We start from the raw sequence: 144,179 nt of genomic DNA, 5'->3' as shown, positions 1-144,179 counted from the left end.
ATAATATTTGGGCACTCAGAAACTCAGTTTAACAGATACAGATGCCATACCCAATTTGTCCAAGACTCTATAGAGAGGAGAGCTAGGAGAAGTAGGAGGAGAATGAGATTGTCCCCAAAACAACAGGATCGGACTGTTTGAATTTAGCAAAGGAGACCCTTCTTAGAGTGGTCAGTGTGCTGGACAGATGGGAAACCATTAAAGTGCAAGTGAATGGTGTGGACGGACAGGCAAGGAGGGCAAATGGATGTTCCAGGAACTGTGGTGGTGCTGGGGGGCAGAATTTAAGACAAAGTGCTTGCTGAAGGAGTTAGCTTGGATCATTGGAAGCATTTTTCTGAAAGGATTTATCTATACAATATTTTATATAATGTTATAATTTTAATTTCTCACATTATCACTTTCTCTTATTGTGAAATATGAGCAAGAGAGGGGGAAAGAGACAAAGGGAGGAATGGAAAATGCAGTAACTGCTCTTATTTCCCACTTTCCTCTATAGTTAGTACAATTTGAGCTGCTGCTTGGGCCAGCAGCAGGTTGGAGCCATGACAAAATCCATCAGAAGCTTCTGGATAAGAATTTTTCATCCTTGGATTCATCATCAGAGCATTTTAAGATTGGTAAGGTTTCCAAAGTCAAATCACCAACTCACCAGGGCGGATTCCTGGTCTCTGGCCTTAGCCCACTATTTCCCCTGCACTGTTCCACAAAACCTCAAAGTCTCACTTATTTTTCAAAGGCATGCTAATGCGGCCTTCTACTTCACAAAATGTACATTTTTGTTGTGATATGGAAATTATGTGTGTATTACTTTATACAGAAAAACGATGTTCATGAAGGTTTCACCTAATTTCAACATATTCTGCAAATGGAATTGTCCTTCCTGCTCTCAGGATCTTAGGCTCTCTATAAAAATAAGGAATTCTTTGGTGTGCCTTTCATTTTCATTAAGGAGAGGGCAAACTACTCTTGAGTACTTACTTGTCTAATGAACAAGTACTTACTGAGCACCTACTGTATGACAGGTACTGGTGAACAAGACAGACAGGGGCTTGCTTTTGTCAAGAAAGAATGAACTAGAAACAGACATTCCTGCCTTCTCACCTCACCTCCATGAAACTCTACACCATGAAAATACTAGGGAATCCTCTGTCTAGGCAACCCTCTGTCTGAGCAAGAGAGGGAAAAGAGACAAAGGGAGGAATGGAAAATGCAGTTACTGCTCTTATTTCCCTCTTTTAGTTGGAAAGTAAGAGATCCTTCCTAAAGGGAGACCCCCAAAGCAACATATTAGTCCTGATGTAATTTTGACTCTGCCAAGACAATGAAGGCTGAGTTGAACTTTGAGATGGGATATTCATTTCTGTTACATCCTATTTTTAGGAAAAACAAATGATACAATTGAGGCCCAATAACTTCTTTGAGGTCATGTGGCTAATTAGTGTCAAGGCAGGACTAGGGTTTTCTGGTCATCAGGCTCTTCACCAAATCTTCCCTTGGCATCGTAAGGTCCAGTGTTGGCTTGCAGCACTCGGAGGACTAGGCACTGACTTCCAGCAGGCTCGGAGCAGGGGTGAGGACCTGCTGAATTCCAGGTGGAGCTGGTGAGGCATCAGCTGTCGCTCTGATTTCTTCAAGCAGCAGGAAGACTTCCTCCTGAGGACCAGGATCTAAGCTCCTGTTTCTTTCAAATTTTGAATCCCTGCCTTGTCTTAAAGAAAAGAGAACAGAAGTCTGCTGTGTACCTGTTCCATGCCATATTCGATGTCAAACCCATATCCTTATTTTCATAGAGAACTTTAGAGTAAACAGCTACAGTAGGTAAAGTGGGAATAAGGGAAGCCAGGTAGACCTTGAGGGCTGGCACTTTTAATGGCCAAAGAAACAGAAGGGAAAAACCAATTGCCGGTGCTGTATTGGCAGCTGAATGCTTTATCTATAGACTAAATGCTTATCTTTTCATCTAAGCGTGGAAAATAAGTGTCTCAGAGTGCAGAGCACAGCCTGTGCCCAGATTGCTCAAAGACCAGTTATTGTTGAAGATTATGTAAAAAAAAAAAAAAAAAAAAAAAAGGCTTGTTGGAAGCTTAAAAAAAAAAGTTAAAATCACAGAGTCCCATTTGTTTCTATTGTCAGAGTGAGATATTGACCAGGGAAGAAGGAAGGAAAGACTAAAACCCTGTCGGATAGCACACAAATGCTCATGCGTGAATCAAAGCTGCTTGATCTTCTAATGACCACAGGCCAAGCAACTGAGAGTTTTTGTTCCAAGGAGAGCTGGTGGAATGGGGCTGCAGTGGCACACTGCTATGAGACTTCCTTATCCCCTGCTGGTGGCTGGAGAAGGAGGCCCTTCCTCTGTGGTTCTGCCTCAGGCAATGGTCCTGTCTGTTGGCGACTGCTTCTCTTTGTCGTCCCATATCCTGCCTGTTGTCTGGGCCCATCAGTGGTCCCTCCTAAACCTCTCCCGAATCCATCTGCTTCTCTCCATTCCCACTGCCACACCCTGGGCCAAGCCACATTCATCTCTCTTTCTGAACTCTGCAATCCTCTCTAACTTCCAGAATTCAGTCTTAATGGGCCTGCCCCATCCATTCTCCATAGCAAGCAGGATGTCTTTCCAAAGGGTAAATCCAATCTGTTCAAACCATCAATGGCTTTTTCCTTGCTCTTTAGGACAAAACCAAACTCCCTAACCAGCTTACCTTGTGCTCCCTGAGTCCTCTCTCCCTCCTTGTCCATCCTCACTGATTTCTCACTTGCCCACTGCTTTAGGGCCTTCATCACGTTATGTCTGCCTGGAAGTCTCCTGATGCCACCTGACCTAGAAGAATCCTTAATATCCTTTAATTCCTTAGAAAGCACTCTAAGTCTGCTATGTGCTCTCTTAATATTCAGACTTTTTTCTCTAAGTCTGCTATGTGCTCTCTTAATATTCAGACTTTTTTCTTTGTAGTATTTACAAAGCTTATAATTAAATATATGGTACTTGCTTACTATCTCTCTCTGTTCTAAAGGACAATATATACTCAGAGCAAGGGTGCATCTTGTCTGTCTACAGCATCAAGGGCAAGCCTCAGCCTGCAGCAGGCCTCAGACCACCGAATGAATGGGAAGACATCCTCCATTGGGCCACTATTAGTTTATGCACGACTTCCTTATTTATTCTTTTTTGCAGTGCTGGGGATCAGTGCCTCACATGTGCCAGGCAAGCACTCTTCCACTAATCCATCCCCCTAGACTGTAGTCTATGTTCTTCTTGAGGTCAGAAGACCCCTTCCATCCCAGGTCTAGTATTGGACCTAGTATCACAAAAGGACTAGCTACATTTTCCTTACTTTACTTTGAGTCATCTAGTTATAGATTTAGAGGGACAACTTCTAAAAGCTTGTTCCAGAGACTTACTAGGACATCTGACTTAAGACATAGCTCATTGTAACTTTTTCTTACTTAATTACTGGTTTAGCTGGAACCTATAGATTTTAGTTCTTAATTTTGTCTTTTTTTCTGGTTTAGCTTTTTCTTTGAATTTATATCAGCTCATAAAGACTGAAGGAAATCCTTGAGTGAAGAAAGCTAAGAAGGGAGCATAGAATAAATTTTACACAATTGCATGATTTATTTTTATATCGTTGGTTTTCTTTTTTGAGATGAGGTCTTGCTCTACTGCCTAGGCTGACCTTGAACTCCTGGGCACAAGCAGTCCTCCAGTCTCAACCTCCTGAGTAGCTGGGAGTGCAGGCCTGGACTACTGCACTCCCAGGCTCTTCTAGTCTATTTTCCCTCCCAGGCCCCCCCAGGACTTCTGAATTCAATAGTCCAAGCAGAAGCTACTTTATTCAGAATATATATCAAGATGAAGCTCAAATTCACCTATTTTCACCTAGTTGTATTTCCACTATACTCCCTTCTTTCCCCTCTTCATTTCTTCATTTTCTCTTTCATCCTATAATCTCAAAATGAACAACATTTTATTCTTTTCAAAATTTACCTTTCCTACACTTTTTTTTTGTACTTGGGATTGATCCCAGGGCCACTTTACCTTGAACTGTACCCCCAGTCCTTTTTATTTTTTATTTTGAGACAGGATCTTGCTAAGCTCCCGAGGTTGGCCTCAAACTTGCGACCCTCCTGCCTCAGCTTCCTGGAGTCGCTGGAATTACGGGTGTGCACCACCGTACCCTACTTACACTACACTCTTAATCCCAGTTTTTCCTGTTTTCTTCAAGGCTTTTATCTCTTTGTCAAGACTTCTCTCTCTCTCTCCCAGCTCCTCTTCATGGCCCATGCTAGTGCTCAGTTCTCAAAAATCCCCAAACCCTTCCTTTTATTTTGATTCCTTTTCCTGCTCCTGTTTATCTTTCTATTTCTATTTTCTTTTGTTTATCAACTGACTCAGAAGAGTTGTTCATAATTATCACTGCCGCTTTTCTTATGCCTTCTCACTCTGATACTCATTGCAGTATTTTTTTCTGAGTTTTCTACTTACTGCTAATAAATACATAGAAGATCCATAGTCACCTTCATCCAGATAGCTGAACCCAATGGACCCTGAGGTGCACATAATGTGTGTTGGACACCGTAAGTGAAGAATTGTGACAGGAGTACACGGAGGCAAAGACATCATGCCTGCCCACCTGGAGCCCACAGACAGAAGAGCTGATAAGTGAGTACAGCACAAGAAATAACTGCTTTATGGAAGGACACACAAAGTGTGATGAAATAACTAGAGGAGATGATAAGCTCTTCCCCAGGAAGTCAGTCCTTCAGCTGAGAGTTGCCGGAACAAGAGGAGATTCATGAGGCTAAAACTTCTGGATGCTGTAAGAGAGAGTGCAGGTTCCCTTAAGGAGGAGAGCAGGAGACTTCCAGGGGTGCGGAGAAGGGAGATGCTAGGGCACTCTGAACAAGGCTGTGTTTGATCTGGACCCTGAACCATGGATTGGATGTGGACATCTTGGAAGTGATTTGGCTAAAAGCTCCAAGGATTCCATCTGTAGAAGACTGTAGTATGGAAGGGAAGCAGGAATTCCACCTTCTAATAGGAAGGCGGCAACAGCTCGTGTACACTGAGTGGGGTATCCAGGGGATTGTCAATTAGGCTGATTTCTACCTTTAATCACATGTATTAAGCATGTTCCCTGAATGGAGAGGGGGTTCAAGTTTACAAGAGAATTCAAAGTGTGAGTTCTGCTCTTGCCAACTCTCTCCATCTGCTCCATGTTCTCTAACACAACCTAAATGGGGAGGGGGGAAACTATGCAAATCTGCAGAATCCTTTCCCCCTCTTTAATTTCTATGTATTTAACTCATAAAATGAGCCATTTTGTATGGCCTTTCCCTGCTCCATTTCCTAGCTCTCCCTCCCCTTTTGGATGTGTTGGCAGAAAGAAAGGAACAATATTCCATTTGTGAGTGAAAAGAGGACACAGATAGAATGGTTTGGAAATGAAACAAAGCCCCAAAATAAAGTCAGTGTTCTTGGTTTCTCCCTCCTCCTTGGGTTTTGAACTGTTGGGACACTTGCCTTCCTCTATTGTCCACGGAGCCAGGAATGGTTTCTGCTGAATGGTTTTTAAGTTTCCGCCAATGTCACTATCAATTAGAACATCACAAATTAAAAGGCACAATTGCTTTAGGATACAAATAGTAAAAGCTCATGTAAAAGTAAAACAGAGAAGGAAAAATTAATTTGGGCTTTTGCTTTCTGATCCCAGAATCGAGTGTGGGTGCTGGGGTGGATTGCTGTTTTTTATTAGTCATATTGTGAGGACTCTAGGATCAGAAATGAAAACATTACCAAGTGTTGAGTGAGGCCTAATCCCTATAGGGTGTTCAAGGGGACAAGGGCCCACCTTGGGCTGGCAGCCACAGATAAACAAGCAAAAACAATAAACAGTGAAGGTGAACAAGGCCAGAGGAGGAAGTTTTTAATAATCCAGGACTCTTTTGCCAGAGGAGAATGATCCCCTTCACAGCCATCTGCCAACTCCTCGGCCACTGGAGCAGTAGGGGAAGAAGGCCCAAGTAGTCCTTTGTTCCCTAAAGCCTTGCCCCGTGCACACAGCTTTCTGGCTTCACAGGAAACATTTTGTTGTGTGTGGTATGCAACATGCTATTTGAATGAATTAGACTCTACAAATACTTACAAGTCTAATTTAATCCCTCTAATAATCTACATGAGACAATACCTTTTGTCCTCAATTCTGGTACAAACTCTGTGAAGGCAGAGACCGAGTCGCCAGGTTGTGTGTGTGTGTGTATAGGTGTGTGTGTGTGTGTGTGTGTGTGTGTGTGTGTGTGTAATACAATTAAGATAGATTCACATAGTCAGATCTTCCAGTGCCTGTGTTGATGTATTTTAACAATCACATACGCTTATGTAAACACCATCGCAAATTAGATATAGAATATTTTCATTCTTCTAGAAAGTTCCCTCATGCCCCTTTGCAGCCATTCCCCATGCCCCCATCCCCAACATGTTATTCACTGCTTTCTGAATTCTGTCACCCTAGATTAGTTTTGCCTGTACTTGGATTCTTTGTAAAGGAATCAGATGTCATGGAGCCTCCTTTCCCTTCCCATGATGCACATTGTTACACATATCAGTTCTTTCCTGAGGAGTATTTCTTCATATGGGTGTATTGCGATTTATCCATTCTCATTTTGATTCTCTGTGGATAGACATTTGGGTTGACTGACATTTGCCTATTATAAACAAGGCTCTTTGGGGGAATCACATGTTTTCATTTATCTTGGGTAAAAGACCTAAAAGCAAAATTTCTAAGTCCATAGGACAGACATAAGTTTACCATGAGAAGAAACTTGCAAACCATTCTCCAAAGTGTTTTTAACATTCTGCATCTCTGCTGGCAATCTATGAGAGTTTCATGTATTTTGTGCCCTCCGCAGCAGAGTTGCCATGGTTTTTTTTTTTTGTTTTGTTTTGTTTTGTTTTAACCATTCTAGTAGATGTGAAATGGGATCTCATCATGGTTTTTAATTTTCATTTCCCTAGTAACTATTGATGTAATCCACTCATTCAGTCATATTATTTTATGCAGGGTCTATTCAAGTCTTTGGTCTATTTTAAAGTAATATTTGCTGTTTTATTAATAATTTATAGTTAACTGATGTTCTAGATATAATCCTTTTTATTTATTTTTTTGTTGTTGTAGATGGAAACAGTACCTTTATTTTTATTTCTTTATTTTTATGTGGTGCTGAGGATAGATCCCAGTGCTTCATACGTGCTAGATGAGTGCTCTACCATTGAGCCACAACCTCAGCCCCTAGATTTAATTTTTTTTCATCAGGTTATAGATGCAATTGCTTTTCCCATTCTGTGATTTGTCTGTTCATTTTCTTAATGGTGACTTCTAATGAGAAGAAAAATTTAAATTTCAGTGTAGTATGATTTATAATTTTTTGATTAGTGTTTTCTGCATCTAACCTAAAAAAAAAAATTGCCTACATCAAAGCTACAAAGATATTCTACACAAAAAGAAAAGTTTTCTTCTAGGTGCTATAAGGTTCTTGGTTTCAGGTTGAGGTCTATAATCTCAAATTAACTTTGTATATGGAATGAAATAGTGTCAGGTTCCTGCCCACCCAGGGATGCCACTTGCTGCATTCCTGTGACTAAAACACTCAGGGCCACTCCAGAGGAGCTGGGCTGCATGAAATAACCACACAAGAGACATAAATACCTTTTTCTTTGGGGGTGCTGTGATGGCTCCTCTGACCTTAAGGGTCCACAGAAAGAGAGATAGAGTGCGAGCCTGCACTGACCCCTTTTATTGAGGAGAAGCCATTCAAATGTGGCAAGGGGTTAGGTTTCAGGGGGTTGAGTCTAGCTTCATGATGTCTGCTGTCAGCAGGTTGACTGACATCTAGGAAGGCCACACCCAAGGATAGAGTAAGAGAAAGGGACACACAAAGGGCATTTCCATGGGGCATTCTATCCCAAGCAGGGCAAGGGGTAATATCACAAAGGAACAGGTGAGCATAACTCGATCCCTGGGGATATAGGAAGGCACGCCTAAGCATGAAGACACATTTGGTTGCATTTTTACTATTCTCAAGATCAGGGCTACCTTCTCTGGCTACTTAAAAGCAGCCAGATCATGGGAAGTGACCGACAGTGCCTCAACTGATCAGGAGAGAAAAACGCTGGTCACATGACATGACGGCCTCCCACAAAATAGGGATCAAAGTATTTTTTCTCCCTTTTGACTTTTAGCTGATCCCACGTTTATTCAAAAAACTTTCCTTTCCTCATTGGGTTGACTTGGAACCTTGTTTTGGAAATCAATTGCTTATATATGGGAGGATCTATTTCTCAACTATTCCATTTTATTGTTCTATTTACCTATCCCTAAATTACTACTTGTGTGTTTATTTTAAAATTCAGAACTACAACCCCTTTACCCAGCTGCCCCACAAACTCAAGCATATGGTCATTGTATACTTATTTAGGTATCAATACTTGTCAAAGACTTTAGTATACTTTTTAGATTATGCTAGCAGTATTAATTAAATGGCTATCATGTGCCAGTCTTACTCTTTGCTTCTCCTATACATTGCTTATATTCTTATAAGCCTTTACATAGATGTTATCTTCATTTTATTGATGAAGAAACTGCACAAAGAAGTAAATAACTTACCTAAGATCACTTGGTTTGTTGGCGTTAGAGTTGAGATTCCAAACTAGCTTGATGGCCCAAGAGTTATTGCCACTATCCTCTAATAGGGGTGCAATAAGGCAATGTAATCTACTTTTCAACAGAATGTGCTCCTTATATACAACTGGGAAGATATATTGCTTTAAGGCTAAAACTTAACCCTATATTTACTTTTCCAGCTAGTGCTTGTGCTGATAGCTTTGCCTCTTCAGATGAATTCACAACACACGATCTTTCTAAAATGTAAATGTATGTTGGTAGAAATCTGCAAATTTGTGGGTAAAAAAGTATTCAAATTAAAAATGAATTGTTTAGTATATAGATGGAATAAACAGATCATTGAGTAAGACTGATGACCGTAGGAACTGTCCACATTCCTCACTGATCCTGCTGGTGATGGAGTTGGGATGGTTTTTGTGATTCCTTACTCAGTCTGTTGCAAGTGCTTTCTGCTACCCCACACTCCCAACCCATGGCTCAGTGTGTCCAAAAAGACTCGCCAATGTTCTGAGCTCTCCTTTTGCTTTCTTGGGCTCTAGTGAGGTGAGGTAGGGTCTCCATTGTCTGTACTTGGAGCCACTGACTCAAATTTCATTTAAAAAGAAAAAAAAAAAAGAATGCTAAAGACATTTTCAAGAGGTGCCTTCTATTGTTTCTGAAAGTATTACAGGTTCAGTATCTTTTATTTAAAATGTTTGGAACCAGAACTGTTTCAGATTTCAGATTTTGAAATATTTACATATTTCAAAATATCTTGGGTATGGGGCCCTAAGATAAATACCAAATTAATTGATGTTTCACGTATACCTTCCACACATAACACAAAGGTAATTTTGCATATAATTTTTACTCTTGCATTTTTAACTGACCTGTCACATGAGGCCAGGTGCAGAGTGTTCTATTGTGGTACCAGCTCAGCACTCAAAAAATTTTGAATTTTGTACCCTTTCAAATTTCGGATTTTCAAATTAGGGATGCTTAACCTGTGTAATCAAGAGTTTGCCTTCTTGAGTTCTTTCTAAGTTGTTGGGTTGCCTGGAGAAAAAGCCTGTCCTCCCTCGCCTGGGTTTAGTGGTTGAGAACAAACTGCTACTCTTGGGGACGGCTCACACCTCTTAATCAGTTCCAGCAGCCAAGGAGCACAGGAGTCAAGTGCACAGGGTAGAAAAAGCAACCCTGTCAAACAAGTTTGGCTTTTAAAACAAGCCTGAATCCTAAGCTTCCCTTCACTTTGAAAATATTTCTGGATTATCATTTAAATGCCACCTTAGACTGTGGAAAATCTTCTGAGTTAGCAGATGTGGAAAAAAAAAACAGATTCTGGTTTAGAATTTCATCAGCAGCAATCATAAGAGTTGAGTTTTCATTCATTAATCTGTTCATTCACTCATTTATTTATTCATCCATTCATCATTCAGCAGCACTTACTAAATAGCCCTCTGCTAGATGCTGCTTGGTAAATATGTATAATTTCTATATTGTCCAAGTTATTTATTTCCCAGTCTTAGGAAAAAAAAATAACAGTAGAAATAAGATTATTACCTTGAATAAAATTCAGTTGTAAGAAGGAGGAGAGACAGAGAGATCAAGATATTTTAACTGTATACACACACACACACATTCATATCTATGGTTCAGTTTCAACAATAAGTTACCTTGGAATAATAGGCTTTTGATGATATTCTTAATTTATAATTCACATTTTTTTTCATTAAGCAGATTGATATAGTACATTTTAGTTAGATTTGAGTACATTGCAATAATTTACTTTCAGTGATAGGATGAATATTTGAGGGTACTGCAAAGTGAGTATTTGCATATGCTTCATTTTTTAGTTTAACAATATTCCAATTTCACAAGCCAGTCACTTATGTCTATGAATGTAAGAATGTTTGATAAACATAAGTGACCTTTGGGGGTGGGGGTGGGGGTGGGGCGGAAGCAGTATTCTTTTTTTTTTTTTTTTTGCAAAGTTTCTCTTTAGTCTCACCAAATAGCAGCATATTGAATCTGTTGGTCAGCATTACTGGTTTGTGGAAGTGGATTTACCCTCTCATATCTGCTCACAGTCATTTTCCAAAATACTTTAGGTTTCTAGTTAAAGTACTGTTGCCACGCCAGGACCCAGAATTATGGCAGATATCTGAGGCCAGGATCAGCAATTGCCAAGGCAAGGAGAGAGCTGTTAGGAGAGAGCCTGACCCAGGAGCTGGCAAAGTCTGGGAGTGCTTAAAAACTAGTAGTTAAATATGGAGCCTGGGGAACAGTAAGAGTCAGGGAACACGCATGGTAGAGGTGCCCCTGGACACAGGAGTGGTGATGAAAATGGTCAGGAGGTACTGGCTGCAAGGAACCCTGGGACTGGAGCTGATTTTTTCCTCTGCCAGAAAGCCCTTACCATGCCACTCACGGCAGAAGCTGCTCCCAGGTGTACTGCACTGGGAAACCTGTGGGGAGATAGCTAGTGAGTTAAGCTCTAGAGAGGGGACAGAGGGGACATGTGTGGACCTGCCCAGGTCACAGTCCCCGCACAAGTCCTCTCATCCCTGGCTCTGTGTTCCTTATTCCTTCTGTTCCTTCCACTAAGGCCACTGCTTCTGATCTGGAAAGCTTTTCTGGGAGAACGGTGGCTCCTGATCTTCTTCTCTAAGGAGATTAGTTTGTTACAAGGCAGGAAGTTGAATAGCTTTGGGCTTTAATCTCCTGGTTTTTCTGAGGCTGTTTGATGTTAGCTCTTCCTTCAGACTAGGGCTTTGAAAAGGGCTTATTCTTTTTCTATGATAGAAAAAATGGCCAGGACACAGCCATGTTTTAAGTTCCAGGGGCCCTCACAATCTGTTTGCTTCATGCATTCTGTGTACAAATAATATGTGATATTTAGAGAACATTGCTTTCATTTTCTCTCTCTCTCTCTCTCTCTCTCTCTCTCTCTAATGCATTTTTGTTTCTTGCTCCTCTCCTCTTAGCTATTTTTATGCCATTACTTTATAACTGAGGTTGTTACTTCAGATGTGCTTACTCAGCCTGGGGGAGAATACAGGATTAAGAACACAGGCCAAGCCTGACAGCCCTGTTAATTGTTTACTTATTTATTACTTAACATAGACTATCAGGCTTGTTTCTAGGCCTCCTGGCTGCTGGAGTGATATAGCCTCCAGCTCTGCCATAAAACCTGAAAGCTGTCGCCCAACTTGGGCAAATCCAGCCTGAATTTTAGAATCTTAAAAAAGAAGTACAAATTTATTGCTTTGAAGAGCATCCAATTCAAGTAATAAAATATTATTCAGGATGAGTTTTTTAGGGATGTACTTTACTAAAAAGAGAACAAACTTCATAGTTACCATGTCAACTGTACTTAAATGGCACATCAAAGAGCTTCCCCACGTTGAAAACTTTATGCTTTTACTTGTACAAACTCCATCATCAGTTTGATACCATTCATTTGCTTAGTAGATGCTTTTTTATCTATAAAAATGCAAGTCATTTCTGTTTCTATCTGCATTATAAAAACTTTGATTCTAATTGCACATGGATCATTAGTTCCTATGTGGAATATGATCAGCAGTATGTGGATTGTGCCCATCTTCAGGGTTTCTTTTTCTAATAGGTAATGATTTTTATTTTATTTTATTTGTATCAGGGATTGAACATAAGGGCACTTACACTGAGTCACATCCCCAACCCTTTTTATTTTTATTTTTTTATTTTGAGACAGAGTCTTACTAAGTTGCTTAGCACCTCACTAAGTTGCTGAGGCTGGCTTTGAATTTACAATCCTCCTGCCTCAGTCTCTCAAGCCACTGGGTTGTGTACCACCACACCTGACTCTTATGATCTTTTTGTGGACATTCAGACTCTTCTGAGTCATCAATTGAATCTTTGTTTTGTCCAAGAAAGAGAAACCTAGTTCTAAGATTTTCACCTAACTGAGCAGAAATAGTAGAATGTTTTGCTCATAAGCTTCTGAGCTTGAATATAGTAGCATTTTTTTTTTCAAGAGATGATGATTTTCTAGTTTTAGGCTGGTCACTTTTGCATATGTTTAAGCTTGATCAACTTATTGCATTCCCTTTAGTTTTCAGTTCTCCAATCATGTGGGTCTTAAAAGAAGTTCAGCCTGTGACTCCAGGGCTCAAGTCTGAATGAGACAATGTTTTAGAAGTAGAAGGAAGAGAAAGCAGATCGGACAAGGATTCAGAAACGGGTAAGGAAGGTACAGATTTGGGCAACATGCCTGCCTAGTGTGTTCTAGAGAACACTGCAAGTCCCATCACAAAAGCCTCCAATTAAGCCTCAAAGCACAATCAATTTCCCCCTTATCGAGAGAGAAAATATTCTATCTTTCTAAGTAGGTAGCATATGGGAGCTGCTGGGAAGGCCTTCCAGGCCAATTAAAAGGCAGATAGATCAGAGGACACAGGGCTCCTGAAGCTGTCTGATCTTTTGCCTATGATTTGTCACTAGTACAACTGACAGCCCCAACTAGCAATTACAATGCAGGGCCTGGTATAGCCAGAGACTGGTCCAACAGGGAGGGAAGGTTTGACCATTTACATGAAGTTAATTATTAAGGGCTGTCAGATGTCAGAATGGGAATTGGTAATATTGTGGTTAAACGCCCACCACATGTCTAATTTGAGTTGTACCCACTACCTCCAGCACCAGTTCAAATTAAGTCTACATTAATGTCTGATGACTCACAGCTGTGCAGCATACAACTCCGTGCACCCCCCGGGGGTAGGAGGGGGAATTTGCATATCAGTTAGTGCCAGATAGTGATTATGAAAGAGGTGCATTTTTCTTTGTTGAAGTAAGAACAATATAAGCCCAAACTGGAGTTATTATTAATATTATTTATATTTAATATTATTTTAAAACATCTTCATGCTGCAGAAAAAGTTGATCTGTAAATTAGCTTCTTGGTACCATGATTCCTGCTTACAGAAGGTAATTCCAGGTAAAATAAGATACCCGTTGTTAACCGGTGCCCAAAGGCCCAAAGAGATTAGAATTTGGCCAACTAAGAATTGAAATAAAGCCTGTCTCTACAATTACTCTCTATTAAACATGATGAGAGGTTATGTTTTGGGCTGCCAAAATCCTTTTTTTTTTTTTAGTTGATGATGGTTTTGAATATAGTGCTCCAAGCGGGCCCCTGGAGCTGTGACCATGGTGCCCACCTGCCTAGCATTTGGTTAAGGGAGTTCTCCGGAGGTCTTGTACCATGCCAATGATCTCACAGCAGGGTTCTACCCATCCCGACAGGCAGAGAGCAGGTGTCACTCGGCTCAGAGGTGCACTCTGACAGTGTCCAGGGACTGTGGGAGCTTTGAGAGTGATGGCCAATTTCCAGCAATCCAGAGGGCTCTATGGGGAACTCTTCATGCAGAAATATTTTGGGGTCCTGGGCATACATATGGTTTTGTGCTATGTGGTAAGTGGAGGGGAATGAAAACTGGTGGTGGAGGCCAGGTTGGCATATTGGCATTCAGTACCCTTGGCCATTCCATGGGCTATCCTGTGAGAAGTGCCACACTTAGTGGAAATCTTGTGTGAGGCATTATTTTTCAAGAAAAATAAACATTTCTGAGAAGACCAAAACAGAAATCCTTTATTTATGGAACAGATGGTATAGACTCTGTACTTAAGTCAGAAATCATAACATCTCATCACTTACAAGCAAATTAGCATGAAATCATTACATAAAAGCAAGTCAAAACTTAAATTACATTCACTCTTGCTATCAGAGATATTTTGTTTGCAAAAAAAAAAAAAGAAAGAAAGAAAGGAAGAAAGTCAAATGATAGATGAAAGAGAAATAGGACTTTGGTAAGATTTCATTTCAATAATGACCAAGGAAGCATTTAAAAAACAAATGGATGTGAATGTGTCACATGTGTCTTGATTTTGTGCTGTGTAGATAGCAGGAGCTGAGGAATGGAGACCTCACTGGGGGCCAAGAGACTATCTCACTGTTTCCATCAAGACCTAAAAAAAGCCTGCTCGGGGAGGTGGCCTCCGGGCAGGAGCAGGAGGCCAAGTGCAGACCTCAGCCTGGTCACTCTGGTTAGTGTTCTCTTTCTATCCTCCAAGTGGGTGATTAGGAAGCCCAAACATAATGATCTGTTATGGATGGAGATCACAGTGTCTGCGGTTTCCAGAAGCTGCTACTGACATTGTCTTGACAAGAGCCTCAGCTCAGGGGTCACTTGAGTAGATCTGTGGGCTTGGTGTCCTGAGAAAACTTCAGAACTGGGAACCGTTGGGCATGATGCAGAGTGTGAGTTTGTTTTCCTTCATCAGGATTTTGTGTCTGAGCTGGACTTCTGCCTCTCTGCTCATCACTTCTTAAACTAGTTATTTTGTGCTGGGGCCTGTAGGCTGGGTCATGACTATTGAAATATCAATGCTCCCTAAAAAACAGCCATGTGTAATGACTGTAATGATTTGGGCATTTAGGGCCCATCTAAAATCTACATCAGGTGGTATGGCTGTAATACTTGTATGATGGTACACCTGTTTGAAAGATTGCTTTTTTTTTTTTTTTTTTTTTTTTTGGTGCTGGGGATTGAACCCAGGGCCTTGTGCATGGGAGACGAGCACTCTACCAACTGAGCTATATCCCCAGCTATTTTTGTTTGTTTGTTTGTTTATCTCATTTCCTGTTTTCAGAAACTGTCAATAGCCCTACCCTTTTGCTTTGTTAGTGATTCCTCTACCTTTCAAAATTGTAATTGGTGAGTACTTTTAGATTCAATATCATACTCATTTAAGGCACATTTCTTGGTGGTTGGTGTGATAGAAAGATTGGAAGACAATTACATTTGTGCTGTAATATCTAAAACATGACATCTGGGAATGAATAAATATTTGTACCAAGATGATGTAAGCTAATATCATTTACTAAATGAAAAGTTGGCCCATGCAGGTTATAGAACATTTCAGTCAGTGTTCTGGCCACTGGATGCAGTCCTTTGCCTAGGAAGGAACTCGTTTCCTTGTCCTGAGGAATGAAGTCCACTGAGGTGCTGATGGGGTTGGCTTCATAGTTGAGAGGGATGGAGGAAAGTTGCCAAATTTGGCCCAAATCCTACAATTGCCCCCTTTATTAGATGGATGTTCTTGAGCTCTTGTTTAGCTCTTTAGATCTTTGTAACTGGGTTTACAAAATAAGAGAAATAATAATACACTCATGAGCTCGTTATGAGAAATCAATGATGCTGTTCATGTAATACATCAGCTCAGCTCCAGACAAAAGAGAGGAACTCAACTTATATGCCTTTCCTTCCCCATAACTTTACATTAAAATGCCTTGATGACAAAATCTTTCCTTTTAGTTGTTTATACACATCATTCATAACAGATGATGACTTTTGATAATGTACTGCTAATTTTTAAACCACAAATTGCACTAATTTACTTTTTGTGTAATGATCTATTTCATATCTGTCTTCTCCTGAGTGTATATAAGCTCTCTGAGGTTAGGACCCACATCTGCCTTGCTTATTACCATATTCTTGGTGCCACCTATGACTTGGCACCACTCAAAAACACTTGTTGGATAAATAAATCTTTACAAAATCCAGACCCACTTGGGATGGGGGAGGGAGTCCCATTAGAAAGACAGGTATTGATGAACCAAAATAAATAAATAAATAAAAGCTAAGCTGTCTGCTATCTCAGGTCTCGCGAATCTTCCTGTAGCACTTAGCCAATAAATCTACTGCTTCTCAGGGTACTGAGTTTTCACTGGTGTGGGCTTGTCTGAACTTTGATACCTAAAGTGGGGGTCAAGTCAGATAAGCAGTGAAAGTTCATGAAGCTGGAAACCTGATAAAAATTTCTACTTGGAAAACCTTAGGACAAATTAACTATGTTCCTTAATTACCAGCCTTGTCTAGGCCACGTCTATACTAGGCTGGAACCCTGTGGAATTCTCTCTGTCAGGTTTTGTGTATATGACACTTCCTTTATACTTTTGATCCTCCACTACCACACACTACCTCCTTTGCCTGCTTGACTCCTGTTTATTCTTAAGATCTCACCTTAGAGGCCACTCTGAACCACACAAATTTAAGCTAGTTCTGTTTGAGGCACTTAGAAATTTTGTATTTCACCATTCATAAAGTGTGTCATGCTACATCATAATTTCCTTACTTATCTGTGTCTCTCTCCAAACTTTAGGTTTTCTAAGAGCAAGAAATAGGTCTATCTCATATGACCAGAACCAGCACAATAACTGGCATGAAATAGGTGTTCAAAATTTCTGGGAATACTGAAAGTATAAAATAGGAAGTGAAAGTCCCATAGATGTCCCCCTCCCCTGTTGATGACTCTGTTTATTATTGGCAAGCAGCTCCAATCACCAACATAAAAAAATATATCTCACCAAATAGCTATCTTTAAAAATTTTTTTTTTTAAATTTTTTAGGTGTAGATGGACACAACACAATGCCTTTATTTTTATGTGGTGCTGAGGATCAAACCCAGGTCCTGCCCATGCTAGGCGAGAGCTCTACTGCTGAGCCACAATCCAAGCCCTACACAGCTATCTTAAGATTTGAGAAAATATTTTAAATTAAAGATGCCAGATTTTTAATTCTATCTGCAAAATAAACCATTTACTGGTCTTTCCTACTGTGGATTGACTTTTTTATAAATAGATTGAATGAAGTTACTCTCACCCCTCTGGACCCTATTGCTTCCACATTGATGATTTGGATTTTGCGAATTCATCATTCTGACTCCATTGATAAGAGGAAATAAGCCCCACCCTCTCGGATAGCTAAGCTTTTCTCTTGTCTCCAGCACAGGTGAAAGGCACAGCACCCATGTATTGGGCTTTAGAAAAGTTATTTAGGAGGCCTTAAGTGAAACGAAGTATGAGAACTTTCAGGGTTTCTGGGAGCTAAGCAACCAGGAACAATTCCCTACTGTTTTCAACCAAGACAAACTGAAGAAAAAAAAAAAGAAAAGAAAGGAAGAAAGAAAAAAGGAGGGAGGAACCCTAGTCTCTGATAAATAACCTTTCCATATGAGGTGCACATCAGTCTGACACAAGTAATTAGCTGTCAGGTGCTGGGCTTTGCTGTCAGAGGCCAATTTTCAGATTAGTGTTAATTGCAGGGGGCCCCCCCTCGAAGGCCTTTGCTCCCAGCCCTCTCCGCCTTCCGCAGGCTCCCCTCCCCAGCATGCTGCCAGTTTGACTGCAGCCTAGAGTAATGGAGCTGGCAGGGTGGAATCAATTACTGGCCAATGAAGATTTTCCCACAGGTCTGGGCTTGGGAAAGGAGAGCTATTCCTGCTGCCTAGACAGCTGGCCTGACTGTCCACTGGGAAAGGAGCCTACCAAAGTGAGAGCAGGGCCATGCTCAGCCATACACAACCCAGAGCCCATACATTATTGACACAATTTGGCAGAGGGATGCCTTCGCTACCTCTACTTGTCCTCACCCTCTCCAGGGTTTGTGTCTGCTCTGACTACTACTTTATCCCAACATCTTGCGCCCAAATGGAAGTAAACAGAGAAAAACCCCAATTCAATTGACTTTATGGGTGTCAACCCAAGAGAAACTGAAAAACAAGATGGCAGGGTGTTTCTACAATCTAATAGCAACTTCGGAATTTGTGCAAATTTTCTAATTCTTTTTTTTCCATGATTAGGGTTGTGCTTCATATCATTCTGTTTCCCTTAGAGTCATCACATAGAACTCATCAGGGGCTCAATGCTGGTGCCACCTGGATTTTAGAGTCACTTCTAAAGTTTCAAAACCTTCTGGGCTTTAGTCAACCTAGGATTCATTTGTTACTGACGGCATTTCAAAAATCTCTTCCACTCCAAGGTGTTTTTCTTCACAGTAATAATAAAGTTCACATAAAGATGTTTTGCCTTTAGCTGAAATTTTAAGCAAAAATAATCATTTGAATGTAGGCATACTGCTTTAATATTTTTTTAAAGATAAACTTTTTTAATATATATCTTTATTTATTTTTATGTGGTGCTGAGGATTCAACTCAGTGCCTCATGCATGTGAGGCAAGTGCTCTACCACTGAGCTACAACCCCAACCCCTACTTTATTATTTTTATTCTGTCATTTAAATATTATTATTCAGGTTAATGTGAATAAGTAATCCCATGTTGTTTTTACACTATCACTGGCTATTTAAAAGCAAAGTGTTCATATTAGGTAATGTACCAAAATTCATTTACCAATGATATAAAAACATTTCAGGGAAATTTTGGTTTTTGAAAGATGCATTTATTCAATTCAATTTATTCATTAAGAGCACCTTCAACTGAGACAAGAAAATTACCCCCCAAAATACTGCTATAAGAACTAGTGCCACATTATTTAAAAATTAAAATATTCATGCATGAAAATGTATTCTTAATAACATTAATTGATTTACCTTTAATTATTTTTCTTTTAAAAAACTAACATTAAGCCTGATTTTTTTTCTTTCTCTGCTTTACACATAAAACTTTTTTAAAAATTAATTAATTTATTTTAATCAGGTCTATATGACAGCAGAATGCATTTTGATTCATTGTAATCAACTGCAGCACAACTTTTCATTTATCTGGTTGGTCGAGATGCAGCGTCGCACCATATGTGCAGTCATATGTGTTACACATAAAACTTTGAGGGAGTTTAGCTGTGTAGTTAAAACAGTCTTGGGTTGTGGTTATTCAACTCAAATTTCAATAAAGTGGACAAATAAACATGGTTCTGGAATGAGATATAAGGGGGAAAAAAGGAAGAAAGGAAGGAAGGAGAAAGAAAGTAAAAGAAACGAGATATTGCAGAAAAATCAGTCCATACTTGTTAGGTGACAAGTTTCAGATACTAGGCCTAAAATATCTTTAGAAACATAACAATTGGGATGAGAAATACAAGCCTGAGATCCAACTGATTGTACCTCCTGTAATCAAAGAAAGGTAATCAGGGAGAATGCTCCTCTGTCTCTAGTGTGATAACTGGTTCCCTGCTCTGTGCCCTGGAGGAAGGCTGGAGGTAGGGATAGAAGGAGGGGTCAGGAATCAGAATCCTCCCATCTGTACCACACATGGTGCAGGGAGGGCTAACAGGTGACTTCTTTGAAGCCACACCTGTGACAATGTTAAACGATTCTAAATCCCAGAATGAAGGGTTTGTGACTGAGGTTCCATTGTGCAATATTAACCTCTGTGGAATCTCGAGTCCCTGGTGACTGACATTTAAAATGATGTCCATACAGTGCTTATTTTTAAAGATTGCCTCCCAAATCATTCTGCCTCATTTCTAGCATGGAGCAGTCTCATATTAATTGGGAAATAGTAATTCTGTGATGCAATTCGCTAATCTAATTTCTGCTTTTAGAACATTTACCGAGTTTGTTCTATGATTTTGTTGGCTGGAAAAATATTATTCTCCCCATTTAAAATATGAGCTGCGTGTTTCTGTGCTATCACAGTGTTCTGACAAAATCGAGCACGAAGCACATTCTAAGGGTGTGTTCTGTGTCTCTGGTCTGTAAGGGGCTCCTATTCTATTTTTATCTCTGACATCTAGCAGAGAGATGGCAAGCAATAGGTGTTTGGTAAATACAAAGAGAGAAGGAAGGGAAGAATGGTGAGAGGAGACAAAATAACATAAAAAGGCAGAAATCACCTGCTCAGGAATCATGACATATTATCATGATGTACAGACAAGTACATAAGTCATCATCAAAAAAGTATTAAAGTTGAGCCATCAATTGTATAACTAATTTGATTTATTTCCATGGTTTTGTGAAAATTTTCAGATAAATATAATGGGTACGAATTGCTCCATGACCCTGGAATACAAGACATGTCACATTTACTTTTCTAAGTAAAATTAAGAGAAGGTCAGCCCTTAAACATCTAGTTGGAGGAAGCTCCAGTTTCAGTTATTGTCTTAGTGTTCTCAATTCTTCCCCTTTATGAGCAGATGAGGTTCCTGGGGCTTGTGTAATCTGGGGAAATAGTGAAGGGCTTCTGGTTTCAGTTTAGAGGGTGCTCAAAGAGGCTTGTCATCTAAGCCCCTTCATGCCACAAAGGACGGCGACTCCTCTGGAGTGGGCCACACCAGAGCCTCAGACATTGACCACAGAGCTTTGTGTTGGGCTACTGGAGCCACAGAGCTTTGTGTTGGGCTACTGAGCACTCACCCACACTGTCAGAGGTCCCGCCAATCACTGGGTGCACTGTTCGAGGTGGTCTCAGACCCATCAAGCTACACTTAGGACAAATTCTCTAAATTTCAAATAAGGGGGTGATCTTAGGGGACATCTTTATCCCCTCTCTTTCTGAGGTCAGGAGCTGTTACTTATCCCCAGAGATGTTCTTCCATTAAGGAGGAAGGAGAAATTCACTCCTTTTTTAAAAAAAAATAAATTTTCAACTATTTAAAAAAATTTAACTGCTATACATAAATTGTACACATTTATAGAATACCATGTTATATTTTGACACGTGTGCATTGTGTAATATTCACATCAGGGTAAAAAAATCTATCCCCTCAAATATTTATTACTTCTGCACGGTGAAAACATTCGAAATTCTTGCATGTGCTTGCTCGTGCGCATACACACACACACACCATACTTATTCATTATGGTCACCCTGCTGTGCAATAGAATACCAGAAAGTCTTACTTGCATCTTAGGACCTGTTAACCAGCCTTTCCCCTTCCTTTTCACCAGTCCCTCTCTCCCCAGCTTCCACTGGCCACCATTCTACCCCCAACCTCTAAAAAAATAGTTCTTTTGGATTCCACCATGAATGAGATTATGTGGCACTTGTCTTTTTGCGCCTGGCCTATTTCACATGATCTAATGATCTCCAGTTCCAACCATGTTGTTGCAAATGATACCATTTCATTCATTATATGGCTTACTAGTATTCCATTGTACATATGTACCTTATTTCCTTCATCCATCCTTTGGGAAACAAATTTCTCATTCCAAATAAAAAATAAAAATCCACAGACACAACAAATGCTTCAGTCTTTGCTTGGAATAATATGGTCCTGCATAGAGAGAGGCTAGGTTTGAGAAAAAACTGTTTTATTAAAATACTGAATAATTTTGAAAATAAGAAAGCATTCAGAAATGGAAACTTTGCATTAGATATGTTCATAGGTCATTCATAGCTTGGCCATTCAACTTTATAGATGTATGTCAGTAACAGGGGTAATACCTTTACAAATATTAAGTAGATGCATTTTAATTCCTTTCTTGCATCTCCCACTGTCTGATAGTTTCCCACCTCTAAGAAACCAAGCCAGAAGGGCAGAATAGTGTGAGCCCCATAACAGGCTTTAAAGCCAAAAGGGAAGGAGGACTACCGGAAGCTCTTCATTAGTTCCTCAAAGAGTTTGCTTATCCCATCAGATTCTAAAGTTTGCCCCAGAGTTTAAACTCCTGTCCAGAAGATCAAAATATTAGTTCAGAAAAGGGTTGCCTCTTTTGGAGCAGTTGATTTGGAGAGGACAAGGGGAAAGGAGGGGAGATAGAAAGGAGAAGAGTAAGATAGGTTCCTATCTTCAGGATAGCCATGAGCATAGGTTTCAGTCTCAAGAGGGAATGATAAATTAGGTAAAGTTGAGGACCACCTAGGTCTGGAGTCTCTCTCGCTGCTTTCCATCTGGGACTTGGGAGCAAGTCACTTTGCTGGGTCTCAGCATCATCATTAAGCATAGTTTAGGCAGTAGGGTTAGATAGAGGGAGGGCTTAGAGGCTATCCTGGAGCTGCCCTTGACTTACACATGACATCCATGTTGGGAGTCAGTGAGTCCCTAAGGGGCTACTGTGAGGGGATCAAGTAACCTGTAACCAGGACTGGGGGAGGCCAAGGGCAGGGATAGGAGACCATATAGAAGACAGGGTGGATACTCAGAATGGCTAGTGCCAACCAAAGCCTAGGGGAGGTCTAGATGGCAGGGATGGGCCTCGTGCCCTGGCTGTGCTGAGAAAGAAGTTTATCAGCTGCGGATGTCAGCAACAGACACCAGCTCAATGCCCAGGAAGCACTCAAGCCAGAGATTCCCCAGTGGACCTTGGAACAGCCGCTTTGCAGCTGGTCCAGAGAACAGCAGGCCAGTCAGAAGGTCTAGGCACCCAGCCACCCCAGGTCATGGGATCATTCAGTACACCCAGCACCCTTCTGGAGAGGATGGAGGGAGGCAAAGCATAAAGCGAGGGACTGAGCATCCCATTCACAAACTGTTTAAGTGGATTGTACTAGATCAAAATTCAAACAGGGATTTAGTTACTATCTTCTCACTTCCTAGCCAATGGGGCCAAATCAAATCAAATGCACAGGAAAGATATACCCATTTTCTCTCTGCATCTGAGTTCCAGAGTGAGTGCATTCATGGTCCCTCTATGTCTGTTAACTATTTTCTCTCAGTAACTTCAATACTCCAGGCTGTGATCAGGCACAGCTACTTGGATTGGCAGATGGTGGGAAGCTCCACCATGGGGAGTGAGGAAGGGCCTCTAGCTCTCAGGGCTCTGTGTCCTCTTTTGTAAAATGCCAAGGGGCAGAAAGAAGTTATTTTAATTTGCTTTTCATTCACAAAATTCTGTAACCAAATAGGCTGAGGAAAAAATGCTCCTTGGTCCTCTTTGGAATGTGATAGTGGTTCCAAATCTTTTCATCACAGTTTTCTAGTAGCAGAGAAGAGAGCTTATACCTGACAGGGTGGCCATGGGCATCACTTAAAGCAGCCCATAACAGGTGGGAAAGTTCTTTATGGTCCTGTGTTTTAAAAAATGTATGTAAATGTTGCCTTGTATTTCAGAATAGATTTGTGTGTGTGTTTTTCAAAGTAGGAAAACAGTGCTTTCAATTTCTTACCAGTGCGAAAACGGATGGACTGAAAGATCTATCACATGTGTTCTATAGCTTCAATTACTTCCTGCTGTGCTGTTGGGGAACACTTGTGAGACACCCAAACTGAGAAATTGTGAGGTTTCACTTGGGCTGCCATATTCTACGATGCAGGTGTTCAGGTCCTAGAACTGGTGACCAAGAAGAAACCCCCACCCTAACACCTCATCCGAGTATTAGTTTCCTCATGTTAAATGGTGTCTTTTTATTTATTCATTTATTTATTTTAGATGGTAGGGCTGCCTTTGAAGAACAAGTAAGTAGGGGCACTAGCCACCAAGAGGCAAGGTGAAATTTCATCCCAGCCCAAATCTGCCCTCCTTTTATCTCTGAAGCAGAGATCATGCCTCTTATCCCTCTGAATATCCCTTAGCTTCTCAAAGGTTATAAAAATATATGTGCTGTCAAAGAAGGCCAGGTCAATGGCTTGTGGGAAATCCACTGCCAATTTTGCCCTTTGCGTTTCTCCCATTTCCAATTTTCTTGCCTTGTCTTTCTGATTAAATTTTAATCACTCCAAAATATATTGAGGATAAATAAGAATGAATATAGTCTTCCATGATTTTTTTTTGGGGGGGGGTCGTGCTGATGCCTTTATTAGGGATGTTAGGGAATAAACGATGTGTTTACATATATGCTCTCACACATGGGTTCACCCTCAAATGTCCCCACCACCACCCCAGCCTCATCCCACAGCCAACACGATGAATTCACATCCTGAGGGGGGAGTACCACCAACAAAATCTGACCAGAGGAAACAATTTCAATTCAATCAGAGGCCTCCTGTGGTTCAGTTTACGAGGAGTGCTGCCAAATCCCACTCTCTTGGCGGACAAACTGTGCAGACTTCAGGCCTGTTGGGAGGGTGAGGCAAGTTTCATACTTTCAAAAGAGGGTCGATCCAAGATGTTTGTATTATTTCAATACTGTTTTTCCTATGGAGCCAGGGTTGGTGGGGTGGGGGTGGAAGTTCTTTTCTTGTTCCTGATATTTTCCAGAGATCAAAATTAAAACACAATGTGCTAAGAGTAATCATCGGGCTTTCAGAAGAATTGCATGTACTTTTGGTTTCTATAAAAGCTCACACGACACTTCTTTAACCTTTAATTATGTGTAGAGGTACACAAGTGAGCAGGGAGATTTAGATCTCAGCACAGATATTGGCTTCCGGAACCTTGCACATATTTTGGAAGCTCATCAACACCAGTAAGTGTTTTTCATGGGTCCTTGTTTATTTGGTCCTGGGGAGTTAACAGAAGTTGATTCCTGCTCTTCAGCCATGGACATATTTATAAGACTTTTGATTAATTATGCATCCTTTTACTTACTCAGGTGGTAAGGATTAATTCTTGTTATGTCTGGTATTCGGCATACAGACAGAAAACAGAACCTTCAGAGAGCTTCCAATCTAGGAGGGTGGTAGAAAAGCAGAGACTGAAATGCAGGCTGGTAAAATGATGAGAGAGGTCATGTCAGGTTTTCTTGGTAGCGAGAAGCAAGTGCCACTCAACATTTCACTTAAGGATAGGAGCAATCATAAGGAACCAGGAACAGCTCCAAAGTCAGGTCTTTAGGAAGTTGATCAGGTATTGAAATGGGAAGGAGGCCCAGGATCCCAAGAGCTTTGGTAACTGCTTGTCACTGGGCAACACCTGCTGGGGTGGCTCAGCTCCTCTCTGTTCTCCTACTTCTGCTCCTATGATCTCTCTCAGCTCCATGTATCCTCTCTCTCCATCTTACTTATTTGTGGCTGCTTACTCATAGCCTAGGGAGATCTGAAGTTTGTCTTCTTTCTGTGTCTTTCAGCTTCTTCCCTTGCTACCAAATGTCCAGTCTAAGGCTCCCAAGGAGAGGACACTCGAATATAACCAGCTCATCTCTGTTGGGCAAGTTTTATTCCAGCATACTTGAATAGGCCATCTATGAATTGAATCTCCTCATCTGATGCTTCCATGGTCCTGTCTGTTGTGACCAAGGAAGAGGGTTGCTGGGCATCCACCATCACAAGTGACCTGTGATTGGCACTTAGGGTGACTCCCTTGCAAGGAGCTTGTGGCAGGCTCCTACTGGAAGGAACTGAGGTCAAAACTGATACCTGCATGTCGGGGGCCATTCTGACACGTGATTGGGTGACTCCCGTTAAGGGCCTGAGGTGCTTTGGCTCTGTCGAAGCTTTCCTGACCCTTTCCTGATGAGAGAGCCCATCCGTGTAGGGGTGTGCCTGACCACTGACCCCGGAGACCCAATCACTGACCCTGACCTTGGAGTGCAGCCCCCCCTCAACCTTCATTGGATGGAATTCTCCCCTGAATCTCTTGTTCCCCAAATAAAAGGCTACTCCCAGGCGTGTTCGCTCTCTCTCTCTCCTGCTAGCCCAGAGTAATCCTCGCTGCCCTGCTGGGCGGCTAGAGGTGGGAACCAGGGAGGTGAGCCGTCTCGGACCTAGCAATATAAATAAGGTAACTGGTTTGTGTGTTTTATTTCGATCTCTTCTAACTAACTTTATGCCTAGAACCTCATTAATGAAACCACTGCGCAGGCCGCGTGGTAGACCTGCAGATGTGGCACTAACATTGGAGGCTAGGGGAATGCAGACAACCAACTCAGCCAAGAAGCTTCTCAGAGAAGGTCACCTCTAAGCTGAGTTTGAGGAATGGAAGTTTCATTGGAAGGGCCCGCGGTGATAGGGATGGAGGTGGAATAGCAGAATTCCTGACAGAGGAAACTAGGGTAAATGTTCCATGACAGGGTGGTGGTGGTAGTATAATTACAATTGTTTGATTGTTTTGCTTGGGTTTTAACTCAAGCTCAGAATCTCTGCCTTTATTCTAATTTCCAGCATCTTTGGATTCATTTCTATCTTTTATTCTATAATTTATATTTTAAGTCATTCGGAAATTATCAGATATAGTAAGAAAAAAACTGTGGATGTGCTTTGTCCTTGTTCTTATCCTCATTTTACAATGTACCATCTTTTACTAGAAACCTGGAATGAAACAAAGATCATGAAATACCCCATGAGGAAGACTGGGGTTTCTGTCTTTGAGAAAATGGGGCATTAAGAAATTAACTTGCAAATACAATTGAAAGGTTTGGATCTTGGCTTTGAAAGCATACTAATCTTTCATTTTTTTCAAGTTATACATACTCACCTTTAAAAAATTCAACAAGTTCTATGAGGTTTGTCCAGAAAGACAGCAGCCCCCATCTCCCATCTCCCTTGTCCCTATCTTTTTCCCAAAGACAACCAGTCTCCTGGTCATGTTTATGTATGGTAAAATGGTTAATTCAGGCTAATTAATATCACAGATTTTAAAAAATTAAAATATTTAGTTTTAATACCCTTATTTTATTTTTATGTGGTGCTGAGTATCAAACCCAAGGACTCACATGCTAGGTGAGCACTCTACCACTGAGCCACAACCCCAGCCCCTCACAGACTTGTTTTTTAAACTTCAAAAAGCACATTTTTAGGGTAATGCTATTCATCTCATTCCACCATCTTTATTTTACCCTCAGTACATGTGTGAAGACAGGAAAGGTGTGAATACTTTGTATATAATCAGAAAAAAAGCATATTCTTTTGCTCTTTGGAGGATGCCTCCCTGTTTTTATAAATTATTTGCCCTGTTTCACAAATGTGATATTTATTTATTTACTTTTACACAAAAGAGTTTATTTGTCAGAGCTGACAAATAAAGGCCATCTCTCTATAGGTGGAGAGAGGTGACAGATATGATTTTTATTAATGATTCTTAGAAGATGTTAGTGACAATTTTTCAAAGTTGTTCTGAAATGTTTCCTTTGGGCTCGTAATCTGGAATTCCTCTAAGCCAGTTTTTCTCTTTGCAGATACTCTGAAAGGATTTGACCTTAGCCCCTGGTCGTCCCTGCTCACTTTTTGAGTTCAAGGCTACTCTTTCAGAACTGCTGGTCTCAGGGTTGTGTTTGTGGTGAGGGCAACAGTAGGATGGGCAGCAAGAACAGCAAAGAGGGCAGTGGGTGAGGACTGAACTGGAAAGTGAAGAAATGCCGATAAGGAGGGCGGCGTTTCAAGGCACTTGACTACAACTGATAAAAATCAGCAATTAAAATGAGGTAATTGCTAGTTACAAATTATAAACATTTATGAGAAAATAGCTCAATTTAGAACAAGGTATAAAGAAAAAAGATACAACTTGCTATCTGCATAAAGATCAGTTCTCTGCCAACTTTGCCTAATGACTTTCATCTCGGATGGCCAAGGAAATAACCAACCCTTTCTGGCCCATTCTTTTCTGAGATATCAATTCCCTTTAGGACACAGCAGCTCTCCAGATTCTGAGATGTGCTGTTGCAGGGAACTCGGTCAACAGAGAAGAAAGTAGGGCTTCCCCGCTGACTACACCTATGGAAAACCCCTTGGAAATAAATAAAGGCACCCTCTTGACTTCTGGGCATTTCAGATTTGCTGTGAGTATTCTTTGCTCACTCCCAATACTGTTCTTTGGAATGGGTTTATGGCTTTGATCAATCCTGTAGAAAAAAAACTAGAAAGGAAAACTACTTTGTCCTTGATTTTTACCCTTTATTTCACTTAATCCTCACACAACCCTATGAGACAAGCATTATTACTTATCCCCATTTTACAGACAAGGAAAATAAGCTGCACTCATGTCAATTACCTGCCTTCAATCACACAGCTAGTTCTTTGTTGGATACATGCATTGCCAATATTTCCTTCAGGTCTTTGACTTGCCAATTCATTTTCTTTTTTTTTCTTTTTTTTATTATTTTTTTTTATTGTTGGTTGTTCAAAACATTACATAGTTCTTGATATATCATATTTCACACTTTAATTCAAGTGGGTTATGAACTCCCATTTTTACCCCGTATACAGATTGCAGAATCACATCAGTTACGCTTCCATTGATTTACATATTGACATACTCATGTCTGTTGTATTATGCTGCCTTTCCTATCCTCTACTATCCCCCCTCCCCTCCCCTCCCCTCCCCTCTTCTCTCTCTACCCCCTCTACTGTAATTCATTCCTCCCCCTTGTATTATTTTTCCCTTTCCCCTCACTTCCTCTTGTATGTAATTTTGTATAACCCTGAGGGTCTCCTTGCATTTCCATGCAATTTCCCTTCTCTCTCCCTTTCCCTCCCACCTCTCATCCTTGTTTAATGTTGGTCTTCTTCTCGTGCTCTTCTTCCCTAGTCTGTTCTTAGTTACTCTCCTTATATCAAAGAAGACATTTGGCATTTGTTTTTTAGGGCTTGGCTAGCTTCACTTAGCACAATCTGCTCTAATGCCATCCATTTCCCTCCAAATTCTATGATTTTGTCATTTTTAATGCAGAGTAATACTCCATTGTGTATAAATGCCACATTTTTTTTATCCATTCGTCTATTGAAGGGCATCTAGGTTGGTTCCACAGTCTTGCTATTGTGAATTGTGCTGCTATGAACATCGATGTAGCAGTACTGTAGCATGCTCTTCTTAGGTCTTTAGGGAATAGACCCAGAAGGGGAATAGCTGGGTCAAATGGTGGTTCCATTACCAGCTTTCCAAGAAATCTCCATACTGCTTTCCAAATTGGCTGCACCAATTTGCAGTCCCACCAACAATGTACAAGTGTACCCTTTTCCCCACATCCTCGCCAGCACTTGTTGTTGTTGGACTTCATAATGGCTGCCAATCTTACTGGAGTGAGATGGTATCTTAGGATGGTTTTGATTTGCATTTCTCTGACTGCTAGAGATGGTGAGCATTTTTCCATGTACTTGTTGATTGATTGTATGTCCTCCTCTGAGAAGTGTCTGTTCAGGTCCTTGGCCCATTTGTTGATTGGGTTATTTGTTGTCTTATTCTCTAATTTTTTGAGTTCTTTGTATACTCTGGATATTAGAGCTCTATCTGAAGTGTGAGGAGTAAAGATTTGTTCCCAGGATGTAGGCTCCCTGTTTACCTCTCTTATTGTTTCTTTTGCTGAGAAAAAACTTTTTAGTTTGAGTAAGTCCCATTTGTTGATTCTAGTTGTTAACTCTTGTGCTATGGGTGTCCTATTGAGGAATTTGGAGCCCAACCCCACAGTATGTAGATCATAGCCAACTTTTTCTTCTATCAGACGCTGTGTCTCTGATTTAATATCAAGCTCCTTGATCCATTTTGAGTTAACTCTTGTGCATGGCGAGAGAAAGGGATTCAGTTTCATTTTGATGCAAATGGATTTCCAGTTTTCCCAGCACCATTTGTTGAAGATGCTATCCTTCCTCCATTGCATGCTTTTAGCCCCTTTATCAAGTATAAGATAGTTGTAGTTTTGTGGATTGGTTACTGTGTCCTCTATTCTGTACCATTGGTCCACCTGCCTGTTTTGGTACCAGTACCATGCTGTTTTTGTTACTATTGCTCTGTAGTATAGTTTGAAGTCTGGTATCGTTATACCGCCTGATTCACACTTCCTGCTTAGTATTGTTTTTGATATTCTGGGTCTTTTATTTTTCCATATGAATTTCATGATTGCTTTCTCTATTTCTACAAGAAATGCCGTTGGGATTTTGATTGGCATTGCATTAAACCTATAGAGAACTTTTGGTAATATCGCCATTTTGATGATGTTAGTTCTGCCTATCCATGAACAGGGTATATTTTTCCATCTTCTAAGATCTTCTTCAATTTCTCTCTTTGGGGTTCTGTAGTTTTCATTGTATAAGTCTTTCACCTCTTTTGTTAGGTTGATTCCCAAGTATTTTATTGTTTTTGAGGATATTATGAATGGAGTGGTTGTCCTCATTTCCATTTCAGAGGATTTGTCGCTGATATACAGGAATGCCTTTGATTTATGCATGTTGATTTTATATCCTGCCACTTTGCTGAATTCATTTATTAGCTCTAATAGTTTCTTTGTTGACCCTTTTGGGTCTGCTAGGTATAGAATCATGTCATCTGCAAATAATGATAATTTAAGTTCTTCTTTTCCTATTTTTATGCCTTTAATTTCTTTTGTCTGTCTAATTGCTCTGGCCAGTGTTTCGAGAACTATGTTGAACAGAAGTGGTGAGAGAGGGCATCCCTGTCTTGTTCCAGATTTTAGAGGGAATGCCTTCAATTTTTCTCCATTCAGAATGATGCTAGCCTGAGGCTTAGCATAGATTGCTTTTACAGTGTTGAGGTATGTTCCTGTTATTCCTAGTTTTTCGAGAGTTTTGAACATAAAGGGATGCTGTACTTTGTCGAATGCTTTTTCCGCATCTATCGAGATGATCATATGGTTCTTATTTTTAAGTCTATTGATGTGGTGAATAACATTTATTGATTTCCGTATGTTGAACCAGCCTTGCATCCCAGGGATGAATCCTACTTGATCATGGTGCACAATTTTTTTGATATGTTTTTGTATCCGATTGGCCAGAATTTTATTGAGGATTTTTGCATCTAGGTTCATTAGAGATATTGGTCTGTAGTTTTCTTTCTTTGAAGTGTCTTTGTCTGGTTTAGGAATTAGGGTGATGTTGGCCTCGTAGAATGAATTTGGAAGTTCTCCCTCTTTTTCTATTTCCTGAAATAGCTTGAAAAGTATTGGTATTAGTTCCTCTTTAACGGTTTTGTAAAACTCTGCTGTATACCCATCCGGTCGTGGGCTTTTCTTAGATGGTAATCTTTTGATGGTTTCTTCTATTTCCTCAATTGATATTGGTCTGTTTAGGTTGTCTATATCCTCCTGACTCAATCTGGGCAGATTATATGACTTAAGAAATTTATCGATGCCTTCACTATCTTCTATTTTATTGGAGTATAAGGATTCAAAATAATTTCTGATTATCTTCTGTATTTCTGAAGTGTCTGTTGTGATATTGCCTTTTTCATCCCGTATGCTAGTAATTTGAGTTCTCTCTCTTCTTCTCTTTGTTAGCATGGCTAAAGGTCTGTCGATTTTATTTATTTTTTCAAAGAACCAACTTTTAGTTTTGTCAATTTTTTCAATTGTTTCTTTTGTTTCGATTTCATTAATTTCAGCTCTGATTTTAATTATTTCTTGCCTTCTACTTCTTTTGCTGTTGTTTTGCTCTTCTTTTTCTAGGATTTTGAGATGAAGTGTGAGATCATTTATTTGTTGGTTTTTTCTTTTTTTAAGGAATGAACTCCAAGCAATGAATTTTCCTCTTAGAACTGCTTTCAATGTGTCCCATAGATTCCGATATGTTGTGTCTGTGTTTTCATTTAACTCTAAGAAGTTTTTAATTTCCTCCTTGATGTCTTCTAAAACCCATTGATCATTCAGTAACCTATTGTTCATTCTCCAAGTGATGCATGATTTTTCCTTCCTTCTTTTATCGTTGATTTTCAGTTTCATTCCATTATGATCAGATAAGATGCATGGTATTATCTCTACTCCTTTATTTTGTCTAAGAGTTGCCCTGTGACATAATATATGATCTATTTTTGAGAAGGATCCATGTGCTGCTGAGAAGAAAGTGTAACTGCTTGATGTTGGGTGGTATATTCTATATATGTCAATTAAGTCTAGGTTGTTAATTGTGTTATTGAGTTCTATAGTTTCCTTATTCAACTTTTGTTTGGAAGATCTGTCCAGTGGTGAGAGAGGTGTGTTGAAGTCTCCCATGATTATTGTATGGTGGTCTATAGACTCTTGAACTTGAGAAGAGTTGCTTGATGAACATAGCAGCACTGTTGTTTGGGGCATATATATTTATGATTGTTATGTCTTGTTGGTGTATGGTTCCTTTGAGCAGTATGTAGTGTCCCTCTTTATCCCTTTTGATTAACTTTGGCTTGAAATCTATTTTATTTGATATGAGTATGGACACTCCTGCTTGTTTCCGCAGTCCATATGAGTGATATGATTTTTCCCAACCTTTCACCTTCAGTCTATGTATATCTTTTCCTATCAAATGTGTCTCCTGTAGGCAGCATATTGTTGGGTCTTGTTTTGTGATCCATTCAACTAGCCTGTGTCTCTTAATTGGTGAGTTTAAGCCATTAACATTTAGGGTTATTATTGAGATATGGTTTGTTCTTCCAGCCATATTTGTTTATTAGTGTTACTAAACCTGATTTGTTTTCCTCTTTGATTATTTCTCCCCGTTTACTGTCCTACCTCCCACTGTTGGTTTTCATTGTTATTTTCCATTTCCTCTTCCTGTAATGTTTTGCCAAGGATTTTTTGAAGAGATGGTTTTCTAGCTGCAAATTCTTTTAACTTTTGTTTATCATGGAAGGTTTTAATTTCATCTTCCATCCTGAAGCTTAATTTCGTCGGATACATGATTCTTGGTTGGAACCCATTTTCTTTCAGTGTTTGAAATATGTTATTCCAGGATCTTCTAGCTTTCAGAGTCTGTGTTGAAAGATCAGCTGATTTTTTACCCCTAAATGTAATCTGCTTCCTTTCTCTTGTAGCTTTTAAAATTCTCTCCTTATTCTGTATGTTGGGCATCTTCATTATAATGTGTCTAGGTGTGGATCTCTTATGATTTTGCACATTCGGCGTCCTGTAGGCTTCTAGGATTTGGGAGTCTGTCTCATTCTTCAAGTCTGGGAAGTTTTCTCATATTATTTCATTGAATAGATTGTTTATTCCTTTGGTTTGGACCTCTATGCCTTCCTGTATCCCAATGACTCTTAAGTTTGGTCTCTTTATGTTATCCCATATTTCTTGGATGTTCTGCTCATGGTTTCTTAACAGTCTTGCTGAGCTGTCTATGTTCTTTTCAAGTTGAAATACTTTGTCTTCATTGTCTGATGTTCTATCTTCTAAGTGATCTATTCTGCTGGTAGTATTCTCAATTGAGTTTTTATGTTGGTTTATTGCTTCCTGCATTTTTAGGATTTCTATTTGTTTGTTTTTTATTACCTCTATCTCCCTGTGTAATTGATCTTTTGCTTCCTGGATTTGTTTATGTAGTTCCTTGTCAAAGTGATCTTTCATTGTCTGATTTTGCTGTCTCATGTCTTCCTTGAGACTCCAGATCATCTGAAGCATGTATATCCTGAATTCTTTATCTGACATTCCATCTGTTGCATCTATTACCTCTTCTAGAGTTGAGTTGACCTGCATTGCTTGTGGTCCTTTCTTTCCTTGTCTTTTCATAGTGCTCGCGTTTCTTTCTGCTTGGTGAAACTGTTGTGTTTTTGAAATTTTCCCCCTATTTATTTATATTGCTGTATAGTTGAAAAATCTCCCTTGCAGGGCGGGTAGTGGCTGTGATCCTCCTCCAATTGGGGTGATCTGTCTACCACGCTGGCTGGCCGCTAGGTCTGCTCTGCCGGTCGGTCACAGGTCTGCCCACCCTGCGGGCGTGGGTGACGGCTCTGCTCTGCCCCCACTCCAATTGTGGTGACGTGACTACCATGCCAGCAGGCCTCTGGGCCTGTTCCGCTGGTGGGTCGCAGGTCTGCTTACCTTGCGGGTTTGGGAGGCAGCTCTGCTTGGCCCCCACTCCAAATGGGGCTACCTGACTGCCACTCCGGCGGGTCGCTGGGCCTTTTCCGGACACGAGCGGCAGCTCTGCTCTGCCCCCACTCCAACCAGTGTGACGTGTCTGCTTCGCTGGCCGGCCGCTGGGCCCGTTCTGCCGGTGGGCCACTGGTCTGCCTACCTTGCGAGCTCTGGCGGCAGCTCTGCTCGGCCCCCACTCCAAATGGGGTGACTTGACTGCCACGCCGGTGGGTCGCTGGGCCTTTTCCGGGCACAGGCAGCGGCCCCGCTCAGCCCCCACTCCAATCGGTGCGACGTGTCCACCACGCTGGCTGGCCACCCGGCCTGTCTCATCGGTGGGTCGCAGGTCTGCCTACCTTGCAGGCTCGGGCGGTGGCTCTGCTCGGCCCCTACTCCAAATGGGGTGACTTGACTACCACGCTGTCGGGTCACTGGTCCTGTTCCAGGCGTGGGCGGCTGCTCTCTTCGGCCCCAGCTGCAGTTGGGGTGACGTGATACCAAGCCGGTGGGTCGCTTGGCCTGTTCTGGGCGCAGGCGGCAGCTCCATTCAGCCCCTCTGGCCCCCACAGCACCCAGCAGGACCCAGACCGAGAAGCAGTTTCCGCGGGATCCCCAGCCCTGGGCCAAAGCAGCTCCGGGAGCCAGAACCCGGCTGCCCCGAGCTCGGTGCACGCTCTGCTAGGAGCAGGCTCCAAGAAGCAGTCTCCTCAGGTTCCCCCGCTGGACCTGTTCTGCTGGTGGGTCTCAGGTCCGCCTACCCTGCAGGCGCGTGGGTCAGCTCTGCCACTCTGCAGGTTGCTGTGCCTGACCTGCCGGTGGGTCGCAGGTTCACCTACCTTGCAGGTGCGGGGGGAGGGGGCGGCTCTGCCCCTCAGCAGGCCGCTGGGCCTGATCTGCCAGTGGTCACAGTTCTGCCTACCTTGCAGGCACGGGGGGGAGGGGGCGGGCCTACCCCTCAGCAGGCCACTGGACCTGTTCTACTGGTGGGTCGCAGGTCCGCCTACCCTGCAGGCACGTGGGTCAGCTCTGCCACTCTGCAGGTTGTTGTGCCTGACCTGGCAATTCATTTTCTTAATTGCATCTTTACAAAAACAAAGGTCTTTAAATTTTAATGGAGACAAGTGTATCAACTTTTTGTAGTTAATGCTTTTTGTGTCTCAGACATGTTTGTCTATGCCAAGGCTACAAAGGTTTTCTTTAGATATTTTGGAGCTTTAGAGTATAAGACCCATTTCATGTTAATTCCTTCGTGTGTGTATGGCAAGAGTTGTGGATTGAGATTTATTTTTTCTCTATATGTATATGGAGTTGTTCCAGCACCATTTACTGAGAATCTATTGTGCCCGTTGAACAGCTTAACATCTTTGTCGATAGTTAATTAAGCATATACATGTCGGTCTGTTTCTAGATTTTCTATTCCAAGATTCTATATGTCTTCCCTTACACCAGCACCACACTGCCTTGATTACTGTAGTAAATAGCAAATCTTGAAATCAAGTATTATAAGAACCCTAACTTTGTTCTTTTTCAAATTTATTTTGGCCATTCTAGGACCTTTTCATTTCCATATAAATTTTAGAATCTACTTATTAATTTCTATCAAAAACTTGCTGAGATTTTTAGCTAGAATAATTGCTCTGAACCTATATATTAGTTGGGGGTGATTTTATACTTCTATATTTATTAATTATTTATTTCATGAACAGTATATAACTCTTAATTTATTCAGCTTTTTGCTTTCTCTTAGAAATTGTACTTATTTTGGTGGTCTATCCCTAAATATTTCTTATCTCTTTATTCTAAGCAGTAACTTCAAATTTTTGTTTGTTTGATTTTTGGTATGGGTCATTGAATCTAGGGGCACTTTACCTCTGAGTTACATTCCCCATCCTTTTTATTTTTTATTTTTTTGAGATAGGGTTTTGCCCTGCTGAGCTGACCTCAAACTTGAGGTTCTCTTGCCTCAGCCTCTTCTGTTGTTCACTTTCTTATTAGCACATTTTTAAGCTCACAGCAAAATGAGCAGAAAGTACAAAGATTTTCCATCTATTTTCTGTTTCCATGTTCCCATAGCCACCACCACTTTCAAAATCTTATACCAGAGTGGTAACAATAACCAGAGAATGATACATTGTATTAGTCAGCATTCCATCACTCTGGCAAATATCTGAGATAATCAACTTAAAAAGAGAAAAGTTTTATTTTGGCTCACAATTTTGGAGGTTCCAGTCCAACCCTCAATAGGGGTTAATTGACCTCATTACTTTTGGGCCTGTTTACAGCACATTATGTTGGGGAGCACATGGCAGAATAAAGTGGTACTATTCTCACGAAAAATTAATGAGAGTTCCTGTTGCTCCACATCCTTGATGGAATTTGGTATTGGGCCATTTTAATCCGGGTGTAGTGGTATATTGTTGTTTGAATTTGCAATTCTCTAATGACATATGATGTTGAGCATCTTCTCATATGCTTATTCACCATCTGTAAATCTCCATTGATGATACGCTCGTTTAGGTATTTTGCCTATTTTTAAATAAGGTTACTTGTTTTCTATATTGTTGAGTTTTAAGAGTTCTTTATTTATTTTAGGTAATAGTCCTTTATAAGATATTTGTTTTATAAATCTTTTGCTGGTAGTCTGTGGCTTGTTTTCTCATTCTTTTTACAGTGTATTTCTCAGAGCTGAAGTTTTCAATTTCAATGAAGTCCACTTTATCAATTCTTTGTTCCTTGGATCATGCTAGTTATATTTTGCTAGTATTTAAAAACGCAATTGCTTTTTAATATGACTTTATATTTATTATCTTAAAGTATGCATTTATTAGTGCTTTTATTATTTAATTAGTAACTTTTTATATTACTTAGGATTCTATACAAATATAATCATGTCATATGCAAATAGATAGTTTCACTGATTCTATTACACAAAACTTTAAACTTTTTCTTATCTTGTGGCAAGGGTTAGAACCTACAGTACAACGTTGTATATAAGTTACGAGGTCAAACATCCTTGCATTGCTCTAAATCTTTAGTGAAAAGAATTTAGTCTTTTATCATTAAATATAATGCTAGGCCTAAATTTTTTTGTATATACCCTTTATCTGGTTGAGGAAGTTTCCTTCTAGTTATAGTTTCTTGTGATTTTATTTTATTTTTTTTATCATGAATTGGTGTTAAATCTCAACAATATTTTTTTCTATATTTATTGAGATGACTACATTATTTTCTTTTTAAATTTGTTAATAATAGTGAATTATATTGACTAATTTTCAAATGTCAAAACAACCTTGTATTCTTAATAAAAATACCACCAGGTCATGATGGATTATGCTTTTTAATACTACTGGATTTGGTTTGCTAGTGTTTTGTTATGGATGAGAATATTGTCTTTTAAAGTGGCTTTACCATCCTGTGTTAGCGTTCCTATTGCTCCACATAATACCAAATTTGACAGAATTTGGTATTATGCCATTCTAATAAGGATGTTGTGGTATATCATCCCCAGGCCTCATTGTTGTTTTAATTTGTGTAATGTCTCTCTAGTAATGGTGTCAATATAATTCCAAACTCCTAAAATGGGTTGTGAAATATTATGTCCTCTTTTGTTTTCTAAAAGAGTTTGTATATAGTAGATATAATTTCTTTCTTAGGAATTTGATAGAATTTACTAGTAGAATCATCTATACATAGAGTTTTACTTTTTAAAATTTAAAAATATTAATTCAATTGTTTTACTAGGTTTTGAGCTTTTCAGATCAACTTTTTCTTTGGTAAGCGGTGGTAGTTTGTGTCTTTTAATGACTGTCCATTTCATGTAAATTGTGAAATTTATAGATGTGATGTTCATATTTCATTATTACCCTTTTAATGTGTGTAGGATCCACTTACATGTTCATTCCTGGCATTGGTGATTTGTATGTCTCCCTTATTTTCTCAGATTAGTCTCACTATGGTTTTTCAATTTTATTGATCATTTAAAAAATGAGCTTTTAAAGAAAGAGAAAGATGTGTGTGTGTGTGTGTGTGTGTGTGTGTGTGTGTGTGTGTGTTTTGGGGGGCATCTTTAATATTGAAGGGAGCTCAGTAGAGTGTAGGAAAAGGACCTGGAGGGAAAAAGAGAAGGCCAGGGGAAATACCAGGGAGTGATATTGGCCAAATTATATTGCTATATCATGTATGTTTAAATATGTAATGGTGAATCCCCTCATTATATATAATTATAATGCAACAATAAAAATACTTAAAAATCAACCATTAATTTAATGTTTTCTGTTGTTTTTATTTTTTTTTTCTATTTCATTGGCTATTACCTTTATTATCCCTGATTTTTATAATTTGGGTTTACTTGCTCTTCCTTTCTCTTTCTTAAGGTAGAGGGTTAGAGAATTGGACTGAGACTTTTCTATTTTTCCAATGTAATCATTTAATGCTATAAATTTCCTCTTAGTACTATTTTAGATGTATTCCATGCAATTGGGTTTCATTTTAAAATCTTGAAAATTTTTTCTCATGTTTTTTTCTTTTTCCTGTGAGTCATGTAGAAGCATGTTGTTTAATTCTAAATTTCTGATGCTTTCCAATATAGTTTTTTTTTCTTATGGATTTCAATTTAATACTATTTTGGTCAGATAAATATTTTATTTATTTTCTTTTTATATTTAAATTTATTTTTAACTGATACATAAAACAAATATTTTATTGACTTATTTATTGTTGCTTTTTTTTTTCTTTTAAACTGATTTTGCTTAATTCTCCTCTTTTTCTTTCTGAATGGGCTTGCTCTGCTTCAGGATGTTCATGGCATATGGTATAATGGTGTATTAAGAATTACAATGCAAAAATTAAAAAATAGACTGTTTCAGACTGAGAGGTTCTGTATTACCTCTCAGCTCTTGGCCCAATACTGGAAAGCCATGGTCCCAGTTCTAAATTCTCAGGAGAGTTTCTCATTGAATCAATTTGGGTCAAGTCCACTTAGCTGTGGCCAGGGAAGTTTTTGGCACATAGAATTAACAGGGTCTGGTCTATTCTTTGAGCAAGGCTGTGGATAAAATCGGTTTATAAAACACAGCACACAGAGCAGATAGCACCTCAAGTTGTGATCCAACTTATTCAAATGTTTCTTATTCAACAGAAACACTTGCCAAATTTTATAATTAATAAGAAAAAAAAAAGCCTTGGGATAAAATTGAAAGATCCTGACCTTCAAAGAGCATGGCTCTTTTAATGGGTCCCTTAGGATTAAGTTTGATTTCTTGAGTTGGACTATATATTGGTATTATGGGGCTACTGAGAGTCCACAGAGAGTCACTGGGTAGACATGGTGCATCTCCTTTAAGTATCCATTTGACTACAAGTTTTGTGACCATTTTATATTAGAACCAACATGAAGGTATAATAGAATAAACTGCTAAACAGACAAGATTTTTAAAGCCATGGTGGTAGATGAATCCTTTGTGGAAAAGTTCCTGTATTATTAGGGACCCTGGAAAACTCAGTGAATAATATTAAGAATCCTATCAAGAATCACAATCTTTTTAAAAAAAAAATATTTATATTAGTTGTTAATGGACATTTATTTATTTATTTATTTAAATATGGTGCTGAGTATCGAACTTTGTGCCTCACACATGCTAGGCAAGCACTCTACCACTGAGTCACAACCCCAGACCCAAGAATCACAATCTTAATCCTTGTTAGCATTGAAGTAACATGATAATCTGTATCACATGCAATTTATGCAAATATTTTTTTCATTTTATACTGTGTCAGATTCTCCAAAAACTTCTAGATACCTAGGCACAAAGAAAGGGATTCCTACCATGGGGTGATCTCATTGTGCCGATTGCACACTTAAAACATGTTAGGTTAAGGATGTCTCCTGAATACAGTCTCTTTTGCATTCACCTTGCTAATATAAATGGGAAACATAAGTGAGGAACATAGAGGAAAAAGTAAATGGAAAAGTAGAAACTCTTTCCAGTCTTGAAAGAAGAAAGGATGCAGAGGCAAGAAGGGACTGAGATCATGCTAAAGAAGCAATGCTTGGGACCAGGCGAGCTCTCTTGCAATCAAATTGGGCTGCCCAGGGGAAATGGCTTGACAGTCACCAAGATGAGTAAACACAGACATCTCTGGGGCCCATGCCACATCCATGACCTTACTCCACACGTTTAGTCCCTCTTCCTGCTCAGATATGTAGTTGAGCAATCACTAAAATTGGCCACAAGATACCAAGAACAACTAGAAAAGGAAATGAGAATTTCTTATTAGCTTCAATCTTCTTGGGGAGAAACGGCAAAGATTACTGCATGTATAAGAGGCAGGCCCAACTTACACAATGAATCCAGTTATGACCTGCACGCTCGCTGCACAGTAGTACAGTGTAGTTTCTTCAGCCTGTTTCTTCTCCAGCTAGGAAGGTGTTAATATTGAAAGGAATTTGAGAGACAATGAAGCTTTGTATAAATGTCAGACCTCTGTGGTGTTGAAAGGAATGTCTTCTAGAATATGAAGCCTCCTGGTGGCTAGCCTGCAAACACCTGTTCTGCTTAGTGGCTCCTCTCTAATGATCCTCCCTGATTGCAGGGTGAGCCATGGGTCTGCTGAACCCTGATGAAGTATGCACATCCTTGGGAGAAGAGTTGATTTTTCTTCCACACAGGGTAGTTTTGAAAGCAGAAGGGAGAAAGAAGCACTGCAGATGATCTTGCTTCTAGTTGTAGTTCCCTCTGCCACCAGATTCCTCTTACCCTTGGCCTAGCTCCTTTTTGAATTTCCACCTCTTGATGTTCACAGAAAGGGGATGAACCAGGGGATCTCTACTGTCCCTTTCAGCTTTTACTTTCTATGAGTCTGAGGAAAGTCTATGTGGGCTGGAGCACTTTTGAACAAGGGATCTGAGTGGGCAGGTTTTTACCCTCAGGGTGAAGGGCCAGGAATGGGCAGGCATGCACCCAATGCCAAACTTTTCTTACATCATGTTCCTGGGGGCTATTCAGAAATGACCATAACTATAATAAAAATGGTTGTTACTGCTTATCATGAGCTCCGCTGTCTTGTTATCCTCTAGCCCAAATACTCCTGGTTCAGAATTGCTGATGTGTGGGATCATGGCTGCTACCTGGATTAGATCCTTTAAACATTCTTAAAAATCACCCCATCTACACCTCTATAGTGAAGTAGAACAGATATGTTTGTGAATTCCAGCCTGTTAGTCTTAAAGCAATAACTTCCAAAGCAGAAAAGATGACTGCAGACCTGCATCTGTAAGAAAATAAATTGATTCAAGCACAAATAGTTTCCAAGTTATAGGACAGCCAGGTGGAAATGTCCAGTAAGCAATCGGAAACACAAGTCCAGGAATAAGGAGGGAGCTGGATTTAGGAGTCCAGTTCCTAAATTTAGTTGTTGATGCCCCTGAACTCCAACTTTTTTTGGATATTATAATCATGTGTATTTCTATTTGTTATAAACTATGGCATCAACTAGATGATGTGACACAGAGTTAGGAAGAGGTTTTAAAAGATTTATGTATTTTCAAAATCTTAAACGTGGCTCTTTGTCTAGTGGCTTAGGGGAAGTTTAGGCCTAAAGTTAAGATTAGGGCTCATATTCTGATCAGCATAGTTTTCGTTCTGGTCACCTTCCACGTACATCTCTCCTTCTTTAAAACAGGGACAGTTCAGTGTTGTTCCATTTCAACTGAGACAGAGTTCCCCACTCAGGAGGAGGTTTGGGGCAAGTGTGCAGTGTCTGTAGGAGGTAGGGTATGTGCAGGGTGGGGTGGGGGGACAGCTAGATGTGGTGCCTGGTGTAGCTTCTGCCCTCTCCTCATCAGGCAGCTTAGTGTGAGGACTCCCATCCCCCACTCAAGGTCCCTGGCCTTTCCCAGCAGGCATCAGTGAGCTCAGGGGCTGCTTGCAGAGGGGCCACAGCGCTCTTACTAGAGGCATGAGCTGACTTAGAGACACGCGGAGGTAATTAACTGCTAGTTTCTGCCAAGACCTGCTGACCCCTTTGTAGGAACCACTGTAAAGATAAAACGGCTTACTGTTTTTCTTTTTTCTTAGTGCCTCCGGTGCCTGTAACCTCCATAGTAATCATGACATTTTGTATTTATCATTAATGTTCCAGCTGAAAGGATCCTCTTTCTCCCTTCTTGTTGCTGCCGCGGCCCTCTTCAGTTCAGGTTATCAACTTTCTCAGAGAACGCTCTCTGTAAGGCCCCAGCGTTGGTGAGTTAGACTGGGTCACTTCAGCACCCCTCTCCTCACCCCACGCCTCTGTGTGTCACCTACTTCTGATCATTCTGGAGGGAGGTGGGGGAGGGTGGTTTTAAGCCCCAGATAGCTCATTTGTCAAAGCTGTCTTCTGAATCTCCCTGCTCTGGTCCATTATCATAGGCCTAGAACAATTGCTTTTATTCAACAGTTTAATAGATCTCTTCTTTGACCAGCAGGCTCAACCAAGCATCTTCCTGACTCCTGGGCCGTCATTAACACGCTTCTTAACCCAAAACAGCTGTTCCTTCTCTGCCTCTGCACCGCCCCCATCCACCCACCCATTTTTGCTCCTTAGACAAACTTTGCTTGTCCAGAAACTTTGGGGGGGGGGCGTATTTTTTGTATAAATGATTCTGGAAAAATAAGGATTTTCTACTTTTGGCATGAATACCTCTTTACTTTTAACCATTTTGGTGTATCTTTCCAAAATGTATTGTATTAGTACCTTCTTAAACGGGAAAAATAATAGAACATAATTTAACTCTTTTTTGATGTCTTGGGATCATTACCCTGAACAAAGGTTTTGTTACTCATAATACAGCAGGGCCCTGGGGGAAAAAAAGAATCCCAGATTTCTGGATTCTGAATTTATTTTGTAAACTTTTAAATGGACTCTTTCTCCCATCTTTTTATCAAGCTAATTATTACCCATGATTCTGGTTATCACTGTACTTATCTTCAAAAATTCTTATTTTAATTTTCTAATTTTCAAGGTTTACTGAGAGCATAGAAAACCAATATTACCGCCCCTGCCCCCCACTCACACACATGTGTGAAAGTGTGTGTGCCTCACAATTGTGAGGGAAAAAAAATCTGAGAGTTTTCTATGAGAAAACTAAACATAGTGTGAGTTCTCTGTTTAGGTTTTCTGGAAGCCATGTTTGCTATTTTTTTTTAATCATCTTAGAAATGTTAAGTTGTGAGACAGAGTTTGAGGAGTAAGTTGTCCTCAAATTTCTTGACGTCATCTATCTTTCTAGAAAATTCTTCCTCAGTTTTGTTCTTTGTTGTCACATAATGCTAGAGTAGGCCAAGCTTCCTCAAATAGGATTTCTTTTTGTGAATGGCCCTTTATTTCATTATCCCAAATTCACATACAAATTATTTCACTATCTTTTAAAAAGTTATGATTTTCTCAAAGTATTGTTTAAAAAAAACCCTCACAGGTGCAAAAACAAACTGCAACCACAAAAACTAAATCTGCTCCCACCCCATTGTCCTCTGGCAAAGTCCTGTGGAAAGCCGAACAAATGAACAAGGCTATTTGACAGAGTGTTACCCATACCAGCCCCATTGTGCAATGCCTTGAACGTAAGTCCTTTTTAACTAAACGGAGGTACATTTTCTTTTATAGTGTTGACTTTGACCCTGAAGCTTAGTGAAGAACACTTGTGCAACATTTTCTGGATCAATTTATCATCCGCTCAGAGCAGACATGCATTTTTCTCATCATTAAAGGGAAACCAAAACCCATCCACATAATCCTCCATTCTGCTTTGTTTTTTTTCTAGTCCTTCATGTTGTAGATTCTGAAATATTAACGAAGGGATGTGAACGCAATGTGCTCTATTTTCACACCCAGTCCCACTAGGAGCGTGGGCACCACCAGGGAGTGGGAAGATGAGAAATGTCCTCATTTTGCAAAATCATGTTGCCCAAAGTCAGGTTGCTCTACTACCTTGGAATCTCCCAAGACGCTTGTTTAAAATCCAGATTCCTGGGCTGGATTCCATTGAATAAAATTCCTGGAGGATGGGGCTTTGTAATTTGTATAATAAATGGACTAGATGTTGTCCAAGTTTTTTTTTGTTTGTTTGTTTGTTTGTTTGCTTACCAAATTTTTTAGCTCTGACTTTTTGGTGAATACTAGTAATAGTTAAATTTACTGCATACTTATACTAGTTAAACTTTATTATTGTAAGAAGAATAGCTCTCATTTGCATAGCAGTGTTTTTTTATTTTTCAAAGTGTTTTCCTATATAAAACCCTCTGAGGTAGGCAGGGAAGGTGTTCTCTGTGTTTTGCAGATAGAGTTGAGTCCCCGTGAAGCTTAATGACTTGTGCAAGCTACACAGTAACGGTACTCAGGAGGCAGGACTGGCCACAGGTCTTCTAGCTTCCTTTCCCTGCATGTTCCATGCAGTAGAATCCAGGACACAAGAGGAGGCTTTATTAAAGTGTCCCTTAAAGATAGACCTGAGCTGAAACCAGTGCCTTCAGAGCCACTCTGCATGCTGCTGAGCGCACTGTGCTTTTGCTCTTAAAAGATGAAAGTACGGGTGAAACCCGGGCATGGGGGTAGAAACGGGAATCTTCAAAACAAAGAAAATCTCATTCCTCTTCTATTCATCCCCTTCAATTTTCTGATCTTTTTCCTCCACTCCCTCTTTCTTGTAAAGACTCAAACTCTGAAATAATTATATGAAATTAAGTCAGTAAAAGCTAGGCTTGTTTCCTTAAGATTGATGTGTTAACATTTTGGACAGTTTTCTCAGGACGCAGGGAGACTATTATTTCTGAGCTTGGCTGCAGGGAATCTCCCTCTTCCCCAGGCAGGGGAGTATCCTCTCCCCAACCTCAAATTGTTTTTTTTTTTTTTTTTAATTCCATATCTCCTCCCATGACATAGCCAAACTGTGACCAGGAGTTCAGTAGAAGTTATTTTGTTGTTTTAGTGCTCAAGAATTTTCTTCGGATTACAACTACCCACTGCCCTAAAAAAGAAAATAAGAGTCTCTAAACTCTCTCTGGAGACTGAATGCAAATCGAGCTTCCCTTGGCTTTGTGGATGGAAAGGTCTTCTAATAAGTGGGGGTGGGGGTGAGGGAAACATGTTGCAGCTCCACCTGTCTATTCTTATCTGTATATCAAGATAAGCAGGCTGGTTTCTTGTTAGCAAAAAGGAATCTTCATGCAAATTATTTTACTCTTTAAAAAATAATAATAAAAATAGAGGTGTGACCTTACGCATCACCATCTCACTCTGTGCAGTAAAATAAAAGAAGTTAAAAGATGGCTAGTATTCTTTGCCTTAGAAAGTGCCCAATACTAAAATTAGGCTGAATTTCTCCCGTTCCCGTGGCAGCCCTCAAGGAGACGAGCAGGGTCAGGTCCAAGAGGTGCTTGCCTGCCTTGACACATCATTCCTAATTATGACGCCTTTGTAAACCCCTGCCCTTTTGCTTCTTGGGGCTTGTAAAAGGCGCCTGCAAACCTCTGCCTTCCTGTGCCTCCCTGCCCCTAGGTAGAAATCCTCCTCTTGCAGGAAGTGCAAAGGAAAGTTCAAAGCTTTCTTGGTCAAAAGAAAGTGCACCATGATCCCGTATAACATGATTAGGTAACAATTAGACCAAAAAAAAAAAAAAAAAAAAAAGCCAGGGCCTCTGCCTCACTGGTCACTGCTGTCCCCCTGCAATCCCTGGCTTTCTAAAAGATAGTTACCACTTCCTTGTTCAGTAGAAAGATGCAAACCATAACTGAGCATCATTTAGGGTTGAAGCCACTGGCTGCTGTGGGCTTTGGATGGATGGAGAGTTCTAGAGTCTGTGATGAAATGTCCCCACCAAACACAGAGGCTAAGAGATCCATCTCAAGGAAAAGAGGACAAAGAAGGGAAGCCAGGGGCCACAGATTGCAGGGCGGGCCCTGGCGCTCTGGTGATTTTTTGTATGACTATCAGGTTTGTTTCCTTGCTATAAAACAAGTCCGGTTCAACCTATGTTAAAAAGAGGGTTAAAGGGGATCATAAATCTTCCTGGGCATTGAAGATGTATGGAAAACCCAGCCTGATGTCTTTCACATCTGTTTTGGGTTCTCAGCCTCAGCTGGCTCTGCTGCCTTTTCTGCTGCGATAACTCACAAGTCCCATTCAATCCTCCGAGTAGCAGGTATAGAGTGTCCCCTCGGAGCACGGGGGATGAGGGGTGAGCCTCCGGGCAGCAGGCAGGCCCCCAATGCTGGCCCACGGACACCCGTAAGTCTATACCCTGGGGCTGGTGGAGGGGAGGCTGCTGGATTGACAGTGTAAATGGGCAGCACACACAGCCTGCTGAGGAGGCTGGCGGCGGGTGGGAGAGCGCTGGCTGAGGTGGGTCACACGGAGATTGAATTTCAGCTGAATTAGATCAGAGCTGTGGGAAACAGCTCCTCCTTCACACACACAGCCGGTCTCTTAGGAAGATGTGGGAGGGTGGCTGGGGAGACAGAGGCAGGCAGCTGCGATGAAATACCCAAGTCGGCTCACAGCAGCTAACAGCTAACTTAATTACTGTCTACCTCTCCCCAGAGTGCCGGCCAGACTCTGCAGACCTGGGGGGGGGGGGGGGGTTAGACTGAAGGCTTCACAAGTGTCAGGGAATGACGATGGGGGCGGGCAGCCTTCAGTACACACCCTGGTTTGGGAGTGAGTCTGTGTGTGTCTTTAAAAGAGGAGGAAATGCATGATGATGAAAATAGGGGAAAGGCGTGGAACTTTTAGAGACACAGCTGCCAAAGGCAAACTCCACAAGGGATTTTGGTGGCTTTCTCTGATACCTTTAGGGTTTGATGTTTTATAGCATTTCATTAACATGCAACGTGAGCTCCCAAGACCATAGCTGCCTTCTCTGCCGCTGCTGCTGGTGCTGCCGCTGCTAGGAACAATTCTTCTGATCCTCTTTCTCTGCTTAATAACCTGCCACCATTTCAGTGACCCAGAATACCAGCTTTTCTTGGGGGAGCTATTGGAAGAGCAGAAAATTAGGAGAAAGTTTCAGAATTAAAACGGGAACACTTGCAGTCCTATTATAAAGGGCAAGAAGTCAGCTGCTTTGAAATCCACCCCCTCAGCAGGGGTGGGAAAAGCCTTTCCAGGAGACAGTGGGAACACATTTGTTCCCTAAGCTGGCACCAGAGTGGCTTTCTCCAGGGCAGCCAGGGCCTGGCATTCTGTACACACCATTTGAATTGGGGCCTTTAAATGATCTTTTTTTTTTTTTTCTTTTCCCGTCACTCAACAAGAGGCCGGTGGCAAAAATTCCTGTAGCAGCTTCCCCTGAACCAGGCAGAGAACAACTCAGAGTCTGCACCCTAATCTTCTGGTTTGCCCATCAATTTTAAGCCTGTTGCTGCTGATGAGAAAATGACCCCAGAAAACTGCCCACTACAGGTCCCACGTTTGCTGGGGTGCAGTGGACTCTCTGTATAATGCTCCTTTTTACTGAGGAGCTTCTGGAGTTTCGTCCCATGTAGGAAACCTGTCAGGATGTCCCCAGTAGGATGAATGATTGCCCCTTCCTTAAGGAGAGTGACATCCAGAACAGATAGTCCACTGGGCCGGATCTGATTCAATGTTTGAATTCCGAGGCACTGACCATTATGTTGGATTTTTGTGACTCATGAGAAGAAACAATTAGATTTTGACCTGGACTCAGGGATGGTTTTGAGGCAGATACCCAAAAGGGTGCTTGGGAAGACTGCAGGGTTTCTGTGAGTCATCCCAAAGGCATTGAAAACGTACACATAGAAGTTTATTTCCTTCAGCCCCAGGAAAAGAGATTTTTCTGAGTGAAAGATTCCCCCAGATTTAAGAACTACTGCTTTATAGTAAAGATTTTCCCAAGCTAATTTTAGGGGTCCGATGGCTTCCCTCAATCACAGACTCTGCAATGTAAACTGCACTGTCTACTGTACCCTGTACCACAAGAGAGAGTGGCTGTTGACTCACGTATCTCAGTGAAAACAACAGCCAGGGAATGACAAACAAAAGTAGACAGGCCATGCCCACAGAGCTGCCTCGTGACATTGTTATCCTGAGGGTGGGGTATGGCTCTCCCTAGCAAGGCTCCATTCAGTTGATACCCTGCACCCAGAATTTGTAGTTCCAAGGCAGAGCTCTCAGAGGATACCATTAATGAAGAAAGACAGCATAAGGGGGAATCTTGAAGAGCTAAAAGTCTGGTTCGGACTTGATAAACCTATTGAATAAAGGAGTTAAAACAAATATAGAGAAAGATTCAGACCCATCTTGCAGGGACTCTGGGTCATCTGAAATGATATTGAAAACTGATACATAGAAGTTGTATGTATTTCCCTCAGGCCCAGGAAAAGAGATTTTTCCAGAGTGGAAGACTCCCCCAGACTTAAGAGCTACTGCTTTCTAGTAAAGATTTTCGAAAGCTAATTTTAGAAGAATGCACTGGTACATGTTGGTGCAAATGTCTCTCTACCAGCAGGGGAAAGGTTCTTTAGGGAGAGGTGCTAGTCATCATTGCATCTTGAAAAATAACAAGGAAGGCCGGTATAGTGATGCACATCTATATTCTAACTCCAGTGACTTGGGAGGCTAAGGCAAGGGGATTACAAGTTTCAGGCCAGCCTCAGCAACTGTCTCAAAAATTAAAAACAAAAAAGACTGAGGAGGGCTGGGTTTGTGGCTCAGAGGTAGAGCGCTTGCCTAGCATGTGTGAGGCACTGAGTTCAATCCTCAGCACCACATAAAGTAAAATAAAGACATTGTGTCCACCTATAACTAAAAAATTAAGAATAAGAAAGACTGGAGATATATCTCAGTGGTAAAAGCACCCTTGGGTTCAATCTCCAATACAGAAAAATGAAAAACAAAGATGACAGAATCCCATAGTTCTCCTTCTGGAGCTGAAGTTTGGTTACAAATTACAGACATGTTTTGCCTTAAGAAAATCCAATTTTGAAACTCTAGAGTTTGAGGTAGGAGGATCACAAGTTCAAAGCCAGCCTCAGCAATTTAGTGAGGCCCTAAGCAATTTAGCAAGACCCTGTCTCAGAATACAAAATAAAAAGGGTTGGGGATGCGGCTTAGTGGTTAAGTGCCCCTAGGTTCAATTTCTGCACAGAGAGAGAGAGAGAGAGAGAGAGAGAGAGAGAGAGAGAGAGAGAGAAATACAATTTTGATAAGTAAACTGATTTACCAAAGCAGAGACATTGCAGATAATACTTGTTTACATTAAATAGTTGATGCTATGAAAGCAGGATTCACATGAACAGAGTTCTACATACTTTATCTCGAATAATCTTAGAACAACCATATGAAATAGGTACTAATTTCTCCTATTTTTCAGGTGAGAAATTTAAGACTTTGAGAGTTTAAGTTCCTTCATTGAGATTATTTCTCTATCTAGTGGCCAAGAGAACCAGTGCTGATTAGTCTATCTCCAAAGACCATGCTCATATTCTTCACTAGGCAGCTTCTCAGTGCAGTAGAATTTGATGCGTTGTCAAAAATGTCAAAACCCAAATGCAGCTAGGTACAGTGGTAAACGCCTACAATCACAGTGACTCAGGAAGCTGAGTTAGGAGGCTCAAATGTTCAAGTGTAGCCTCTGCAATTTAGTGAGACCCTATCTCAAAATAAAAAATAGAAAGGGTTGGGGCTGTAGCTCAGTAGTAAAGAGCCCCTGTAGGTTTGATCCCTAGTACAAAAAACAAATACCAAATACATGCTAAACATGATTCCATTTTTCAAATGTAGGAAGGAAGGCAATATATTTTTGCCAAGTATCAACTATTTTCAGATATTATGCCAGGGATTACAAATATCTCATTTTGTAAAAAAAAAAAATTAAATTTTATCAAAAACTCCATTCTTGTGAAACATTTTCAAAATAAATTTGTCAGTTAAGTGCACACATGCAAATTGTCCCTCCCTGGGAAATCACAAACTAATTAAAACTTTCCTGGGACAGAGGACAGATTTTAGTCACTATTTTATCCTCTTTTTTTCAGTAGTATCTACATCAGGTCAATAAGTAGTTACTAGATGGATGAACAAGTAAAAGAATAAAGCTCTGATGAGGACAGTAGTCAGAAATTCTCACTCCTTAAGATGGAAGCAAGTCACTCCAGCCACAGGCTTTGAGAGTGGGTATAGCTCATCACACACCAAAGGTGAATTCATACAAAGAAGACAAAGAAAGGTGAGAGAGGAACTAAGAAGAGGATGTGGAGATCTTGCTTTTGAAACTTGAAAAACTATGCTTTGTTTTTCTAATGTTTAATTGTTCCTATTCAGAGGTGGGGGGAAATGAAAAGCTCCTAGTAGTTGAAAATTCTATGCCAAGGAACAAAATCTATATCTTCTCAGAGATCTCAATGAAATCGAGTACTTTGGTAATTGTTTTTTTTTTTCATTTTGACAGTTTGATCTACAAGATATTCATACCTAATATCCCCCTCTTGTGTGTGTGTATGCATGTGTGTGTGTGTGCACGCATGCATGTGCATACGTGTGTGTGTGTGTGTGTGTGTGTGTGTGTGTGTTTGGTAAATGTTGATATACCTGGGGTCTTCAGTATTGGTAAGTTAAAATTTCTTTTGTTGTTGTTGGGAATGCTAACGGTTAATCAAAATGTAATGCTTTCATGAACCAGAGGTCGAAAGAATGAATATTTTGAGGACAGCAATCTTGGACTTGAATTGCAGCTTAAGAAAGTTCATTTCTGTTGAGAAATACCCTGAAACAAATGCTACCCTAGGGGACCTGTGTGCCCTTCAGACTTGAACTGCCCTTAAAAGCACATATACATTAATACACTTGTCCATGTAACAGACATTAGTGAGAGCTTACCTATGGCCTCAAGGCAGCCTCCATCTATGGGATGAAATACATAAGAAAGCAATTGGTCAATTGTAGATTAGAAGATTGGAGATCTGCACAGTTGTTAGCAGAGCAGAGCGGAGGGACTCTCAACCACTGGCAGTCAGGGACAGGGAGAGTGTCCCACTTCCTAGTGGGCTTTGAAAAATACAAGAAAAGTTTTCTGGTAAGAAAATAAATGGTAAGGGTGACTGAGGGAACATCATGCAAAAATCCTGGGGTTGGAGGAGGGGCTGGGAGAGGACAGGCGAGGGGAATAGTGACAGATGAGGAGAGTGGAAATCTTCTACTTGGATCACCAGGCTGTGTGGAGCCAGGATTGTTATTCAGATGTGAATAATAATGGTCAGCATATATTGAGCACCTGTTATCTTCCAGGCGTGTTTATCCGGATCTATATGTTTTGACTTAGTTGATCATTACAGTAGTCCTATGAGGTGGGTAAATTAATATGACCCTTCTTTCCCATAGTCACAGGGGGACCAAGTATCTTGCCCAAGAGCACATAGCTAGACAGTGGAGAAGTTGGGATTCAACCCAGACATCTGACTCTAGAACATGTGCTTTTAATAGCCTCTCCAGACTGCTCTGATGGCCTCAGGTTTGCCTGGCCAACTGACCAAGTAGACTCTTTCCTACCTGTGGGTGCAAGTAAGAGTAGAGATTATGAATACGAAGATAGTTTTCTTATTCCAGCCTCTCCTTCCTCAGGCCAAAGAGAGCAAAGCTGTACACATTTTAATATCAGAATGCAAGTGCAGAGGGTAGGGACCATGCTGGCTTTACTCATCAATGTACACTGAGTACCCAGCAGAGCACCTGGTACCCAGCAAGTACTCAATAAATAATATTAATTAAATAAATAATATATGAAGTTATTAATTTTTACATATTAATCTTATAAGGAAATAAATTCATAGTTTTTCAAGATTGTTCTTACTTTTTCTTTTGAGACATAAATCAATAAAAACAATGCATTCCACTGTAATCTTGTCACATGAATGTATGTGGAAATCTATGAAATATTCAACCTAACCCAAAATTCACAGAAGAATGAATTTCCTTCAATTTTATTAATGAATGGATTGTAGGATGTGTGTGTTTGTGTGTGTGTGTGTGTGTTCTACTTGCATTAAAAGTCTTTTCTTTATCTAATATGTGCTTTCTCCAATTCAAAGATTATTCAGTCCATCTACTCTTCCAGTTTAAGAAAAAAAAAAATTAAAAGGAGGTCCCAAGTGTCTATGGTATTTCTTCTGCAGATGATCAAAAGTTGACTATGTTGGTTGGACTTTAGTGTTCCCTAAAAATAGGATAGATAATAGCATTAGGTCATACTGAGGTCCCAGGGAGGGAATTTACCCAGTGGCACCAATGTGTTGGTGACTTCCTATATGTTTCAGTGTCATAAATAAAGCTGCTCTTTCCTTTGCAAGAAGAAAAGAGAAGTGTATTTTCTGTTTGGTCAGCAAGGCAGGAAAGGCAGTTTGGATTCTGTCCATCAACACTGATAAGCTGTGACATCAGGAGGCTGGGAGGATCCCCAGCTGTTGCTGTTCCACCTACGCTGGATCTCAGAGAGCATGGTCCTTTTCAGGAAGCCCAGGGAGCCCAAATAGAGAAAGACAAATGCAAATAATTCCTACTCAGAGTTTCACAAATGATTTGGGTATCCGCATGTTTTGAACTTTGAGAGACCTTTGGTTTTCTGGGTTTATTCTTTGTAGCTCAAACAGAATGTGTTTTGAACATCTCCGTGGATGTAGCTCTTCCAGAAAAGTTTTCCTCCAAGAGTCAAAATCTTAAGGAAACAGTCAAAACTAAAAGAATATGCACAATATTTTTTTCTATGAAATAATCATTTTTCTTTGTTCTCTTAAGTATATTTGTGGTGTCAATAGTATTTGATGCATTTTTTAAGAGAGAGAGAGAATTTTTTCTTAATATTTATTTTTCAGTTTTCAGTGGACACAACATCTTTATTTTATTTTATGTGGTGCTGAGGATCGAACCCTGCGCCCTGCGCATGCCAGGCGAGCGAGTTACTGCTTGAGCCTCATCCCCAGCCCCTGTTTGATGCATTTTATTCAATTATAAATAGCCATGATTACAACTAAAAGTTTTAAGTGCCTTACAATTCACAAATACACAAATAATTATAATAAGGTTTATATTTGCTCATTTGGCTCCCCTCAGCCCTTTTGGAAATTATGGGAGTTATTACTATCTTACAGATGAGGAGACCAAATTTCATGAAAGATAGTGGGCAAGGGGATTTGCCTAGGGACATCTCAAGAAGAATAAAGGAGTACGAACTTAACCCAGTATATAATATGTCAAAATACATTCTACTGTCAGTGTATAACTAAAAAGAATGAGTAAAAAAATTAAATAAAAAAGAATTTGCTGGGTGCAGTGGTGCACACCTGTAACCCAATGGCTCAGGAGGCTGAAGCAGGAGGATCATGAGTTCAAATCTAGCCTCAGCAGTGGCAAGGCCCTAAGCAACTCATCAAGACCCTGTCTCTAAATTATAAAAAAGGACTGGGGATGTGGCTCAGTGGTTAAGCACCCCTGGGTTCAATCCCAGGACCAAAAAAAAACCAAAAACCAAAAAAAATCTTAACATCATCCTTCCATCTACTGAATGGATAAATTGAGGAAATGACGAAATTTATTATTGAATATAATCATATACAATTTTATATATATACAATTTCATTAATAAACTGCAAGATAGGGAACTATTATAAAAAAAAACCTATTTTTTTTTTTTGCCTGCTACTTTGGTATTTTCTTGTCAAGAGTCACTGGCAAAACAGCAAATTAAAATTCAGAGACCAACAATTTATTAGATATTTAGTAAGAGGCTGAGTGAAAAATAGGAGATAACTCCAGGAAGAGAGGTAGTGTCAAAATATCAGGTTACTGGAATTTCTTGAGAGAGCAAACCCAGGCAGAACATGTCAAAAAAGGAAGCTTATTTGTAAGAGGAGAGTTCAGACCTCTTTGTTTTTTCTTTTCCCCAAGTCTGAGGAATATTTTCTTTTCCCTTTCAGAAAATCCAGATTAGGAACTGTATCTTTGCCTGGCCACCTGTAAAAGACTTCAGAACAATGTAAACCACCCTGGGCAGGATATTGATTCTGATGGAGCTAATGTTGACTAAGCAGAATGATGGCTTTTTTTAACTGGAGGAATTCCAGATCTTTCCTTAGGCCTGTCTCTCCAGGGAAATGAACTCTGTCCTCAAAAAAAAAAAAAAAAAAAAAATCCACAGAAAACCTGAGTAAGAATGAAGATTTATGGTGGGAGGCACTGGGCGGAAGCTGGAGATCTGGTAGCTATCTAGGAGCTCATCTCTGTTATTGGAGAAACTCTCTTGACAGGATATAGTCTGGTTATCGCACAGTCTTCTCAAGTTTCATTTCCATTCTGCTTACAAATGCCCCAAATATAAAGAGATGCATTTCATTAAGACAGCCTTTTAAGAGGCAGTTTATCCCAGCTGTTGCCGTCTATCTTAAACACCTACCTTTTCACCCTGCTGTGGAGTTTACATGTCGATAAGGGTTGTAAAAAAAGGGAACTTTAGAAATCTCAGCAAAGGAAAAAAACACCAGGTTGCATAGCCTCTGGGAATTGAGGTAAGAGAAAGAACCCAGGAAGCTTTAAATTCCAGAAAACTCCTCCTCTTTAGAGAAGAGACCTGGGATTATACCTGCCTGCCTTGAGGGTTTTGGGGCTGACCCCAAACATCAGGGACTATAAACACTTTTCCAATCACATAAACGGAGGGGTTTTTTTGCCTGCTACTTTGGTATTTTCTTGTCATGAGTCAGTGGCAAAACAGCAGTGAAGGCAGGAAGAGGAGAAACAGACCTCCAGGCACATTTCCTCTCTCCATCCCCATCCATGATAAATTCTCAATACCTGTTTTTAGGATATGCATATGTGGACCTGAGACCTAGGTTACAATGCTAGCTGACCAAGTGATTTGCTGGCAAATGACCTGACCTGTGTGCTTTCTCCCACTCTTGGGTTTTCAAGCTCAGAGCCATTTCTCTGGACTGCTAAGATAATTCTGGAAGACTTTCATGGGATTGGAGGAGGTTAGAATTTAGTATTGAGTGGGGAATATTAGAGGAGTGGTCCCAGAGATCTGCTGGGGTCCCTGGTGCAACCCTCTTAGTTGATGGGGCTGGAGGTGGGAAGGCCCTTCCTTTGTTGAGAGGAAATAAACCTGAGTGGAACTCCAGCCTGCTTGCTCCTGCAGGATGGGCTGCAATGTTTGAAGTCAGGACGGGTGAGTTTCAGGAAGCCGGCTGCATCAGGTTCCCATTAGCACAGACAGAGGCACCAGCACCAGTAGGTTCACACCAAGACATGGTAACAATTAAACCTGTGCTACTGGTCCTTACCCTGCGGTGAAGCTCTTTTCTTCCTTACCGATGGGACTTAAAGTCGCCCTAGTTTCCTTATGGCTCCATTTCCTGCAGATTCCCGTTACTTCATGTCTAATCTTTCGAGACCACTCAGTAGACCACACAAATTGCAACAATTGTCTCCGGAGTGCAGGCCCTGTTAAAGACCCCGAGTGTGCCCAGCAGAAAGACTGTATCTCTCTGAAATATGAGTTACTTCCTGGGAAAATAGTCAATTACCCCAAATCAGAACTATAAATATTGGGGAGAATACCATAATCATACATACATACCCTGAGGCTTATTGCTATTTCTTTTTTAAAAGGGAGGTTTGGAACAATTAACTCCATTTTCAGTGATGAGAAAGATAATACATGCATAAATGACTGTAACTTGGAGCAAAAAAAAAAAATAAACAATTTTTAAAAATGCTATGGCTTTTCCAAAGAAGAAAAACTATTTTTTCTTTTTCTATTTTTTTTTTTTTTTGGTGGGGGGTAGTACTGGGGATTGAACTTAGAGGCACTTGACCACTGAGCCAGATCCCCAGCCCTGTTTTGTTTAGCGACAAGGTCTCCCTGAGTTGCTTAGCACCTCACTTTTGCTGGGGCTCACTTTGAACTGGTGATCCTCCTGCCTCAGTCTCCTGAGCGCTGGGAATACAGGGGTGTGCCAGTGAACCCGGCAAGAAAAGAAATTTCTGTATACAGAAGCCAGATCATAAAAAAGTACTATTTGAACTGAACCTTGAAAAATAGGTGAACTTTGGATACTTCAAAAGAACAAAATGATGTGACAAGAGGGGGAACAAAAGCTGTGGCGTCCACACTCATAAATCTGTGGTAAGGGAAATAGTCTTTATGGCACAGTTCCTGCGTTCAAGAGGCTTCCCTTCTGTCAAAGTGACAGCACACGTGCAGGTAAGAAATGCAGATGTGTCAGCCCCAGTGGTGCACACCTATTACCCCAGCGACTTGGGAGGCTGAAGCAGCAGGACTGTGAGTTTGAAACCAGCCTCAGCAACTTAGGCTCTAAACAATTTAGCGAGACCCTGTCTCAAAAAATAAAATGGGCTGGTAATGTAACTCAGTGACAAAGCACCTCTGGGTTCAATCCCTAGTACAAAAAAAAAGGAAAAAGAAGAAGTATACAGATGCTCCTCCGTTTATGATGGGGTTACATGTCAACGACCATGGTATGTTGAAAATATGGTAAGTTGAAACTCATTTAATACACCTAACTTACCAAACATCACAGCTTTGCCTCATTTACCTTATGTATGTCCAAAGCAGTTCCATTAGTCTAGTGTTGGACAAAATCATCTAATGAAAAGTCTATTTTTATATTTTATATTAAAGTGTTGAATATCTCACATAATTTATTGAATACCTGTACTCCCCAAATGTTGCCAACACAATGCACTGTAGAGTAAGGGTTGTTCCCTGGGTGGTCACGTGAGTGACCGGGAGCTGTGACTCCTTGCTGCTGCCCAGCATCATCGGAGAAATCATACCATGAGCATCCCTAGCCTGGGAAAAGATCAAAATTCAAAGTACAGTTTCTAACAAATCTGTATCACTTTCACTTCATTGTCATGTTGAAAAATCGTAAGTCCAACCACCTTAAGTTAGGGACTGTCTGTCATTTAAAGGACAACTTAGGACATGGTATGATCATATCCCTGCAAATATTTAAGTGTGGTGTGTTCATGACAAATTCTATTTCAAGTAAAGAGCTGTCAGGGTTTGATGAAACAGCTGTTCCAGACATGTGGAGGGGTGGGGCTTAAGGCTAAGGGAGGGGCTTTAATCTGAAGGAGAAATTAATTGAGAGTTAGAGAGGCCATGCACTGCAAACCAGCCATTCTCAAAGTTCAACACACATCAGCATCATCCCGAGGACTCACTTAACACCTATACTCCTGAGTTCCACACTAGCGTTTCTGATTCAGTAGGTCTGGAGTGAAGGCGTGGAGTTGCATCTTTGGCAAACTCCCTGGTGCTACACACTTGCGCTCTGAGGACCACTGCTGTGACAGATCAGCATTCCCAGAACACAAGCATTGCCTTGGGGGAATACCTGGGAAGTCCGACCATGACGGAAAGCCCACCAGGGAAGTACTAAAAATCAGTTTGCTCATAACTCTTTACATTTTCCTTCTTGTTGATTTCCCATCTGAATAGTACTATAAACATCCTTGTGATTTTATTTTTCCTATCTCTAAATGACTTCTTGATTTAGAATGAATTATTATAAAAGAAGAAATGATGGTTCCATCACTCCAGAAGGAACTAATATAGTTAAAGCTTGTGTGTGTGTGTGTGTGTGAGTGTGTGTGTGTGTGTGTGTGTGTGTGTGTGTGTGTGTGTTTTGCTGGAGATTGAATGAAGGGCCTTGCAAACACAAGGCAAGCAGTCTACCACTGAGCTACACCCCACTTCTTATTTTGAGATAGGTTCTTGCTAAGTTGCCCAAGCTGGCATCCAATTTGTGGTCCCTCAAATACTGGAATTACAAGTGTGTGGCACTCAGCTTGGATGTCATTTTGAAAGACAGGTTTTTTATCAATCCCTTCTGCAACACACATATTTCTTAAAGTTTTTCTTTCCAGGAAGTGTGGCCTATTATGGGATTGGTGTTATGGAGATTTATACACTGCTTGTCTATGGTCACGGCATTAAACCCCCCTTAGAATCCAAGTGTTGCAGCACCGACTCAAGGTTCATTGCAAAAGGATGCACTTTTGGTTGCTTTTCTAAGAGAAGTGCATTGTTTATTGTCTCAAATGTTATATAAATAGAAATTATAATCCTTTTCCATTATTTTTTAGCTTTTACGTATTTAAATAAAACCATGTTTCCCTCTATTGTCACAGAGAAAAAAAATGTAATCCAGATTAATGGGAAAAAAAGACTCCCAAATTTGAGAATACTTCAAAAATGTCTTCATTCTTTCTGAAATAGAACAATTTCATAATCTTCTTTCTACTGTATGAGATCATTCATGAATTTCTTCCAAAGTTTGACAAGTTGATTGAAGCAGGAATACTTTCCTATATACATTACTTAGAAGAGAGCCTCCTTTATTTTAATTAATTAATTAATTAATTAATTTAGTACTGGGGATTGAACCCAGGAGCTCTTAACCACTGAGCTACATCCTCAACCCTTTTTATTTTTTATTTTGAGATAGTGTGTTGCTAAGTTGCTCAGGGTCTTGCTAAATTGCTTAGGGCCTTGATAAATTGTTGAGGCTGGCTCTGAACTTGTGATCTTCCTGCCTCAGCTTCTGAGCTTCTGGAATTACAGGCATGTGTCACCATGCCCAGCTAGACAGCTTCTTTTATGCATGTTTAAAAATCATGCCGGGCATGGTGGCTCATGCCTGTAATCCCAGTGGTTCGGGAGGCTGAGGCTAGAGGATTGCAAGTTCAAAGCCAGCCTCAGCAACTTAGTGAGACTCTGAGCAATTCAGTGAGACCCTGTCTATAAATAAAACACAAAAGAGAGTTAGCACCCCATGTAATTCAAACCCCATTATCGTATGCTACACTCTGTATTCCAAAATGTTCTGTGCACACTTCCCAAATTTTCCTCTAATCTTTTGACTATTGAAGAGTTGTGTCGTATGCAAATGACAGCAATTAGAGAAAATCACAATGCACACAGTTAATAGCATGATTCATATTTATGAAGCCTTAATTTTATATGAATACCAAAAATATATACTGATTATGCTGCTCAAATTTTGAATTGAGCAAATAAACAAAATAACTGGGAAGAAAATTAATTTCATAGCAATGAAACAAACGTGTTATCTTTTCTCATGATTTAACACATGGAAGATAACTAAGGTGTATTGCTTTTAAGTTTTTTTTTCCCCATCTAGAAAGAAATGACAGTGTCTTGTGTAATTAGTTGCTAAAAGTGCTAATTTCTTCCTAAAATCAGAGAACTTTGCAGCACAGACAAGAGAGAGGTAGGACAATATGGCATGTCTTCAGAGCTGTAGACCTTTGAGGAGCTGAGTTGATTGTGGGTGTCAGCCTGGGAACCCACAGTGACAATGACAAGGTAGGAACAGAATCCTGGAATTATCAGAATCTTTGATCCCTTGATTGAGATACTCTCTATACTATGTGAAGAAATAACTTCTTTTTAGCAGAAAAACACATTTTGTAAATCTGTCTTAGATTTATTACCTACTGGCATTTCTTACCCATTTCTTGACACTTTAAGCAATTTAGTAAAACAATATCTTCACTGAAAATGAATTGGATACAAAAAAGAAAATTTGATTTCTCCTCTAATCCAATATTTTAAAGTGACTTGTAATTTTTTTTTTTTTTTTTTTTAAGCTGGGTGGCCTACACCTCTAATCCCAGCAACTAAAGGCTGAGGCAGGAAATTAGCAAGTTCAAGCCAGTCTGGGCAACTTAGCTCAACTCTGTCTCAAAACAAAAAATAAAAAAGTTCTGGGATGTAGCTCAGTGGTAAAGTGCCCCTGGGTTCAATCCCCAGTACCATGAAAAAAAAGTTATTTTTTTTTCTTGGCCAAGTATACTTTTCTTTTCTTTTTTAAATTATTTTTTTGTAGTTGTAGTTGGACACAATAACTTTATTTTATTTATTTATTTATTTTTATGTGGTGCTGACGACCCAGGGCCTTGCACATGTGAGGCGAATACTCTACTGCTGAGCCATAACCCCAGCCCCACCAAGTATACTTTTCTGTGAAAGAAAATTATTGAATTGAAATCGCATTTCCATTTGTTTCTAACCTATGATGTATATTTTCATTTATTTGTTACTTTTCATGCATTTATACCTTGGGCATGTTAGCTGTAGACATGGAATTCTCTAGCATAACACAATGTCGTCAATGCAAAATGCCAGGAATCTCTTTAAGAAAGGAGACTAGAGTCTATATAAATATATCTGTTAATTCATTTAAACCATTGTCCTCCCTTTTTGGCACCCTGGAGAAACATATTTCTATTCCATGTTTTTTGCTCAAAAATTCACAGTGGGGGCACTATGGAATAATAGAGTTACTTTAGATTAGGTAGAAGAGAGTGAAAGGAGGGGAAGGGGTACAGGAGTAGGAAGGACAGTAGAATGAATCAGACATTATTACCCTATGTACATATACGACCATACGACCAGTGGGATTCTACATCATGCATAACCAGAAGAATAAGAAATTATACTCCATTATATATGATGTATCAAAGTGCATTCTACTGTCTTGTATACTAATTAAAACAAATAAAAATAAATCAATTGTTAAAAATTCTTTTATCCAGTATCTGTCTTCCAGCTAGTTGACAAGTCTCCTGAGAAATCTGATCTCATTGTTTTATTGTCATTTTGTTTATGACCAGAAGAATCTCCACTTTCCCCGACACACCCTTTGCTGCACAGTACCTCAATCTGCACCTACTCACCAACTGGCCAAACTTGGTCTTGGTTATACCACCAGAGGAGGAATGTCCAGGTGAGTGTTCAGCTCTGCCCCTTACTAAGTGTGTGGCCTTGGCTAGGTTTCTTTCCCTTTCTGTGCCTCTGTCTCTTCATCTGAAAGTGAAGAGAACCATCCTTAATGAACATAATGAAATAGTAACAGAATGATAATTGGTTAGAGCTTGGTAAAGATAATCCTAAGGGGACTCAAAGAGAGTGATTTAATAACAGAGGAAAGATGACTCATGCTGGGCCACCTCCCTGGAATGTTCTTGTCTCCCATTTGATACCCAGTGAGTCCATGTGGTCACCCTCAGGCCAGTTCACAATCTATTCCTTCCCCAGATCTTTCTCTGACTGAGGCAAATACTGTCTTCCTCCTCCGTGGCCCAGGGATTTAACTTTAGTGCTTTTCTCATTTTCTTTTTGGATTAGTTTTCTAGGCAAAAATAAAATACTACAGACTGGGGGTTTTAAACAAGAGAAATTTATTCTCTCATAGTCCTAGAGGCTGGAAGTCCAAGAGTAGGTGTTGGCAGGGTTCATTTATCTGTGGCCTCTGCCTGGCTTGCCATTGGCTGTCTTTTCTCTGTGTCTTCACGCAGTGTCTGTGCCCTAATCTCCTCTTCTTACAAGGACACCAGTCATATTGGACTAGGGAGCTCACCCATAGGACCTCATTTTTTCTTAATCACCTCTTTAAAGATCCTGTCTCTTAGTCACAATGTGAGGCACTGGGGTTAGGGGGCATATGAATTTTGGGGGAGCCAAAGTTAAGCCCACAACAATACTTTTCTCTGATACCCCCACAGGATCCAACATGGCGCCAGTCACATATGTGTCACTAATTAAACAAATTGAGAAGAAACCTGGGAAGGGAAAGGAGGCAGGAAGCAGAGAAAAACAATCCTTAAAATCTGTTTCCGATACCATCAGGGAAATTGTGGAGAAAGCAAGGAAGGTTAGTCATCACCTCTACTGTTTTCCTTTCAATAACATGTCCTCGCACAACTGGTTTATTTCATTAGAGTTGGGTTTCATTCTTCCTGAAAAATGATACCCCTGGGAAGGATGACATAATAGAAAGACTGAGTGGAGCAAGGCAGATTTTGCATGTTACTCACAACGATGAAGCCTTCAGGGCCTGGCATGTAGGAAAGATGTACTAGTTGTTGTTAGTTTATTTATTTATTTACTACTAGTACTACTACTACTACTACTACTACTACTACTGCCACTGTCATGATTATAGTCAGTATGGACTATAAGCTCCATGAAGATAGGAATCTATTCATTGCAGTATTTCCTGGCTTCACTTGGAATGGAGCAAAATGTCAAAGCTCAGTATATTTGTTAAATAAATAAAAACACTGAATCTCCAAGGCTCTCTTTTCTCATTTCTGGAAAGAAATATTAATAGAGCACTTGCAATGTGTGAGGCCTCTGCCGCATGGTTTTTTTTTTTTTTTTTTTTGTGGGGGCAGTACCAGGGATTGAACTCAAGGGCCCTCTTCTAACACTGAGCCATATCCCCAGCCCTATTTTGTATTTTATTTAGAGACGGGGTTTCATTGAGTTGCTTAGCACTTTGCTTTTGCTGAGGCTGGCTTTAAAGTCACGATCCTCCTGTGTTAGCCTCCTGAGCCGCTGGGATAACAGGTATGCACCAAACCGTGCCCGGCTGTGCCGCATGTTTTATGAGGATTATTTCGTTTTGATATTCCGATCAATCTTCTGGAATAAGTACTATTTTATCCTCACTTTCCAATGAGTTAAATAAGGAGTTAAATAACTGGTTGAGGTCACACAACTCAGATGATGTCACGCTCAAATTTGAAGTACCAACCAATATATTCTATTGTCTCCCTCATGTCCACGTAAAGAGTGAAAAATTCCAACTTCACAGGCTTCACAACAGTGCGGATTAACTGAGAATTTGTAAAGTGTCTGATATGCAGTGAGAGCTCAGTAAATGTCAAGTCCTCCACCTCATTGCATAACCAACATCGCCACGTACAAAGGGCCCTAAGATCTACCCTTGAACTGGAAAGCCTTCCCAGATCCCCCATTTGCTCTTACACTGCCCCATTTTCCTGCTCTCCTTCAGAGTAAAACTATCTATACTGAAGAGATGTCTGGACTTCATTTCCTCATCTCCCATTTTGTCTTGAACCCACAAAAGTGTGGCTTCCACTCCTTTTCTCTTCTGAAAGGGTTCTTGGTGAGATGACCTGACATCCAACCAGCTCAATCCACAGCCTTGGCTCTGCCTCAGTGCTTTCAGCCTCTTGGCATCATTAAGTTAAGCCCCCAACACTCCCCATCCTCTTCTCACTTCTCTCTCAAAGCTTCCTAGTTTTATTTCACTTCCCCTGATATTCCCTCCTTGTCCCCTTTGTTGGTTCCCTCACCTGCATTCTAAGCCTAAACGCTGACATATCCCAGGCCTAAACCTCTTTGTCCAGGAACTCACTTGCAGACTCATGATTGGAACAGCACATGATGTGGATGGTTCCAAGTGTCTGTCTCCAGGCTTCACTTCTCACGGGAGCTTCAGATTCCTGAGTCCAGCTTCCAATGTGACTTGCCACTGGCAACTCTAGTGGATATTGCAGGTTTTGATTCTGCACTCCTCTCTTTTTCCCCCCTGAGAGAGACCTCCCTGATTCTTCCTCTCTCAAGTAACCCCATCTTCCACACAGTTGTTCAGGACAAAACCCTAGGAGTCACTTGCAAGGCCTATTTTTCCCCCTTTTCTACATTCAGTCCATCAACAAATCCTGTTAAAGGATATACTTCCAAAATACATCTCAAATCCATCCATCTCAAATCTCCCCCTTGGAATTAAAATAAAACTCAGATTTTCTGACATGGCTTATAGGGCTCCCTGTGGCTAGCACCCACTTGCCTCTGGGACCTCCGATGAGGTAAAAATCTCCCTGTTCGTGCTGCCTTGGCACACTGTGTTCTTTGAATATAGCACTTATTTCTGTTTCAGGGACTTTGTACTTCATGTTCTTTCTGCCTGAAATGTTTTCCCCCTAGAACAATGGCTGGCTTCTTCTTATCATTTAGGTCTTAACTCCATAAACATATTAGTTAAAGTAGCTTTCTTCTCCCAACTCTGTCCCTCTGTTAGTTAGAAAACCATTTGGCTTAGCCCATGTGGTGGTGCCATGCCTGTAATCTCAGTGATTCAGGAGGCTAAGGCAGGAGGATCACAAGTTTGAGGCCAGCCTCAGCAATTTAGTGAGACTTTGTGTCTCAAAATAAGAAATAGAAAGGACTGGGGATATGTAGCTCAGTGGTAGAGTACCTCTGGGTTCAATTCCCTGGTACCACCACCACCACCAAAAAAAAAAAAAAAAAAAGTGTTTGTCTTCAAGTAAGAATAAACCTAATAAGGGCCTAACCTGTCAGGACTTTGTCTCACATCTTAAGACACCTAGGGTAGTCAGGTCAGGGCTATGCCAAGCTCAGGGATGCCATCAGGGACTTGGGCCCTTTCTCACTTTCCACTCTACCGTCCTTAGCATCTTAACCTTCTTCCCAGTGATATCACCTCATCAACATCATGTCTGTGTTCCAAACAAGGAGAAGAGGAAATTAAAAGGATCAAAATCTTTTCTCATGTGGCTCTGCATGTTAATGGGCAGGGAAGCCTTCTGCAGGGTATTTTATCTGCAGTCAAGGATTTATGTCATACTGCTACCCCTAGCAATAATGAAAGTTGGGAAATATCTGTTTCATCTTTCTGGCATGTGCATTAGAGAAAAAAGGGAAACGAGAGATAGGGATGATATGGGGTAGTTAATTCCAGCCACATTTTATGCCGTGTTGCTGTTTACTTTTTTTTTTTTCTTCATAAAATCATGATTCTGTCAATTATCTTGTTATTTAACTGTTTTCTTACGTGGGATCTAGACACACTTGTGACATGCTTTGATTTACTTCTGACATTCTTTTATTTATGATAAGTCTGTAAGAATTGTGACCTTATGACTTTTGTTTGTGGCTTTGAATAGATGAATCTCTGGCACAGTAGGCATTCAATAACTGTTTGCTGATGATTGAATAAGCCAAAAATAAAATTTTTCTCATGTGGATCATGGGTTTCTATAAGACGTCATGTACCCGCATCAGATAATCAGAGTCCGGTCGTGAGCATCCTATGCAGATTGGCTGGCCTGCCATCAGGGCATTGCTGAGTGACTGGAGTAATGACAGTGATCCTGTCCACTGCAGTCACATTGATGGGAGTGATGGTATCTTCCGTGAGGTCCACACTGCCTCTCCAAGCTGCCTTTGTGATAGCTCAACTGACAGGATGTCCACGGGTTCAGAAAGAAGTTGAGTGTCTTCCCCCAGGGTTCAGCACCAGCTGTGTCTGGATTCATGGACACTTCCTGAACTCACAGGTTTATTCAGGCACATCCCACGTTTCTATATCACCTCAAGATTCCATTTTCAAGAAGGAATTTAGTCGTGGCTCTCAAGCTCAAGGTTGGGTGTGGCAGTGGCTGGGATCTAGACACACCTGGTGGGCTACCAGAGCAGTTTCTTTTGCAGACAGTGAACAGCCTCCTGGGAATCCCTCACCCTCAGGAAGAGTTAGGCTAATAAGTTCAGCCCAATTCCAGTGTCTTAGTGATGAGTGGGGAGAAGAGATTCTGATTCCTGTCCCTTGTCCTCACATGAACTCTTTGTGTGACTCACATCACATAGTCTCTCTGACTCACATCAAATCAAAGGGAAGAAAGGTAGGTGTTGGAAGAAGAAATCCTCAGCAGGTTGCTTTGGTACCTTGTAGAAAAGGGTTACACCAGAGAGGGAGAGGTGTTCTTCCCCCCTCCTCGTGGCTGACAGCCCTGCCTGTGATGTGTGGAGGGCTTCAGAGAATGCAGAACCTCTCCTGCTTGTGGAGGTCTCCAGGGTGGCAGCCACACCTACAGCACCTTGTTCCTGAGCACAGTAAAGACATCTCCAGGAGCTCTCCTGTATTAGCAGGAGAGACCTGGTGGGGTTGGAAGGCCTTCTACAATGGAGAGGAGAACTTGGGAGTTGCTCTCATGGTTTCTAATAGGAATTCATTTTAAACATTAGCCCTCTCCTCCATCTCAGGCTAACAAAGCCCATGAAAAATGGGCTTCACACGTTTACTGAACAAATGCTGATTGCCAGACAACTGTATCGGAGCTGAAGAGAGAACAAAGTAGACAGTTTCTGCTTGCGTTGTAGAGAGAGCATGTTAGTGTCTTTGGGTTGCTATCAAAGATATCATAAGCAGGATAGCATATGAACAATAGAAATTTATTTCTCCCTATTTTGAGTCTCCACACTTTTAGACATGTGGACAATAGAGCTTATCTCTCTATTAACTTTTTCTTTCTTTTTCTTTTTTTGGTGGTGCTGGGGATTGAACCCAGGGCCTTGTGCATGCAAGGCAATCACTCTACCAACTGAGCTGTATCCCCAGCCCTCTACCTGCTTTGGAGGCTGACAAATCCAAGGTTAAGGCCCTGATGAGGACCCTACTTCCTGGCTCATGGGTGATTGTCTTTTCACCATAACTCACATGGCAGGAGGTCTCTTTTATAAGGGAATTGATCCCATTCATAAGGACTTTGCACCCATGACCTGATCATCTCCTGAGGGTCCCATCTCCTAACACCATTTCCTTGGGGGTCAGTGTTTCAACATATGAATTTTGGGGAGCAACAAACATTCATAGCAAGGAGAGATAGAAAAAAAACAACTTTATCAATAGAGCTGATAAAAGGGCTAAAAGTTGAATATAAAAAGAAATTTAACTGTGAATATTTAATTAGGAGTCGGAGAGAAGTTTAGGGGAAAGAATTCTCAGGAGGAAGATGCCAACCTTTCTCCATTACCACTCAGAGCTTCAAGTCATAACCAGCTCCTTTGTGAGCTGAACCAGGCCCTCTGAGGCCAACCTGTGCTGTTCCCTTATTGTCTTTGTTGCACTGGTGGCCTGACATGACATGGAGTGTTGTCTTTGGGGCTAGACTGGGAGCTCTTGCCTTCCAGGCTCTGCAGAGCCTGGGGCAATGGAAGCCCATGGCGGGGGGCTCCAGAAATGTTTGGTGGCCCTCCGACAGTGAATCAATGAAGTGGAGTCACATTACAGCAGGTGAGGTTTAGGTCAGATGTGCATGCTTCTTGTCAGGCACATGAAATGTTAAAACAGCTGTGAGGGGAGGTTGGAGTTCACATCGTGTCAGACTTTAGCTCCAGGAGGATTAACCCGTTGACTGGAGCAAAGTTGCAGGGAGAGGGTCTGCCTCATCCGCTGCACAACCCGGAGGGTCATGAGGTCAGGATGGCTCACTGTCCCCAGAGGGCCTCTGCAAACATGCATGGTTTTAGAAGTGTAGAAATGGAGGATGTCACATTGCACAGGACTCTGATGAATCTCAGGTTGACTCCCCAAAACATTCTACCATTTATTTCCTTGACCAGAAAAAGAAAAATGTGCACGCATGTGCATGCGCACGTACGTGTGCAGGTGTTTGTGTATATGTGTGAGATTGGTTTAAGTCCTGTGAAATGTCTGTGATTCTTATGAATGATAATTATCTTATCCAGGCTGTTCCCATCAAAAAAAGAAATACATATCTTGAAATCACCTCTTGAAGGCAGGTCAAATCCAGACTAGGTATGCAGAGTCGATGTGGTATCTTTGAGGACTATCAATGCAGGGAAAAGAGAAATAGAGCACTTTGTCTGTTCATTAGTACTGAAAGCAGAGTAAAAAAAAATCAAAATTAGAAATGGAGGATAGAATAATAAGAGCACATCTTTCCACTGTCTGCCTATCTTGACCAAGAGCTGTGGTAGAATTGCATTCTGTGTAATGGCCTAGCTCATAATACTGACAGGTCATCTGCCTACCTACCTGCCTGAAATAAAAATTTCATGAAAAAAGTCCATGGAACAAATTGTACAAATGAACAGAAGGTACATACCTTTGTTATGTGCAATGCACTTTGATATTTTCTACTCTTCTTAGTTTTTGAAAATGCTGGCCATGACCTATGACATTGAGTGGGCTGTCAATTGGGAAAACACTGGCTTTAGAATATTTAGTTATATAACTGACTGGGCTTGAAACTGCATTCTGTAATGTGGGTTGCTGGAGCATCTCAGGGCCTAGAGTCTCTGCAGAGAATGTGGATGCTCTGTCTTTGGATTGCTTCGAGTAGGTGTAGGAGCCTGTTAACCCTGTGTTCCCAAACCTCAGAAAGTTTTTTTTTTTTTTGTACCAGGGATTGAAATCAGGGTTGCGTAACCACTGGACCACATCCCCAATTATTTTTTATATTTTATTTAGAAACAGGGTCTTGCTGAATTGCTTAGGGCCTCTCTAAATTGCTAAGGCTGGCTTTGAACTCGCAATCCTGCCTCAGCCTCCTGAGCCACTGGGATTATAGATATGCACCACCATGCCCAGCCTCAGAAGGTCTTTGTGGTCACAGATATCTGTATCTATATCTATATCTAGCCTCCAAGGGTCTGGCTATTCTCAGTACCTTATAGTACAAGCAAGAAGGACATGTCAGAGTAGACCCCTTCCTGAGAGGCCTGGGACCTGAGGGTTCTCTCTCATGGTATCAGGGCAATTGACAAAGTCAGAAAGTCCACTATCCCATTGCCTTGTAATTCTTCAACTTGGCTCCAGTTCCCCAGTAGGAACTCTGTACATTTGGCATGACATGCCCCTTCCTTTCTGGGCTCCAGTGTGGATTCTGACAGGGACCTCAATGGAAAATTCCAAGCAGAGATGCGAAGACCGACTAGAGAAAGACTTAGCTTAATGATAGCACCCCGATTCAGAAAAAGCACCCCTTGGAGAAGGAAAGAAGGTGCAGCAACACCTGGGTTATGAAAATATGAGGCTTCGGAGAAATCCCAAAGAGATACGCTCTCAGTTATGTGATTATCTGGCTGATTTTTACTTCTAGTGGGCTGTCATTATCTTTAGAAACCCATTCATCCAATGCCTTAAAGAAATAAAAACGTCTGAAATTTCTTTTATAGCATTTCCAGTGCTGAAGGTTTTGTTTTTGTTTTTCCCTGAAATGTTGGTTGTGCTTTCAGAAAATTGGGCCTTATTTAAAGTCCCAACACATTTAGCGCTTTATGCTGGGAAAGCATGATAGTTGGCACATATGTAGGAGACTGACTGAGATGTGTGTATGCTTGTTTCTGTAAGATTGGTGCCAGCTGCCTGCAGTACAGCACCAGGGAAGCCAGGGCATCTTTCTACAAGGAAACTACATGAGGGCTAGGATCTGTATGGAATAGAAGAGGAGCAAATGATAGAACGGACTGACAGATCTTGCTAATGGGGTAGCATCACTATGAGCAGAGGCTCAATTACTGTTAGATATTATGCAATTACAAGGAATGCAAATGAAACAGTTGTGTAATTTTAGGGTAAAACCAACTATGTCTTCTCTATGAGAGTATACAGCAAGTGAGTGACCCTTTTTTTTTCCTGCAGATTTACAAGAGTACTAATAAGGTATTAAGGCCTATAAGAGTTTTAACATTATGTTAACTTCATGGAGGTTTGGTAGTCAGCTTTCTGGCACTATAATAAGATACCTGACAAAGGCTACTTATTAGGTAAAGAAAGCTTTATTTGTGCTTATGGTCCTGGAGGTTTGAGTTCAAGATCAAGGCCTCTAGTGAGGATGGGACATCATGGCAGGAGTGAATCAGAGCAAGAAGTCGCATTTCCAGTGGGAAGTAGAGGCAGGAGGGACTGGCAAGGTCTCAGAAGCTCTTTGGAGGGTATACCGTCAATGACCTAAGGCCTTCCATAAGGCCAGCTTGCTCTCTCTCTCTCTCGCTCTCTCTCTCTCTCTCTCTTTAATTTTTTTAAAGTTGTAGATGAACACAATATCTTTATTTTTTTATTTATTTTTATGTGGTGCTGAGGATCAAACCCAGGGCCTCACGCATGCAAGGCAAGTGCTCTACCACTCAGCTTTTTTTTTTTTTTTTAACATTTCATTTAAGGAATCTTTTTTTCTTTTTTTATTGGTTGTTCACAACATTACAAAGCTCTTGACATATCATATTTCATACATTAGATTCAAGTGGGTTATGAACTCCCATTTTTACCCCAAATCAGATTGCAGAATCACATCGGTTACACATCCACATTTTTACATAATGCCCTATTAGTAATTGTTGTATTCTGCTACCTTTCCTATCCTCTACTATCCTCCCTCCCCTCCCCTCCCATCTTCTCTCTCTACCCCATCTACTGTAATTCATTTCTCTCCTTGTTTATTTCCCCATTCCCCTCACAACCTCTTATATGTAATTTTGTATAACAATGAGGGTCTCCCTCCATTTCCATGCAATTTCCCTTTTCTCTCCCTTTCCCTCCCACCTCATGTCTCTGTTTAATGTTAATCTTTTCTTCCTGCTCTTCCTCCCTGCTCTGTTCTTAATTGCTCTCATTATATCAAAGAAGACATTTGGTATTTGTTTTTTAGGGATTGGCTAGCTTCACTAAGCATAATCTGCTCTAGTGCCATCCATTTCCCTGCAAATTCCATGATTTTGTCATTTTTTAGTGCTGTGTAATACTCCATTGTGTATAAATGCCACTTTTTTTATCCATTCATCTATTGAAGGGCATCTGGGTTGGTCCACAGTCTAGCTATTGTGAATTGTGCTGCTATGAACATCGATGTGGCAGTATCCCTGTAGCATGCGCTTTTAAGGTCTTTAGGGAATAGACCGAGAAGGGCAATAGCTGGGTCAAATGGTGGTTCCATTCCCAGCTTTCCCAGGAATCTCCATACTGCTTTCCAAATTGGCCGCACCAGTTTGCAGTCCCACCAGCAATGTACAAGTGTACCCTTTTCTCCACATCCTTGCTAGCACTTGTTGTTTGACTTCATAATGGCTGCCAATCTTACTGGAGTGAGATGGTATCTTAGGGTGGTTTTGATTTGCATTTCTCTGACTGCTAGAGATGGTGAGCATTTTTTCATGTACTTGTTGATTGTTTGTATGTCCTCCTCTGAGAAGTGTCTGTTCAGGTCCTTGGCCCATTTGTTGATTGGGTTATTTGTTATCTTATTGTCTAATTTTTTGAGTTCTTTCTATACTCTGGATATTAGGGCTCTATCTGAAGTGTGAGGAGTAAAGATTTGTTCCCATGATGTAGGCTCCCTATTTACCTCTCTTATTGTTTCTTTTGCTGAGAAAAAACTTTTTAGTTTGAGTAAGTCCCATTTGTTGATTCTAGATGTTAACTCTTGTGCTATGGGTGTCCTATTGAGGAATTTGGAGCCCGACCCCACAGTATGTAGGTCGTAGCCAACTTTTTCTTCTATCAGACGCAGAGTCTCTGATTTGATATCAAGCTCCTTGATCCACTTTGAGTTAACTTTTGTGCATGGCGAGAGAAAGGGATTCAGTTTCATTTTGTTGCATATGGATTTCCAGTTTTCCCAGCACCATTTGTTGAAGATGCTATCCTTCCTCCATTGCAAGCTTTTAGCCCCTTTATCAAATATAAGAAAGTTGTAGTTTTGTGGGTTGGTTTCTGTGTCCTCTATTCTGTACCATTGGTCCACCCGCCTGTTTTGGTACCAGTACCATGCTCTTTTTGTCACTATTGCTCTGTAGTATAGTTTGAAATCTGGTATCGCTATACTGCCTGATTCACACTTTACCACTCAGCTATAATCCCAGCCCAAGGCCATATCTCTTAAATGTCCATGACATCCCCCAATTTTACCTCCTTGGGGACCAAACCTTGGGGGATACTCAAATTACATCCAAACAATAGCAAGAGGCTTTGAATGATAAAACTCTTAAGATAAAATGAAATATTCACATGACTTTGGATTGCTCTTTTCCCTCCTTACCTCCCTCCCTCCCTCCTTACCTCCCTCCCTTCCTTCCTTCCCTCCATCCTTTCTTTTTTCTCCCCTCCCTCCTCCTCGTCCTTCTCCTTCTTTTTTTGTTAACTCAACATTTTTCCTCTCTCTCTCCCTGAAAGCTTCACAAGTATGTTAGTTTTTAAAAGTACATTTAACAAACCAGAAAACTAAGGAAGAGCTTAGAATTCAAGATTGTTACTTTACAATCTAAACCATCTAAAGCAGATGTTTTCAAAACATTTTCTATGAGGTGATCCTTATTAAATTGACACAACAACCTATAAAATGGTGCTGTTAGCATTAGTCCTGTTGAGATGGAAAAAGGTTGAGAGAAACAAGAAGCTGCTTTGCCTCTGCCTCCAGAGACATGTGCCAAGGCCAAGATAAGGCACATCCCAAGCTTTTGTTAGTGCAGGCTTTGCCCCTGGGAAAGAGGCTGGACCACCTGGAGGCTTCTCCTGCCTGGACAGAGGCGGCCATGTGAAAGTAAGTCAAGACCTTTCTTTGCCAAGGAGCTATACTTAATTCTCAGTCCTTTGTTGTCCTGATTGGGGTCCAAGGAGAAGTTGATCCAAAAAAAAAAAGAAAAAAAAAACACAAGATAAGCAAAGAGGAAAAGAAGATTCTTTCTAAGCCTAGAGCAGGCTTGGCTTATTTAACTTCCTCAAGCAGAACAGTCTGGGAATAGTGTTGAGTTGCTATCCCCAAGGATTCACAATTCAAAGAGATCACGATTCTTCAGAGGTGAGACTGCCACCACTCACCACTTGGCCCACTACGGAGACCTTGCTTCACCAGCCTCATCCTCCTTAGGGAACAGAGGGTGGCAGATGACAGAAGCATACAAGGAGGACTGGAGCCTCCATACACCTAGAAGTCATTTCTGTATGATAGTTGAAGACACTAAGGCTCAGAGTCTAAGTGGCTTGTCCCAAGTTTGTGCAATGGGGCAGAGCAAGGCCTCAAACTGGGGTCTTCTCATCTAAGGCCAATGCAACAATTGCATCCATTCCATTTCCTGCTGAGATTGAATAAATGGATCAGGCCATGCACACTGGGGCATCACCACCATGAAGTGGAATGAGGGGAAGATAGATGAGTATATAGTGAGTGTAGTTCCTTATATGCAGAGGAAGGAAAGATCTGCTATATAAAGGAGGATTTGACAGAGCTAAGTAGTCAGAACTGGGTTACTTGATGACTATAAGGGATATGATATCAGTCTGCAAACATCTGAAGGATAAAAACACCTGGAAAGATGAGCCGTGTAGCATTGGAATCCAGGATATGACGAGCAAATGAACAATCTGAACTAAGAACATATATTTAGATAATGAAAAGAATACCTGATAGAATTATCTTTCTTTTCCTTTATCTTATTTCTGTCCATAGGACAGGAATAAAGAGAGTCCAATCATATGACATAACCTTAGAAGTTATTTTTCTTTCAAAACAATCCTGTGTTGTGGTAGGATTAAGTAGAAGGAAAAAAGAAGCTTTCAATCCCAGGTAAAATTAACAGCATATTTTAAAGAAGCTTGTCACACATGCTTCTTCTTTCAAATATTCTGTGTCTCCTGTCAATGCTTTAATCTTCACCCCTGTTAAGTGTCATTGGGCATACTGCAGTGGCCTGTAACCATGTCTTTGCCTTGAGATTCTCTAACCAATTCATAGGGCCTCTGAATGATCTTATTCAACCACTTCCCAGAACCGTACTTTAAATAATGTGATCTAATATTGAAGACTTTATCAAGTTAGCTCTCTTTTTGATACAAGTAATAAAAACTTTTACTCAATTTGCTTAAATTTTTAAGAACGTGCCTTCCCATTCATGTACAGGAAGGTCCAAATCTGGAGGGACTGGCTCCAAGATGACTTGACCCAGTGGCCAGTCATGTGACCAAGGACCAAATCACTTTGTGTGTCCCTGCCTTGCCTTCTGTGGGGCAGCTTTATTCTGGACTAAGTTTGGCTGATCCTGAGCTTGCAAGAAGAAGCCATAAGCTTGTAGACCTGCATATTTCCCTGGGCACTTCCAAAGGAAGACATAAGGAAATAGTGCTATCCCTGGGCTGCCTTAAGAGTCCCTCAGATTCATTTGCCTGAGTGGCTTAGGTCGCAGGCACAGCCTTGAATCCATCTTGAGACTTGGGGAATGGAAAGTGTTGATTGTCTTACGTAAATCAGGAACTACCCTGCACCTGGGTATAGAGTTAATGATACCTGAAGCATTTAGGGTGAATAGGGATGAAAAAATCCAGAACAAATATGAAGATTTAGCAGGGATGGAACTCTGGGGGGAGGGGCACTAGAGACTACAGTTGAGCTACCAGGTGTCTCCCCTTAGTTCCCATCATACTTTCCTTCTTTGCACACCCTATACTCAGCCACATGGGACTAGCTGTTATTCATAGCAGATCCACTTCTAAGTCTTCCTTCACACTATTCTGTAATCTAGACTATGGCACCTACTCCTCAATATGTCAAATCATCATCCCTGAAGATGTAGCTCAAAACCTATTTTTCTTTGCTTTATCAGATTGCTAGTTAAATAAATATATTCCTCTTCCATTTTCCAATTAATCTGCTTCTCCACATTACCAGTCAAGTGATACTGGGCAACTTCACCTCCTGAACTTCAGTTTCTTCTTCTGAAAAATGTGGATAATACTGGTACACATCTCAAGAGTCATTGTGGGGGCTAAACAAATAAATGCATATAAATCCCTTAGAAGAGTGGGTTGAGTCTAATAAGCGTCAGTCCGTGTTTTTATTTTTGTATTTTATATACCTGTGAGCCTTGTGGTAGACTCACTTTGTGTTTCTATCTAATAGATTGCGAGCTACTGGAGAGCAGACTAAAACATCACCTTTATATCTTTATTTGGCTCATTTACCAAATATTTTTTGAGTACCACACTGTGTCTAATACCAGAATACAAAGAACAGAGCATGTTTACTGTCTGCCCTTTTAAAGGCCTAGCACATTCTCAGAACAGAATAGAGTATTTGTAGAGGCTAACTGAAATTAGGACAGAAATCATGGCATTCCTGGCAAGACGGCACTGGTGCATCCATGTAAAGTTAGACCATAAATGCTAGTCCAGGTCCAAAGAAGCATGAGAATAACCAGGACTCAACTGAAGTTACTGTCATTTGGGACTACTTCCAGGGCAGCAAACAGTCCGAAGGACACATCACACACAAGGATATGAGTGAAACGTTCTGACTACCAGTAGGTGGATTCGACACCTAGCTGTCACCAGAAGACCCACTAAGTTGAGAGCAGAATGGAAGCCTGTATCTTTTCACATCTCTCAGGATAGTCTGAGGTGTGACATTGCTCAAAGTTTGCCCTAGGACAAGATAAGAAATGCTTGCTGTGCCTGCCATAGCCTCATTCTTCCACATCCTTTTTGTCTTCAGGTTTATTCAAATGAACCAGGATATTTTGGAAATGGGGATGGGGTGGGGGGGGTGGATAGATTTGCAGTCATTCAGGAGAAAGATTTTATTGGTGGCTTGAACAGGATTTTCAGTATTAGTGGGATGGAGGCAGGTGCATGGATTTTGAAACATTCAGGAAGGAAAATAGACTGGATGATTTGTATGTGCAAAATATATCAGTGAGGATGCTTTCTGTTGCAAATCATTGAAACCTTCTTCCTGATGGCAAACACAAAGGCAGTGTGTTATCTCAAATAACAGAAATGTAGGGCTGGGACCAGCTTTAGGGTTTGTGAGTTCATCAGCCCAACATTCTGTGTCTCTTTAACTCTGCTATCCACAGCAATGGCTTTATCCTAAGGCTAGTTTCCCATCACATCAATTGGTGGCCATCCCTCATGATACACATTTTTGTTCACATTGAATGGGGAGGAAATATTGACTTCTTTTTCTGAGCAGTGTAGTGCAGACCTCTTAGGTCTCATGGGCTAGATTGACAGGCCTGGCCACCCATGAATCAACCATTAGCAAGGGAGATGAGATTACGAATAGTGGACTTCCAATCATGGAATGGGAAGAGGATTTCAGGTGGAATGGCTGTTGGGGAGCCAACCACAATGTTCACTAACTTAGGAAGCTATATAATGGTAGTTCTATTTATTGATTAAAGAAATATGGCTCTCACTCACTGGGGAACCCGGCGGTGGCGGCACCTTTCGAGGCAAAGGCGTTCAGACGCGAGCCTGCCGGCTAGCCAGAGAAAAAAGTCAGACACACTGACTGTGAAGCCGATGGACGCACAGACAGCGGATCAGCCAGACGATCCAAGTCGCCTCAAGTTCCGCCATGAGCTGGGGCACGGAGCTGTGGGATCACTAGGCAATGCTGAACTGACGTGGATCTGGGGAGAACAGTCTGGGCCTCTCAAAACACACACTGAGCCCGGATCGGCTGAATTCAAGCTCCCGTTCGCCTGCTTCCCGCAGACAAACAGCTGTGACTCAGCACTAATCCATCCGGCTGAAACAACTGGTCGGCCCTTCTGTTCCTACGGAGGTAAATGCCAACCGAGCCTTCATAGGTAGTGGCCACAGGTTTGAAACGGGGCTTGGGAGAGACAGTAAGGAACCACCCGTTGCATTGGTCACCCGGCAAAGGGAAATGAACTGTCGCCATTTGCAAGAGATACCACCATGACAGAGAACTGACGTCACCAGACTGTGGTGGAAGAGATAACTTCATTGAAACCTGCAGGTGTGTAATCCCCTAGCCTTCCCTCTCCACACATGGGAAAACCTTAAGGGCCCCTTCCAGCTCTCCCGTAAGGGCCCCTCCCAGCTCTCCCGTGAGCGCGATAGCCAGATCGAGGGAATCAGATGTGGCGCGGGACCTGCGGCGCGGAACTCCCGGCTCCCGCTCCCACCAGTACTGACAGCTGAGGTCTCTTGCACCAGCTACTGGGTGCGTGGCTACCGGAGGGCAAGTAAAATTCGCTGAGGATTCTCAGCCCCAAGCTCTACAAACTTAGGGTCTGAGGGAATGGCAAACAGGAAGAGTGTGCCCAGTTGTTCATGAAAACAGGGCTCCCGGGAGCAGCAGACCTGGCGTGTAGCCAGTATTGTGGTGAGCGGCATCCGTGAGAGGGGCCTGGCTAGAGGAAAAGTGGGAAGTGACTAGACACAAGAGGAGGCCCTAGGCACTCAGGATTGGCGACTCGCCCAGTCTGGGAGGAGCTGCTGCACAGTGATTGGTTCCCGCGTATTGACAGGAGAAACTTGGCCTGGTGGGCACAGCGCCACCTACTGGAAGAGAAGTTAATCAAACTCTAAGACTGCATTTATTAGCTTTTTTTTCTCTTTTTTTTTGATTTGGGTTTTTTCTTTCATCTTCATTTTTCTTTCTTGTTGTTTTTTAAATTTTTTTACATTTTTTTAAAATTTTTTTCTTCTAATTTTAATGTTAATTTTTTACTATTATTTTTTTAATTTTTTTTCTTTTTTTTATTTCCTATTTTTTTCTTCTTTTGTCTTTTCATTTCTTTTCAATTTTCTTATTCCCCCTTCCTTGAATTCTACCTGCTTACTCTCATTCTCTTTAGTGACTTCTTCCCTTCCCTTCTAATACCTTTCCTCCCAAGCATCAAATAAATTTATAAGAGTAAACAGTAACTCAGCAGTCAAACAGAACAAGAAGTAACATGAGCAACTTTAAAAAGCAAGGAAGAAAAGGAGTACAAACAATGCAGGACAGCCTAAATATTCAGGAGGACCTAGAGTCATCAGAAAAATGGTCATATAAAGAACTCAAGGAACACCTTAGACAGATGGAATGGAACCTTAAAGAGGATACAAGACAGCAAATTCAAGCAGCAAAAGAACACATTGAGAATGAATTACATAAACAGATAAAAGAAGAAGTTAAGCATCTTTATCAGGAGATAGAGATTATAAAAAAAAACAAACAATAATTCTAGAAATGAAGGAAACAATAAACCAAATTAAAAACTCAATTGAGAGTATCATTAACAGAGTGGAGCAAGTAGAAGCCAGAACATCAGATAATGAAGACAAAATATATCATCTTGAAAAGAGTCTAGACAACTCAGAAAGGCTAGTAAAAAATCACGAGAAAAACATCCAAGAGTTATGGGATAACATAAAAAAACAAAACTTACGAGTCATTGGGATAGAAGAAGGTACAGAGATTCAAACCAAGGGAATGAGTAACCTGCTGAATGAAATAATTACAGAAAACTTTCCAGAAATAAAAAAGGAAACAGATATACAAATTGAAGATGCATACAGGACACCGAGCACACAAAATCACAGTAGACCAACGCCAAGACACATTGTTATGAAGATATCCAATATACAGAACAAAGAGAAAATATTAAAAGCTACAAGAGAAAGGAGGCAGATTACATTCAGGGGTAAACCAATAAGGTTAACAATGGATTTTTTTCACAGACGCTGAAAGCGAGAAGATCCTGGAACAACGTATTTCAAACACTGAAAGACAATGGATGCCAACCAAGAATTCTGTATCCAGCAAAATTAAGCTTCAGGTATGACAACGAAATAAAAATCTTTCATGATAAACAAAAGTTAAAAGAATTTGCAGCCAGAAAACCAGAATTGCAAAGCATTTTGAGCAAAACACTGCACGAGGAAGAAATGAAAAACAATAACCAAAACCATCAGTGGGAAGTGCCTCGGTAAAGACAGAGGGCGAGGGGAAAGATAATCATGGAGAAACAAACTAAATTTTTTTAAAAAAGGATAAATAATCAAACATGGCTGGAAGTACAAACCATATATCAATAGTAACTCTGAATGTTAATGGCTTAAACTCTCCAATAAAGCAACATAGGCTGGTATCATGGATTAAAAAAACAAATCCAACAATATGCTGCCTCCAGGAGACACATCTGATTGGAAAAGACATACACAGGCTGAAGGTGAAAGGATGGGAAAAAATATACCACGCACACGGTCCTCGTAAGCAAGCAGGGGTAGCCATCCTCATATCGAATAAAATCGACTTCAAGGCTAAGTTAATCAAAAGGGATAAGGAAGGACATTATATACTGTTAAAAGGAACCATTCACCAACAAGACATAACAATTATCAATATTTATGCACCAAATAACGGTGCTACGACATTCATAAAACAAATTCTCCTCAAGTTCAAGAATCAAATAGACCACAACACAATAATTATGGGTGACTTCAACACACCTCTCTCACCATTGGACAGATCCTCCAAACAAAAGTTGAATAAAGAAACTATAGAACTCAATACCATAATCAATAACCTAGACTTAACTGACATATATAGAATATATCAACCATCATCAAATGGATATACTTTTTTCTCAGCAGTACATGGATCCTTCTCAAAAATAGACCATATATTATGCCATAGGGCAACGCTCTGTAAATATAAAGGGGTGGAGATAATACCATGCATTTTATCTGATCATAATGGAATGAAACTGGAAATCAATGATAAAAGAAGGAAGGAAAAATCCTACATCACATGGAAAATGAACAATATGTTACTGAATGATCAATGGGTTACAGAAGACATAAAGGAGGAAATCAAAAAATTCTTAGAGATAAATGAAAATACAGACACAACATATCGGAATCTATGGGACACAATGAAAGCAGTTTTAAGAGGGAAATTCATCGCCTGGTGGTCATTCCTCAAAAAAAGAAAAAACCAACAAATAAATGAGCTCACACTTCATCTCAAAGCCCTAGAAAAGGAAAAGCAAAACAACAGCAAATGTAGCAGAAGGCAAGAAATAATTAAAATCAGAGCGGAAATCAATGAAATTGAAGCAAAAGAAACTATTGAAAAAATTAACAAAACTAAAAGTTGGTTCTTCGAAAAAATAAATAAGATCGACAGACCTTTAGCCATGCTAACAAAGAGAAGAAGAGAGAGAACTCAAATTACTAACATACGGGATGAAAAAGGCAATATCACAACAGATGCTACAGAAATACAGAAGACAATTAGAAATTATTTTGAAAACCTATATTCCAATAAAATAGAAGATAGTGAAGACATTGATGAATTAAGTCATATGATTTGCCCAGACTGAGTCAGGAGGATACACACAATTTGAACAGACCAATATCAATGGATGAAATTGAAGAAGCAATCAAAAGACTACCAACCAAGAAAAGCCCAGGACCGGATGGGTATATAGCGGAGTTTTACAAAACCTTTAAAGAAGAATTAATACCAATACTTTTCAAGTTATTTCAGGAAATAGAAAAAGAGGGAGCTCTTCCAAATTCATTCTATGAGGCCAACATCACCCTGATTCCGAAACCAGACAAAGACACCTCAAAGAAAGAAAACTACAGACCAATATCTCTAATGAACCTAGATGCAAAAATCCTCAATAAAATTCTGGCGAATCGAATACAAGAACACATCAAAAAAAATGTGCACCATGATCAAGTAGGATTCATCCCTGGGATGCAAGGATGGTTCAATATACGGAAATCAATAAATGTTATTCACCACATCAATAGACTTAAAGATAAGAACCATATGATCATCTCGGTAGACGCAGAAAAAGCATTCGACAAAGTACAGCATCCCTTTATGTTCAAAATATTAGAAAAACTAGGGATAACAGGAACTTACCTTGACATTGTAAAAGCTATCTATGCTAAGCCTCAGGCTAGCATCATTCTGAATGGACAAAAGTTGAAGGCATTCCCTCTAAAATCCGGAACAAGACAGGGATGCCCTCTATCTCCACTTCTATTCAATATAGTTCTCGAAACACTGGCCAGAGCAATTAGACAGACGAAAGAAATTAAAGGCATAAAAATTGGAAAAGAAGAACTTAAATTATCACTATTTGCGGACGACATGATTCTATACCTAGAAGACCCAAAAGGATCTACAAAGAAACTACTAGAACTAATAAATGAATTCAGCAAAGTGGCAGGATATAAAATCAACACGCATAAATCAAAGGCATTTCTGTATATCAACGACAAAACTTCTGAAACGGAAATGAGGAAAAACACTCCATTCACAATATCCTCAAAAAAAAAAAAATACTTGGGAATCAACCTAACAAAAGAGGTGAAAGATTTATACAATGAAAACTACAGAACCCTAAAGAGAGAAGTAGAAGAAGATCTTAGAAGATGGAAAAATATACCCTGTTCATGGATAGGCAGAACTAACATTATCAAAATGGCGATATTACTAAAAGTTCTCCATAGGTTTAATGCAATACCAATCAAAATCCCAACGGCATTTCTTGTAGAAATAGATAAAGCAATCATGAAATTCATATGGAAAAATAAAAGACCCAGAATAGCAAAAGCAATTCTAAGCAGGAAGTGTGAATCAGGTGGTATAGCGATGCCAGATTTCCAACTATATTACAGAGCAATAGTGACAAAAACAGCATGGTACTGGTACCAAAACAGGCAGGTGGACCAATGGTATAGAATAGAGGACACAGAGACTAATCCACGAAGTTACAAGTATCTTATATTTGATAAAGGGGCTAAAAGCATGCAATGGAGGAAGGATAGCATCTTCAACAAATGGTGTTGGGAAAACTGGAAATCCATATGCAACAAAATGAAACTGAACCTTTTCTCTCGCCATGCACAAATGTTAACTCAAAATGGATCAAGGAGCTAGATATCAAATCAGAGACTCTGCGTCTGATAGAAGAAAAAGTTGGCTCCGATCTACATATTGTGGGGTCGGGCTCCAAATTCCTCAATAGGACACCCATAGCACAAGAGTTAATAACAAGAATCAACAAATGGGACTTACTTAAACTAAAAAGTTTTTTCTCAGCAAGAGAAACAATAGAGAGATAAATAGGGAGCCTACATCCTGGGAACAAATTTTTACTCCTCACACTTCAGATAGAGCCCTAATATCCAGAGTATACAAAGAACTCAAAAAATTAGACAATATGATAACAAATAACCCAATCAACAAATGGGCCAAGGACCTGAACAGACACTTCTCAGAGGAGGACATACAATCAATCAACAAGTACATGAAAAAATGCTCTCCATCGATAGTAGTCAGAGAAATGCAAATCAAAACCACCCTAAGATACCATCTCACTCCAGTAAGATTGGCAGCCATTATGAAGTCAAACAACAACAAGTGCTGGCGAGGATGTGGAGAAAAGGGTACACTTGTACAGTGTTGGTGGGACTGCAAACTGGTGCGGCCAATTTGGAAAGCAGTATGGAGATTCCTGGGAAAGCTGGGAATGGAACCACCATTTGACCCAGCTATTGCCCTTCTCGGTCTATTCCCTAAAGACCTTAAAAGAGCATGCTACAGGGATACTGCCACATCGATGTTCATAGCAGCACAATTCACAATAGCTAGACTGTGGAACCAACCCAGATGCCCTTCAATAGATGAATGGATAAAAAAAATGTGGCATCTATACACAATGGAGTACTACGCAGCACTAAAAAATGACAAAATCATAGAATTTTCAGGGAAATGGATGGCACTAGAGCAGATTATGCTTAGTGAAGCTAGCCAATCCCTAAAAAACAAATGCCAAATGTCTTCTTTGATATAATGAGAGCAACTATGAACAGAGTAGGGAGGAAGAGCAGGAAGAAAAGATTAACATTAAACAGAGACATGAGATGGGAGGGAAAGAGAGGGAAAAGGGAAGTTGCATGGAAATGAAGGGAGACCCTCATTGCTATACAAAATTACATATAAGAGGTTGTGAGGGGAATGGGAAAATTAACAAGGAGAGAAATGAATTACAGTAGATGGGGTAGAGACAGAAGATGTGAGGGAAGGGGAGGAGGGATAGTAGGGGATAGGAAAGGTAGCAGAATACAACAGTCACTAATATGGCAGTATGTATAAATGTGGATGTGTAACCGATGTGATTCTGCAATCTGCATTTGGGGTAAAATTGGGAGTTCATAACCCAGTTCAATGTAATGTATGAAATATGATATGTCAAGAGCTTTGTAATGTTGTGAACAACCAATAAAAAAATAAAATTAAAAAAAAAGAAATCTGGTGAGCTGATGATGAGCTTGTTTTAGATATGTTATTTTCACTTCATATAAGAGTCCCAGAGATAGTTACCACTGGAGAATTTCTGAGGACTCATTCTTAGCTAAAAAGCATACGGGCCCAAGACACTATATTCTCTCCTAGGAACTTTTTTCCATTACCAACCCTGATTCTATCCTAGCTGTGGCAAAGCCAAGCATGAATATTTTACTCCAAGTGGATGCTTGATCACTCCTTACTAAATCATTTCAGTGTTACTCCAGAAGCTCAAATGAAATAGAGTATGAATAAAGTATTTGTGATGTTTGTTGTCACTCGGTGATTTCATGTTTCCAGAGTCAGTCTTTTATGGGCATTCTTGCCTCCCAAATGCTGCTTCTATGCTCTTACAAGGAGGTAGGAGCACAGCACAGAATTTGCTCTAAATGCCCAGTTAACGCACACTGTGTGTCTGAGATTCATAACAGTAAAACATTATCTTAAAGAGATCTTGAGAAGTTGCATAGTGTAATGATTAGGAACATTAAAAATGGAGGCAACCGTCTGGGTTCAAGCCCTAGCCACATCCGTACAAGCTGTGAGTGAATAGGTTACTTACTCTCACCCTGCATCTCAGTTCCCTCATCTGCAAAGTGGGGATGATTGTGATGATGATAACAGTGCCTACTTTGCAGGCTCCTCAGCAAGTTAGGTACACCTGAAATGCTTAGTGAAGTTGCTGGCATATAAGAAGCGCTCATAATTGTTTGGTTGCTAAGTACTTTTTTTTTTTTTTTTTTGAGTACTGGGGATTGAACCCAGGAGTGTTCTACCACTGAGCCACATCCTCAATTCTTTCTATTTATTTATTTTTTATTTTTTTATTTTGAGACAGGGCCTCACTAAGTTGCTGAGGCTGGCCTTGAAACTTGCGCTTTTCCTGCCTCAGCCTCTCCAGTCGTTATAGACACGCACACTGCACCCAATGGTTGCTGAGTACTTTTCAAAAAATAAATTGTTAAGGCAAAATTCTCCACCCTTTTCTCTTTTATCGACATATTCTAAACCAAGTCATATGCACAGGTTTTGATTAGATTGTTTCTTTGTAGCACAGCTGGTGTAACTGGATATGGAATCAAAAGTCCTTTCCAGGGGATGTGTTGACCTTTAGGGCTGCTCTTGCTAAAGCTGCCAGCTCAGGGGCTCTTCAAGATCTCTCTTGATCTCAGATTTTACCTATTACATTCAATTAAAAAGAAGGCCTTAAATTTTCTTTGGAGCACTTAGAATCAACTAACATGTTTGATGTCACTTCCTGAAACTAAGCTCTCTTGCTTCCTCTTGCCCACCCAAGAGAAGCAAAAAGAAATATCCAAATGGAGGGATTTTCGAAATCTTTTAAAATTTTTACTGGAAGAGGATTTATTTTTCCCTTTTGCTTCTGATATGTTTGTAGATCACTTGTGTAGCAAATGGATCTGGGGAAAATATTACAGCTTTGATTTAAATAAAAATAAATAACACTAGGGGAAAAGTTAGCTTTCAGTTAAGTACAAATCCTCTGTTTTAAAACCAAAGAAACAACAGTCCTTTTGTACAAAAAATTAAAGAGAATGTGTTGCTTTTTCCCCATTATAAAATAATACTTGGCTAATACAGAAATTTGAAAAATACATAAGTGGGAAGAAATCATCTATGGCCCCATCTGACATATTTTAGTACATTTTCTTCCACGTTAGTATTCTATTTATAGATTATGGTCAACATAGTTCTGATCAAAGTATAAATAAAATTTTACATCCTGAATTTTGTTTCACTTAGTTTTGTAAGTATTTCCCATGTTGCTACAATTTTTTTTTCATAAAATTTTGTAGTATTGTATAGTATTTCACTGTACTGTTCTTTGTCTTCCAAGTTGCTCCTCTTGTGAATGCCACCATCATTTGCCCAGGCATAGCACATAGAAACCTGGAGTTGCCCTCATTTCTCTCAGTTGCTTACTGCCAGAGTGAGGTGGATCCCCAAGCTCTGTCAATTCCATATTCTAAACAGTTCTTGAATCTAGCCTGTCTTCTCCATCCCACTCTTCATTTCAGTCTCTTACATCTCTCATGTAGCCAGACCAGTTAGTCTCCAGTTAGAACTGCCTCTAACTTGAGTCCCTTCAACCCATCCTTCATACTACTATCCATGAAATCTTTCTTAAAGACATATTTGATTATTTTACTCCTTTTTCATGGTATTTAAGATACATTCCAAATCCTTCCACAAGACTTCTCATGATGCTTACCTCTCCAGCTTACCCATGCTTACCCATGCTTACCCCTAGAGTCCTGTCCTGCAGCCGTGCACACCTGTCTGCACAGTACCTTGCACTGCATCCCTGATGTGTAGGACTTTTGCACACCCTATTATCTCTTTTCACAATGCCCCTTCCTTCCTTTTTTCTCGTTGCCAACAGTTATTTGTCATTAACGTCAGAGGAATCAACCTGTCTCCAGGAAACCTCCCTAAATATCCCCCACCTGGATCTGGTATCTATCCTCTAGTCTCAGAATCCCTAGTATAGATCTCCATTTCCGAATCATCCTTAATCGTTGTTAAACCAACTTCTCTGCCTCCTGAATTGGCTTTGTAAGCTGCGTAAAGACAGCGTTTATGTTTCCTCTCTCTCCCCAACCCAGTACACAGGGACCCCACCAGCACTCTGCAGCAAACTGTTGGGCACCGCAGCAGAGAATGCACTTGGTTTACAGCAAGAGAGAAGTGGTCTGTGCCCTTTCATCCTCCTGCTGAGAGGACAGGATTGCAAGGGCCAAGAGCCCAAGATCCTGAAACTATCCTTGCTAACTGCATGCTGAACGAAGTCACCCTTGACCATATTCCTTGTCTCCCTGTTGATTTATAAGGAGTCACTGTAAAACCTAGGCAGAATCTTCTCCCTGTTGATTACTGCATAGGTCTTACAGTGAATCCTTATAAAAATGCCACCCTGGAAGAAATACGGATAATATAGCATCTTCAAAGCAGAAACTTCCATCGTGATAATCAGAGCATGTCTAAAGCCTGAAACTCAATTAAAAGCCAAGAAATATAGAAAGCATATTTTCTTTGGACCCAGGTATACTGGCAAGCTGACTACTGTCCTGTGTGAGGGATCTTTAACTCATCACTGCGCCCCTTCTAAAAGCTCAGTGCCAAAGTGATAAAAGTCAGAAGCTGAGGTCCAAGGACCATTCAGCGACTCACTGTTTCACTCTTCTCCTTTGGAAGATTGAGGCTTTGTTTTTATTCCGTGTGTGAAACCACCACCAACAAAATTTAAAATGAACAGAGCAAAATCCTTTTCTCCATCTCTCTAATCTTGAAAAGATTCACTGAACAAAATCATGAACGGAATTTTGGGGAGCATTTCCAAATCAGGCTGGAGATTTAATGTGAATTTCTCCTCTAACCCGGCTTTTGTCACCATCCCTGCCCTGACGCTCCCCCTGCCCCACTCTCACCCCCAGCTTTTTGGTGGCTGTTGCCATTCAGAGGCATTTTGCTCCACAATCCGCACTTCTTCCCCTTCCTTCCCTGCCCACTCCCACCCTCCTGGGAGGTGCAGAGGACAAGGAGAGAGAAAGAAGCCCGGGGTAGTATTCAGCCTGCCCGGCTCCCTACAGGAAGTGATCTTTCTGCTTTTAGGCCCGCCACACGCCTCCCAGCCAGCCAGCAGCGCTAACTAATTAGCACACGTGATGGGAATTGGAAACAAAGTCGCCAACAATAGGAGCGTGGGAACCGGGGCCGCGCGGCAATTACAGAGCCCCTCCCCCACCGCCTCCACCCCGGGGGCGCAGATCCGCGGCCGGCGACACGCTGCCAGCCGCTGGGGGGAGGGACCCGCGCGCCCCGGGGGCCTCCTTGTCCCGCGTCCCTCCGGTGGGACACGCCTCTGGTCTCCGATCGGTGAGGGTCCGCTTACAATAGGGGGAAAGCGTGTTTAGGGAGCCCCAGCTCTTGCCAGGTCACGCGGGAGGTCAGCTACTCTTTGTTGGGGGGAGAGCGAGACCAGAAAGCCGCTCATCAGATGTCCTCCTTGGGAGAAGGGTTGAAGGTTCTGAATAGCTTGGAGGGCATGGTCCCACCGTGGGGTCCAGGACCGTCGGGACGCCCCGGAGAATGCGCTTGGTTTGTAGCCAAGGAGAGGCCACGACCGCAAAGGTCCAGAGCTCACCACCACCGGCTGGAAACTGCTCCTGCCTCAGGAGCATCGTGGTCTCTTTGGCCAAGGTGACTTCAGAGGGGGGGCTGATGGAAATTTGCTTCTGACGTTTCCCAGTACATGACATTCCATGACTTGTTTTTTTTTTTTTTTTTTTTTTTTTTTTTTTTTTTTTTTTTTTTTAGTTCAGTTAACAGCTTTGTTGAGGTAGAGTTCATATCCTGTACATCACACATTCGAAGTGTGTGGTTCAGTGGTTTTTTTCGTATATGCATGATGTACAACCCTCACCCCCAATTTAGAACCGTTAGCGCGCTCTCTCTCTCTCTCTCTCTCTCTCTCTCTCTCTCTCTCTCTCTCCATCCCTTCCTTCCTCACCCCACTGCTCTAAGCAACCACAAATTTACCTATAGATTGGTCCATTCTAGGTATTTCATATAAATGGACTCATATATGCCATCTTCTATGACTTGTGCCTTTCACTTAGTATGTTTTAAAGGTTCATCTGGGTTGTATCATGTATCAATACTTATTCCTTATTTATTGCTGAGTAATATTACATTGCATGGATATAAACACATTTTGTTGATGGGCATTAAAATTGTTTTCTTTTTCTCGTTATCTTTCAATTTCCCCCCCTCCCCCCCCCCCTTTTTTTGGATTGGAGATTGAACCCAGGGGCACTCTGCCAACAAATTAAATCCCCAGACCCTTTTTAATTTTTAATTTTGAGACAGGGTCTTTCTGTGTTGCCTAGATTGCCTTGAACTTGGTATCCTCCTGCCTCAGCCTCCCAAGAGGCTGGGATTAGAGGCATGTATCGCTGGGCTGGCTATATCCACAGTTTAACAACTGTGAATAATGCTGCTATGAAAATTAACATGCAAGTCTTTGTGTGGATATGTTTTCATTCCTTTTGGGTAGATACCTAGGAATAGAATTGCTCATTTGGTGATGTATTTATGTTTAACTTCTAGGAAATTGCCAAACTACTTCCAAATTGGCTATAAATTCTCAACCACTGATGCATGAGGATTTCATTTTCTCCAGATCCTCAACAATACCTGCTAAGGAATGTGGAGTGGTCCCTCAACTATAAAATTAAAATACTTGATAAGCCCTAAGCTTTCTTCCAGTGTTAAATTTTTGAGGACTTTCTAGGTATAAGAACTGTATGTGGATAGTATGTTCCAGAAGAGTCATGAAATGGCAATTTTAATCAATCGCTAAAACACAGTAGTATCAGTGAAAACAGTATTCAGTGAAAACTGAAGTAGAATGTACTTATTTACAAACATGTGTCTAATGATGTCATAAAGTTGGCCAAAGATTCCACAGTTAAGAGCTGACTCCATCTGGTACTCCCCTGTCTACACCCCCATCCCATTCCCAAATCTGTTTTACTGTCTGTGGAAGACAAGTTATTCCTATACTATGTGATTAAAGATGACCCTGTATATTCAAAAACATCATCTGGCAGTAGAATATTATTCTGGGTTGTGTTGTCCAAACCCAGAGTTGTTTTCCTGGAGCCCAAGTTTGATCAGGTTTCAATTTTATTTAGATATAAGCATAAATTCTCATTTATAGGAAACTGCTTTTATAATAACAGTTATAATGTTTCTGTTTACATGACTTGCTGCAGATCACCAAAGGGGTGGGTTACCATGTTACAGTTAGAGAGAGAGAGAGAGAGAGAGAGAGAGAGAGAGAGAGAGAGAGAGAGAATATTGTATTTATAGCAGTGAAAGGGGAGGGGGGGAATCTCCTCCTGGCTTAACCTAGTTATTTCTCAAATTCATAAATGACTGTCATAATCTTACACTTATTTCAATGTAGTATTTTTCTTCAACAAAGATATCTACTGCATATAATGATTTAAATAGGTTCTTGTTGGGAAAAGTCATATTTAACTCAGAGAGGCAAACAATGCCTGTGATGTACTCCGTTTCATCCTCTCCTTGCTTAGTTTTTGCAGTGATTCGAAGTCTTGGCTGCACCTGGGAAGCTTGAAAAGTATACTTTTGTCACACCCCAACCCCAGCAAATTAAATCCCAATCCTTGGGGCTTTTCAAGGGAGGTGGGATGGGAGGATGGAACAGCCTCAGTATTCTCAGATCCACTGGTCTAAGCAGCATAGTTCTCGGTTCTGAAATTGGAAGATATACATAGGTTCCAATATGCACTTATAATTGTATATAGTTGTAAGACCATATATCCAATATATCTGGTCTTTGGTGGATCATAGTTCATCACAGAACTATGGACTACAGAACTTGAAGGAACGTAGTTTCTCTGTTTATATAATTAACCTGTATTATTAAATGTGATTATTACCATTGTAACTTGTCTTTTGTTTTTAATGATTTTGTCTTTGAAGGATGGTCTCATCTGTGCTTTTATGTTTTATTTGTTCATTTATTTGAGATTCAGAGGCCTGGACATTTCATTTGACTTGGGGAAAACAATGGCCTCCTTTCTTCTCCGTGGAGGCCTTCCCATGGGAAATTTATTTTGAGAGTCCATGGTTTCTCAAAATAGGCAGCAACTTTCTTAGACATCAACTTCTTACCACCACCACCAAAACTATTCCCAAATCATATAGCTAAATTTAACATATATCCCAAATTCATTATATAAGTATAAAGCTATTATTTGAAAGAATTTAGCTGGTTTCAAAGATACATAGCTGAATACTGTATCATGTACCTCACTCATCATGATCTTTTGATTGACTTGAAGCTAAGCAACTTTGTTTCCTCCTCTACACCCTGCCTCAGGACACCCCCAGTTTCTTCATCAGCAAAGTCTTTTTGTTTTGTTTTGTTTTTAAGAATGGTGGGCTGGTTCTCAGTGTGTGGTCCTTGGACCAACAGTAGCAGCATCATTTCACCCTTCAGGTGTTTCTGATGCATGCTAAAAGCCGAGAACCACTGTTTTAGAGCAAGAAAATGAGGAATGATTTTTGACTCACTTCATCAGACCAGTATCACTGCCGTTTGATGACTGATATTGCTCAATTTGATGTCTGGTGTTGCTCAATTTCTTTTCCCTTATTCTTTCCATCCCTGAAACCATAGTCCTAATCCAGGATCATTCCTGGCAGATTTTAGACTCTAGGATTTCCTTCTTTCTTTTTTGTGTATTCTTTTTGCGTGACCCCAACTCTGGATGGTAAAAATTTAAAATCTGCCCCTTCTACTTCTTACCTCTCACTAGATTGTCTTATCCCACTTCTCTCTCTTGCCCTTATGATTTTGGTATCCCTTTTCACTGGTCCATCCCATTGCTGTTTGCTTATACTTGAGACCCTCTTTTCCCCACATGGCATACACTAGTACCCTCACTCCCATTTCTTCTCTGAAGTCTAAGAATACTACAAAAAAAAAAAAAAAAAAAAAAAGGAACTAGAGATAAAAGCAGCAAATCTCTCTTGGCCCACTGCATTGAAGTATCTAATCCTACACATTTCTTTCCTCACCCATCATCTATCAACATATTTTTTATTCTCTTGTTTGAACTAAAAATGTGGATCCTAGAGATGAGATTCGATGAATAAACACATAGAAGCAGCAATATGAAAAGTTTTCCTGGATATTAATGTGGGGAATCAGAAAGAAATGCCAATGAAGTTGACACTATTATGTGGTTTTTTTTTTTTTTTTTTTTTTTTGTACCAAGGATTGAACTCAGGGGTATTCGACCACTGAGCCACATCCCCAAGCCCTTTTTTTTTTGCATTTTATTTAGAGACAGGGTCTCACTAAGTTGTTTAGTGCCTCACTATAGTTGAGGCTGGCTTTGAACTTTCAATCCTCCTGTCTCAGTCTTCCTAGCCCCTGGGATTACAGGTATGTGCAACCATGCCCGGCTCTTTGGGCTGTTCTTATTCATCCTTCTTCCAGTTTTTTAAGGCCTAAAAATTTGTAAGTCAAGAAGGCAGAATATTTAAAGCATTTAATAGAATGCCCCGTGTAGAAAACATTAACAATCAAAGCAGGATTATGTTGTATGAGTGCATAGGAAATTAAGAATTAACTATTTTAGTCAAATTTCAAGGGAAATGAAAATCAATAAATGCTATAGTCTTTGTATTTGAACAGAAAAGTTAGAAAAAACAAAGGTAGTCTGATCTGACTGCTAAAGAAAAAGGTTAAAAAAAACAACAAAAGAATATAGGCCAATGGGAGAGTGGAGTGGAGTTTTGGTTAAAGTCACCAACTTAAGGAATATTTATAGGTGTTTTTCAGTTTTCCCTAATACCAGAAAATATGAAAAGAACTCTTAAAACTAGGTATGAAAATTTACTAAAAGTTACATATTTTACAAAGGAGAAAAATTTCTAACTCAGGGTTGTAGATTCTCAGGAAACTATGCTCTTAGTTTGGGTATTTTAGATAAAACTTTAAAAAAGTACTTGAATATTTAGCATGGTAATCATGTAGGAATGGAGGCAATGACATGTGACAGTGCATGTAAGTAAAGACAAATCAAGCTGTCTTTAAAGCTGAATATATTCTGCTTTTTAAAAAATTAGGACATGTATTTAAATCCTATGAAAAAATTCTTCCATCTCATTTTCATTCCTCTACTACTTTTTCCTGAGTGCAAAAATACATTCATTTTATTCTTCAAAGTGCACCAATGGCCTGTAGGCCTCAGACAAGGCCTCACTTCTTAAAGGTTTCAACGTTGCCTCATTGGGGGAACAAGCCATTGACTTGTGGACCTGTGGAGAACACTCCAAATCCAAGCCATAGACGAGGGTAAAGTCTTCTGCAGATGTCCATTCTCTAAAGATCCAGGGATTGTGAGTTGTGTCTCAGAATGTGATCTTAGGGAGGCTGTGTGCCTTGGGCCCGCTGTACCTGGGAAAGCTATTCACAGAGGGATGGCCGGTTGGTTCCAAGATCATAGAAAGAATCCTTATTAACAGTAAATTCTAGGAATCTGTATTGAGAGGTTGATGTGGTAGAAAGCCTAAAGGGAAGGGTTCTGGCTTCATTTGTCTCATGCACCAACAAGAGAGTCGGTAGGGCCTGTTGCATACAGTGGGAACATCCAGCAGAAATAAACTACCCATTTATATCACTGTCATCTGATAGCAGCTCAGAAACCAGAGGGATGGGAGAGAAACTTGTAGACTTAGACCTAAGCTCCTCCTAAATGATGATACTCACCAGAAATCCTAAGCTCTCTGTCATTTACTTGGAAAGAAATTTGTCCTATTTTATTCACTTACATTCCATAAGGGATCTGAACAAGATGTTGAAAAACTGAAAAATACCTTTGCTCTAAAAATAGGGCTTTTTAAGTGGGGAAATTTTTATGTCTTTTGCTTAGTTCTTTCAGTTACTCTCAAATAAAATAGAATACATTTTTAAAGCTGGGAAATAAAACATTTATATGTAAAAGAAATGTCTACTTACAAATATACAGGAACATTTTAGAAAGTTTTGAAATAGGAATTATCTCTGGCCTATACCATAGACTGAGTGGCTTAAACAACAGAAATTTATTTTCTCATAGTTATAGAGACCAAAAGTCCAGGATGAGGATCTCAGAAAGATTGGGATCTAGCAAGGGTCCTCTGACTGGCTTGCAGAAGGCTGCCTTCTATTGTGTTCTCAAATGGTGGTGGTGGTGGGGAACCTGGGGGACAGGTAGGGGCAGTGAAGAGCTCACGTTCTCTGGCACCTTTTCTCATAAAGTCACTAATTCCATCATGAGAGACCCACCTTCATCTAAACTTAATTATCTCTGAAATACCTCATCTCTAAATACCATTACATCACGGGTTAGGGCTTCAACATGTGGCTTTTGAGAGGATACTATTCAGGAATAGTATCCAAAAACCTTATACTTCTTTTTCCTCCCCTATCTGGAGGTTACCTGGCCCCGTTAGACACTGAGTACAAAGGATGTCAATCAATGCCCAAATTACAATGCCTTTTCCTGGCCTCAAGGTAGGACCCCTTTCTAAGTCCTCAACCCCACCTGGGGAGTGCCTCACTGATGGTGGTCAAGACCAAGTTCAATGCTCTTTGTCAATTGTATCTTCCAAATGAAGGCTTTTGCTGTTGCCCCTTGACTCAGGCCCTTCTAGACTGCCATATAGCCAAGCCCCGAAGTCCCTGACTGGTGCATCTCCATGTGCCCTCGGGGCATCATTTGTTGGTATGTGGGCATGTATGTTGAAGAGTGGAATGATGGTGCAGGGTGTCCCTGTCCTAGTTCTCAGCAGCACATTGTCACTTGGATATTGATGCAAAATTGATTCTTTTTCCCCCACTAGAATTATCTATTGTACACATACTCAGCTCCTTCCACTTCTGGTCCTCACACTTTTCTCTACTAAGATTCAAAATCTGTATCCTCAATTACTCTTTGTTCTCCATTTTTGTCCTGTGCTATTGATTCAAAAGGAAAAATAAATCCTTTTCAACAAAACCCCAAAGCTCCAGTGTGTCAATTTGGGCCAATAGATGTAGTGGGTTAGCAGTCCTATGGGTTCAAAGTCTGTGAGTTCTGAATTGGCCTTATCTGCAACTGCCTGCTATACTTTATTTATTTATTTATTGGGTACTAGGGATTGAACTCAGGGGCACTCAAAAACTGAGCCACATCCCCGGCTCTACTTTTTTATTTTATTTAGAGACAGGGTCTCACTGGAGTTGCTTAGTGCCTTGTTGTTGCTGAGGCTGGCTTTGAAGTCTCAATCCTCCAGCATTAGCCTCCCGAGCTGGTGCGATTACAGGGGTGTACCACTGTGCCCGGCTCCCACTGTACTTTTAACTTCAGTAAGTTAAAATCATTTTAGATGTACTTATCATAAACCATCTAGGAACAGAAAACTGCTAAATGATGAAATATTTGGAAGCCATATCTAATGAAGTTGTACTCCTCAGGTGTTGTGGAGTTGTATCGGCATCCAGAGCACCTGGGCAAAAAGACCTTCATTTCCACCAAATGAAGATCAGTACCAGTTGCAAGGAGAAACATTCCCAACTGCTCTTGTGAAACTCTTAGAATCACTTCATTTCTATCCTGAGCTGTCTTGAAGGTATAAAAATAAAACATAGTTGAATTATTTAAATTATGAAAATATAGTGCAAATTACTATATAAATTAAATTAAGAATATGCCACACAGTAGCACTGGCACCATTTTTACTGAGAAAAGAAAAAGGAAAAAGGGGGAAGAGGGTAGAAGGAAAAGAAGGTGTTATAAAGGAATAGAGAAAAAGAGGGTGCTATGGAATCAAACCAATGATAGAGATTCAGACACAACCCTGGACCCCCTCTCGCCTGTCTTTGCTCAAGTTTCTAATCTTAAACTGGCAGAAATCATAACTCCTCTGTCCTGGGTGGTTGTGAAGATTCAATGAGTTATAGGTAAAGTTTTAAAAACAGTGCCTGGCATATGGTGTCATAAAATGGTATTAAAACATATTAATTTTTTTTAAGGAATTAGTCTGACTAGTTAACAAAGAGCTTTCAAAGCAAAAGTTACACTCAACTTAGTAAAAACAATTCTTAAGTTGCTTTTAACTTTACTTACTTTTTTTGTGGTTCAGCGGTGTTTAATCAAAAGCAAAACATATTTATTTTATGCCAGGACAGATTTTCCCAAAGTGTGTTCTTTGGGATGCTATTTCAATGGAATACTATCAGGTGCTATGTGGAAAAAAAAAAAAAAAAAAAAAAAAAAAAACAAAAAACATGGCATAGTTGGTCAGTTGGGGAAGTGCTGAGTTAGAAAAATGTAAATAAGGCTTCTTCACTCAGGGCTTCTCTGACCTTTTGAGCTGTAACGTGCCCTGAGATTGCCAAGGTTTTCCAAGTGTATTTAGAAAAATGAATTCATTTATTTACAGAGTATCTTCAGATTATTTTTCTGTGAAATGCACTTTGGGTATTTTAACTCTCTCTCTCTGCTCTTCCTTCTCTTCCTCCTCCTTCTTTAAAGGTAGAGTGGCCTAAATGAATTCACTGGCAGGAGCAAGAAAACCTACTTAAGCTTCCTCCTAGGTGACCCAGGAAAACTTGAGATGAAGCAGCCCATGGTGTTAACATGATCATCATCACTGATAACCACAAGCCATACCATTTATACAGTACTATACAAAATGCTGCATCCCATTTTCTCTTTCACAAAACAAACCTTGAGGTGTTCTTCTTATACTGATGAGGAAACAGGCTTGGAGGAGTGAGGTGTGGGGCTGGCTCCCGGTCACACAGCTTGTAAAGGGTGATGTAAACCCAGGCAGGCGATTTGAAATCTTCTTCTTGTCCCAGTGTACCCACTGTGGCCTGTTGGGTTCCAATTAAACCATCCCTTCAAAGTAAATACCAGGGCATCTCACATCTGCCCTCAATTAGGAGAGTTGATCGTGGAAGTGCACTTCAGCGTGGCATGATAAGCCACAAGACAATCTGGTGTTTGAGGGTTTCTAGGGAAGACAGCAAGCATGAGGGCAGAGGAAAATGGGTTTTTACTGAAGACTCTGGTATGACTGTTTTGAGTGACTCTACATTGTGGCTTCTGATTTGGTGTGTTCTCATAAAGGAGCCATCTCTAAACTCTGTGGGTACATGTCTCCGAAGCCTTGTTTATACACCTATTTATAGCACTGCAGGCTCAGGGGAGATATTTCTTAATAAGAGACTCAAAAAGCACAACTTTCGCTCATAATGAATAGCAGATGGTCATTTTACTCAAAATAATCTGGTGCTCTAAATAAGAAGCACTGATTTTGGCTCATGATTATTAAAAGGCTACTACTTCCTAGAGACACTGTTTTATTATATCCAATTATCACATAATTATACCAGCTTTTAATCTCATTAGATGTGTAAGAGAGTATCAGAAGGAAAACTTGGAGTAATCTAATTCGCAGAATTCATTGGTAGAAAAGGTATATTAATACCTAATAATAACAGTTGCAGTTGATTGTTTATTAATGGTCACACTCTATGTAAAGTGCTTTACATACATGATCTTATTTAATCTGTGACACTGGATGAAAATGTTTATTAATATCCCCATTTTACAGACGAGATAACTGAGGCTTTAAAGAGGTGAGTAACTTTCTCACTGTCATGCAGCTCAGAAGTTCGTGCTAGCGGGTTCATAGAGATTGTGGCTCTTTGCTCCAGGCCTGGCTCACTGCCTAGCACACAGTAGAGGCTTTCTACAAGTTTGTTGAGTGAATATATAAACAAGCAAAACATAAAGGTTTCAAATACTGGCTGATTTCACCTAAAAGTTGTTTTGACAATGTTTACTAATGGCCACATACTATGTGGAGTGTTTTGCATAATTGATGTAAATTATTTTGTATTTAATTATTTTGTAAATTATTTTAATTATTTTTGCCTTAGAATGGATAAAGTAATTTTCCGGAAAGCTCAGAATGAGGTAGCCTCTTCTTTTCTTTGCTGAGAGCGGTGGGTGTGGCCTCTGCCCAGCTCTGAGCTTCATTTCTGAGGCTTATTCAGTGGAGATCACTTGCATTCACTAGCTAAATGGCAGAGGAAGGGTTTCATTAGGGCACCAGAGTAGGAATCTCCACAGAAGTCCAGTCTCTAAGAATGGATAACTGAAGAATTAGGGCTTCCTCCTGGGCAGCCCCTATCTGGCTATTGCTTGGGTGTCTTCCAACCAGTTGGTCACCCTTAGGACTCTTTCATATAGAAATGCTGGAGCTGTGGTTTGTGGATGAACTCCTTTCCTCAGTGGAGGTCCCACTGATTCTCATCTGGGGAGACTTGTATGTGGGCCTGGCCCAGGTAGTATATTCCTAGACTGTGTGCCTTTTCCAGGGCATCAGGGAGTATCCCTTCTGCCAGAGAACACAACAGAAGACACTCTGCGGAAATATAAATAAATATCCACATGTGTATAGACAGACCAGGCCTACAAGCAAATTCAAACGGTGATTCCTCAGGATAGGTGAACTCCAAAAATGTAGTACAACATCTTCTCCTTTACCTCCAGTTGGAAAAAATCCCTTCTTGAAGGGCTAGACCTGGGTAGCCCTGATTAATTTTCAAGGTGCACCTTGCCTTCAAGGAACCTCATAAAAGTTTCAAGTAGTTCTTTATTCCAAGCTTTCCAGGATAAATACTCTACAAAAAGCAAGTGGTGAGAACATTACAGGGACCCTCAGCCCAATTCTCTCCTCTGATTCCACTCTGGGGATGAGCTGCCACCCCACTCTTCCTGGCAACAACCGAACCCCCTCACCCATCTCATCTTGATCTTACTTAAGTCCCTGCCCAAACTCAGAAGAGGCCTCCCAGACCTCATAAAGTGTTCCTGCTCCCAAACTTTGAGGCATCAATAACCATTTTCCTGGTGTATTATCTGATTTCCCCATTGGGATGTGAATTCTAGGAAGGTAGGGCTCTTCTAGAGTTTTGGGTCAACTTAACTTTCTCAGGCCCTCCTAGCACAGTGTCAGGCACATAGAAGGCACTGAATAAGTGTTTGTTGGACACATGAAAGAATGAGACGATATCCTCATTTTTTGATAGTAAACATGTATATGTGAGAATATTTCATTTAGGTATCAGAGAGGGATCAAGCATGGTCAACCCCACCCTGTCTTTTCCTCTCACCTGCTGCTTGTCCACACCTGTACACAGCAGTGAAAATGGGCCAAAGAAGACCTGACTCATTGCAGGTGCTATAGGCTGGGAAAGCTTACAGATCCACAGAGGAATGGACACACTGATCCTGGGGGCAGAGTGGCCTGTCACTTTAGGAGAAGAAACAGAATATCAGAGGGATTTTTTGAAAGGCAGAGAGTTGGTTTCTGAATCATCAGGTTCTGGGAAGGAAGAGGCATGCAGTGTGATGTGTCTGACTGAAGACTGAGAGAGTAAAAAGAAGCTTTGAAGTAGAACTTCCAGTTTTGTGATAGCAGCAACCTCCAGGATGCTCTGTTACCTGCAGAAGGAGCAGAGAAAATAGGTGATGAGTCTGATCTTGGATTGACAACTGACAGGCAGCATGTGGGGAAGTATGAGGAAGAACAGTGGTCTGGATTTCAGGAAGAACAAACCCAGTATGTAGGAACCCAACCTGGACACGGAAACAGAGGGGGATGGAAGGAAAGGCTGAGAGGTTAAAGGTTAAGGTGAAGCAGATTAAAGCTTCAGTGGGAGATGAGAGGTTGGACCTGTATGTAGAAGTGGTGGGGGCTCAGAAAGGAAGACGTCAATTAAACTCAGGCCACTTCAGCGTGGCTTTCAAGGTGTGTTAAGATGGCATTAAGGTCTACAATGAATGAGGTCTAGAAACAAGCTATTTGCAAAAGTAAGAAAATCCTTTTTTTTTAATATTCCGACGTTTATTAAACTTTCCCTCAAGCTACTCAAGAATGTGAGATGAATCACTCTACAGTTTTGTAAGGTATAGAGCAGTCGATTTTCAAAACAACCATCCTAACCTTCTGTACAAATCCTGGAATCAGTTCTGAGATTTAAAACTGTATTTTTACAAGTCCGTCTTCCTGGGATCCTCGCAGAACTTCATGGAGCATCTACTACGCGCCATGCCACAACCGAAGCCAGAAGGCGGTGTATTTGTGTGTGTGATGCGTTGTCTACTTATCAGAGACATACATCCTCGCAGTGAGGCAGGCCTCAGATGCAAACGCCCGCCCCGCCACCCTGTCGCCGGCTGAGAGGATCTGGCCGCCAACGCGGGGCGGGGAGGAGGGTGAGGGTTGGGGGGAAACCAACATGATGAATATCCCCAGGGACTCCCCTCTCCCCGACTTAGCCTACAAAACAAGCGCTCCACTTCCCCGGAAATTAGATGCATAGGGGAGTTCATTCCATGCTGGAGGCTGGAAAGCCCTTGCAGAAGCGTCTCGCTACACTGGCGGGCTCAGTCCCCAGAAACGGAAGAACATCCCCAAAACCACGTCCTGCCCCTCCACGTGACTAGCCTCTGGGCTGGTAGCCACAAAGGACGTGCCCGGAGCACAAGAGACACCTCTCTGGGTTTCCTGCTAGTTCCACGGAGCGACCAGCGAGAGGCCCCGCCAGGTGCACCCAGCCGAGCCCTGCCAAGAGCGCGCGCCTCCAGCCGCGGAGCACTGGCGGCTACGTAGCCGAGATTTACGGCGGCTCAGGGCGGTGGCTTCCGGGGCCGGCCGGCGCCCAGGCTCCGATTACAGGTTCACACGGGCAGCCCAGCCCGCGGCCGCTCAGTCCGGGCGGTGCGCCCTAGCGCAGCCTCGCTCCCCCGCCTGGCCATTCTTCTCCATTCATGCGGACGCCCAGCGCCGCCGCCGCCGCCGCCAGCGCGGCCGCCGTCGCCGTCGCCAGCCGCCCGGATTGGCTGGCGGCCGGGGCGCCGGCACTTTCCCACGGCCCGCGGCGCGTGCGGCTCACCGGCGGCGCTGCAGGCGCGGCCCTGGCGCGCGGCCAGGCCAATCGGGGCGCGCGGGGCGGGGCGGGGCCGCGGCTGCCGGCGGGCTTGTGTCCCGACCCGGCCTCCCGCGCCTCCTCGCCGCCGGCCCACCGCCGCCTGCACCTCCTCCTTCCCCACAAGTGGAGGCCGGGCAGAGCCCCCGCGGAGCCGACGCACCGCCGCCGTGCAGGGGCGGGCGCGGGGGCGGAGGCGCTGTCCGCCCTCGCCCTCAGTCTCGCCCCCGCCCCTCCCCTGAGCATCTGCCACTCAGCGGAGTAAGGAGCTGGATTGGCTGCAGGGAGGCGGTTGCCCGGGAGCCTCGGCCCCGCCCCTCCGCCCCCTCACGTCTTCCCTACGCCCCCGCCCTCCCTAGGGCCCTGGGAAGGGGCTCAGCGTGGGAAAGGGATGGTTGAGTTTTAACCGGAGGCAGAGCGTGAGCGGGATCAGTGTGTGCTGAACGCAAGCAGCCGAGCGCTGAGAGGCGCCGCGGTTGTTAACTCCTCACTGCCCACTGCGTCGATCCTCCCCTGAAGCCCCAGCGCAGCCAGCATGAAGCGAGCTCACCCCGAGTACAGCTCCTCGGATAGCGAGCTGGACGAGACCATAGAGGTGGAGAAGGAGAGTGCGGACGAGAATGGGTAATTTGGAGACGGTTGAGCGGGGCCAGAGAGGGAGGAGAGACCCGACTGAGTGGCAGCGGTGACAGCGGGCGAGGGTTCAGGAGCTGCTGCTCTGAGCCGACCTGTGTGCGTCGCAGGCTGGCCACTGCCGGTGGCGAGAGACCCTCGAATCACCTTCAAGTCCAATTTGCCAAAATAGTCTGAGTGCAAGGAGGGCTTTGGGGCTACCCTTAGATCATCTCCACTCGCTTAACGACTGTTCTCCCCCGCAACCCCCTTTCCTTTCAGAAACTTGAGTTCGGCTCTAGGTTCCATGTCCCCAACTACATCTTCCCAGATCTTGGCCAGGAAAAGACGGAGAGGCGTGAGTTTTAAATTTTATTTTGAACGAATGCTCCTCTTTTTAAATTTTATTATTAATTAACAGAAAGAATCACATTTCTTCTCTTTGAAAATTGCAGTCATCATGGAAATGTCCTTCTTTGTTTTGCCTGCTTCCCACAGATCATTGAGAAGCGCCGACGAGACCGGATCAATAACAGTTTGTCTGAGCTAAGGAGGCTGGTACCCAGTGCTTTTGAGAAGCAGGTAATGGAGAAAGTAGGTAGAGTTATCAGTATAGCTATCTGCGCCTTCTGACTCCTTCCCCCATAAATCTGAACCTTATTCATGTCTTGGAAAATAGTCGTGTTGCTTATGTCTCAGTGAATTCATACAGATTTTCCAACGGATTTTGTGAAGACAACTCATTTTGCTTTAGTCCACACTTGTTGATTTACAGAGAAAGAGTAACATATATATTATATAATATGTGATATTATATAATATGTATATGTGTGTGCGTGTGTGTTATATGTTTTCCACCAAAGGCACTCGTGCCAAATCAGTCTTTTGTCATTCTGTTCTTTAGGGATCTGCTAAGCTAGAAAAAGCTGAGATCTTACAGATGACCGTGGATCACCTGAAAATGCTGCACACGGCAGGAGGGAAAGGTACTTCTTATTAGTCCTGGGGACCTCTATCTGGTCAGGGTACAGGGAACAGTAGGCATAGTCCAGGATTGGTGCAGTTCCTGCCTGCTTTTTCTCTGGGGGTGGGCAGAGAAGGGTGTGTGGCATGTGCGCTTGCCTGTTAGTATGACTTCAATTGAACATCTGATTTTTTCCATTAAATATATTACCCCAGCCCTTTGCAAATTATGCTAGTGCATCTTTTGGAAAGTGCCTATCAAAAAAAAAAAAAAAAAAAAGTCTCTGAGATCCTCCAAAGTTTTGACAGCCCTGATTCAGATATCTGCCACATTTGTCCATTGCAATTTTGAGAAAAAGATTGAGAAATAGCATGCACACACATGTACATATATTCTTAATTTCTTACATAGGATTATTATTATTATTATTATTATTATTATTATTATTATTATTAAGGAGCTGACACATCACATCCAGGATAGAAACCTGTTGTGGTTTAGTAGAGAAAAACCTAACAGAAGGTGGGAGACCAAGGTCTGTGGGTCGGTCTCCTCTGTCCCCAGCCTGGAAAATGCTTTACTGAGGACCAAGTGCCTAAAAGCTCCACGATGATAACTTACATCTGTGTGTCTAATGAATTTCACTGCTCTGTGGTTTCTCTGTCCTTGATGTAGTTTTTGTTGTTGTTGAGGGAAAACATTAAAGGAATGAGCATAGTTTCATCTGCTGGTAGGGTATAATTCCAATTTGTGCTCAGCAGCTCCTAATTGGACTTTGAACTTGCATTAGCAAATACATTCTACTCATGTTGATTAATGCAAAGATTTTTGGTCCGCTCCAGAGTATTTGGGTTTGCAGGAGAACCCCGTGACTGTTCTGTTTTCAAGACTAGGTATTTGCCAGAAAAGACTGCCTTTGGGGAGGAAGAAAGGCGGGTAATGAGCAAAACCCTGAGTTTTTTCTTTTGTTCTTTTCTCAGGTTATTTTGACGCACATGCCCTAGCTATGGACTATCGGAGTTTGGGGTTTCGGGAATGCCTGGCGGAAGTTGCCCGTTACCTGAGCATCATTGAAGGACTAGATGCCTCTGACCCGCTTCGCGTTCGACTGGTCTCACATCTCAACAACTACGCCTCCCAGCGGGAAGCTGCGAGTGGCGCCCACGCGGGCCTTGGACACATTCCCTGGGGGAGCGCCTTCGGACATCATCCACACATCGCGCACCCGCTGTTGCTGCCCCAGAACAGCCACGGCAGCGCTGGCACCACTGCATCGCCCACGGAACCACACCACCAGGGCAGGTTGGCCTCGGCACATCCGGAGGCTCCTGCTTTGCGAGCGCCCCCTACTGGCGGTCTTGGACCGGTTCTTCCCGTGGTCACCTCTGCCTCCAAACTCTCACCGCCTCTGCTGTCCTCAGTAGCCTCGCTGTCTGCCTTCCCCTTCTCCTTTGGCTCCTTCCATTTACTCTCTCCCAATGCACTGAGCCCTTCGGCACCCACGCAGGCGGCAAACCTTGGCAAGCCCTATAGACCTTGGGGGACGGAGATCGGAGCTTTTTAAAGAACTGATGCTATAAAAAAAAAAAAAAAAAAAAAAAAAAAAAAAGAGGGAGGGGAAAACTTAAAATCCCAGCTGAGCTGGACTGTTGCCAACATCACCTTAAAGTCGTCAGTAAAAGTAAAAAGGAAAAAGGTACACTTTCAGATAAATTTTTTTTAAAGACTAAAGGTTTGTTGGTTTACTCTTTTCTTTTTAATTTTTTTTATTATGTCATATATTGGCAGTTTAAAAAAACTAGTTGTTAATTTTTGTTTAAAACATTTAATTGAGATAGTACAAACCTATTCTTTGTGATAGGTTTTTACTGTGTCTAATTTACTTTGTAAACCTATCTAAGAATGATTCCATTTTGCCTCAGAGTTTTAGGAATCATAAACTTTAGTGTTTTGGGTCTGTTTTTCTCCTTGTATAGTTGCAGTCTTAATTTAGAATTAATTTTTCAAACCACTATGCTCAATGTTAACATGATTCTGTTTGTTTTTGAGAGATTAAGGTGTATGAATAATATTCTTTGTGTGTAGGGGGAACTATATTGAATTTTATATTTCCAAACAAAGCGTTGACAAATCAGATGATTAGCTTTATCCAAGAAAGAAGACTAGTTAATTCTCTGCCTCCTCAGCAGTCAGTTGGATGTACATACTATCAGTGACCCTGAATCCACTGAACCAAGTGCCATTGTCTGCTATAACTTGCCCTTCTGGCAATTCAGGCCTAGGAGACAGCCACTGGTGGGTTAGGGCCCCATTGGGAGTGTTGGAGAGGAAACTGAAGACAATTGCATAGAATATGCCTGCATTTACCAGCCCCAAGCAATGCAATGAATTTTTAATCCCACGGATCTCAAATTCTTAAGTGTTAACCTGGATAAGTGATCACGTGTGCAAGTGGTCAATTGAATAGTACAGTGGAACCTGCTAAATGTATGACCTAATTTTCCTGGAGCTGCTGTATTTTTTTGAACTGAAAAAAAATTTTTTTTTATGTTGTGTTTTCCTTTTGGTGCATGGAAATGTGGTTGTTGAGATATTTAAAGGGGCTTTGCTGCCTTCTTCTCTGGTTTATTTAATCTGATTGGGCTATAAATGTATCATTTTACAGGTTTATTCCTTTAGCAGGTGTAGTTTCAACAACCTCCACTGAACTGGGTTTGACCTCTGTTGTACTGATGTGTTGTGACTAAATAAAAAACAAAGAACAAAGTATTCTGCTGTGTATGTCTTACATTCCTTGGCCTTTCCCTCTATAGGCTAAGAAAAGACAAAATTATTTCATTTTTTCCTTCCAATCGATTTTCATATATTTACCAATTTCATTACTCTAGGAATTCTAAACTGTAAATTCAAGTTTTGAATAACGTGACTTCCTTACAATGTAGAGCTTTGGCATGCCCCCCACCCCTCAACAAGGGAACATAGCCCTTTAGCTATTAAATAAGATCTTCTTGCCCTAAACTGATCATCTGTGGACTAGGAAAGCTTAAATCAGACTGGAAATTGCAGAGGAGGGAAAGGACTCTGATAAAATATTTTAAAACTTTGTTGACCATTTGACAAATATTTGCTGAAAACACTGTGGGCTTGGATGTCTGCTGAGAGAATAGGAAAAAAAATCATGTATTTATTTTTTTAAATGTTAAAACAAGAAAGTCCAAACATTGCTGTATCTAAGACCCAGTGCAAAGACTCAGGACTCTGGCATGATGAGCAGTGGCAGGCTGTAATTCTGCACCTGCACAGCTCCCGGAGTCTTCCCTCCTCTAGTTTCCAAGGAATTTGTTTAACCCTTTAGTTGCATTGAGTTCCTGGACCATGCCTGAGGAAGCTGGCATATGCTTTAGATTAGAACAAAACATTGCCAGAACAGAGGCAGTAATGTGGGCACTGGGGGAAAGGGATGCTTTCCTATTGCTTTAAAAGTAGACTTGCCAATTAAGGAGTGCTGTCTCAGGAATTTGCCTTGATCCTGAGAGTGATGGGAGAGGAGAGGGAGAAAACCCATTCTGGCAGGTGACAAAATAGAGCTTTCCTTTTCTTTGCCCAACCACTGAGCTCCTCCTCCCTTCTCTGAAGAGAAAACAAAGACAGAAGGTAAAGAGGAAATTTGTACTTTGAACTTGAGCAAGGACTTGTGTGTTTCTGGGAAGGGATAGGAGGATGGCAGTTCAATTTCAAATGCTGTCCCACTCAAGCTATCGCTGCGTGGCCTTGGATATTCTTGGTCCCTCTTCTGAGGCACACAGCTCCATTCCCAGTGCAGCCTGTGCCACTCTTGTCAGTCATAAGGCTGCAATGGAACATGTTATGATAATTTCTGCCAAGTGTCAGTTTAATTTTAGCAACTGCAATTTCTAATGGCAACACTGCATTACGGAGCAGCATTGTGCTCCGACTTCTTAGACTCCTGTCATTACCTAGATTTAGATGGCTGCTAATGTAGTCTGTGGACTCTGTTGAAAAGAGTGTGGAATCATAAAACAGGTAGCATGTCCAACTCATCATGTCACCGATGTCATGGGTAGTACTATATCATAATCTGGGTAGTACATTTTTCTTTGGGGTGGAGGTACATGGGGTCATTTTGAGATTACATACTTTTCCAAAGGCATATTCTGGCTTCTTGTTAAACCTTTTCAAGGTGACAGATTTCTGGGAATGGTGCAGGTAGAGCTAATCTTCCTGGAAAGCAGGATAGAATTAGGGCCATAAACCAGTAATACATAGAAAAATTAATTAAGAAAATTCCTATTTCTAGGGCTGGGTTGTAGTTCAGTGGCAAAGCTCTTGTTTTGCATACATGAAGTCCAGGGTTTGATCTCCAGTTTCAAAAAAAAAAAAAAAAAAAAAGAAAAGAAAAAAATTCCCATTTCTATTTTGAATTGATGTAGTAAGAAAAAAAATAACATCAGGGTCTTCAGTACCAGTTCCAGCATACTTTTTGTATTTTTTTTATGTTTATAATGCAACTACCTATGAAAATCAATTTTTTGGATGGTCCATGTATTTTACCTTATGAGAAAAACAGTATCATTGGTCATAAAAGCTCTCAAAAGACCTAAATAAGTACCCACTTATTTTCATTGAATGTATTACCATGAATTAACTAAATGAAGGATATAGAGCAGAATTCTTGCAAAAAAACAGCCACTAATTGAAGCGTCCAAGAAATATCATTTTTAATTTATTCAGTATAGCTGAATTAGGATGTGATTTTTATTCAGCTTTTCATTGCCCCACTGTTACTCTCAAAAATCATGACATTTTAAATATAGATTACTTAAATTTAAAATCCCTCAGGAAATGTTCTACCTCCTAGTTTTCCAAACTCGTCTGGTCTATACCAGTGTCACTGCTTTGATGCCTTCATTAGTTTCTGGTGATGATTTATAATTAAAATAACTTCAGAGCCAGCATCATCTGAGACACTGCTTCAAATGTGGCCCAATTTCTTTCACTACCGGAGCTCTAGGAAATGGGACATCTCAGGAAGGGGGCCAGAATTCTGGCCCCAGCTCTGCCTCTATCTAATTGGGTGACTTTGGACAAGTTATTAAAATTCTCTGGATCCTGCTTTTCTCTCTGCCAAATAGAAGCATTGGGCTAGATGGGGTCCCAGGTGCATGCTCACAGGGTTAGGCACTAATGCAGAAGAATAAAGTGAGGTGGATGTGAGTGATAATCCATGTTCCTAGCACCCATTCTGACGGATGATCACCTGGGAATTTTGGTCCTCTGTTGCCAGATCTTTCACGTTTTTAAGAGTATCTACAATTTTGGATTTTTTTTTTGTGTGGAATTAGCCAAATCTTTCTCAGTTGGTAATTCACCAAAATTTGTTTACCAGCAAGTCTGGGCTGATGGGCAGCCACCATTTATCAGCTTCTAGGACTTTAACATGAATGGCTCTCTTATGGCTAGAATCTCGATATTTTTGTTGTACATGTCCTTGGACTCTCCGATGGGTAAATACAAGCCTAAAATAAAATAAACAATGCAGTAATCAGGCAGCTGTAGGTGGTATCATTTAAAGATTATTTGTAAGAATTTTTTTTTTGGTAATTTCTTCTGGATGATTAAATATTCTCAAGGTAAATAAAGCCAGGAGAAAGAAGCAAAAAGCATCCTATTTGTTCTATGTCTTAACACTCCACAGGAATTGCTCCTGAAGGTGCTCTTGACATGGTCCTTGTATTCATTTGCCACTGAGGAAGATGGATTGTCAGCTGGGTGGCCTCAAATGAAAGATCAAGTGTGTAGCTGGCTGGCTTGTGACTCAGCACACTGAAGTACTAAAGGCGCCATCTGATTTCAGGAAGTAAGAAGTCTCAGCAAAACCCAAGCTGTTTTGAACTTTAACTTGAAATATAATGCCCACCTTGATCTTGATGAGCCACGGGGCTTTTCTCTTAGATGCTTCAGTGTTCTGCACTGGGGTGGGGCCAGGGAGAGGGGAGGAAAAATAGCCAAGGAGAAAGAAACCCAGGCCTTTCTGTTTGAACTGTCTTTAGGTATTGATATGCATTGGCTACAGAACTCTTCTCCCAGCCCATGAGTCCCAGAAAAATCCAAGGCAAATAGATTTCCTTGAGAGATGGATCTGGGGAACATAGCAAGTTTTCCAGATTTTGTGTTAATTGGACATAATATCAAGCTTCTTTAGTGTGTGGTTGTAAAATTTCTCATTGTTATGCTAGTATTTTCCAATAAGTGCTTTATGTTGGGTTTTGACATATACTCAAGTTCAAAGGCTATGCCTAAATTTGAAAACTCTTGATCATTCCTAGGCAGTTATTAGGTGGTCTATGGTTTGATTTAGCAAAAGAGACTTGAAAACATCAGACTTCAGTCAGAGAGAGACTAGCTGCTACCCTTGAGTTGATTACTAAAAATTTTCTGGAGCTACTCTTATTTAAAAAACAAAATCTCCTCTGGGGCATGGTTTTGTTTCTGGTGAATATAGCAATATTAAGAATATAGCAATATTCTATACATACAGAATGGAACCATAAAATTAAAGAATGACATATTCGAACTTTTAACTATCCCCTTTGACCTCATTTCCTGTACTCAACCTTCCTTCACTGCTCTAGTCCATTTGTTTTTTGCTGTTTCTGGAACGTGCCCATTTCCCAGTGCACTCTCACCTTCAGTCCTTGGTGTGGGCTGGTCCCTCTGCTCTTCTTCCACTTTTCTGCCAGTCCATCTTGCTATGACTTGTCCCTTCCAAAATTCATGTTGGAATTTCATTGTCATTGTGATGGTATCAAGAGATGGAAGCTATAAGAGCTGGTAGGTCACAAGAGCTTTGCCCTTATGAATGATTAGTGCGTTATTGCAAGAGCAGGTTAATCATTGCACAGGTGGGTTTCTGATAAAAACAACAAGTTGCACTAACTCTCTTGTGGGTGCTCGTGTTCATTTGCCATGTTATGAGAAGGAACAGAGGCCCTCATCAGATGCTTCAGCCATACTCTTGGACTTCCCGGTTAGCAAGGCTGTGAGCCAAATAAATTTCCACTGTTTGTAAACTAGCTAGTCTGTTACAGCCACAGAAAACAGCGTGTATAATCTGCAAATTGGGGCTGTGCAAAGTTTACCTTCTCCTTGAGGTTCTTCCTCACAGTCCTACTACTAACAGACATCTACTCTCACCTCTCCCCATCTTACAATCCTCCTTTGCTCTTTTGTTTTTCCCCCAGTATCTAGAATCACCTGACAGCACACCTCATTGATTATTTGTTTACTGTCTGTTTTTTCTTGGTTCATCCACTTCTACAATTCTATCACTTAAGAAAGTCCCTAACATATTGAATGCCTTCAATAAATATTTGTTGAACGAATGAATGGATGAATGGATGAATCCAGACTATCCCTTTGGTACCTCTAAAAACCAGAGCAAATGATATGCCTCTGTCTCTCCAATCCCACCTCCAATCTTTCATTTTAAGAACTACCAGGGAAGATAGTTTTATGTTTCACTTCAGTATTTCCCTTTCTGCTTTTAGAAATCTACCCAATTGTCATACTTCAAGTCTACTTCCTTTTTGTGTGTGCCTACTGGGGATATAGGGACGTTGTCCCCTCTTTTATATTTTCCATTAAAGACTGCATTCTGCCTGAAGACATGCTTCTTTCTTTTTCTTCACCTCTACCTTCTCTATACTTAGCATGTCCCAGCATTTTTTCTTGCCTCGTTTTAGTTTAATTTGGGGGGGGGGTTGGAGTGAGTGGAGTATAGCAAATGGAAGGAGCTTGTATAAGGGATTGCCATACCAATGCTGGAGATTTGGAGGAACAGCGAAACCTGGAAGAGATCTTGGAGGGCTGGATCTTTTAAAAGAGAAGATGGATTTTTCTATCTATAAACCAGTGAGTTTAATGTTAATACTGTTAAGATGGCCCTGACTTATAATTGGTTGACTTTAAGATAGTGTGAAAGTGATACACATCCAGTAGCAACTGTACTTCAATTTTTTTAATTGAAATCTCCCCGCCCCCTCAACCCTGGGCTAGTGACATGTGGTATGATTCTGTCTCCAGATGCCTCAGCTCCCAGACAGCCATTCCATCATGAAGGTTAACAGTACTCTATAGTGGACTGTGCTAAGTTATTTCATAGGCTAGGTATATTAAATATGTACAATATTTAGATTTTACTATGGACTTTTTGGGATATAACCCTATTGTAAGTCAATGAACATCTGTCTGGGGTAAAAGTTTTCCTTTTTCTTTCTTCTATCTTTTATCTTTTATTTTTTATTTTTTTTTCTGGTTCTGGTGATTAAACCCAAGACTCCTGCAAGGCAAGTACTCTATCCCTGAGCTATACACCCTATCCCTCTATGGAATAAAGTTTTAAGACAAATTATTGACTTAATCATCTGAAGCACTTAGAAGTGATGGAAAAACTCAGCGAATAATAAGAGTTCACAGAGAATAAGTCATGTCTTACAATCCTCATTTCTTTTGAAAAATCTTACTTGTTGGGCCATCAGGGGGCTGCTGCAGTAACACATCTGTACCACAGCAAGGAATTTACTAAGTGTTTCACCATCTCCTGGAACAGTGACAGTAAAATGAGTTGGATATGGGACAGTTAAAAGGCTCAGGAACTTGTTGAATGACAACAATTCTTTATTTAGTGCTTGCAATATGCCAAGCTTTGGGCTGGGTGAGTTTCACATGTTATCTAAACATTATCAACATTATCTCCATTTACAGGTAAGGAAACAGATTTTGCAAGATAAAGACACTTGTTCAAAAATTTTTTACAGGTAAGTTGGAATTTAATGGCAGATCTTAAACTTCATGATTTTTTAAAAATCATCCAAACACAATTAATCAGTTGGTTAAAGGGTCTCCTGTGAAACTTTCTAGTTATCACAGTAGCCCCGAAATAGAATAAATTCCTTGGGTAGAAAATGAACTCTTTGGGACAGAGGCAATGAAGAGGAGATTGGCACATGCTGGATATTGTTAAGGGCTTTACTAGAGGGTCTAAGACTTTAGCAATTGATGGATACATGGACACAGGTATTTATGATTATGACTATGATTATTTTGGTACTGGAGATTGAACCCAGGAGCACTTTACCACTGAGCTACACCCTTAGTCTTCTTTTGAGACAGAGTTCCACTAAGTTGCTTAGGACCTCATTAAGTTGCTGAGGCTGGCCTCCAACCTGAAATTCTGCTGCTTCAGCCTCCTGAGTTACTGAGATTACAGGTATGGGCCACTGCACCTAGCAGGTACAGATATTTCAAAGGCATAAATCTGCAGATAACCATATGTATGCAATTCTTTTTTTTTTAGAGAGAGAGAGAGAGAGAGAGAGAGAGAGAGAGAGAGAATTTTAATACTTATTTTTTTAGTTATCGGCGGACACTTTGTTTGTATGTGGTGCTGAGGATCGAACCCGGGCTGCACGCATGCCAGGCGAGCGCGCTACCGCTTGAGCCACATCCCCAGCCCCTATGTATGCAACTCTTGATGGGCAAGTTCAACCCTCTCACCTCTGTGATCACAGGAATCTTTCCCTTCAAAAGCAAATACCCCTCTCCCATCTCATATCTTAGACATGAAAACCTATAGGACACGAGACAAAAATGAACAATTCTAAATCTTGGTTCAGGGATGGCAGGACTGTCTACTTTTTAAAGACTGATGTATACATATCATATATATATATATATATATATATATATATATATATATATATATATATTTAGATAGATAGAAATAGGTGTCAAACTTTCCTAACCCATTCATCTGTTGTTGCACATTAGGGTTGTTCCCATATCTTAGCTAATGTGAATAATGCTGAAATAAACAAGGGTGTGCAGATCCCTCTTTGCATATATGCACAGGAGTGGTGTTATGGTTTGGATATGAGGTGTCCCCAAAATGATTGGATTATGAGAGCCGTGACCTAATCAGTTTATCTCCTAGCTTGAATGTATTAACTGGGTGGTAACAGTAGGCAGGTGGGATATGACTGGAGGAGATGGGTCAATGGCATTGAGCCCTGAAAGGTTTGATTTTCCCAGTAGCCCATTCTTTTTGCTACCTGTCTGCTTCCTGTCTGCCATGAGCAGAGGAGTGCTCCTCTGTCTTGCTCTTCCACCAGGATGCTCTGCCTCACCTTGGGCTCAGAGCAATAGAGTGGGTCGACCATGGAGTGAACCTCTGAAACTATGAGTCAAAATAAACATTTCCTCTTCTAAGTTATTCTTGTTAGACATTTTGGTCACAGGAATGCAAAGCTAACAAAAGTGAAATTGCTGGATAATACGATAGTCCTATTTTTCATTTTTTTTTTTTTTTTTTTTTTTACTGGGGATTCAACCCAGAGGTGCTCAACCACTGGGCCACATCCCCAATCCTCTTTATATTTTATTTGAGATAGTTTCTGGTTAAGTTGTCTAGGACCTTGATAAATTGATGAGGCTGAACTTGAAACCTGGAGATCCTCCTGACTCAGCCTCTTGAGCTTCTGGGATTGTAGGCATGTGCCACCACGCCTGGCCTATTTTTAATTTTTTGAGGAACTATACTATACTTTTTTCTATATTGGTTATACCAATTTACCTTCCCTTCAACAGTGTACAAGGGTTCCCTTTTCTTCATATCCTCACCTGCACTTGTTTATCTTTTTTTAATAATAGCTATTCTAATAGGCATGAGGTGATCTTACATTGTGTTTTGACTTAAATTTTAAATTGGATTATTTGTTTTTCAGCCATTAAGGTGTGTGAATTCCTTATATATTTTGATATTAATCCCTTATCAGATATGTTTCACAAATATTTTCTCCTTTTCTGTAGTTTTACATACTGGTGCTTCCTTTGCTGTACAGAAACTGTTTTGTTTCAGGTCATCCATCCCACTTATCTATTAGTGATTTTCTTGCCTGTGCATTTGGTGTCATATTAAGAAAACAGTCACCACCCAATCCAATGGCAAGAAGCTTTTCCCTTTGTTTTCTTTTAATAGTTATAATGGTTTCAGGTCTTATATTTAAGTCCTTAATTACTTTGAGTTGATTTTTTGTAGATGGTGTGAGAAAATGGTCCATCAATTCCATTCTTTGGGATGTGGATATCCAGTTTTCTCATATCCACTTATTAAAGACACTGTCTTTTCTTCATTGTGTGTACTTGGAAGTTTTGTCAAAGATCAGTTGACTGTGGATGCATGGATTTACTTCTGGGCTCTATTTTTTTTAAAGGTTTATTTTTTAGTTGTAGGTGGACACAATACCTTTATCTTATTTTTATGTGGTGTTGAGGATCAAACCCAGTGCCTCATGCATGCTAGGCAAGTGCTTTACCTCTGAGCCACAACCCCAGCCCATGGGCTCTATTTTTGTTCCATTGATGTATATATGTCTGTGTTTGTATCAGTGCCATATAGCTTTAGTTATTGTAGCCTTGTAATATATTTTGAAATCAGGAAGTGTGGTATCTCTAGCTTTGTTCTTTTTGGTTGAGATTCTTTTGGCTATTTGGTGTCTTTTGTAATTCCATATAATATATATTTTATATATATTATATATATGTATATATTTTAATAACATTTGCTTTAGATTTTTTTACTTCAATTTAAAAATTTACTAAATTATATATGTTTATCATGTTCAATATGTTATTTTAAAATATGTATACATGGTAAAGTGAATAAATTCAGCTTTTTAACATATGTATTACCTACCATACTATCTTTTTTTTAAGTAAAAGCCCTAAAATCTACCCTCTTAGCAATTTGTAAGACTATAATACATTATTATTAGCTATAGTCACTATTTTGTGCAATGGATTTTTTAAACTTATTCCTACTATCTAATAGATCCCTGTGACTTTCAGAATTATTTTCTTCTGCAAAAAATGCCATTGGGAGCATAATAGGGACTTGTGTTAGTCAGTTTTCCATTGCTATGACAACATACCTGAGAAAATCAACTTAAAGGAAGAAAGATTTATTTTAACTCATGGTTTCAGTCCATAGTCCTTTGGCTCCATTGCTGTGGGCTGGTGGTGAGGTAGAACAGTATGGTGTGGAGTGTGTGGTAGAGCAGAGATGCTCCCTTTACAGTGGCCAGTAGGGAAGACTAGAGAGGGAATGGGGTCAAATAAAGCTCTCAAAGGTACTCTCCAACCTACTACTTCCAAATGAGCTCTGCCTCCTAATGTTTCCACCACCTCCCACCAGCACTATTAGTTAGGTACCAGGTTTGTAGGCCATGGCCTGTGGGGGACATTTAAAATCCAAAATTAACAGGATTGCAGTGCATCTGTAAATCAGTTTGAGTAACATGGACATTATAAGAATATTAATTCTTTCAATCCTTGAACACATTTATCTCTATCTTTGATTTCCTCCTTCAATACATTATAACTTCAGCATAAACATCTTTCATCTTCTTCAGTTTATTCCTAAGTATTTTTTGTTGCTATTATACATGGGATTATTTTCTTAATTTCCTTTTCAGTTAGTTTGTTATTATTGTATAGAAATGCTACTGATTTTTTTTGTATATGGATTTTGTACCCTGCAACTTTGCTAAATTTTTTATTAGTTCTAACATTTTTCTTGAGTCTTTATAGAGTTTTCTATGTATATAATAATGTCATCTGAAGAGATAATGTTACTTCTTCCTTTCCAATTTGGATGTCTTTTATTTCTTTTTCTTGTCTAATTCCTTTAGCTAAGAATCCAGTAGACGTTGAAGAGAAGTGGTAAGAGTGAGCATGTTTTCCTTACGTGGAATCTTAGGGGAAAAGGTCTCAGTTTCTTACCACTGAGTGATGTTAGCTGTGAACTTTTCACATGGTTTTTATGGTGTTAAGATAAGTTCTTTTAATAATATTTTGTGAAGAGTTTTTATCGTGAATGGATACTGACTACTGCCAAATGATTTTTCTGTATCTCTTGAGTAGAATGTCAATTTAAAAATATAGTCAAGATAGTTTTTCAAAATGATCCTATGAAATATGAAATCCTAAAAGCTTTAAAAACAGTGATCTAGATGGCCTTACGCCAGAAACCCTTTCATTATAGAAAAGGAGGTGGAATTAAATTTGGTACAATTCCAGATTAACAGCTGAAACGTTTAACAAGTTCCTTAAGCTTTTTGAGCTTCAATATTCGTTTGAGAAATAGGATACTAACAAAACTTTCTTCATGGAGTGCCTGGCATGTAGCAGAGGTGTCAGAAAAAAAATAATAATTTATTAAGCTTTTTGCAGTTTGACCTGGGTGGCCCCTAAAGAATATTGAATTCTCCATAGAGGAAGAGGGTCTTTTTTGGTGTGTAGATAGAAGTGGATGTGTTTGGCTATAAAAGATGAGGAAAGTTGGATATAGTGGTTTAAATGACCTTTCATAACAAAGTACAGCAACCATCTGCCCTTCTCTATCCACCTACCCCTTGTTTCTTGTTTTCACCTGGGTCCCTCAAAAGTTATCTTCTGTAATAGGGTGGGCTGAGGTGGGGGACAAAAGAAGGGCAGCTAGCAGAGTGCTAGAGTAGGAAAGAAAAGTGTCTTGAGGGGAAGAGAGGGGCCTGTAGGATGAAATTAAGTTATAGGTGCTGTTAATCTTTCTCTAGTTAGAAAGAATTTCCCAATGGAGAGACCGAGCAATTTTTTTTAAGCACACAAATATTTAAAATTGATTTTGAAGTTTTTTTTTTAAACTTTTGGAATTATGTCTTCATAACTCCCAGAGTTTCAGGAAAAATTCGACTACATAATAATTTCCTGTTAATGATGCTTTAGGACAGTAGATCTCAACCTAGGACATCTTAAAAACATTTGGAGAAATCTAGACAATCCTGATGGCCAGCTCACACCCCAGCACAATTAAACCAAAAGATCCAGAGGCGGCATCAGCATTTTAAAAAATGTCCCAGGTGAATCAAAACACGTGCAGACATGGTTGATAATTGCTGCTTTAGTAAATTGAAAGAAGGGGTAGTGTTGAGTTACAGGCAATGAGGAGAGAGCCTGTGGCTGAGAGTCAGGTTGCTTTTGAAAATGACCATGAGTACAACTGAGTGGGATGCAGCCTTTACCTTTGTATCCAGGTAGCTAATATTAGCACTAGTAGACTTCCTCCAATAAGTAAAGAGAGTGGTAAGAGTTACACTCGGGTCCTCATCATCAGCCCTGATTTTCATTAATTCCTTCGAGTTGACCTCATTTTCATTTTTCTGTGGATTTGTACCTGGGCTCCCTTCTAAAGACAATGAAATTTGGTCCCAGACCTAGGCAGCTTTGGCACTGCTCCTCTTACCCATCTCTAGCCTCCTGATTTCTAGACTTCTTCTGGGGAGCGGGTTGTCCACTGCTGTGAAGAAAATGCATCTGTGAAGGTTCTGGGCACATCTGGGCACTCACTGGAGAGATGTGTTGTTTGAATGAGAGCAGGTCAAATAGCAAACTGCTGAGGAAGGAGTCATGGAAGATTAGTCAAATGCTTAATTAAAGGTCTTCAGTTCTTCAGTTCTTTACAATCCAGCCCAGAAGACTCCCTTCCTTTGTTATTTCCTCCAGCCAAGTGACTGCACTTTGCTCTGTCCTCCTGTAACACTCTAGGGCAGGTCATTCTCTTGATCTCTTGGCTGGACAGGAGTGTGTGGCTTGGCCATCCAGCCTCTTCCACTGTGCATGTTTTGCTTCATTCCTAGACTGCAAAGCTGATATTCTTGGGGTTTCCTGTTTGAGGATCTCCAGCATCAATGACATTTATTTACTGGTAAATATTTTGTATTTTTCGTCCTTCCCTTTACTCCCTTACTTCTATTTACTCACCTCCCTCCATCCCTCCTTCCACCCCTTCCTTTCTTCTCTCTTGCTTTTCCTCCTTTCCTTCCTGTGCTTATCATTGTTGTGAGGACTCTGCATAAAGCACTGCCATAGTTTGTATGTGGTTACCAAAAGTCTCTGGGTTGAGTCTTTATTTCCCAGTGTGGTCATGCTGAAAGGTAGAGCCTAGGGGAAGGTGGATAGACCTGGAGGGCTGATGAATGCTGTGTCCACTGGAGTTACGGAGAGAGTGGGTTGTTATGAAGGTGAGCTTGCCCCATGCTTTCTCTTTTCATGCTCTGGTTTGCTCTTTCACTTTTCCACCATGAGGTCAAGTTCCATAAGTACCTCACTGAAGGTGCTTGCCTAATATGAGACTTTCCAGTCAGTCTCCAGAACTGTGAATGAAAATAACCCTTTTTTAATATATATTACCCAGTCTAAACATTCTGTTATAACAACAGAAAATGGAATTGGATGAGCATTAATGAGAAACATGTACATTAAAAAAATGAATGCAACAGTGGTGCTTTGGGGGATATGTTTTCACAAATATTGATGGCCCCTTTCCTGTTCTGGCACTATAGAAAACACTGCATTCTTGCTCCGTGGGGGTGGGTAGACTAGGCAAGTGCATTGCACTTAACATGACGGTACAGAGATGGGGGACAACAGAATTGGTTTAAATCAGAGAGGTAGCATAGATGGATTGAAAACAAATAATAATCAAGAAAGACCCACTATGGTAACTGGGGCAAACACATTTGGGTATAAAGGACAAAGGGAGGTCAGAAATGAGAGAATGAGAAGTGAAATTAGAAGCTAGGGGTCCAAGGAACAGGAGAGCATACAGTCTGAGGAACAGAAGGTCTACACCAAGACTGGGAACAGGGAGGCAGCCCTGGAATGCTGCTCCATGGGACCTGTGGGATGGCAGTGGATCAGGTCATGGGACAATATAAAAGGAATCAACTAACTTATGAATGAGGTGGTAGATTCACCTCATTGGGGATTTGTAGGTGAGGAAATGAATAAGATGCAGGAACCTGGAGCCCCAAGAACCTATGATTGGCATTCAGAGGACTTAGAATCCCACCATAGACCCAGGAATAATGCAAATCCCTGCTTTCCATCTGACATTTGTTGAGAAGCAAATGACTTTTTATGAAGTTGTCAAACACTGAACTAATCAGCACTTATTTTTGATTGACCATTGGTATTTGATGACTGAGCAAAACTTGCAAAGTCTTATTATTTTTTCCCTTTATAATATAAGTAATATATTATTTAAAATATATTATAATTACAACATATTACATAACATTTAAATATATATATTATAAATATGTAAATATATAAATATAGATATGTATTATGTTATATTAGTATTACATATTATAAAAACATTTATAAATGTTATATTTTGGTCTTATACACTGAACTATTTAATATAATTATAGTTATTTTAGAATTAAATGTTATGATGCAGATGGATTGTAGTCACCTTTGCATTTTTGTGACCATAAGACCCGAAAAAAAACAACTTACAGGGGGAAAGGTTTATTTTGGCTCACTGTTCCAGAGGTTCTGTCCATGGTTGGCTGATTTCATAGCTCTGAGTCAAGATGAGGTAGAACATCATGGTGGAAGGCTGTGGCAGAGAAAAGCAGCTCAGGACATGGCAACAAGGAAGCAGAGAAAGAGCCCTCCATTCACCAGGGGCAAAATGTAAAACCCAAAGGCACACCCCTACTGACGAACTTTCTGCAGTCATACCCTACATGCCTGCAGTTACCACCCAGTTAATCCATATCAATGGATTAATACAGCAATGGATTAAGTTATAGCTCTTTTAATCAAAACGATTCACCTAACGGATTCTAATCAAATGTTCACCTCTGAACATCATTGCATTGTCTCACACATGAGCGTTGGGGAATAATTTGTATCTAAACCATAATATGTATATTCTTCCTAAATTGATTAAAAATTAGATGCCTAAGTGAATTTTGAATTTTGAGGAGGTAAAACAACTTTAGAGCCTTCTGTTATTACTGACTTGTCCCTTCCCACAGACCGGTGTCGGTGATGTCATTGTACCTCAATTGAAGCAGAGATCCTCTAAGCCCATCTAGGGCAGAGAACAGCTAGCAGAGAATTAATGTACATCACAAATCACTCTAGGTCATGAGTCTGCTGCATTGAGTCACTTGTATTTAATAAAATATTAAAAATTAAAAATACAGGTTATTTGAGCTGATCTCAGGTCTACTGAATTAGAATTTGGTGGGGGGATGGATGGGAGGTATAGTATGAAGCCTGGAGATCAATTTGTTTTTTTCTTTTGTACAGGAGATTGAATCCAGGGCCTTGCACATGCTAGCCAAGTGCTCTACCACTGAGCTACAACACTAGTCCAGATCTAGTACAAAACTAGTCCTGGATGATTGTGATTCTGGGACTTCTATTCATGTTACTCCTGAGGACTGTTTTTGCTTATGTAATTAAAAGAGAGAGAGAGAGAGCGAGAGCGAGAGAGAGAGAGAGACCCCTCCATTCACCAGGGACAAAATTAATTGAGGTATGAATGACATAAAAATCTCCTTATATTTAATGTGTACAACTTGAAAAGTTTGTAGATATTATATACCTGTGAAATCATTACCATAATCAAAGATAGATAATATCTTCAAAAGTTTCCTCCTGTCCTCTATTTTGTGTGTGTGTGTGTGTGTGTGTGTGTGTGTGTGTGTGTGATAAGAACATGTTAGAATGTAAGATATACTCTTTCAGTAAATTTTCAAGTACACAGGACCCTTTTGTTGACTGTAGGCCCTGTGCAGCACAGTAGATTTCTAGGACTTATTGCTTATGTGATTTTGATCATCACCTCTTACATTGATGACTTTAAGAATCTCTGGCTGCAACAGCTCCTTTCACAGAGTCCTAGCTTCAAATGACGACGACGACAACAACAACAACAACAATCAACAATAATTTTATCTGTGGCAAAGGTCCCTGAATGCTTACTATGCCACTTATATCTCCTTCATTTATAATGGAATCTGGAATCTCAATTTTATTTTAATTTTTTTACAGTCTCCTTAGTAATTTATTTTTTAAATTTTGATTTGTTATATATGACAACAGAATGCATCACCATTTATATTACACATATAGAGCACAATTTTTCATATCTCTGATTGTACACAAAGTAGAGTCACATCCTTTGTGTCTTCTTATATGTACTTAGGGTAATGATGACCGTCCCATTCCGCTATCTTATCTACCCTTATGTCTCCTCCCTTTCTCTCCCTCCCCTTTTCCTCTTTGCCCTAGCTAGAGTTCATTTAATCCTCCCATCCCCCATGCCAGCATACTATGGATCAGCATCCTTAAATCAGAAAAATAATTTGGCATTTGGTTTTTTGGGGTTGGCTTGTTTCACTTAGCCTGACATTCTCCAACTCTATCCATTTACCTGCAAATGCCATAATTTTATTCTCTTTTAATGCTGAGTAATATTCCATTGTATATATGTACCACAGTTTCTTTATCCATTTATCTATTGAAGGGCATCTAGGTTGGTTCCACAGTTCAGTTATTATGAATGGTGCTGCTATAAACATTGAAGTGGCTGTGTCCCTGTAGTATTTTTTAAGTCCTATGGGTATAGACTGAGGAGTGGGATAGCTGGGTCAAATGGTGGTTCCATTCCCAGTTTTCCAAGGAATCTCCATACTGCTTTCAAATTGGTTGCACCAATTTGAGTCCCACCAGCAATGTAAGAGTGTGCCTTTCCCCCCACATCCTTGCCAACACTTATTGTTATTTTATTTTTAATAGCTGCCATTCTGATTGGAGTGAGATGAAATCTTGGAGTAGTTTTGATTTGAATTTCTCTAATTGCTAGAGATGTTGAGCATTTTTTCATACATTTGTTGATTGATTATATATCCTCTTCTGAGAAGTGTCTGTTCAATTCCTTGGCTCATTTATTTATTGAGTTATTTGTTTTTTTGGGGTTAAGATTTTTGAGTTCTTTATATATTCTAGAGATTAATGCTCTATCTGATGTATGTGTGAAACCAGTGAAACTGAAACAAAAGAAATCATTGAAAAAATTGACAAAACAAAAAGTTGGTTTTTCAAAAAATAAAATTGACAGACTCTTAGCCATGCTAATGAAGAGAAGGAGAGAGAAAATTACTAACATCATGATAAAAAAGGAAAGATCACATCAGTCTCTACAGAAATACAGAAGATATTTAGAAATTATTTTGAAAACTTATACTCCAATAAAATAGAAAATATAGAAGGCATCAACAAATTTTTAGAGTCATATGATTTGCCCAAATTGAATCAGGATGATATACATAATTTAAATAGATCAATTTCAAGCGAGAAATAGAAGATGCCATCAGAAGCCTACCAACCAAGAAAAGCCTAGGACTGGATGGATACACAGCAGAGTTCTACAAGACCTTTAAAGAAGAACTGATACCAATACTTTTCAGTTTATTTCAGGAAATAGAAAAGGAGGGAGCACTTCCAAACTCATTCTATGAGGCCAATATCACCCTGATTCCAAAACCAGGCAAAGACACATCAAAAAAAGAAAACTTCAGACCAATATCTCTAATGAACATAGATGCAAAAATTCTCAATAAAATTATTGCAAATCTAATAAAAATATCAAAAAGATAGTACACCATGATCAAATTCCAGGAATGCAAGTTTGGTTCACCATACGGAAATCAATAGATGTAATTCATCACATCAATAGACTTAAAGATAAGAACCATATGAACAACTCAATAGATGCAGAAAAAGCATTCAATAAAATACAGCATCCCATCATGTTTAAAACACTAGAAAAACTAGGGATAACAGGAACATATCTCAACCTCGTAAAGGCTATCTATGCTAAGCTCCAGGCCAACATCATTCTAAATGGAGAAAAATTGAAAGCATTCCCTCTAACAACTGGAACAAGACAGGTGTGCCCTCTTTCACCACTTCTATTTAACATAGTTCTTGAAACACTGGACAGAGCAATTAGACAGATGAAAGAAATTAAAGGGATTCGTATAGGTAAAGAAGAATTCAAATTAACACTATTTGGCGATGATATGATTCTATACCTAGAGGACCCAAAAAGTCCCACCAGAAAACTTCTAGAACTAGTAAATTAATTCAGCAAAGTAGGAGGATATAAAATCAACACCTGTAAACCAAAGGCATTTCTGTATATCAGAGACATTCTCTGAAAGGGAAACGAGGAAAACTCGTTTACAACAGCATCCAAAAAAATGGAATTTAAAAATTTAAAGGACATCAATGCACTCCATTTTCAAAGCCTCTACTTTTTTAGATATGATCATGGGGCTAAATTTTGCTCAATGAGCTGTGGTTAGATATGCTGTAGGGTTTTTGAAAGTAACAGTGGAAATATTCTTTTTTTTGCACCATTTCTTCTTCTTGCATGTGGATGTGTTGGCTGGGACTCTAGATCTGTTATATCATAAAGCGATGAGCTAAGGATGATAGAGTAGAAAGAAAGATCTGGATCTCTGATGTCTAGGATAGCTGTCATTCAGTCATACTCTGAACCAATGGCCTCTGGAATTCTATTGTATGAGAAAGAAAAAAAATTATGTGCTTAAGCCATCAAAAATTTTGGCTTTTTGTTTATTCAGAGTTGCATCAAATCCTGTAATAAGTAACATTTATTGACTACATCCTGTGTCAGTCACCATACTAAACTCTTTACGTGCATTTTCAAATTTCCTCTATTCTTTTAAGAAAGATTGTATTATCTACATTTTTTTACAGATTTAAAAAAGTAGCCATCAAGAGGTTAAGTAACGTGTTTAAGATCACTCTTCTAGTTCCTTCTGGAGTAAAGGTTTGAACGTGGGCAGGCAGAGTTCAGGAACTAGGCCTTCATTTCTGGCATGTTGAGGATATCATTCCTAGGTTGTTCCTTGACATCAGGCTAAGAAAGTTTGTTTTCCTCCTGAATGAACCACACCTGTGTCCTTGATTCCTCCACTATTTCACAGGTACAGACACCCTGCCAAATATTTTTCTACCCCCAGCCCTCTTTCTGCAGAGGATGGAAACAGGGCAGAAAACCAAGGAAATGATCCACAGCGATGTTCCTAGACTTTTGAACTTAAAGGATTTATTAAAAAATAAACTAGGTGATTACAAAAAGTTCACAAATTTTTTTTCAGAGTAATAACTTTAATAAAAAAAATAAGCTGTTGTCTCCCATGAACATCATTTTGCCAAAAAAAAGCACATTTCACATGAAAAACAGAGAAAATGATGTGATTATAAAATAAAGGGCAGTTCTTTAAATCAAATGCTTTTAAGTATAAAGTTAGCATTTGAAAAATATCTTTTTATTTTCCCCTCTCTCATTTTTCCAAGGACAAATTTAAAAATGTCATAAGGATTTAGAAAAATTTTATTTAAGATCTCAAACCAGGGAAAGGTGGTGGAACCACTGTCTGGAACCGCAAACCAGGCCAATGATGACTTTGAAGTGCTGCAAGATTGCTACTTGACACCAATAGCCATTCTCCTTTCTACCTTCTTAATAAAATCCTGGTTTTTGTTTAGGGCATCATCTTGCTTAGGGAAAAGGACATATATTGAACAGATCAACTGTTCAATACCGTCTCTGAAGAAATTCTGGCCAATGAGATATCAGCACAATGTCAAGTGCTACTTCTAAGACAGCACTTCAAAGCAGGCCCTCTTACATCCCCACACTTTCTCTTCCTGCTGATCCAGAAGAAGGGAGAATAGGGTGGCTATCACCATACGGTATTGGATAGAGGGTAGCAATGTAGAAAGATGGCTTGCCTACATCCCTGATGACAACTCTGAATCCTGAATGGCCTATCTTTGGACTTCCTTTACATGAGAAGGAAGTTCATCTCATTTAAAATAGTGTTTAATTCGGTTTCTGTTTCATGAATCGAATTCAGACTGCTATAAAGAGATAAATCCATATCCATTTTGAACAAAGAGAATCAGAGTGTTGTTAGAAAAAAAATTCAAGAAATCAACTGTTCAATTTATCAGGAAGAAAATGAGAACCAGAGCTATGAAAGGGCTTGCCCCAAATCACCTCTCTGAACATTCATTCTATGAATATTTTCTGACATGTCCTATGACAGGGAGTAAAGCCCTTTGTCAGGACCTGGGGATACAAAGACGAAGCAGGGCAAGATTCTGGCTACCCAGAGAGTCACAAAATAGAACTAGAAGGTCGGCCACTTTCTCTCTGCGTTGTGCACCCAGCACAGTCTCTGGGGTAGACTGTGTAGGTTCCATCCAGTGACCCCATGCCAAGTACTGTTGCCTCACCCTGGAGAAAGATGTGCAGGGGAGAAAAAAGAGGGAGGTCCTAGGGGTTGATCACATGGGGCTTTCTTGTAACTTAGAGCAAGAGAAGAAATTACTGTTTACTTTTGTTGTATTCAAGACTAAAGAGAATGTACACAGCAAAGCACTCAGATTTGCATTCCTCTGTGCAACATACCCTCGTGGGTATAAGAGAGCATTCAAGTACACGCACACTCATGAATGCACATATACACAGGAAATCTTTGCAGGATCACATTTCTTCGGCAGCTTTAAAAACATCTTGAGTGTTTGGGTGCGTGTTTATGTGATTTGTGTGGACTGAGGGTGGGGGCAATAAAACAATACCGTCTCTGGGGGCCCTCTGGGGAGAATCTCTGAATTCCCTGGGATAGGAAGTTCCCTAAGAAATCAGGAGCCACTTAAATTCCCACCAAACAACAAAGTATGCACAGCCAAGATAAAAGGAGAGTGGGGGTGGAGAGGGAAAACAAAACACCTCACCCTGGCTTAGGGAAGCAGGTGCACCCAATGCAAACAATATCATTTCTTCTATTATTTGTAGAGTTTGGGAACAAAACAAAACAAAACAATGCTCAACTCCTCCCCTCTGGGGCGGTGAGTCCTCCTAGGATGCTCAATGCCACAAGATAAAAAAGATTGTTTCTCGGCATATGGAACTGTAAAGAAACTAAATTTAAAACTAATAAACAAAAAAAAGCCCCAGACTACCAGACAATTAAAAATATTGGGCCAAGTTAAAAAGACAAAGCATTTTCTCTTTGGAGGGGTTTGTGGTCAGCCTTTCATTTCGATGTCAGAGTCAGTCATGCTTACGTGTGGCAGGTTTCCCTGGCTTGCCCATCTATCTTCAACTTTGAAGCAATCCACTGAAGGACTGGGGGTGTTTGTGCTGCAGTTTTAGCAAGTGTGGAGTGCATTCTGGTCCTGTGACGGTAAGAGATGCAGGTAAAACCAGGGCAGAAGTATGTGGGGCTGCAGGGGTCCCTTTGAAGTCTGGGATGACCCTGAAAATGAGTCCACCTGGTCTTATATTTTTTTAAACTTGTAAGGATAAATTATTTTTTTCTGCCCATTAAGTAGCTCCCCAGATTGTAGAAACTTCCAGATGTATAAAATATGGATCTATCCTGAATGGGTTTTTATAAAAGTTTCTGGAAAAATCCTTTCCAACTGAAACAATAAGTCTTTTTAGTTCTTTGGGTGCAAGTATTATTCTGACATATGCTCAATGTGGAGCTAAGGCTGCAGGTTCCACCTAACAAAGCTACTTTGGGGTGAAAGGTCAGGAAAGGAGGAGACTGAACTGTGAAGTGGGGAACCCAGGAGACTTTGAGTTAGGAGTTCCCTTTAAATACGTGTGCTAAAGGATGGGATCTTTTACCTGGCAAAACCCTCCAGAACCCATGCAAGGGTCTAGGACAGATCTTTGGTATTTTATCTCAGTGTTTTACTGGCATTTTGACTAATTACAGGCTTAAAGAATTGCCCTTCACTACTGAGATTAAGAGGCCTCAGTAGAAGTACCCAGGCTGGCCTGGCCTAAGGATGCAGGTAGGACTGTGCTTATCTTGGGGACAGTAGCTGATTTATGGAAAGGACTCAGGCAACTTTCAGAAAGTACCCAGGGGAAGAGGGAACTGAGAGAAGCAAAGATACTCAGCCTCAAAAGACAGGGGTTGTTTTGATTATTATATGGTGTCTATCATTTACATTTTCTTTCAGCTCAGTTTCCAAGGATTCATGCCAGGACCTGGAACAAAGAGAGCCCAGAAAATTAAAAAGGCATTTCATCAGCACCGTATGACACCACCGAGAGCCACAGGCTGAACCACAGTCTAGTGTGATTTGGGATGAAGGGTATTTTCTCCACAGGTCACCATCAAGCCTGGGTGGAGGGTAGAACAGCCCTAACCTCTGAGAAGGAAGTCTTCCAAGCACAGGTCAGAGGATGCTGGGAAGACACCATGCTCCTGTAACCTCGGTGGCTTTGAGACGACACGGGCAATTTTGGTACCAGCAGTTAAGTAGAAGTGAAGCAAAAATATCATCTGGAGGCCAAAAAATTATGTGAGCTGTCCCTGGGCTACTCATAGAAACTAATCAGGAGGAATGGGGCTTGAGAGTAACCATTACAACCAGACAATAACAACAGGTGACGGTGCTGGTTAATGATGTCATATGCAATAATGCAAGAATTCATAACAGCATATGATTCCCCTGGCCAGGCACCAGGGTCAATACTCTAAGTCCTCTTTCCCCTTTAACCTTCATTGCACACAATATAGGTTCTATTATCAGAGCTGCTCTGCAGACAAGGAAACCAGGTCTCCAGAGGACTAAGTAACTTGCTCAGAACTGGCACCCCGTGCTGGTAAGTGTGGGGCAGGACTTGTAATCCAGTCTATCTGAATCTTGAGCTACCTTTTAATTTCTACGTACGTGGTAGTGGCAGCAAACGAAGCCAAAGCAATTGCGTTTGCTCTTGTGAATTTATTTGAACAAGAAGACGGCTGATGTGGCCTGGAAAACATGTAACTGTGAAATTTGATCTGATTTCTCATTCACTCTTCCTTTATTTACTCAAAAGCATTTATTGAGTGTGTATAACTGAGCTCTGGGCTATGCCGACTGGTGTTCTTCCACTTTAAGAAGTTCTCATGTTAAAATTCTAAAAAGTCTGTGGTGATGATGGAGCTTGTAGATGTTTGTTATTATGATTTCGTTACATTTCCCCCTTTTCCAAGCAGTTTTGTTTTGCAGAATCATAGCTTTTCCCTAATTCAATTTAAAGTAGGAAGTGCCTTCTTCATGGGGTATGTTTAAGTAATTGTACAAAGGGATAACCTTAGTTTATTTCTAGAAAGTCGGGATGAATTGTAAAGATTGAATTGTGCCTCTGACTGAAGGGAGGAAATTAGAAAAATGTTCTGCCAAGATGTGCTGCTGTTGTATACACAACGGTCAAGGTTTATCATCTGCTTAGAGAACTTGACCACACAAAACCAGAGGATATTAGTCCCTTAAGTTAACTCCGATGGATTAGTACATGTATGAACCATCTTTCCAGCAGAGAGCAAGGTGGTTTAAATTCATGGAGATGGAGGACTGTTTCCTATGCACCATTTCTGCTGACAAAAATAGAATACATTGAAAATGCAATGGTTGACCTGGAATGTCCACAATTCAAAACTCCATGGCTGGTAAAGTTCTGCCTCCTGAGTGAAAACATAAGTTTGGCATTTCAATTTACCTATTGTTTATAACTTATTTCATGGAAACCTTGACTTTGTAAAAGTACAATTTGTGATTCTGACTATATATAAAACTAGGTGGGGGTGGGGGATTATAATTTTAGGGGGAACCCATTCTGTTGTGGATAAAAATAGTTCCACTTGCTCTATTGCTTTGCAAGGAAAACATCAATTAGATCGAACAATGTTCCTTGTAGAATGTAGATGCCGCGTTGTCTCTGGACACCTCCTTTGAATTTGGTTTGGACTGCGTCGTGTCTTCTGTTAGGAGGAAATTATCAACAACAAGAGGAAATCCTGTACTAGTATTGAATAGTCCTTATTTTAAAGGTACTTCCCTTCTTGTGGGAATTGTATGTAATCAGAACAACACTATAAAATGTCTGAATTATTTTACAAGGTTTGACTTTCAGCCCCATTTTTTTCCCCAAAGATCAACTTATTGTGCTTAAGATACAGTCAATTGTTGGGCGGGAAAATGTTCTTCTAAAGCTGCAGGAGCCTCACCAAGGTGAGGTGGAGGTTAAAGCATCGGCCGCAGGAAGCTGGAGGTCCTTGGAGACACCCGTGTATTCTAGAGCACACAATGACTAATAAAGGCTAAAATTACTCTGGAAAGAGCCATTTGAGTCACAAACATTTACCCTTTTATGAGAAGAACCGGCCTGTCTTCAAGGGGGGATCTGGGTAAGCGGCCTGTGGTTTTCTACCTATTGGTTTGGCTCAGTCAAAGGAGAGGAGAGGTCAGGATGGCTGTGACTTGAAGACCCAGGGTATAAAAAATTTCAAACTTACTTGTCTGATTCTCTGTCCTAATTATTACCTGTGGGCCAGGAGCTACACAGAAGCAGAAGCAGTCCAAGCAGATACTCCGGCTTCTCCTCTGCTGGCTCATGAAACCGACAAGCAGGATATGAGGGATGGTCAATGCTGTGCCCCTGGAGCTGACCCAATAATGCCAGGCTTCTCAGACTTCCTTGCTGAGGCTCTCTCAGCAAGAAGAGGATAAATTGGTACACCCTGAGCCCTAGTGGGGCTTCAAAGCAGCCAGGTGCAAGCACAGAAGTTCTTTGAGTTCCTGTATCTTATCTTAAAAATTTGTGAGACTTTGCCATCCCACTCCAGTATATATCAATTGGCTTCAATATAAATTCAGTTGAACTCTCTCTGTCCTGTTGGAAATGTTCTATCGGTGCACTGTCTGATATGGTAGCCACAAGTCAGCCATACGTAGTTATTGCACACTTGAAATGTGGCCAGAGTGGCTAAGGAACTACATTTTAAAGTTATGTTTAATTTTAGTTAATATAAATTTAAAGAGCTCTGATAACCCAACCATGGGCTGTCCATGGGTAGATCTAAAAATCTACAAGCCACCTGGGCTTCTTGATTTCCCCTGTGGATCTGGGATTACTCACAGAGGTAAATGCCTGCCTGTCTGTGGCTTCTTTGTGTGTTGGTCAGCATGACTTTTTCCTTCCTATCCTGTCCCAAGCACCAGGAAGCAAGATGACACAGGGATCCCTGCTCAGGGTGCTGACCCCAAACCTGAAGCCCTTGCAGCCCTATTTTCTGTTTCTTAGAATGGTAATGTACTGTGCTTCCACCAGGGAGCACTGAAGAATAGTTCCTGCTGCCATTGCTCTCTGCAGAGAGCATCCTGCAATAATCCTCCCAGCATTTCCAACTTGGCAACGTTCTGATGGCTTCTATGCTCTCTTTAGCAGTTGTGCTGATATTTCACATTTCTTCACTCATGGAACTCAATGATCCCAACAGTGTATGTCTTTGGACAAGGCTGTTCCCAGGTTCAGTAGTGCCCCTTCTCCACAGTTTTGCTTTCTGCAGTTTCAGTTGTCCAACGGAAGTCTGAAAATAGTAATTGGAAATTTCCAGAAATAAACAATTCATAAGTTTTAAGTTCCTGCTCTTCTGAGAAGCATGATGAAATCTTGCACTGCTCACTCTGTCCAACCTGGGATGCAATCATCCTTTGTCCATGCTGTATAGGCTACTTGCCTGTTAGTCACTTAGTAACTATCTCAGTTAGCAGATCAACAGTCTTGGTATCACGGTGCTTGTGTTCAAGTCTCTTAATAATGGCCCCAAAGCATACTAGTAGTGATGCTGGCAATTCAAATATGCCAAAGAGACCTTGCAAAGAGCTTCCTTTAGGTAAACAGGTGAAAGTTCTCAACTTATGGAAAATGAACCATAGGTTAAGGTTGCTAAGATTTATAGTACAATAAGTATTTTGAGAGATATGATATTCACAAACTTTTATCATAGTAAGTTGTTCTAATTTATTATATAAATTATTAATATCTTACTGGGTCTCATTTATTAATAAAGCTTTATCAAAAGTTAAGTATGAATCAGAAAACAGAGTATAAACAGAGTTTGGTACTATTTATGGTTTTAGGCATCCACTGGAATATTGGAAATATTCTACAGATATGGGGGACTATTGTAGTCTTGAGCTGCCTGAAAGATTTCTTTCTCTTTCTACCAGTTCATTAGTAAATTTTCTGGTTTTTTGACTCACAGCCCCCACATCATAAGGGAAGGCTTAGAGTCACAAGGGTATGCTTGGAGTGATGAAGTCCAGTGGCAATTTACAGCTCCCACTTACTGAACAAATTCTGATGACTATATAGTGCATTCCAGTTTTTTTCAAAAGCCTTGGGGAACAGGCCATTTAGATTAATCGACAATTTTAGCTTACTGAAACTAACTATACCTGCCAACTGTAGGTTAGTCAATTTCCAGAGAATTCTGCACAATAAAACAGTCTTGACAATGAATGTAATGCAATCTTTCTTTGGTGGCTTAGAAGGCTTTTGGGGGGTCTTGCAATGCCTTAGAGTCATCATTATGAACAGTAATTATCTTTCAATTGTACAGCATGGAGTAATTATGTTTATCTTAGTTTTCCAGTACATTGGATCCAAGATAAACAGACATTTGCTACAAATAAAACAACTCCTAATTTTATTTCTAATAATGATCATGTTTTAATTTGGGGGGTTTCTGTCACTTAAATTTATTATATTATTATCATTAATAGTGCTCATTTGAAATATCTTAATATTTGCTTATATGTGCTAGAGATTAAAAATCTGAAAAACATCCCCTTTATTTATTTTAAAAATATTTTTAGTTGTAGATAAATATGCAATATCTTTGTTTATTTTTATGTGGTGCTGAGAATCGAACCCAGGGCCTCACACGTGCGAGGCAGGCGCTTTACCACTGAGCTATATAGCCCCCACCTCAAAAAAAATCCCCTTTAAACAAAGCTATTTTTGATGCAATAGGTACAATCCAGAAAGTTGAGTACAAATCAGACTTTTAAAGAATATGTCTTTTATATGAAAAAATAATTTTATGATTTTAAAAATCATTTGTTTATCATAATGAATATGGAAGCTTAGCATGTTATAAAAAGATCTACAATCTCATTACAATGAATAACAACTGTGTGATTTTTCCTCCCAGTACTTTTTTTTTCTTTTTTTTTATTGTGGTCGTTCAAAACATTACATAGTTCTTAATATATCATATTTCACAGTTTGATTCAAGTGGGTTATGAACTCCCATTTTTACCCCGTATACAGATTGCAGAGTCACATCAGTTACACTTCCATTGATTTACATATTGCCATTCTAGTGTCTGATGTATTCTGCTGTCTATCCTATTCTCTACTATCCCCCCTCCCCTCCCCTCCCCTCCCCCTCCTCTTCTCTCTCTACCCCCTCTACTGTAAATCATTTCTTCCACTTGTATTATTCTTCTCTTACCCCTCATTTCCTCTTATATGTAATTTTGTATAACCCTGAGGATCACCTTCTATTTCCATGCAATTTCCCTTCTCTCTCCCTTTCCCTCCCACCTCTCATCCCTGTTTAATGTTAATCTTCTTCTCAAGCTCTTCGTCCCTACCCTGTCCTTGGTTACTCCCCTTATATCAAAGCAGTCATTTGGCATTTGTTTTTTAAGGATTGGCTAGCTTCACTTAGCATAATCTGCTCTAATGCCATCCATTTCCCTCCAAATTCTATGATTTTGTCATTTTTAATGCAGAGTAATACTCCATTGTGTATAAATGCCACATTTTTTTTTATCCATTCATCTATTGAAGGGCATCTAGATTGGTTCCACAATCCTGCATCGTGAATTGTGCTGCTATGAACATCGATGTAGCAGTGTCCCTGTAGCATGCTCTTATTAGGTCTTTAGGGAATAGACCGAGAAGGGGAATAGCTGGGTCAAATGGTGGTTCCATTCCCAGCTTTCCAAGAAATCTCCATACTGCTTTCCAAATTGGCTGCACCAATTTGCAGTTCCACCAACAATGAACAAGTGTACCCTTTTCCCCACATCCTCTCCAGCACTTGTTGTTGTTGGACTTCCTAATGGCTGCCAATCTTACTGGAGTGAGATGGTATCTTAGGGTGGTTTTGATTTGCATTTCTCTGACTGCTAGCGATGGTGAGCATTTTTTCATGTACTTGTTGATTGATTGTATGTCCTCCTCTGAGAAGTGTCTATTCAGGTCCTTGGCCCATTTGTTGATTGGGTTATTTGTTATCTTATTGTCTAATTTTTTGAGTTCTTTGTATACTCTGGATATTAGGGCTCTATCTGAAGTGTGAGGAGTAAAGATTTGTTCCCAGGATGTAGGCTCCCTGTTTACCTCTCTTATTGTTTCTTTTGCTGAGAAAAAACTTTTTAGTTTGAGTAAGTCCCATTTGTTGATTCTAGTTGTTAACTCTTGCGCTATGGGTGTCCTATTGAGGAATTTGGAGCCCGACCCCACAGTATGTAGATCATAGCCAATTTTTTCTTCTATCAGACGCCGTGTCTCTGATTTAATATCCAGCTCCTTGATCCATTTTGAGTTAACTCTTGTGCATGGCGAGAGAAAGGGATTCAGTTTCATTTTGATGCAAATGGATTTCCAGTTTTCCCAGCACCATTTGTTGAAGATGCTATCCTTCCTCCATTGCATGCTTTTAGCCCCTTTATCAAATATAAGATAGTTGTAGTTTTGTGGATTGGTTACTGTGTCCTCTATTCTGTACCATTGGTCCACCCGCCTGTTTTGGTAGCAGTACCATGCTGTTTTTGTTACTATTGCTCTGTAGTATAGTTTCAAGTCTGGTATCGCTATACCCCCTGATTCACACTTCCTACTTAGCATTGTTTTTGCTATTCTGGGTTTTTTATTTTTCCATATGAATTTCATGATTGTTTTATCTATTTCTACAAGAAATGCTGTTGGGATTTTGATTGGCATTGCATTGAACTTATAGAGAACTTTTGGTAATATCGCCATTTTGATGATGTTAGTTCTGCCTATCCATGAACAGGGTATATTTTTCCATCTTCTAAGATCTTCTTCTATATCTCTCTTTAGGGTTCTGTAGTTTTCATTGTATAAGTCTTTCACCTCTTTTGTTAGGTTGATTCCCAAGTATTTTATTTTTTTGGGGGGATATTGTGAATGGAGTAGTTGTCCTCATTTTCATTTCAGAGGATTTGTCGCTGATATACAGGAATGCATTTGATTTATGCATGTTGATTTTATATCCTGCCACTTTGCTGAATTCATTTATTAGCTCTAATAGTTTCTTTGTAGACCCTTTTGGGTCTGCTAGGTATAGAATCATGTCATCTACAAATAGTGATAATTTAAGTTCTTCTTTTCCTATTTTTATGCCTTTAATTTCTTTCGTCTGTCTAATTGCTCTGGCCAGTGTTTTGAGGACTATGTTGAACAGAAGTGGTGAGAGAGGGCAACCCTGTCTTGTTCCAGATTTTAGAGGGAATGCCTTCAATTTTTCTCCATTCAGAATGATGCTGGCCTGTGGCTTATCATAGATTGCTTTTACAATGTTGGGGTATGATCCTGTTATCCCTAATTTTTCTAGAGTTTTGAACATTTAGTTGTAGATGGACACAATATATTTATTTATTTATTTATATGTGGTGCTGAGGATCGAACCCAGTGCCTCATATCTGCAGCAGGCACTCTACCACTGAGCTACAGCCCCAGTTCTCCTACCAGTACTTTTGCCGTGCATGTCTATGTAAGCAGATTTTTATATATTTACAAAAAAGAACTACGAGAAATATACTTTCATATCATGTTTTTTTTTTCTCAGAAAAGATTACCATTTGAGTCAGTAGATGGAATAAAGAAGATGTGCCCTCAACAATGTGGACCAGCATCATCTAATCCATTGAGGGTTTGAACAGAACAAGGTGGAAGAAGGGACAATTCTCTTTCTACTTGAGCTGGGCAATTCTTCTTCTTTTGCCCTTGGACATCAGAGATAATGGGTTTTGGACCACTGGATGCCATGAATTATACCAGCCACTGCCCAATTTTCAGGCTGTCAGCATCACCCTAGGAGTTATACTATTGACTCCCCTGTTTCATAGCCTTTGGACTCTAAATTAATCACACTATCCATTTTCTTAGTTCTCTAGCTTGCATATGGCAGATCATGGGACTTCTCAGTCTCCATAATCATGTGAGCCAGTTCCCATAATAAATACATGTTTCTTTCTTTTTCTCTATCCCATTGGGTCTGTCTCTTTGGAGAATGCTGACTAATAGGGTGCTTAAAAATGTTTTGTGTGTTGTTTGTAGTAAAAAGTTCTATTCTGCATTTTAATGGACAAAAGAGTATTTCATATCATTTTATGTTGTATTTTAAAACACTTTAAAATTAATAATAACGTTCATTATTATTATTTAAAAAAATTTTATTTGAACATGGACGCAGTACCTTTGTTTTAGTTATTTATTTATTTTATGTGGTGCTGAGGATCGAACCCAGTGCTTCACATGTGCAAGGCAAGCGCTCTACCACTGAGCCACAACCCCAGCCAGAGATGGATGTTATTTTATTGACAACTTAATATATTTCACAGTTGCTGTTTCATTCTTCTCATGCTGTTACTTTTCTGGTGTCAATTTCAGGAAATAATTTATCCAAAGACTGATTTAATAGAGACTAGACATTTGTTATGAGAGTACACATACTATTTTCTTTAAACTTGTATCTTATAGAGGTAGTTTTATTTCCTTATCAGTTGCATTCATGACCTCAGACTGGGAGTGATGAAATCTTCCTGGCTTTCTCCAGGTGAGCAGGTTTTCTCTGTTTCAAGTGCCCTTGCTTTTTTTTTTTTTTTTTTTTTTTTTTTTTTAGTACCAGGGATTGAACACAGGGGCACATGACCACTGAGCCACACCCCCAGCCCTATTTTTTGTATTTTATTTAGAGACAGCGTCTCACTGAGATGCTTAGTGCCTCACTATTGCTGAGGCTGGCTTTGAACTTGTGATCTTCCTATCTCAGCCTCCCAAGCTGCTGGGATTACAGGCAGTGCCACTGGGCCTGGCTCTCAAGTGCCTTTGCTTCTGTATGCCAAAAATCATGTTTCTACACACAGTTATGTTGATCTTGAAGTTCCTGAAAATGCTTCCTGATTCTGGAACCATTTGAATGTGGCCCTAGTCTTCAATGGGCTGTGCTTTCCTTTCTTCCTTCCTTCTACGGGCTTCCTTACCTCCATCTCAGTGACTCACTTCTTACTACTCTTCTGGTAATTTGGGAGAGTCTGTCTAATGGTTAGCTAGATTCTATGTCATACCTGAACCCATAAAAAGGCTTAAATGGAAAAAATTTATCTTTTCCTCTTTTTAATTAATCCAGGCTAAATGCATTTTACTGTAATGATTTACCAGGAACTAGAAAAATGGACATTCTCAAGAATTTTACAGTTTACTAAGAAAAAGAAGAGACATACACAGGACTATGATTCAATGAGGATGTAAGAGAAATGCTAGAAGAATTTAAAGAGACCCTTTATTTTCAACTAGAGAATATTAAAAAGTTTTTACCAGGAAGCAGTCTTGTGTTAAACCTTAAAAGATGGGTTAGAGGTGACCAAACTGTGTGTTGGCAGACAGGGAATGGCAGGGAGAACCAATAGCAGGAACTAGGTCTGGAGATGGCAGTGAGCACAGGAGGTGTGAGACATGTGGGGTTATTCCTCTGGGAAAAGGCCTGGAGGTTCTAGATAGGTGTTTGGTGCTTCATTTGGCAAGAAGGCAGGGAATTAAAAAGAAATACTACTCACAGAGGACCTTGATGCCAGGCCTGGGAGGCTGGCCCAGTAAGTGTTTTGAGGGAAATGAGTAGAACTTTGCTCCAGGAAGATTAAGCTAGAAAAGGTTCCCATGTTTGATCAGAAATGACCCAGCATGAAGCAAGGCTTTGCTATATATGGAGGCTTTGCCAGTAGTGACCAAATGAAACTGGCTATTGGTTTGCCTGTTAAACATGTAGGAGTGAATTTTTTTTTTTATTGTACAAGAAACAATTCCTCTCTCAGTATACTCTGTCCACATCCCTGCCCCCGTCACTCTCAAGTTGGAATAAAGACTTGGATTTTAGAAGCTAACATTAATTGTGCTCTAACTTGTACCAGATACTGTTCTAAGTGCTTTAAAAACTTTTGTCTTCACAACCACGCCACAAGGTTGGTGTGATGATATACCTCCTTCCATTGATGAAGTTAGGGAGGCACAAGGAGATGACAAAAGTGGCGGCCCAGGACTTCGAGGCAGGGTCTGCACAGCCCCTTGTTCTTTACCACCTGGTGATGCCTTGGGACGTGCCTAGTACAAGACAGTCAAGAGATGCACAGTTTAGAGGCCACTAACACACGTCCTCAGTGTTCTGAGCCTGGTGGGAGCTGAGGGCCTGGGATGCCTGGATAGATAGTTCTAGCGGGTGGCTGCCCATGTGGGGAAAAAGGCCACACAACAACATTTTCAAAATTTAAAAGCTGGTAATCTAGACTTTCATGTGAAATCTCTTGATTGTTAAGTGGTGGCTCCAGTGAACTGAAATATAATGCTATAATCATTGCCATCATGAATTGTGATCGATTTCCAACTCATTGCCAATCTTCCTTTTATCTCTTTAATTTGACTTTTTGATGTATTTTGTAGCATTTCGGTTATATCAAGTGATAAGAATAACATTACATTGGTGATAAGGAATGCCTGATGCTTGATTTCTTTCCACAACATGATATTATGGATATTAGGAATCATTTTACATTAGCACGCTATATGATTGTGAGTGTGGTATGGTGTGAAGGAGTGAAGGAGTGGTGTGGTTTGCAAAGTTCTCTTAAAATTTTTATTTCCAATTAGAAAAAGTAAAGTCTTTAAACATAGCTACCAGTATTATTCTAGTTTGGGACAATGGTGATACCCTGCTCTTCATTCAGTTAACCCCCTTACGTCTTTCTTGTGTCCTCCATTTTCTTCTGGTTCAGGCCAACTATCTTATCTCAGAGCAAAAAAGCAAAGTTGCTGTTGTTGTTGTTCTTGTTTTTTGTTTCCCCTTGTTCTTCTCCTCTTCTTCCTCCTCTGTTTCGTCTCTTCTCCTCCACTTCCTTCTCCTTCTCATAGTGCTGGGAACTGAACCCAGGACCTTGTGCATGCTAGGCAAGCACTCTACCCCTGAGCTATATCCCTAGCCTTACAAACAGAATTTTTTTTTTTTACTTTTATGGATTATATTAGCTAACCAATGGACTTTAAACTTTTTATGTTCATTCTACAAGAAGTCAGAGACTCCAGGTTGCAGGAGATTTTTGTTGGAATACATGAGATTTTCATCAGTGAAGTCAGCTTCCTATATAAACAAACAAAACCCATAACGTAATAGCCAAATAAGACACATTCATGCACTGGACTTGGCCTGCAGGCCAGTGTTACCACTGGTTACCACTACATGAGGGCCTGTGAGGCCAGTTCAGAGGTCACCACAGTGATCTAGGCAAAAAGTAAAGAGGCTGAGCCTGTGTCCTGGGTGTGTGAACTTTCGGCTGCACAGTTATGTAAGGAACTTCCCTCATAGCCTAAGAGGGACTGGATTTGTGAGGTAGGCTTTTCTGACACCTTTATATGGTGAGAAATTTTTTTCTCCTGTCTGATATCATATTTATCTACCTGTGCATAGACTGGGCCAGGCCGACATGAAAGATGAATGTGAAGATAGTCAGGACTTTGCACACTTGCATTTAATACTATGTTGAGAAGTCCCAGAGAATGGAAGTTTGTATCAATGAGATTGAATCTGCAGGATTCTAAGGTATAACAGAAGTGATCGGATTATGACACTCATCAGAAGCTAATGTGTTTGAAAGAAGGTTTTTTTATGACTTACATTTTCCTAAGACAGAGTATTCCACACCATGCTCTGGACAGAATGTTTGTGTCTTCTCCCTAATTATATGCAGAAAGTCTAATCTCTGATGTGGTGGTATTTGGGAAGGTATTTGGCCTTTGGGTAGTAATTAGTCTTGAGGGTAAAGCCTCCATCTGAGGCTAGTTTATTATCTTGGAAGTGTGCTTGCCACAGGAGGGAAGTCTCCCTGTCCCTGGGCCCCTCAGATGTCAAGATACCATAAAATGTAGAAAATAAAAACACGATTATTGTGGAGTTCTAGCAATATTCTGCATTTGTAATAGGAGAATTGATAAAAGGGCTGACTTCTAAAGAGAGGTCCAAGCATATTGTCTGTCTTTCAGGTCTTGTTTCGCTTAGATTAGATAACGAGAATAGATCGGTTCTTGTGCAATTTGTAGTCAGCTTCGTTTCCTGGTTCTCACACACAAGCCTGACATTGTTGTGTTTGGATTCACAACATGGCCAAGGGATGTTTACATCCCCACCCAGACAGCTGTGCTCATTGAAATAGAAGGAATGATGATGATGTTTATTTCCGGAATGGTAAAACACTGAACTCTTGGTCTCTAAAAATAGGTCACTGTTTTACTTAGAGGTGAGCTGGAATTGTTTACCTAGACTGAGAACTGTCTGACAATAGTTCTCCAAAGTTAGTTTCAGTTGGAAAAGGGTCTTATGTTTTGTGACAGTGTCAAAAATGGTAGGTCTCTGAAATTCCACAGATTTTAATTTCTGGAATAGTTGGAAAATTTGGAATCATGATTCCAAAGTTGTTTTCATGTACTTAAACAGCCTGTTTCAGGAAATCATGGATATAGCTGATCCTTTTCTTATGAATTCCCTAAATCAGAATTACTTGGATAAAGCCTGAATTCTGTACTTCTTGAAAAATTTCCAAGGCTGCCTTAATCCCAAAACATGATCAGTCCATTTAGGAAATAAAGAGTACTGAGGAGTCCACTTTACCAGCAAAAGGCTTCTTCTGGTGGTCCTCGGAAGCAAAGCAGCTCTCTTTGGTTTTGGCTTTAAAAATGCTACACAACTTTCTACTCTGGAAATCTAAAGACAAAGCACTTCTCTAAACAGGCTGAGTTCTCATGGATGAGACTCAGGTTGGTTGACTATTTGTATAACAGCAACATCATTGCCCTGCTTAATGATCTGTAGACCCAGTATCAATGTACCCAACTGTCTCCATCTGGCCAGGTTGATGAGATGAGCTGGGTTCCAGGAGCTGGCTGTATCAATAACTAAGAGCCGACGAAGAAACCACACAAACATGAAAATACCTTTTTATCAATTGCAGGGGTCAGGACGGCTCTTTGACCTCAAAGATCAGCTCCCACGCTGGAAAGAGGGCAAAGGGGAGCAAGAGAGGCAAGCAAGAGAGAGAGTACACCTGAAACCCTCCTATTTATTGGTGAAAAGCCATTCATAGGATATTCCACTCAAATAAGGCTTTGAAGGATGGAGTCTTGCTTGGTCATGTCTTGTGGTCAGCAGGTTGATTGACATCTTGGAAGGCCACACCCATCTCAGGTGCTGTGTGGGATCACAGGCAGAGAGAGAGAAAAGGCATACCTACCTCGCACGTCCCAATCAGGCAGCAACGTCAGGCCAGTCCCCTCATACCCTTCAAATGCTCATAGCTCACACACACAGCCTGGCCCTCACTATTCAAAGAGCTTATCCTAGAAATAAGAGAAAATTTGACAGGTCTCAAAACATGAAATATAGATTCAATAGCCTCTTTCACTTTATATCTGCGTTGATTATTTGTTGCTCTCTCTTCAAGTTTTTCTCTTGTCTGACTCAGCTTAGGCACCGTCTCCAGATCAGTTTTCTCAGGCCTATTTTTGCTCCATAAGATTTGCAAGAGTCTGGCATTTAAGACACTGCAAGATCTGGTCAGTCTTTAGTTTCTAGCATCATATTTTGGTGCATGTATTGGTACCTATATGATCTGTTTTAAGCATTCTCACTTTCTTTTTGGCTCTTACCATTCCCCTCCCTATCTGGAATGCTGGACCAGTTCTCCATCCTTCAAGGCCAGCTTAAGAGCATCTCTTCCAAAATGCTTTCCTCAGTGGTTCCTGCTTTTCTGAACCACATAATTTAGCAGTTTTTTGCTGTTTTCTGTTAATTGCTGAAGTATGAAGGTTCCCCCCACCCCTAAAGGAAATGATTTCATTTGTGTTAGTCTCCATCAGAAAAAGCTGGAGCATATTTGGTCAAGACTAATGGCAGGGTGCTTGTAGCCTAGGAAGATCTGCAGGATCTCTATCAAGCTGTTTGCAGGGAGGCATTGCCTTGATGAATTTTCCATGGCTTAAAGCCAAACAATCTCAAGGGCTCAGAAGTCTATTCTCCCCCACCCCCACCCTTTTTTTTTTTTTTTTACTCAGGAAGTGTTGATTGAGTGTTTACCATAGGCACTGACTGTTTCAGCTGATCCAACCTCTCAAAAGCAGGCTTACTGACCTGAAAGTGGAGTTGGGACTACTAGAGATTGGGAAGGGTGTTGGAGGGGGATAGGAAAAGAGAGGCCAGATTTGATCAATGTACGCTATATGTATGTATGCACACTGAACCCCACTAATATGTACAATTAATACATGTCCAAAAAGGCTTTAAAAAGAGCAGATTTAACAGTAACTAAATTCACTAATAAATGAAGTAGCCAAGCCCATTTATAAGTTCCAGAACTACTGAGTGGACTAGTATTGCACCCTTGACCCTGGGCAGGTGCACCCTTCCTATGTGGGCCTACAGAGGATCTCAACAATAATTAGAGGTTGCCTTGTATATAAATGAACTGCCTGTTTCATGCCCTTGGACTATAATCAGCCTGATGCACTTTTTACTCTGTGGGATCTGCCTGTCACTGGAACACAGGAACCAAGTCCTCAGGACAGGGCACTCCTTTCCCTGGATGCCTGGATGGTCAGTGTTGTCCTGCAGCTGGTTGGTCAGCTCTCCTACTTCCCCATCCAACAAATGATTGATACATTCAGGGAGCTATTCTGACTCTTTAAGTTGACTTGGCCTGTTTTATGCAGGTACTGATTTTACCTTTTGTCTCTCCAAGTTCAGCCTTAGGAATTCTCTTTTTAAGACCCTTTCTGAAGCACCAAAGTAGTGACAACTGTGAATTCTGCTGCTGTGCATTCTCCCTCCCTACAGAGAACACAGAATGTTCAGTTAGTAAATATTTCTTATTGAATGGCCTAAATTGAAGAAAGGCAGGATTAATACTCTGAAGACAGTTATGTTTCATCTGCAAATTAAAAAGTGGCCAATATTTCTTGGGTTACCAGAAACTCCTAAACAATTTGAGTTGGAAAAGGGGAACTGTGGTAATGTTCACTCCTTGGCTGTTTTATTGTCGCTGAGAGTCTCTTCTTTACGCACTAAGCTAAATGTGTAAGAGCATGGGTCAAGGATAAAAGAGCCTAGACCTGGCCTCTTGGATTATTGCACTGGAGCTCAGATCTCAGGGGAGGACTGTGCAGAAATGTCCGCAATAAAAGAAACACGCGCTTTCAGCGGTTTACGTGGAAGTGGTTAGCAGTTTCTTCAAAGGAGTGAGGAAGGGAGATTTGAGGGTTCAACCCTCAGCCCCAAGGCCATGAAGACAGTTTGAATGTAATCCCTTTGGCCACAGATTATGGCTGCTTGGGCTCTGCGGGAGAGGTAGCTCTCTGTTCTCTTTTTCTTGTTGTTGATTCAAACAGGACACGACCTCCAGTAAATTAAGAGCTGCTTTTATTTCTTCCTCCTTGAGACAGCTCATCCTGCCTCTAGTTGCTTGCCTATGAGGGAGGCAAAAGGAAGGAAAGTAAGGAAAGAGGGAAGGAAGTTCCTTCCACACATTGAGTGACCCGTCTCCTTCCCCAGGACATTCAAGGATTCATTTCAGCCTGTTCTCCCCCACACTCCTTCCCATTTCCCCTGACTCAGCCAATTCAGCTCATCACAGCTGGCCACACACATCTCCCACCTGCAGCCTAAGCCCTGCCTCTTCCCAGACCAATCTGGGCTGGAGACAGGAAGCAATTAAGCAGACCCAGCAAGGCCCTCCTCACATCCAGGCATGCTGACCCTCCAGCCTGCCAGCCAAGGATGCACATTCCTGCTGCATTGTCCTGGGGTGGCAGCAACTGTCCACCCCCACTCCTGTCTGCTCTGACAGGACACCCACAGCTGACTTCTCCAGCCACAGCTTGCCCTCTACAGTGTGTTCTGATTCTAAATCCACCATTCTGCTTAGGGATGACATCAGAGCATTCTGAATGCTAGAAACGTCTCTATCCTGCAGGATCCGGGTGGCTGGCAGTACACATTTTAAGAGGCCCGAGCTCTCCCCACAAACCTCCGCGGCATTTCCATCTTTTGGATATGGATAGGTAACCTGTTCTTAATCCTATGTAAAGGGTGCTACACAAATACAGTTTCTCTAGTCCTCTTCAAATAAAATTGCAGCCTCTAAGTCCTTCCTATATGGAAATTCTAGAACCACCACTACCCTCAGCCTTCTGACTAGGACTGGCTTTTCTGTGTCCTTGCTGATGTCCCTTAATACTTAGCCCTGATTGTTTTCCCAGGTGCTTCTAGCCTGGTTACTACTGCTGGGCTATAGTGGACCCTGGTGTCCCCAAGCCAGGTCTGCCCACTATTGTGACCACTCCTGTTTATCAGCCTGATATTTTGCCAGAACTTTCTTTATGTTGCCCTATTTCTTGACACTCAGTAACAGTTTTCTGTACTTCTGGAGCCACCAGGATGAGGCAAGGAGATTGAGGGATCAAGGGAGGATAGGAATTTGGCATCCTTGAGGTTGTCCTTAAATGTATAAAAATTTTAAAAAAATTTGTTTGTTTAGATATACATGACAATAGGGTATATTTTGACATAGTTATACAAACGTGGGGTATATCTTATTCTAATTAGGATCCCAGTCTAATGGTTGTACATGATGTGGACATTCACTGGGGTATTCATATATGAACACAGGAACATTATATGTCAGATTCATTCTACTATCTTTCCTTTTCCCATCCCCCTTCGCCCCCTTTCATTTCCCTTTATCTAATTGTCCTTAAATTCTGTGTACTTAATTAGTGGAACGCAGGGTCAGAATTGGGGAAAGCTCTTTCTAATTTTTATTTCAGAACTTTGTCTCTTTCATGGAAAAGGGACCAGTTTTACAGTTTTCCCATTCGACAATGAATCCTGTGTAGTGATCTGGGTTGAATTGGACCATACTTTCAGATGTTCACCAGTAAGGTTTTACATTCTTTGTAGATTAAAGCTCCAGATGGTTTAACAGGGTTCTGGGCTTCTCCAGGTATCTTGGGCACCCAGGTGTACCTCCTCATTGCTGAGCTGTCTGCAGTATGTGTGCCAGCCTCTGCCCATGACTCTAGCTTGTTAAGTTTTCCTGTATAAAACACCTTGCCAACACACTAGCTGTGAGATAAAACCAGCATGTCACAGAAGAATTGTAGCTGTTAGAAAATGCGGAAACATTTTGACATCTGTCCATCCTTTGGGGATCAGTCCATTTTCTTGTGCTGACTTCTCCAGGGCTTTCTTCAGTCCAGATTAAAATGATCCTTTAAATTAGGCTTCCATCTTATCCCTGAGGATGCGTTCCCACTCTCAAAAATTCTTCTATAAAGATAATTTTAGGGAAAAAAGGTCATTTTTTGGTTTCATTTCAAGAAAATTGATTTTGACATTTCATCCTTATGGGAAGATTCTGATGAAAGACTTGTGTCGATGAATGAGTTGGTGCTGTGGGGGTGGATTCAAGAAAATAAATGAGGGGCTGGGGATACATCTCAGTTGGTAGAGTGTTTCCATTGCATGCACAAGGCCCTGGGTTTGATCCCCAGCACGACAAAAATAAAATAAAATAAAATAAATACAAAATAAAAATAAAAAAGGCAGGATCTGTTTTATGATGGTTTTCTAGGTTTTGGAAAGGGCACAGGAGTGACTGGTTTCAGTGACCAGTGGAGTTTGGAATCTTCTCACATGGAACACAAGGTTGGGAGCTGGACTGATTATCATGCCCCTGCATGCTTGAGGACCTCTCATGTAGGACAGGCTGAAGAGGGGAGGCCCTGGGATCAGACTGCCAGTGGCCACAGCTTGGGTCCATCAAGGAAAGATCCTTTGTTCTCTACTCCCAGAACAGTCTGTCTAACCTCAGGCAGGTTCTGCATTATGTTATAATTAAATATTTGCCCTTTTCTTTTTCATTAGATTGTGCCCTCTTTGAAAGCTGTGACTACTTCTTATATAATTATACCATAATAGGTACTTACAAAAATACGTTGCCCTCCCTGATCTGTACATATTAATAAGTTAAATTATTTACAGTTACAGCAGCCCTGTGGAAGAGATATAATGAGTCCCATTTCATAGATGAAAAGACTGAGGTTTAAGCTATTAAGTTGTTCACCCTAAGTCACGCAGCTCTTATGTGGGAGAACCACCTTAACAACCCACAATAAGAACCTAGAAAGTGATCCCCACATTGTCTTGATTTCAGAACTCCAGGTCTGAAGACTGATGCTGTTTTCCTTGCCTGGTCCTGAGCAGTGCTTGGTTAGGCATTCACATCTTGTTATTGACTGGTGTGAAATACTTCTTTGTGAAAAGATTGACTAAACAGGCCTCACCCATTATTTACTGACTTCTTTGAAAATAAAACATATTCCTTTCATGCTACTGCCTGCCTTCTAAGACCCAGAGATTTTTTTTTCCCCTTATCAAATGTCTCTTTTCCAAGAAGTACTAAATTTATCAAGTAAAGGGCATTTAGCTGGTTTTCACTTCTACTTACTTTTAAAAGTTTTTTTTTTTTTTTTTTTTTTTTTAGCATTTCACATCAGTTTTGGATAAAAATAATGTAGTTTTCAGAGAAATGTGGCAATTTTGGCCTCTGTGGGAAAGTGTGCTTTGGCCTCCAGTCAATGTCTTTTATGGGCTCCGGGGGATGCTGATGTGGGAGGCAGCATGGGCTATGGCTGTACTTCAGGTAAAGTCAGGCACAAGTGGGAATTAAATATGACCTTCTTGATTCCAGACCACCAGGGACAGCTAGGTGTACCCTCATTAATGGAATCTATGTTGAGCTTTGGGGAACAATAGGATATGGGAACCAGAGTTGTAAATCATAGTGAGCAGAGTTAACAGCCCCGGTTGTACATCTTTTTTAATGAGTTCAAAAGATTTCAAGTCCTTTGACTTTATATGCTGACACAGCCCAGGAGGAGGTGTGGAAAAATCATCACGGCTCAGTAGTTTGGGGTTTTAGAGGTAAAATGAAGCACAAGAGCCTGCTGACTAAATCCCAGTAGATCTGGAGCTGAAAGATGTGACTGAGTCAAAGGGGGC

At 40.6% G+C, this 144,179-nt stretch overlaps 2 protein-coding genes and 1 long non-coding RNA gene across 5 annotated transcripts; all 3 read left to right on the top strand.

The window, feature by feature from the left end:
- Positions 1-46,205: 46,205 nt before the first annotated feature.
- LOC308633545 (uncharacterized protein) lies at positions 46,206-96,916 on the top strand. 2 transcript variants are annotated; one of them, XM_081266395.1, is made up of 5 exons: positions 46,206-46,288; positions 60,734-60,846; positions 61,625-61,773; positions 93,855-94,009; positions 96,771-96,916. In XM_081266395.1, the coding sequence occupies exons 1-4, from the start codon at positions 46,269-46,271 to the stop codon at positions 94,005-94,007; spliced, it is 435 nt and encodes a 144-aa protein (XP_081122521.1). In that variant the 5' UTR covers positions 46,206-46,268; the 3' UTR covers positions 94,008-94,009; positions 96,771-96,916. The 2 variants fall into 2 exon arrangements, with proteins under 2 accessions (XP_081122521.1, XP_081122522.1); XM_081266396.1 differs by lacking the exon at positions 93,855-94,009.
- A 2,843-nt stretch (positions 96,917-99,759) lies between these two features.
- HEY1 (hes related family bHLH transcription factor with YRPW motif 1) lies at positions 99,760-102,681 on the top strand. 2 transcript variants are annotated; one of them, XM_081265966.1, is made up of 5 exons: positions 99,760-100,010; positions 100,281-100,356; positions 100,497-100,592; positions 100,903-100,984; positions 101,943-102,681. In XM_081265966.1, exons 1-5 carry the CDS (start codon positions 99,922-99,924, stop codon positions 102,524-102,526), a joined length of 927 nt encoding a protein of 308 aa, XP_081122092.1. In that variant the 5' UTR covers positions 99,760-99,921; the 3' UTR covers positions 102,527-102,681. The 2 variants fall into 2 exon arrangements, with proteins under 2 accessions (XP_081122092.1, XP_081122093.1); XM_081265967.1 differs by having other exon boundaries at positions 99,763-100,010; positions 100,497-100,580.
- Positions 102,682-124,056: 21,375 nt separating this feature from the next.
- On the top strand, positions 124,057-126,883 carry LOC308633440. The gene is made up of 3 exons (XR_014018785.1): positions 124,057-124,166; positions 124,707-124,785; positions 124,957-126,883. It is a non-coding gene; the product is annotated as an uncharacterized lncRNA (long non-coding RNA).
- Positions 126,884-144,179: the final 17,296 nt, after the last annotated feature.

The sequence above is a fragment of the Spermophilus citellus genome, assembly GCF_964194105.1.
Source record: "Spermophilus citellus genome assembly, chromosome: 14".
In the NCBI taxonomy this organism is placed as follows: Eukaryota; Metazoa; Chordata; class Mammalia; order Rodentia; family Sciuridae; genus Spermophilus; species Spermophilus citellus.
The sequence above is the reverse complement of the archived record's forward strand: the minus strand, read 5'-3'. Positions and strand labels throughout refer to the sequence as shown.

Excerpts from the sequence above, each read along its gene's own strand:
- LOC308633545 (XM_081266395.1), top strand. The coding sequence starts at position 46,269 with ATGCTGGCCCACGGACACCC. Across the intron at positions 46,289-60,733 it reads ATGCTGGCCCACGGACACCC|AAGAATCTCCACTTTCCCCG; the intron begins GTAAGTCTATAC and ends GTTTATGACCAG. Across the intron at positions 60,847-61,624 it reads ACCAGAGGAGGAATGTCCAG|GATCCAACATGGCGCCAGTC; the intron begins GTGAGTGTTCAG and ends ATACCCCCACAG.
- HEY1 (XM_081265966.1), top strand. The coding sequence starts at position 99,922 with ATGAAGCGAGCTCACCCCGAGTACAGCTCCTCGGATAGCGAGCTGGAC. Across the intron at positions 100,593-100,902 it reads AGAAGCAGGTAATGGAGAAA|GGATCTGCTAAGCTAGAAAA; the intron begins GTAGGTAGAGTT and ends TCTGTTCTTTAG. Across the intron at positions 100,985-101,942 it reads GCACACGGCAGGAGGGAAAG|GTTATTTTGACGCACATGCC; the intron begins GTACTTCTTATT and ends TTCTTTTCTCAG.